Below are 144,179 nucleotides of genomic sequence, written 5' to 3'. Positions count from 1 at the left end.
GGCATCTCACCTAATGGTGGACAGAAATTATGTAGGGAAGGGTGAGAAGAAAGTGTGATCACTGCATAAGAGAAAGTAACTTCAGAGCCTAGGGGGCCTCCACTGTCTCACAGGTGCCCAGTGCCCTGTGACCTGGGTTACAGATGCTGAGCAGGGACTTCTAGGGAGAGCCATGTGCAGTCTTGCACAGAGTACAAAGAGGCTTGAATTCAGCGTCTGGGTGCTATCTTTGAGATTTATTTTGCTCAAGACTAGGGCTAGACCAGTTGAACTACAGCTCTACTCCCAGTACTTTTTGGCGTGTGTGTGTGTGTGTGTGTGTGTGTGTGTGTGTGTGTGTGTGTGGTTAATGAGAGAGAAAAGTCTCACAAACTTTCCTGCCTGGGATGGCTTCAAACAGTGATGCTCAGATATCAGCTTCCTGAAGAGCTAGAATGACAGGCATGAGCCCCCGGAACCCAGCTCACAAACATTTTTAATTGTTAGAACTTATGAGTTAGGTATACTTCTAAACATCGTACTGTGCATAGCACAGCTCCCTAAATGAATTAATTATGCCACCCAAAACATCAGTTGTCCAAGGTTAGAATTCCATGGCCTAGATGCTTCTCAGTGGTTTATTTGTTATTCCTTCAATTTACCAAATGAAATACTTGTAGAGAGATGCTCCCCTTTAATCAGCATTTGTTCTTAGAAATTCAGATTTTAGGGGGAAAGAATTTCTAGAGAAAAGAGTTGAATTGCTTACTACTCATAGATTTAAATATATTTTATGTATTTTTGTTCCTTGTAGTTATTAGTGACATGTTGTTTCATCTTGTTCTCTTAAGGCTGGCTCTGAAGTTTTTTGTGCTACAATTCTTTCCTGATTTGCCTTTTAGAATGGCTGGGTATTTTAGGCTTGTTTTGTGTATTTTTTATTTCAGACCTAGAATTAGTCATTTCTCCAGAGTCCTAGTTTTTTTTTGTGGGAAGTGGATTTCTAGGGCAGTGTGAAATCTAGGGGTAGTGCTATTGTTGAATTTATTATTTTAGACTGCTTTGGTAGAAGTGGTCACACACAGAACTTTCATGGCAAACAGGGCTTCTGGAGATAAAATCGCAATTTCCCTTCATCTGAAAATACCCTTTGCCCTTGTTTTTAAATTACAGTATGATTTCCTAACACTAGGTATCATTCAAGTGTGATGAAAGTTTTTTGGTTTTTTTTTTTTTGTTTGTTTGTTTTGGCCAGTCCTGGGCCTTGGACTCAGGGCCTGAGCACTCAGTGTCCCTGGCTTCCTTTTTGCTCAAGGATAGCACTCTGCCGCTTGAGCCACAGCACCCCTTCTGGCCGTTTTCTGTATATGGGGTGCTGGGGAATCGAACCCAGGGCTTCATGTATACGAGGCAAGCTCTCTCGCCACTACGCCATATCCACCGCCCTGTGTTGTTGTTGTTGTTGTTGTTTTTACTAAACTATATCTATTTTATACTCATTTTAATGTCCTTTTTGCTGAAAATATTTTTCATATCTAAATTTTACTCGTGCATTCAAACAAATAAAGATTATTAGTAGCAATACTGCCACTGAAAAAATGGTTACCAAAGGCAATTTCAACTTTTTCTTTCCCTGTTATTTTATGTGTAGTTCATAGCACTGTAGGGATATATAGACAAATGATTGTGTTTTAAAGATTTGTGGTATAGTTATTTGCCATATTGTTATTATAGACTTGATAAAAGGCTCGTTAAAGAAATAATTATAGGGGCTGGGAATATGGCCTACTGGCAAGAGTGCTTGCCTCATATACATAAAGCCCTAGGTTCGATTCCTCAGCACCACATATATAGAAAACGGCCAGAAGTGGTGCTGTGGCTCAAGTGGCAGAGTGCTAGCCTTGAGCAAAGAGAAGCCAGGGACAGTGCTCAGGCCCTGAGTCCAAGGCCCAGACTGGCAAAAAAAAAAAGAAATAATTATAGAAAATATATATCTAGTACCAAAGTCAAAGCTAGGAATGTAGCTTTTATTCTAATAATATGTTCCAAGTTGTGTGTTTTGACTTGAGTGCATACATGAAAAGCTAATAACCGCATTGGGCTTGGTAGCATGAGGCCTAGAGTTTAATAACCAGTAAAACAAACAAAGAAGGAAGGAGGGAAAGAAGGAAGGAAAAGAGCTAGTAACAAACTCCAATCTTCTCTGTTTGAAGCTTCATCAATTTTCAGGTCGGAATTTTTAGACGGCCTAATTTTTTTCTTTACAATGTGTATGATCATTACTTCTCTTCATGCTTTCCTTTTTATGGAATAGATTGAGTTTGTATAACAAATCTCTTGAATCTAGTCTCCCTCCAAGGTGCTGCTTGGTGCTTGATGATTTACATCTACAGTATTTGTGCTCTGCTTTGTTTCCCCATTAATATTCTAGCTTTTATTTATTATTGAAGTTTCCTCTGACTTCTTTAACATTTTTGTGAAACCTGCTTACTTTAGTTATGCTATGTGAGTCCCCTCTCTTTTCTCCTCTTGTTTTCTCTTTTCTCTTTGTCTCTCTTTTTATCTCTCTCAACTCCCTCTAACCTTAGGTAGGCTGTTGTTTCCACCTTTTCATTCACTGTAGCATGCTATGGTTATGATAATAAAAGGTTTGGCTTCTCTGTCAATGCATCTATATGAATTATCTGTGCCCCTCCAACTTTAGTTTTTTTTCTTATAAGTACACTTAAACATTCACTTACTTTGGAATTTCAAGTTCTTTTATGGAATCAATCTGTCTCTGGTTGCTTGCCCCGGCTGCAAAGAAACACTGCATCTGTTCTCTGTGTTAGGATCCCTGTAAAGTCCAATGCTGGAGTACTTAATAGATGTTAGTTTTTTTTGGCTATGAAGAGGCAATTAGCTTGAAACTGAGTGAAGGAGGATTTTTATGTTTCATAACTGTACAGAATAGCTAATGATGTTAGGAAATAGATGAATTCATAAAAGCATAGAGCATGGAAAAGCATTTGATGTTCAAAATATTAGAATTCTACATTCATCAAATCTCATTAATAAAATGTTGTTACATAGCTCTTTTCAAACTTCTGTTATAGTGTTTCTTTGCAGCCTGGGCAAGCAACCAGAGACAGGTTGATCACATAAAAAAAGAACTTGACATTCCAAAGTAAACTTGTTTATAGGTTATATATGTGATGTACAGGTGAACTAGTGTCTCTAAAAAGCATCTTCCTCAGTTTTTTAATTAAATACAGCTAGTAGAATCTTAAATTCATATGTATTGTTGGATTTTGTTTTTGCTGATTTATTGTGAGTTCTTCGGTCATTACTAAATTTATTTTCCAAGGTAAACTATAAATATTTTATAGCGGTCTTAAGGGCAAATTCTATCAATTTTGTTGTTACTTTTTGCCATTTTGATATTTTATATTTTATATTTTTGTCAGATGGGAATTATTTAGAAGCCTGTTGTTTCTTTCCTAGATAATATTTTTAGTTATCTTTCTTAAGTTTCTCATTAAGTACCCTATAAATTATGTGTGCATATTGAATGATTTTGATTCTTTAAAATTTACCTAACATTTGGACTTCTTTTATTAATACATATTCTAGTTTAATATTTTATATCATGGGCTAGGTTGGCCTATTAGTTTGAGAGGGTAGTGTAAATTTATAATTGCAGAATTATTTATTCCTCTCTTTAATTTGATTCATTCTTAGTTGAGCTATTTCAAGGACCTATTAGTAAGCTTTATATACACTTTAAAATAGTATTTCCTTGAAGAATAATTATCTTATTATGAAGTCGTATTGTTTTATCCTGTTAGTATAATACCCATTCCTGCTTTTAAGGCTTTCTATCTACATAATTTATCATTTTCCATCTATTTATGTTCAAATTTTCTGTGTCTTTACATTTAGAGTATGTTTCTTGTAGACAGCTTATTTTGTTAGTTTTGATGCATCTCTCTCGTCGTGATTCTTTCTGGAGACTCCCATTGGACTTTTGATCATACTCTAAGAGTTTCCCAAAATTCTGTTCTTTTTGTCCTTCTTCTGTTCTTCAGGTAGGATAATTATACATTCATGTGGTAGATTTTTTTTTTTTTTTTTTTTTTTTGGCCAGTCCTGGGCCTTGGACTCAGGGCCTGAGCACTGTCCCTGGCTTCTTCCAGCTCAAGGCTAGCACTCTGCCACTTGAGCCACAGCGCCGCTTCTGGCCGTTTTCTGTATATGTGGTGCTGGGGAATCGAACCTAGGGCCTCGTGTATCCGAGGCAGGCACTCTTGCCACTAGGCTATATCCCCAGCCCAATGTTGTAGATATTTTTAATCACTACAGTAATTGGTTATTTTTAATTTCTAAATTTTCTGTGGATTTTTAATACAGCTTTGTTTCTCTACTATCTCTTCATTCATTTACATTTTACTAAATCTCATGAACTCTAGTTATTATTCAAGTCCTTAATTATTTAAACAGAGCCAGAGAAGGAAGAAGTCTCATTGAACTTGGCAGGTGCAGGCAGGGGAGGACCAAAGAGGAAGGGGGTTTGTCAAAATGGAGGTACCTTCAGGGGTAGAGTCAGAGGGGTACAGAGGGTGAAAGCGGCAGCAAATAGTTGTCACCACTAGAGAGGAGCAGAGCCTTAGCTCATGCTGCTCAGTGCTACAGGAGGCGGAGCCCCAGAGAAAATGGCTGGAGCTAGGACAGGGCCTCTGCTGTCAGGGCTGGAGATGGGCAGAGTGTCTGAAAGCTGGGGAGCTCATGGGGCAGCACCAGGATAGGCTGCAGACCAGAGCTGCGGGTTTTGGCCTCCCCACCAAGCCCAGGAACAGGTCCAGGGCTGGGCTGCATTCAACATTTTCACTATTGTCTTTGGGTCCCTTTGGGTATGCTCAGAGGACTCATTTGCTTCTAATCAAGTGCACATTCAATAAAATTGAGGACAAGGTTTCAGGCTATTCACGTGACAACTCCATCTTGTGAGGCCCCTTTTAGTGCATGACAGGCCTTTTTCCAGATTGATAACTGTAGTCAAAAGCCCTGTGCAGGCAAGAGCCCTCTGAGACCCGGGGGGTTGGTGGGATCAGGAACAGCTCAACACTGGGATCAGAATGTGCTGCCCTCCTAAAGGAGTGGTCTGTGCCGAGGAAAGCTAGGAAGCAAAGCCCAAACGCCTCTAGAGCACATCCTGAGGCAGACTCCATTCTGCACTTAGCTCCCAGGAGGTACTGGACCTGGGGGCTAGGATGGGAGGATGATTGGCTGAGGCACTAGTTAATAGCTATACCCTTATGAACACATAAGATGATGCTGAGTGAAATGAACTCCATGTTATGGAAACGATTGTTATATCATTGTTGTAACTACTGTCAAAGTGCTATGTGTAACTGTAGCTTCTATTATTGATGATCCTCTTCGTATCCCCTTCCTGTGGTTGTACCTACACTATCTCTGTATCTTATCTGAGTATATTGGAAACCATGTATACTGGTAAACAGTGGTATATAGGGTACAAAATTACAAACAACTACAAAAGCAATACTTGCAAAACTGTTTGGTGTAAATGAACTGAACAAATCCTGGGGGGAAAGGGAACGGGGGAGGAGGGAAGAGGGAATGAGGGACAAGGTTACAAACAGTACAAGAAATGTATCCAAAGCCTAATGTATGAAACTGTAACCTCTCTGTATAATAAAAATTTGAAAAAATGCACATATATGTACAAATAGGAGTCTTTCACTTCTGTAGTTAAGGTTATTCCTAAGCAGCTTTTTTGAGGCTGCTGAAAAAGGAGCTGTTTTCCTGATGTCCCCAATTTCTAATTCTTATCCTCTTCCAGATGCCACAGGTATGGATAGTCTAAACCACCTCCTCCGACCCTGAGTGTAATTGCTGTTCCCCTGGAAATGTTATTTTTAAATTGGCCCAACGTCAGATTTTCTTCCATGGTCTATGGGATGACCGAGAACCTCCAGTCTCAGGATTTCTTGCACCATGTCATGGCATCACCCAATTTAGTAAACCCAGATGAACACTTGCTCTCTACAAGGTAGACATCCCCTGCTTCAGTAGAAAGGAGAAGGGTGCAGCATTTCCGAATTCTGCATAAAGTCCACTGAACTGAGCATAAGAAAAGGTTTCTTATTTCATATAAAGTGGAGAAGTGTCTCATTTACACAAGACCTGAAAGTAAATCATGATGATCAGAATACAATGGAAATAAAATTTTCTTATAAATAACAAGTCTACATTTTCTAATTTTGATATTTAAACATCTCCCCAATCAATAGCACTGCATTTTCTGCTATTTATACAAATAATAACTATAAACAAGAAATATACACAGTGTCAATTCTTCCCCCAAATTGAATCCACATGGTCTCAAATGCTCAGGATGCTTTTTCAGTGTGGTCTTGGTATGCCGTTGACTGTCTGCCCTTGAGGAGGAAAGACTGAGTTGTAAAAGGGGCCATTCCTCTCTGGAGCTCAGGAGACTCTTCAGTGTAGCCTAAAAACGACTAGAATGGCTGAAAGGCAGGGAGGCATACTCCTGGGACATCTGAATTCTCTCGGCAGGACAATAGAATTAAAAGTCATATTAACTTGGGAACAGGGTTTCCTGCAGAATAAATAAGCATAAGTGGTAGTGCCCTACATCAGAGAAAAGTAGCAGGTCGGGTTGGGAGGACAGTCCTCCACTCTAAAAAGGAGGGGGCTCCTGAGGCATTGAGGGAGGCCCTGGATGACAGGACACTCTGCCAAAGTTCAAGAATAATTTTGACAGCAGGAGAAGACTGTGGCTATATGATTCTGAGTGTGTCCTGGACATGAGGTAAATGGCAAGCACAGTGTGGCTTGGGCCACTGGAGTTTGAAAGTGCTTAGTCCCTGGCCAGCCAGGGCCGACACACTAACATTATCTTTCAATTTTTCAATCCTTTCTCTTCAGGTAGGGTGGATCTGGCTCCATGCTTGACTGTTCCTCCGGGGAGTAGGTCAACTTCTGCAGCATAAAATTGTATTTTGCCATGCTGTTCATCGCATAGAAAAGATTAGCATCCCCAGGGATTCTCAGCTCTAATGGAAGAGGAAGAGAAAACTAGTAAGCAGCACTGACAGAAATTGGGACAGAATCACTTGAGAGCCTCCTACAGATCAGGTCTGATCCATGACCTGAAATCCCTCCAATCCAGCCCCAGAAAGATCAATGTTTATGACTCTTGCCTGACAACAAACTCTGCTGACTGCTGAGATCTATCCTGTCTTGCTCAGAACATAATGTGGGCCTCCAGCTCAGGCCAGTTCATCCTGCAAGTGGCACAGGGTATTCCTATTCTGCTCTCACTGCTGTGTGAGTTGCCAAGACCTGCAGGCAGAGCAGGCTTTCCAGAATGGAGATTACCTTCTGTGAGCACTGTGCCACTGAGAACAATGACTCCAAGGACAATAAAACAGTAAGCATCCACCCAAACTTTCTGCAATGCTCACTGGGTCCTCCAACACAGTGAGCTCAAGCACTGAGCAGGTCTTGCTTTCAGGCTCTTATTTGCCAGCAAGTGTTCTCTGTCCTGGATTCTCCTGTCACCTAAATCTGGGCAGGACATTGCTGCTTCTCATTGTAGTTTGTTAGACTCCCTAAGCCTCTGACATACTTTCCTGAAAGAAGGGAACCCATGCTGCTTACATAGTGAGAATAGTGCAGGAAAGTAAGAATCATTTTATGGCAGATGCTGTCAGGAAATTGCCATCAATGCTGATCATCTACACAAAGAACCTGGGGAATTCCTCAGTTCACTATAAAAACAACAGAGGAATGACACCACGGAGTGGCCTTTGTGGTCCATGTACAGATATTTCCCTTCCTTTCTGCTTTGTATTTCTCTCTCTCTCTCTCTCTCTCTCTCTCTCTCTCTCTCTCTCTCTCTCTGTTTCCCCTCCCTCCCTCCTTCCTTCTCTCTCTCTCTTTCTCTCTCTGTCTCTCTGTCTGTCTGTGTGTGCACATGCGTGCCTTTTCCTTTCTGTCCTCTCTACCTAACTTCTTGGCTATTTTCATCCCATTTTAAAGAGGAACACACAGGAGAGATGACTTGGAACGTTCTTCTGACCTCAGAAATCTCACTAGCTTGCTCTGGGGCTGCACATGTGCATGAGTCTGCTTTTATCCCTCTGTGAACAACAGCACCGACTCAGCTGCCTATTGTATGCTTTCATGTCATTTGCATGGGATACTGACATGAACTTGGATATGCTGAAAATGGGCATGGGGGCGTTTGTGTGGCATCCCTTTGCAATGGCCTGGGACTATATAGAGGATCTCATGTATGCTAGGCAAGCACTTTGTCATTGAACTATACCCCCACTTTCAGATTGTTTTCTGATGCCACCATTAGATATTTTAGCAAGCAAGACAAAGCATCTTCTAATAAGCATCCAGGTCACCCTGCCACATGGAAGCTGCTTCCACTCCACTCCTTATTTATGGTCTCCTTGCACTGTCTCTTCCCTCACTGGGCAGGGAAGGAGATATACCTACCCACACCCGGGGCAGTGATGAGACCTTAAGCATCAGATGTCAGAGTGGAGGGTTATGCTAGGTACACAATGTCTACCTCCATGCTGCTGGACCCCAGATTTGGGTTTCTTAGGGCTGAGTACATGCTGACCCTAATGACATTACTCAGTGACTCACTTTTATCCTCTGATATGATCTGGACCAGTTCCAAGTGCTCTGGCTGGTAACCGTGCAAGAAATGTTTCTTTATGGCCTTAAGGATGATATCCTGGGTCTTCTCCTGGCTTGTTACCTGGGTCAGAGCAGGAAGTAAGACATGAGGTGAATGCCAGTGTGCCTTCCCAGAGTTGAGAGAACAAGGATCCTCTGGATCCACCTCAGCACCAAGCACAGAAGTCACACATGGTGTCAAGGAATATTCTAGCTATTTCTTATGAGAATGTTCTCCACATAAACAACAATGACATTTTCTCAACTATTCCCACTCCTATACTTCCTCCAGACTCTCCTTCTCCCACTTATTTGCCCTTTATAAATAACAGCATGAATATACAAGGCAAAAGGAAACAACGACATCTTCTTCAACCCCAAGAAAGGGAGGAGTTAACCCAGTAGCCAGTCCTGCTCTGGGCTTATGGCTGCAGTGGTGGTCATTTCTAACACTCCTCTGGGGTTCCAAGCATAGGAGAGAAAAAAGATACAGAGTCTCCCTGCCAGGTGGCAGATAATGCCCGCCATTCTAGCATCTGGCTTAGAGAGAACAGAACAGGATTGGGTGTCATGGGAAGCACCCAAGCATGAGAAAGAAGAAGGTATCAATGCCTCTTTCCCAGTTGAGGACTTGGAAGAAGACAGAGACCTCGTCACTATAACGCTCTTGTTTGAGTACAGCCTATTGGCTCAATGGTTAACACTGGTTTCTTCTCCACGTACCTCCTTTCTATCCCCAAACCTACAGTTCCATTCCAGGCTGCAGGCTGTGTGCACTGCTCCCCACCCCTTTCAGCTCAGTTCCTGAACACTGCTCTCTTTGTACACCATGATAAGTTCTTCACCACTCACTACAGGGTCAAATTCAGGAAGGAGCAAAGGGAAATGGGGAATTTTCCAGGTCTGTGTCCTCGCTGATAGAAAAACACTAAGAAGAATGCCATGTTGCGCAACTTACCAGGATACTTTTGTATACATTTCCTGTGTCCTCTTGTAGGCTCACCCTAATAACACAGGAGTCTCCAATCTGCTTGTTATATAGAGGCATGGTGGAGCTCTTGCTTCTGACCTCAGATGCAGGGCTCTTGATGTTGCCTCTGTTAGCCCCAGATTTGGTAGTGACTGAGGGTGTGAAGGTGGTGGTGGAAGACAAGGAGGTCTCTGAAGTTCCTGGAGATGAGGGGGAGGCTGATTCCTTGACCTGTGGTGGAGAGCAGCAATGTCAGGGAAGCCAGGATATTTAAAAGTGCTCCAGACTGGCAGGCAAACATAGGGCCTCCCAGAAATTGTATTTAAACTGAACTTTTGGGGAATGTGATATGGGTATAGAGAAAGATGGCACTAGGAAGGATGGGTATGGGACGGACAAAAGTCACCTTTTCCAGGACTTCAGAGGATTCATCTATGAGGCTCCTGTTGAGGTCCATGTTGGAACTTGATGAGACAGGCAGCTTCATGTTGTTGTCTGAGGGCACTTCTGTCATGTCCCCACTGCTGTTGCCAGGGCCACACTTGGCCTGGTCCAATGGCATCCACTGGGAGCTGCCACTGCTACTGAGGTCAGTTCTCTGGGTCTGGTGGCTTTATAGAGGGGCTGGTTTACTGGAGGGAACTCCTCAAGTACACAAGAACCAGCCCCTGGTCCCCAGTACCCTCTGTCCTTGGTACCCCCATTCTAGGATGTTAGTCAATCCCCAGTTCCCTTTCCCCACCTGAAGGATGAGAGAGACATGATAGTTTAAGAACTGAGAACCAGAGGACTGGGGCCTCTGTGCCCAGGAACAGGCTGGTGAGCATAAAGATAGCTCGTGGGTATCTGCCTCCTGCCTCCCAGTCCAGCATATTCCCTGGCCCGTGCCCAAGAAGGCCCAGGTACTTACCTCTTCCAGGCCTTGCCAATGCCTAAGCGCTTCTTGGCAGTAATGCTCTTGTTGTTGGTCTGGGTCCGGGGCTCCAGTGCACAGGAAAGTTCATAACTAGGGCAAAACATACCTATAAGGTGACAAGTGTCATGCTTGGGCCTTTCCCAGTGTTTAACTGTATTCTACAGCCTGGTAGTTGCTCCTCACTAGGCCCTAGATAGTGTCACAATGACACAGGTACAGAACTAAGGTCTCAGGACTCCATCTAAGGCAAACCCCACCCTTGCTGCCCCTGTGAGTTCCAGCTCACCTGGCCTTCTCACTAAGCCGCTCTAGGCCCTGGAACCAAGCAACAAAGTGTGCCTCTCGTACGATGTTATAATAACTGCAGGTGGACTGCAGCTGCCTCACCTGCTCCATCACATCGTATTCCTGGAGAGGATAGGACAGGATGATGACATGACTGGGCTGTTCTGGCTGAGGAATAGCCTACTGCTCTCTGTGATAGGGGGTCCCTCAACTTAGTTCCATCCAGGTCCTCCCTGTTTTACTATGTTTACTTACATAGACGTTCTCTGGGTATGTTGCTAAATCCTATCTCAGAACCCCAGCTTTCTGCTGGAGGGCCCTAGTCTCTCTAACAAATGTCCACATATTGAGAGGAAACATCTGAGAATTCTACCCTTCAATGCCCCATGTACCTTGTGGGGACAGTTGCAACTCACCTTCCTCAACTTGTGGAAGTTAATTATTCCCTCCTAAAAGACAGATAGCAATGTGGTTAGAAAAAGTCCTCCGCCCTGACTGTGCTGCTCTATGCCTGGGAACAGGATGCACAGGCATGGAACTGAGTGAGGCCAACTCTAAGCGTAGGACTTTCCCAGTCCCTAGACCTTCCCTGGGGACCGAGGTTCTGGGACCCTCTTAAACTTAATGTCTTGAAGTCACTGAGTGACTTGGGATTCAGGCCAGATGACTTTGCAAGACAACATGCTGAGTGGCCTTGAGTCGTGACTCCATTTCCTGTCCCCAAATAGCCAGTCTTGAGGAATTTGCTGTTCCAGCTGGGTACCTGCCTCTGTCGCTATAGTCATGCAGCCCTGAATGTCCCAGAGAAAAATGGGTGCATTGTTCTGCTCAGATAGTAGACATAAGGTTCTCAAGAATGCTAGAGCTAAGGCCTCAGCAGGGTAATTTCATCCACTAGCATTAGGCCAGCAAGTGGGCTCTGGCTACTCACATCCAGGAAGTCTTGAAAAGCAGTGTCAATCATGACCAGGTCCTTTAGGAATGTTCCCAGGTAGGGAATAGTGCCCTTGACCATAACCTGAAAGATTGGTTAGGGTGGTAAATTAGGCCCAGGGCCCCTCTCTCAAGATGTGTTCAGCTATCCCTAGCCCCATATGGGCTTCAATATCAGAGAAGCCTGGGGATCATAGGGCAGTTCTGTGTTGAGCTCCTTCTTGACAGCTGGAACTCCAAACAGCATCTGCATCAAGTTTTGTCCTTGTCTGGCATTCAAGATCCCCAACTTGCGTAATCTGTGCCCACCAGCCTCCCTATAGATTGATTCCTGGGTCTTCTGGGTCCAGTCTCCCCTTCCATAATGAAAGCAGGACCACAATTTCCAAAGAAATAGGGGCCATTTCCAATAGTGCCCATTTCCAATAGTGCATGCACAGTAGTGGGGAAAAGGTAAGAAGTGCTGCAAGAGCCCTGTCCTCCTTTAGGGAGCTGGGGGCTTGGACACAGTTACTCACCATCTCCTTTGACTGCCTCAGACCTCTCTTGGCCTTCTTCACCTTGGTGGAAAACTTGGAAGTCTCCTGCCAGGATTGGGAGTGGAGTAAGGGAGTTTTCTCTCCTCTCAGACATCACCCAGGACCCTGAGCATAGGGTTTCTTGGGTGTCTGAGACAATTGTTCTTCTGCCTGGCAAGCTGGTTCTAGCTCAGTCTCTGCCTGAGTTCCAGGAATGTGGGATCCCATGGGAGGAACCTGGCCTCACTGTGATGTTTCCTCATCTGCAATGTGTGCAGGGAATACACCAGCCTGGGGGAGGGGGCCGGCTGGGAGGACTCAGAATCTGCTCTCACCAGTGCTGCAGTCCTAATTAACATCTGGGCCAAGGCCTGTTCTGAACTCCTGAACATTCCTTTCTCTGTTGGACTTCATCATTCCTTGTGAAATAATCCCCCAAATTCCTCATGTCTCCCTATGCCAGATGAGAAAAATGAGGCATATAGAAGGCTGGGAACTTGTCCAGTACCCTGCAGCTATCCAGGGAGAAGTCCTCCAGGCTCATCTCGCAACGGAGAAGGGTCTGTTCCTTCAGCCTTTTAGACTGTTCCAGGGTCCCTAGAGTAATTGAGACTCAAAAATAGAGGATGACTGAAGCCCTCTGCCTGCCCCAGTTGTCTGCATTCTCTGTCCTAACATTGTTCCCAGGTCTAAAAGCAAAATCGGTTCTGTCTCTACAAATCCTCTCCTAGTCTCATATGGAAATCAGTGTTATTACGCTTGAGATGGGGACTTTGACTGGAGCCTCTGATGTGGACAATTATGCCATGTCATGAAGAAGTGAATCATGCTTCCTTTTGTTACATGGCAGTTGCTACAGAATTTAGGAAGATGATTGTTCCCTTCTATTGTTGAATCAGCTCCCTCTCCACAGACCCAGCTGTGTTGCACCTCCAACCATATTTTGTGATCATCAGAAGGCTCTGCTCTACAGCAGAGCACAGAGCCAACGCACTCCCTCCCAATTATATCCTGAGCCTGGATTCTGGTCCTACCCCAATGATTTCCATGTCCAGTTGGCTCCAGAACAGCCCTGAGATCTCCCAGCATCCCTCCAGAGCAGGACTCTCCCCAATATGGTCCAGTCAACATGAAAAGCTGCAGAAGCCAGGGTTCCTGGGGACTGGTGGGCCTGGTGTCTAGGACAATATACTCACTCCCTACTAAAGACATAAAAAACTGCCTGATGTAAAGTCCCAGCAGGAAGCAAGACATAGCACTCTTGGGTTCCTCTGCCCTCCAGAGATATCATGTCTTCCTTTAGTACAACTATGATGAGATGCCTCTTGGTCACTGTCTACGCCTCCTCTCTCCTTAGTCCAGATGACACACAAGGGAAATTTTATAAAACACTTTCAGGGAGCCAATAACATGCATTGTCTTCCCCTTACCCAGTTCCCCTTACCTTGAATAGCAGCTCTCGGCACCTGCAGTGGTTATTTTCAGGAGAAATTATCTCTGAAAGTTTCTGGAATCTTCTGAAGCTGTCTCTACGGGGGGAGCCAAGAGAAGGTTACAGATGGAAAGATGGGAGATAAGGGAGTGGAACTACATTTTCTTTTAGAACTAAGACTTCCAAATGCCTGGACAAGAGTGTTAGCAATGTGGCCTTGAGCCCTAAGGACACATAGGATTTGAGAAATTCTTGATCTTGAAAAACTGGAGTGCCATGTCATTTCCAATATGCAGTTCTGATTTGATTTCAACTAAGCAGCGATTGGTGGCATTCACAGACACCTAGAAGTCTCCTGTATCTCACTACCCAGGTTCTGACACATAGAGAGCTGATCCCTGCCAAAGATAAAGCAGCCTGCATCATTACAAATGAAGTTTCACAACCAAGAAGTCCATGCTGTGGATGTTGGACCTTCGTTCTTAGTGTGGGTGATGCCAGGATTTGTGCAGGCACAGCTCCTGCAGAGCGAGGACATACCTGGAAACCTTTTCCCATGTCTTCTTCAAGCGATGGATGGAAGAACTCTGCAGGGCAGAGATGATGGCAAACAGGGAGGAGAAGTTCCTGAGGACTCGGCATTCCTGGAGAGAAAGACCGGTGAGAGATTTAGATGGTTCTAACACCAGCTCGTACCATGGTTGTTGGGTCACTCTCTCATACTTCAAATTCTAGGGAGAACAGCGAGTACAGTAGGGAGTATAGAACAGCTGGACAGGATTTTACTCAGCCCAAGACCTATGTGACAAAAATGAGTGAGGACATAGACAGTAAGTGGCTTTTAGTGGAAAAACTCTCTGTGGGAAGGAGGGACTGGGATCCACACAGGTCGTTGAACACAGTCCAAATTCTGAGACTAAGAAGGTTGAAAAGAGAGTCCCTGTATGCCACCTGTATCTTACCCAGGCTACCCGGATCCAGTGCTGAACCAAAAGGGCTCTCTCTGATGCTTTTGTGCTGTCATCCCCAAGGCAGCTTGTTATTACACAGGAGGATACATTGTTGAAATGTGTGATGCTGGCCCAGATGGATGGGGCTACATGCTCCTTGGCCTTTGTATCACTCTTGGACCAGATAGAGCCCAGACACTGGTAGGGCACTACCTTTTTGAATAGTTCCTGGGGAAGAGAAGGGTGTTACTTGGCCATATCATAGAATGCAATGCCCAGGTGCAAGCTCGGATGACTATAGTAGGAGATGGAGCTAGGGAAGTGGAACAGGTGACTTGAGCCCATGGACATCTCTGGGTCTGGTGTGCTGACCACCTAGTACAACCAGCATGACATGGAAGGAAACATAGACAGGAAGGCAAATGTTGTGTATTTCTCTACCTAATCTCAGTCTATCCACCAGAAATCAACTGTCTACCTGGTCCCAAGCAGCACTGTCTGCCCCCATATAGGCACCTCATGCCTGTCTCCTGGTCCACATGCAGTTTCCTGCCTTTAAGGCCAGTCTTTTTTCCCTAACTTCTGATAGAATAGGAAACTAAACAGTACTAATGCTGGCAAAGCTTCTTGCATGAGAATGAGCTTTGGTCCTGGTTGTTACTGGCAGAGGAGTGGGACTCATCTCTACTTTAGTGTTTCAATGTCAGAAATTTGTCTTTGACATGGTTAGGATTGTGGAGCTGGGATCTAGACAATGACTTGGCCCCCTGGGAAAGCAACTACAGAACAGGGCATCAGAGGAAAGTGGGTGTGTCAACCTCCATTCAGCCCTGCCTAGGACCTCACCGCATCCATCATGGTGAGTTGTTCTGCCACCAGATCAGGAGGAAAAGCCAAGAAATCAAGCTTCTCCTTGTTCATCCAGTTCTGTGAGGTTGCACATGGAAGACTGGAAGCATCTCCTGAGGAATCTAATGCTTCATCAGGCTCAGAATCAGTGGAAGCTGGGACTGCTGTCTCAAGCTCTGGAGTTGGTTCCTCATGTGGCTTAGGCTCTTGATCTGCAACAGGGACTGCCTCAAGCTCAAGAGCAGGATCTAGAGCTGACTTTTGTACAAGATCTATACATGGTGTTGGTTCTCCTCCTGAGCTGGGCTCAAGAGCCTCAGATGGAGTAGGCTCTAGGTCTAAAGGATCTGATGATGGTTCTCCTGCTGCCATGGGCACCAAAGCCACAAGTGGCATAGGCTCTAGGTCTGACCTAGCTAATGATGGTTTTCCTGCTGAGCTGGTCTCTAGAGCCTCAGATGAAGTAGGCTCTAGGAATAAGCTAGCTGAAGATTCTTCTGCTGAGCTGGACACTAGAGCCACACGTGGAGATGGCTCCAGCCGTGAAGCTGATGCCAATTCTCCTGCTGGGCTTGGCACGCAAAATGGGATTTGCCCAAATTCCGATTTGGGCTCCAACTCAGAACTAGAGTCATTGGCCCCAATGGGGCCAGGTGCCAGAGCCACACATGGAGCTGGCTCACTCTCTGAACATGATGTTGTTTCTCCTGTTAGGCAGGGAACCACAGCTGAAGATTGGGTTGGCTTCATGTCTTCGTAAAGATTTTGGCCTGATGAAAGATCTGCAGCAGGATACAAGATTCTTTACATTACTGTGCTGCCCTAGGGTTTTTCAAAGGTAGATAAAACAAAACCTGCCAAAATGTCCAGTTCCTTACTTCCAATATGATACCTTCCTAAAATACCTCCTACCCACAGTGACTTTCAGATTCCTCCTTGCTTCTAGTCCTATTCCACACTGAAATATGCCTCCCAGTGTGCTCTCCCCTGATTCCCCTGCTATGTTCCCTGATCAAACCCCTCCCTTTAGACCCTGGCTTTGCACCTTGAGTCTCAGCCTTGTTGGACTCCAGGGCCTCCATCTGGGCCAGGAGAAAGGTGGCACGACATTCCACATCGGAACCAGGCATGTACGATTGTAGGTAAGCCATTAGGTTCTTGAAGCATGAACTTTGCAGGGGTTGGCAGAAATCCTCTGAGTACAGATCCAGCCACATGCCCAAGATGGAGGAGATGGCACTGGGAGGAGACAGGTGTGTAGCTGAGTCAGAAGCTGGCCTCTCCTTCTTCCCATTCCCTTCCCTAATCCCCCATTATTAGACAGACATTAGGGCTTGTGCCTAACCATCCAGTATCCAGTGGACCCTAACCCAAGCAACTTTGGCTGTGGAGCAATGGCCGGCCAGGCAAGCCAGGCAGGAGCTGCAGTGAATATACAGAGATGGATCCTAGGATCAATACTATGAGCAGATCTCTTGTCTTCATGAAGCTCCACACTCTCCAATCTCTCTAACTTCTTCCTACTGAGAATACATTGTCTAAATGGCCTGTCCTACGTGGAATCCAGGAGATTCTGAGGGCACCTCAGTTAATGAATCTGCTGCCTCTTTATATGTGAGCCACATACAATAGGTCTTTTTTCTCACACTGTTCTCCTGAGGACAGCCTGGCCCTAGGCTCTCATAAAGGGCCCATTATCCAGTAGCAAGACCTCTATACTTGTTTTGTCACCTGATAAGTACTGAACTGGGCCACTTGGAATCAATTATAGAGGGGATTGATTCTTCCAAGGGTTTCTTCTGAGCCTTTAGGCATCCCAGTGTTTCCTGGTGCTCCACTATCCCCCCCCCACAGTCTCATGTCTTTCTCCTAAAGGCAAATACTTTCACCTCAGCACTCTAGTAAAACACAGGTTAGAAGCAAAATCACTGGTGCTGGAAAAATTGGCTATCCACACGCAGAAAATGGAAACTAGATCCTGTAATTTCACCATGCACTAGTATCAGTGCAAAATGGATCAAAGACAATATCAATACAGAAACCACAGTAAGTTACAGGAAAGGAGAGTGGACACACTAGCACCTCTAGGCACAGGTCAGTACTTTCTAAGTAAAGATAGGGAATTGTAAGAAATCAAAGGAAGTCTTGTGGGAGAATAACTTCTCTGACCAGTAGAAAACTTAGCCTTGGCACAGAAGTTCTGATGCCTTATTAGCAAACTAATAGGCCTTTGGGGAAACATCTGCATTCAGGATCTCCTGTGTTTGCTGGTCAAAGGAAACCAGTCTTTGTTATGAGAATCTCCCCTTTCCAGGTACCAAGCCTCCCTTGGGAGACTTGCTTGACCAGTTGCCATTAGCAAAAGTCTCTTCATAGTAAATAGGAAAGTCTCTTCACAGTTAATAGGGTCTTGGTCAAAGTCTTGAGCAAATAGTAGCTAGGTGATAAAGTTCTGCCTTGACTGTCAACAATCTTTGAAGTAACTCAGCCCTTAATAGTCAACACTCTTTGAAGTAGCCATCTTTTGTAGTAGGTAAACTTTTGTATTATTTCCTACCTCCCAGTAGTAGCATCCTCAATATTTGTATTTGAGATGGATATCATGCTGTATTAACTTTTACCCTGGAAGTTGTAAGTTGATTTCTAACCATATATAAACCCTGGCCCTCCTGAAATAAAGTGTGCATTGGCCCACTCGCCTGCATCCCCCATGTCCTGACTACGGTTGCAGTTACCCATGTCCAACAAAGTCTGAATAAAGGGGATTTTTTCATAATTAATTTTCAGCATATCTAACAAGATAAATACAAAGTCAACATCATATCCAAGTGCTTCATATCCAAAATATACTTAAGAGGCCAAAATACAAAACCCTCAAAAAGAAGCAACTCAATTAATACATGGGCTAACGAGTTAGAGAGAATTCTCAGATACAGTAGTGAAAATGGCCAACAGACTCCTGAAGAAATGCTCAACACCTCAGGCCATAAAGGAAATACAAATAACAGCAATACTGAGATTCAATATCATGCCAATTTGAATGGCCAATATGAAGAAAAACTAACAATAGCAAATGCTGGTATGAATGTGGACACAAAGTAATTCCATGATGTTGCTGGGAAGGTAAGATTGTTTGTCCACTCTGGAAAGCAGTGTGGAAGTTCCTCAAAAAATTTAACATAGGGGCTGGGGATATAGCCTAGTGGCAAGAGTGCCTGCCTCGGATACATGAGGCCCTAGGTTCGATTCCCCAGCACCACATATACAGAAAACGGCCAGAAGCGGCGCTGTGGCTCAAGTGGCAGAGTGCTAGCCTTGAGCGGGAAGAAGCCAGGGACGGTGCTCGGGCCCTGAGTCCAAGGCCCAGGACTGGCCAAAAAAAAAAAAAAGAAAAAATTTAACATAGAGCTACCCTATGACTCAGTAATTCCACACTTGGGCATTCATCCAACAGAACACATAAAGGTAACACTAAACTACCAGTAAAACCGTGTTCATTCCAGCATTATTTGCCATAACCAATATATGGAACCACCCCAGATACTCTTCCATGAACAAACAGATCAAGAAAATGTAGTATATATACACAATGGGATTCTATGCATCCATCAGGAAGAGTAATATTGTACCATGGTAAGACTTGGAAAAATGTACTAAGTCTGATCCAGGGTAACATAGTTGGCATGGCCTTCCTCCTTTGTGGTAGCTAAAATGTGCCTATAAATCTACAAATAAACACAATGGGTAGAAATAAAGAGTAACCAATGGATTAACTGAAGTTAGTAGTCTCTATGGGGGACACAAATAGCATAATTCTTTAGAAAGTCTTAGTCGAAGTTCAACCAAATGAATACCGAAAAAATGGGTACTTGCAAGAGGATAGGGTGGGGAGAATGGAAGAGAAGTAGAAGAACAAATGGATAAAGTGGGGAGAATGCAGGCAAAATTTTGTTGTACCTATCACAGAATTGAGAAGTGTTAAGGGATGTGATGGGTAGAAGGATGAAGTTGAAGTGATAACAGATCAAGATGCATTGCACAAATAAATTGCTTTGTTAAATAGCAAAAAATACAATACCTAAATTAAAATTAAGATAAGTAGTGGGAAGGATGGGTTGGGAGTGGTAGGTGAGAATGTTGTAAGAGGTGACATTCATCTGGGTACACTGTATTCATAATTACTGTGTGGTGAATGACAACTCCTTTTTACTGCTACAAACACATAATTCAAGTATTCAGAAAAAGAATCACAAGAGTTTTGGTCTCAACTGTTTGTCCTTTCTATTAAGCACACAAATGCCCTTGTTCTGGAGACAGATATGTCCAGCCTTATGACCTGAGGCCCACTCACTGTCTGAGCTGGTCTTGTGGGATGACATTCTCACTGGAATAGGGAAGGATTTCAGCATCTCTACAGGAGTCCATAAGGGCTTCACACCCGCGAAACCTGTTTAGAATGTTTAGTGTTACTGGCCATCGTCCCATGTCTTGGATTTCAGGACAGAGGGGATTTTCCTGCTCTTTTCACTCAACTATGCTCAGTGTCTGCAAATCTGCCTTTATACTATATCTGGCTTTCATGTATGTGTAATATGGGAAGAGCCTAACCAGCTCCTTCTCAGATAGACCATTATGCCAGGATGTCTACATATGGTTAGAGGCACTCCTCCCAGATATAACATGAATTTCTATCTTTAGAATGGAAGCTGCTTTGCCTGAGGTGTTGGGATAGTGCTGCTGGAGGCCAAAGCTGATTTCTAAGGGAAATAGGTCTCAAGGGAAACACCCCAGTCCTAGGCAGCCGGTGCTACAAGGATAGGCTGGGCAAGCACTGTCAAGGTTCAAACCATAGGACTCTTGCAGCAGAGTAAGACTGATTTTTTTAGTATGCCACTTCCCAGCATCAAATTAAGGCTCAGAGTTTCAGGCCATTCCCCAGTTTCCACTTAGTGGGAAGGTGTCCCCTAATCTTAAACTAGGTGCTCACCTTTTGAAAAGCAGGTCCAGTACCTGCTGGGGGTTGCTAAACCTTCTGTAGCTGGACAGAAAGGTGGGGATGAAAATGGGTTCCCCCATCAGATGGGCAGGCACCAAGTGATCCACCAGCTCTTCCAAAGTGCCTGAATTGAGTGTCTTTGCCCTTTGGGGCTCATTCATTGTCTTTTGATTTTCATCCTAGAATGGGACCAAGGAAGGTCAACTCAAATACTAAATGTAGCAAACTGTAAGACTCATTGTCATTGAGGATAATGAAATCACCTGGAAAACGGGTTTTACACACACACACACACACACACACACACACACACAGAGACAGAGACAGAGATAGAGAGACAGCTATAGACAGAGACCGAGACTGAGAGCAGGAGGTGACCAGGCATTGGGTGGCTATCCTTTAACTGACACTCTATCAACTTTTTGTTCACCTGGGAAAATCTCTCAGGATGATGGGGTTGGGAGGTCACCCAGCGTCTCCAGACATGGGCGAGGCCCCCTCTTTTGTCTTCTTTTTGGCATGAGCCAAAATAATTCGGGAGACAGCAGCAGGACAACATCCTTCTCTCTTCCCAGTCTCAGTGCCAGTGAACTGGCTTGGCTGTTGTGCATTCTGGCTACCTAGGCAACAGGGTTCTGAGTTCTATCTCATCCATCATCAAGGAAGTGAGGTCATCTCCTCTCAGGTACCTTCACCTGAGTGGTTCCCTCACATATGACATTCCCAAATGTCCCCTGTGCACAAACACTTGCCAACCATGCCACAAATACATCTGCACACCATTCTACCCACTCACCCTAACCCGCTGTCCCAGGGTAGGCATGGGAAGAGATGGCTGGGTTCATAATATGTTCCATCTGCCATAGAGACGTGGCAGTGGATGTAAAACTTTTTCTTTCACCATCTCTCTTGTATCCCTACTTGCTAAAGGAGTTATTCCTTCTACTTCTTAGAATGTCATGATATGGATATGACTATAGGTGCCTGAGTATGCTTTGTTGAGATCACTTTGCTTGTGCACTTAAATAATAACAAGACATGGAAAGACAAGTAGGCCACAAGTAATTGGCTGTGATGGGCATGCCTGATATGCCAGCCCTATCCTACTTAGGAGGCAGAGGCAGCTACTTGATAGGGGCATTGGATTATTGTTCATTACCCCTTAAGCTTCTGATAGAATTTAATTTGGCAGTGAATCCAGTTAGTTCTGGCATTTTCCTTTTTTACAAGTCTTTGTTCCTGTGTCCATCTCATTTTTTTATTTTTGCCAGTCCTGGGGCTTGAACTCAGGGCCTGAGCACTGTCCCTGGCTTCTTTTTGCTCACAGCTAGCACTGTACCACTTGAGCCACAGTGCTACTTCCGGCTTTTTCTACATATGTGGTGCTGAAGAATGGAACCCAGGGCTTCATGTATAAGACGCGAGCACTTTACCACTAGGCCATATTCCCAGCCCCTCCATCTCATTGTTGATAAGACTAGTCCCTCTTGGTACAGTGTTGGTAATTCACAAAGGTAGTTCTAGGAAGGTATTCACTTCTGGGCATTTGATTTTTTTAAGCATAAGTATTGCCTTCTGATTCTTTGATTCCCATTGAAATTATTGAAATTATTTTGATATTCCCATTTTAATTCTAATATTAATTTGAGTTACTTGACTTATTTTTGTCAAATTAGTTACAGGATTGTAAATCTTACTTTTTCCAAATTTGTTTCATCATTTCTTTGTTCAGTTATTTCAGTATTAATTTAATTAATTGATTCTTCCTCTTCCCTAATGGCTTATATTTGTTCATTTTACATTTGGTTCTTTCCTCAGTTTGAGAGGCATCGTTAAACTTTTTTTTTTTTTTGGCCAGTCCTGGGCCTTGGACTCAGGGCCTGAGCACTGTCCCTGGCTTCTTCCCGCTCAAGGCTAGCACTCTGCCACTTGAGCCACAGCGCCGCTTCTGGCCGTTTTCTGTATATGTGGTGCTGGGGAATCGAACCTAGGGCCTCGTGTATCCGAGGCAGGCACTCTTGCCACTAGGCTATATCCCCAGCCCATCGTTAAACTTTTTGATGTCTCCCTGTGTCATCCACCACCATCTAACTTTGTTTTCTCTATAATGTACATACACACAGCTCTACTAATTTTCTTCCCTTAGTGTCACTCTTGCTGCATCCCAAAGTTCTGATGTCCAGTCTATTCATTTAGACTAGATTGTAGGAATATTTTGACTTTCCCTTTCCTCTTTTCTTCTTCAGTTACTGTCTGTCAGGACTGTACATGTGTTTGCTTAAAATATCTTTGGCTGTGGATTTCTAGTTTATTTACATTAGACATGATAAAGGATTTGTTTCCATTTTTCTTTATTTGCTAAGATTTGTTGTATTTCTTTTATGGAAAATGTTCCATGGGCTGGTGAGAAGGAGTTGATATTGTGTGGCTAGGGGATGAAATATTCTGTAGATGTGTCTGAATTGTGCAGTTGTTCTGTGGTGTCCTTTCATCCTCGGCTTTCTTGGATTATGTATGTATGACAGATACATTTTTGAGTGATGGTAATAAGGTCTCCCAGTATATTATGATGAGATGTATTAGTCCTTGTAAGTCTAGAATTCATTGTTTAATTAACCTGAATATATTTTGGCCAGTTTACTTATTTTGATTGGAGAGTTAAGAACATTAACACTCATTATAAATGTAAAAATATATTGCAAAAAGCATGTTGCATTTCCTTCCTTTTATTGTATTTAAAGTGCTTGCTACTTTCCTATTCCTGTTACTAGTTTACCAATTTTATTTTGCCTTATTTTTAAATAGTTTTTTCTGTAGGTAGAATTTGTTTTGTTAGTGTGAACATCCTGAATTCTTAGTGCTGAGTTCCTTGAAAGATTGCTTTGTTAAATATAGTAGGCCACATTGGCAATACTTATCTTTCTGGCTTGAATTATGTCTTTCCGCCTCATCTTCCCATTTCGTTTGTGCTAACAAGTCTGGTATTATTCTAAGAAATTTGTCCTTGTAAATTACCTGCATCCTCTCTTTTGTGGCTTTCTATATTTTTTCAGTCTGTATATTGTTTTTGAACAAAAATTTACCTTGAGGTGTTCTGCTCATCTTGCTTGTTTGGTGGTCTCCAAGCATCTGTTCCCGTGGCAAATTGGGATGTCTCTTGCCAGGATGGAGGATGTTATTAGCAAGGGCTCTGTCCTTTCACTGTTGTACAACCACTGCCTGGACCTTGGGTATAAAATCACCAGTTGAATATGGCAAACCTCCAACCACATGGGTGTCACTTCTAATTCATTATGCTCCCCTACCACTATGTGGAATCCCCAGTGAGTGACGTAGCCTCCCTGGGACTGTTTGTGTACCTGAAAGGTGTGCAGTGGAATGCACTTTCCTCATGGGATTGGGGGACTCATTGTCTCCTCACAACTTTGGTGCTATTCTGGCTGCAATTGGCACTTAGGCCTCCTAAGAACTCTGCCACATTCTGCTCTCCCTTGAACCTCATCAATCCTGCAAGGTCAGTCCCAGTGTTCCACATCCTTCAGTTGGTGAGATCAGGAATATGAGGCCTAGAGAAAGCTAGTGAACTCCAGGCCATCAAGAGAAGAGGATTTTTAGCCATCATCATGGTCCAGTCATATGGCCTTCCTGTGCATGCCAGGGCCCTTACAGGATGTGAACTACACAGAAAGAGGAGAGTGGAGACTCAGACTCCTTCTTGGTCACAAAGTCCTCATTTTCCTCTCCTGAGGAAGCAAAAGGAGATTGGAAATCTTCTCTGCTCTCCCAGACAGACCCCCATTCATGTGCCTTTTCTGAACTGACTGTGCATCTGCAGTGGGGAGTTTCCCAGGGCACACTCCGGCAGACACCTATGCCATGTGAATAATAGGCCTTGCAATCTGCTCCCACTTTGTAAGGAAGCTGCTAGAGATGTGTGGTAGATGCTCAGTAAGTTTGGCATTCCCTATTTTGGGGGGATACTAGAGATATAACTGAGGGTCTTGAACATGGCCCCTGGCATTTTTGCTCTAGACTGTCCCGCAATCACTTGATCCCTAGCTCCACTTCCCATTTTATTGTTAATTGGAGATGAGACTCAGTGATTTCTCTGCCCAAGCTACCGTGAAACAGCAATCTTCAGACCTCAGCCTTATGAGTAGCTAGAATGACAAGCACTAGTTCCCAGAAGCACTGTTAAAGTAACTTGTCTGTCCATAGGTCTAACCATGTGGGAGTCCTCTAAGGTATTTTTCTGACCAACAGCAGCACTTGTTCTAGGGAAGAACAGAGAGCCACACAATCTCTCAAGATCTGTATTCTGGTTCTGCATGTTTTGACCTAAGCCAAATAGTTACTATGTCCATTTGGCCCTGAAGGCAGCCCTAAAATACTCCATCCTAGAGCAGGGCCCTCCCCCGTGAAGCGTAGCTATCAAAATAGTGGTGAGTTCTTGGCTTTCTGGTGAGAACAATTTGGAGGTAGGTAGACACATTCCATTCAGCCTATGGAATATTCTAGCTGATGCTAAGTCCCAACAGGTAGCACAAGTCCCCAGAGCTTGACCTCATCAGCTCTCCTGGACCACCCTGTCTCCCACTACAACAAGCCCAATACCAAGGGCCTTCTAATACTCAACATGCCCTCATCTCTGTAGGTGGAAACAGACCCTTTTCTTCCATTCACCAGCAGAGAAAGTAATGAAAAATTTCAAAAGCACCTTCATGATAAGATGAACTCTCATTTATTTCATGCCTACCCTTCTGGCTTCTGCCACCACATCCCCATACCTTGAATAGGAGAGTCTCTGCTTCTGGAGTCGTTTTCAAAAATTAAATCAGAAATCTTCTGGAATTCTTGGAAGCTGATGCTACAAAAAGTAGAAGAGCAAGTGAGAGGAAGTGCCTGGACAAGAGAAGGAGTAACGATTTCATGGAGACCAAAGAGCTCATGGGGCTGACACCTGTTCTTCCTCCTGGCACAATGGGGTGCATAAGCAATTCTAGTAGTCAGCTCTGGTTTGATATCAAATGGACAAACATCTGAGGCTACCAGAGAAAACATGAAAACCTCTTGAGTGTTTCTGTCCAATTTCAGGTAGACAGGAAGCTGAGCCCTGTCAAAGATAGACTACACAGGGCAGCTACAATAAATCTCTACAAGGGAGTCTCTGCCTTGGACTTGAGGCCAATTTCTTAGTAAAAGTGGTATCAGCCCATCTGGGCCCACAGCTCCCATTGGAGACAGGGACCCACCTGCAAACATCTTCCCATGTTCTCTCCATGTTCTACATGGTGGTACTCTGCAATGAAGAGATACTGGCAAAGAGGGATGAGAATTCTTCAGAAATCAGCACTTCTGAGACTTGGCTGGCTAGTATTGCTGCTAACTCCTGCCTAGGTACTAGGATTAAACATCACTTCAGGACAGAGATGCTAGGGGGTAGACAGGCTTCATAAGAACCAGGCACGTGTTTAGCTCACTGCAAGGTCTGAGTGAGCACCTATCCAGTGAGTATCTTGTGAATGACCAGGAAACACAGCCCTAGAATGGAGTATCTGGGTCCACACAGAGATCTGACCACAGTCAAAAGCCACAGATCCACTTCTACTCTTTCGGTGGTTAATTGGAAATAAGAGTCTCGCCCAGTTTCTATCTGGGCTAGCTTTTAATTATCAGGTCATAAGTAGCTAGGTTTACAAGTGTGAGACACTGGTGGCAGGTGATGGTAATGTTCTTATAGCTTCCCTGAGGCTTAAAATTTCCTCACAGTGATTCATAATGATCTACCAACACACCGTTATGAAAGAACAATGTGGAGAGATTTGCCACCATTGTAACAAGTTGCCCAATTGGAAAAATGACCAGACACAAAGGAGATGAGAGATGATAATCAGATGACTCTATAGGTCATGTTTATTCTTTGAAAGAAACAAAAGTTGGAAAGAAAATTGCATGACAAAAGAAACCACTTACTCATTTAGAGAAGTCACTTTTCCTCTGTCCCTGCTGTTCTAGGCTAGTTCCTTGAATAGTGGTGATCCAAGGTGGACTCCTTCCTCATAATGGACTGAGATGCTACCATTTGGGCACAGGCCTCTTCTGCCCCAATGTAGCTTAAACCTTAAGAGTTGCATATACATTTATCTGAGTTAGAGAGGGGAAAGGGAACATCAAAATTGTGAGATGAAGGATAAAAGGTGAACCAATACAACAGCAATACTTATAGGACAATATGTTATAAACTAACTGTACAACTGGTGGGTAGCTGGAGAGTAGGAAGTTGGGAGAAAAATGAGAGAGGAAGTAATGTTTGACAAGAAATGTACTCACAACCTTGTGTATGTATCTGTAACCCCTCTGTACATCACCATGGCAATAAAATTAAATTTTAAAACAGAGCCCTTTCCTATATAGAGATGCTCATAACTGAAACTTCGATGGAAAAATTCATGGAGCAGAGCCCATTTCTAGTTGATTTTCAACTGGACACTTGCTGGAGTGACATTTTAAATTTAGTGCTAACTAATTTTATTCCCTCATTTGAAGACAAAAGCCTAATCTACTGTCTGGAGTGGAGACTACAGAAATGATATGCTCAGAGTGCTATGCAGCATCTTGGACCACAAAATGGACAGAAGGATGACAGGAAAATATGAATGAGGTCTGCAGAACAGCCACAAGATCTGAGCAAGCCAGATCCAGGGAGAGTGGGGTTTATATCACTAAGCGTTCCTTTCCCTTTTTCTTCCTTTTAAGTTTTATTTATCAAAGCTTCAAGCACAGGAGAGGTAGGATGTCAAATTAAGTAGATTATACACTATAATATAGTAAAGTTGCTGGTCAAATACTAGAAGGCATGGTACTGCTGTTCTAAAGGAGTGTATTAGTATGCTTAAGCATGTCTTATAATCGCAACTGTGATCTCTCTGGCCCTTCCAGTTTTCATTGCTGGTGGACTCAGCTGACTAGCTGGTTGTTAACTAGGAGATTACAATCTGATAACATCACTTGAGTGAAGCTCATGAGGATAACCGGCTTCTGTATTTAATATTAGTTAAAAATATGCAAATTAGAGGCCAGTGCTGGTGGCTCTAGTCATATACAGGGAACTATTCCTTTTTACATAGCTGCACAACAGAGTATGGAAAGCTGTCAGTTCCTCCTGAAGCAGGGAAAGGCAGGCCAATGTACTCACTTCCAGGTGAGGATAGGAGATGCTACTCAAAGTAAAGTATCTCACAAGAGAAGTAGAAAATAAGTTGGATATAGTGGTACTTGCCTATCATCCCAGCAACACTGGCAAGTACAGTAGGAGTGTCACATCCTGGGAAAGACTGGGAAGAAAGTGAGATGCTCCTTTGAAAATATCCAACACAAAAGGGATTCAAGTGGTAAAGTGTTTGCTTAGAAAGCTTGAGGTTCTGGGCTGGGGATATAGCCTAGTGGCAAGAGTGCCTGCCTCCGATACACGAGGCCCTAGGTTCGATTCCCCAGCACCACATATACAGAAAACGGCCAGAAGCGGCGCTGTGGCTCAAGTGGCAGAGTGCTAGCCTTGAGCAAAAAGAAGCCAGGGACAGTGCTCAGGCCCTGAGTCCAAGGCCCAGGACTGGCAAAAAAAAAAAAAAAAAAAAGAAAGCTTGAGGTTCTGAGTTCAATCCCTAGGAGTGAGTGAATGAGGGAGGGAGGGAGGAAGAAAGGAAGGAGAACAGGTGAGAGGAAGAAGGGAAAGAGGAAAAACTTATATCTGAATACCTATCTGAAAATACCAATAGAAGACCCATTTCCCTATGAGGAAGACAGGAGACCCATTTCTCAGAATGGCAACTTGAGATGTGTATGGTGGCATGTGATATAGAGGTGCCAGTTCATACTTTTCAAAAATAAAATCTATGGTTTGGATTTAGCCTGTCCCTCAACCTTTAAGAGGTAAGCCCTAAATGAAGGCACCTAAGGTTATTAGGGTACTTCCCAATGACCACAGGAGCCTTGGACATGATAACAGTAGTTCTCAGAACAGGACTGTTATAAAAGAAGGAGCCTGATCCTTGAATTTTTGGCTTCCTGTATTACCATGTGATCTGTCCCTCTCTCAGGTACTCTCAGTGATGCCATAAGCCAGGATGTGACATAACCAGCGGGTCTTTACCAGATAGGGTGACAGGCTGACTTCTTGCTTCCAAATCATTTGAGGTAAACAAGCCTCAGATTCACCTATGTCATTAGAGTCATTGAAATGACTGATCTAAAGAAAAATTGGCATTTTACCTCTTACCCTGTGTGTAGAGCTCACATTTGAGTGACAAGATACACAATACTTGAGATGAGATGCACTCTCGTCCATTAGATTCAATTCTGGTCCATTCTATCCTATTCTGTCTCTTTATAGAAAAAAGTTGTTCATGCTGATTGCTTTGAACCAACAGAAGTTCTCTGTGGGCAGAGGTGCTGGGAAGTAGGAAAAAAGCTTGCTACCATATACTCTGTCTGTGCTTGGGTATTAAATGTGTACTCACTTGCTTGGAAACCAAAAAAGAAAAAATGCAACAAAAAGATCAACCAGGGAAGAAAGGCCTTTCATGCCTCATGTGGGTCACATGACTTCTGCTATCACATGGCCTGTCCTGAGTTTTCACATGCCACTCAAGCCCCTAGGGCAGGAAGACTCCCCCAACCCCCTACACTGATAGCCAGTGGCTGCCTCTCACCTGTTCTAGATCTCTTTCAGCAGAGATGTGTTTTTCTTATCCAAACTCCCCTCAAGCTAGATGGAGTATGTTCACAATGTTAGCATGTATGGCCACCAGGTCAACTCGAAGTGGAGTCTTCAACTTGGTGCCAAAGGCTGAGGGCACGGAATAAACTCAGTCAGGACACAGTACCCTCCCCTCTTCCCCCACACCTGGCTAGCTCTCCTGTCTGGGTGAAGAAGTTATTGGCCTCATGCCTATGATGTGCAACTTGTCCACTGGCTGAGGAGCCTGAGCCCATTATGTGCTATGTCCCTCAAAAGTCCCAGGCTCACACAGCCATTCCTGAGCCTCCAGGGTGCTCCAGGAATGACTCAGCACAAAAGGCAGCTCAGAACCTCCTTCACATAGCTCCTGCTGAGTAATAAGGGAAGACTGGATCTCTGGTAAGGGGTTGCTTCCTACAGGACCAGAGGAAGTCTCTCAAGGCAGCCAGTTCCCAGAGTCTCAGAGAGAAACTGCATGCAACTCACACAGCAGGCTTCTTTTTTTTTTTTTGGCCAGTCCTGGGCCTTGGACTCAGGGCCTGAGCACTGTCCCTGGCTTCTTCCCGCTCAAGGCTAGCACTCTGCCACTTGAGCCACAGCGCCGCTTCTGGCCGTTTTCTGTATATGTGGTGCTGGGGAATCGAACCTTGGGCCTCGTGTATCCGAGGCAGGCACTCTTGCCTCTAGGCTATATCCCCAGCCCCACAGCAGGCTTCTTGACAGTGGGACTCTCTCAAAAGAAAACTTCGTAAAGGAGAAGGCTGCAAAAAATGGCAGCTGGATGGCAAATGAAGCTAAATTTCTTTTATTGTTGTCTTACTGGAACAAGAAATTGGCTGAAGAGCAGGGCATTTCCCAAGAGAAGGCCGCTTCTTCTGTTGTAGATAATAAAAGAAGTTCACTCCATGTCATCCTTCCTTTTAGGAAGAAAGGCCACAGTCACAGCCAGACTTCTTGGTGTCTTTTCTCCAGTGTGGATGGATCTGAATAGAGGCAGCTCATCCTGCTGAGGTCCTGAGTCCTTCTGGGACAGGAGTGAGAGAGCTATCCAAGGGGGATTCCACTCTGCACCCAGAAAGAATGAACAAGGCTCTTAGATGCAGAAGCAAGTGAGAAATGGCTCAAGGAATTAATAAGAATGAGGCCTTTCAAGAGGAGGGCATCAAAGGGATCCACATTGGCAAAGAAGAAATCAAACTATCCCTCTTTGCAGATGACACGATCTTATATCTGAAGGACCCAAAAAATCAGTCCCCAAACTCCTAGACCTAATAAACCATTTTGGCAAAGTAGCAGGATACAAAATTAACCCACAAAAATAAGCAGCTTTTCTTTATACCAGCAATGTACAAGCAGAAAAGGAAATTATGGAAAAATACCATTTACAATAGCTAAAAAAAGAAAAAATTACCTAGGAATTAGCCTAACTAAAGACGTGAATGACCTATTTAATGAGAACTATAAAAATCTAAAAAGGGAAATCAAGAGGACACAAGGAGATGGAAAGACTTCCCATGCTCATGGGTAGGCAGAATCAATATAGTGAAAATGGCCATATTGCCCAAAATGTTATACAAATTCAATGCAATCCCCATCAAGGTCCCAGTTGCATTCTTCACTGAAATAGAGAAAGCAACCCATAAATTCATATGGAAAAGCAAAAGACCTAGAATAGCCAAAGCAATTCTAGGCAAAAGAAGCAGTGCAGGAGGTATCACAATACCAGATCTCAAGCTCTATTATAGAGCCATCATAACAAAAACAGCCTGGCATTGGTATAAAAACAGACCTGAAGACCAATGGAATAGAATAGAAGACCCAGAAATAAAGCTGCATTCTTACAGTCTTACAGCTGATATTCGACAAAGGAGCTAAAGACATACAATGGAAAAAACATAGCCTCTTCAACTACTGGTGCTGGGAAAACTGGGCAGCCATATGTAGAAAACTCAAAGTAGACCCAAGCCTATCACCATGCACCAAGATCAACTCAAAATGGATCAAGGACCTCAACATCAGACCTGAATCCTTGAAACTACTGAAGGACAGAGTAGGAAAGACACTAGAACCTATAGGCACAGGAAGGAACTTCCTGAATATAGTCCCAGGGCACAACAGATAGGGGAGAGACTCGACAAATGGGACTACGACAAAATAAAAAGTTCTGCACAGCTAAAGACATAGCCACCAAACTAGAAAGACAGCCAACTATATGGGAAAGGATCTTCACCAGCACAACAACAGACAAAGGCCTAATATCTGTCATCTACAGGGAACTCAAAAAACTAACCCCCTCCAAACCCAGTAAACCAATTATTAAATGGGCAAAGGAGCTAAAGAAAGACTTCACAGGAGAAGAGATAAAAATGGCAAAGAAACATATGAGGAAATGTTCAACATCCCTGGCAGTAAAGGAAATGCAAATAAAAACAACCCTGAGAAACCACCTCACTCCAGTTAGAATGGCCTATACTCTGAACTCAGGCAACAACAAATGCTGGAGGGGATGCAGGGAAAGAGGAACCCTTCTCCACTGTTGGTGGGAGTGCAAATTAGTACAACCACTTTGGAGAACAGTATGGGGGTTCCTAAAAAAGCTCAGCATAGACATACCCTATGACCCAGCCATACCACTCCTAGGCATCTATCCTGAACAACAGGTCTCAGGATATCAAAAGACATCTGCACATCCATGTTTATCGCTGCACAATTCACAATAGCCAAAATATGGAAACAACCCAGATGCCCCTCTACAGATGAATGCATCAAAAAAATGTGGTACCTATACACAATGGAATACTACATAGCGATTAGAAATGATAAAACATTGGTATTCGCAGGGAAATGGTCAGAACTTGAACAAATAATGTTAAGCAAGACATGCGCAGAGTAGAAAGGGGCATAGTCTCCTTGATATATGACTGTTAGGGTGGGGGCGGGGGACAGTAGAAAACAGGTCTGCGAAACAAAAAACTTCTTGTCAAATGTTATTTCCACAGGTTTGGGTAAGTGACCTTACATTATGTATCTAAAACCAAACAACAACTAAACATAAAAAGGTCTAAAATAGACCTCTCAGTGGATCACAATAGCTCAACAGCTAGGTATATATGATCATATAAGACAAGGATAAGCAAACTCTATTGTTGACGTTACAGCTCTAGGTGAATTTCCTTTGGCATAAGCCACATGGCTACTGTATATGACTTTGGTACACTGGGTATTATATATATGCCTACCTGATCTAGGGAAGGGAAAGAACAATGAAAGTGTAAGATATCACAAGAAATGCACTCACTGCCCTATTATGTAACTGTACCCCTTTTGCACAACACGTTGTCAACAAAATTTAATTAATTAAAAAAAAAGAATGAGGCCTTTGAGAAAGAAACATAGGACCATGAAAGAAAATTTCCCAGTGTTAAAGAGAAAGAAGGAAGAAGTAACAGTTGTAAGTCCAAGCTGCAGGTTCATAGCAAGAAGACAGAAGGACTCACACTGGTCCTGGGCTCAGCTCACCTATGACTTCTACTGGGACCAGTGACTTCAGGAAACTGATCCAGTAAATCACTTGGTTCAGATGGATCTCGTGAGGTCATTTTCAGCAAAACTGTCAACAGCAACTGGTGTGCAAGGGATTTCCAGAGAACTCCACACATAGAAATTGCAAATTGCTATGGGCAAAGGTAAGTACAGATTAGTATCCTGAAACATCTCCAGTGACTTCAAACCCAATTGATGTTCGCACTTTAGGGATTCTGTATAGGACTGGTGTTCTTATGACATTCATTTACACATAGGAACATATATACAGTGATAAGGACACCACTTATGTATGTAGATATACACATACATTCAAGAGTGCACCCTTCTTGATGCACAGACCCAAAGCAGCACTTACCTACCTATACCAGCCATAGACATGTCTGTTTCTCTGCATCTCTCTAAACCTGCTTATATCTCTTCCTAAAAGCTTTCAACGCATTATCTTTGCTATAATAATATAAACAATACCTACTCAAAATATTCTGAAGAGGTATACATCCTGAAAACTAGTGTGTGCACATCTAGTTGCATAGGTGGAAATTATATACTATACATGTAACTCTTTTTTTGTTATCTAGAAAGAAGGCATCCTTCTGGGAAAAGGTCTATCTGATTCCACAGGAACATGAATAGTAGCACTTCTAACACAGTATAGTTTTTGACACATATTAGCTTTATATGCACATGCCAGCTTTATCTATAGAGCTTACTCATGACAAAGAAGAAGCTACAAATTCAGAGGAGGATTCAATTAGACAACATATGACAAAAGATTCCATGGTCTTAAATAGGCATAACTATTTAGAATAGAATGAAATACAAAATATTACACATATCATTATATCACTATGAGATGAAACATTAATTTTGGTTACAAAGTAACTAACTTTGCTTATCACAAGTTATTCAGGGATCTGTTCTGGCTGGTCATAAGTACATCAATCAAGTGAGTATCATTGTACATGCCTGGAAGCCCAGATCTTTGGGAAGGTTAAGGTAGAAGCACTACAGTTGCAGTCTAGGCTAGGAAAAGTTATTGAAAGACTCCATCGTTAAAACAAGATAAAAACAGACTGAGAATGTAGCTCAAGCATATGAGTGCTTGCAGCCCTGAGTGCAATTCCAGGAAGAATTAAAAAACAGTCAGAAGGCTTCTCTGCACAGGATAGGATGTGAAACTGAAGGGCAGTTTGAGATGTGGAAGAGGTAGAGAAATTAGGGAAGGGGATTTCATTAGTTAGGAAGGAGATAAATGGTAAACAATCATTGTGTGGAAGGAGAGGCATTGCTTTCCAACATGCTGCTGTGGGTATAGCTGATCTCCCCAGAGTCTGTGGCAAGATTCTGACAGGAATTTCCTATGGAAACTATGGCCTCCCAGTGACTGTCTAGACCTGTAACAACCCCATCTCTACATTGCCATGTTCCACTGGGACAGTGCCGTCTACCTCATGGTCTCTGAGGTTTCTTAACAGGACTCTTATTTTTTAGAATTAGAAATCTCTAGTTGGTGAGGTGAGGCTCAAACATCACACTGTAGCAGCTCACACTCATAGTCTTCAAAGCCAGGGTACAGGTTGTTGATGCTTACAGAGACTGTAGGCAAGAAAGGAAGTGTGTGAGACCTCAGTGGTCCAGGACTTGATTTGCCCTCCCAGCCCCACCCTGCATTTGCATTTTCTGGAACTAAAAGTCTATGTAATATGTATGTGGTATGTATGCATGGTATGTGGTATATATATTGTCTATGTGTAGTGTGTGATGTATTGTGTGTGGTGTGGTTGTAGTATGTGTAGTATAGTTTATGTGCCGTGGTGTGTGTGATATATATGATGTGTGGGGTATGGTGTGTGGTATATGTATAATACGTATCATATATATGTGACATGTATGTGTGGTATGTAGTGTGCATATGGTGCATATGTGGTATAATGTATGATGTGCATGGTGTGTGTGTGATATGTGCATGGACTGTTTGTGGAGTGGAGTGTATAATGAGGTATGTGTGGTATGGTGTGCATGTAGTATATACTATGTGTAGTATGTAGTGTGGTATGTGGTGTCATGCAATGTGGAGCGTGGGGGGGGCAGTTGAGACAGGTAGGAAGGTGGTGGCAGATATACTACCAACTAGATAAAGGTGAAAAGGGAAGGAAAGAAGCAAGGTTAGGGAAAGTCCTTCAGCTAGAAAGGAGTAAGAACAGGCCTGACATTTCTATAGCTTCAGTTTTTTCTGGGTTGTTAAATGAATAGAACAACTTAAACATGGTCAATCTATAGCACAAAGAAAGGTTGGCTGAAACAAAAAGGTTTTCTTACCAGAGTATCATCGCTGTGGGCCATGTTCATGTTACTTCTGGATAGGAATGACCTGGATAATCATGGCTTAAAAGAAAAAAAAGAAAAAAAAGACATTAAAAAGTCAGGATTGAAGAGCAAAGAGAGCTTATGTAAAAATGTTCAACTCAGTAGCAACAACACAGTCTATGAGAAGTGCCTTAAGGACAGCATGCTTTCCCAGGGCAGTGATCTTGCAGCAGGTTGGACTAAATTGAAAGGTCTTAAAAGTCAAGACAGTGGTAGAGGAAAGTTAAGACAAAGGTAGAAACAGGTTCTCTGCATTTCATTATTAAGCTATGAACTCTTCTGGCTCCATACATTGTTCTCTATCCTTTGAGGAACATGGTAAAACTGACAATCCCTGCACAGGTTCCCTGGGGGGAAGTACAGCACGTTGGGGGATAGAGTCAGAGTCCTCTGATCCAGGTAAGGCGTAAAGACAGAAAATGTTATTCTCAAATGCATATGCTTATGGGAGCACAAAGGCAGGGGACCCCCTCAGATATTTCAATATGTTTATTTTATTGTTCTGGCACTGGGGCTTCAACTCAGGGCCTCATGCTCTCAATGGTTCTATCTACTCAGTGCTGGCATTGTACTACATGAGCTACACAATCCACTCAGGCTTTTTGCTTCAGGTTTTTTTTTTTTTTAACATATTTGTGTGCTGTTCCTGGGGCTTGAACTCATGGACTGGTTTGCTGTCTCTGAGCTTCTTTTGCTCACATCTGGTGGTCCACCATCTGAGCCATGACTCTACATTTGGCTTTATTGGCAGTTTTAGTGAAGATAAGAGTCTCACAGACTTTCCTACCAAGGCTGGCTTCAAACAATGATCCTGAGTAGGTAGGATTACAGGTATGGGCACCAATGCCCACCTTCTGTATTTATTCTTAACAGAGTAACAGAGAAAGAAACAGACAGACATTATGATTTGTCTACTCACATCTTAACCATACTCTAGAGTTTCTTTGAGACTCTAATACAACACTCACAATTTGAAGTGAGTGAATGAGTGTGGGGGAAAACGTGGCAGGTACATACTTTAAGTTTGACAGCCCTGAATTTTGATGGCATTAAGAGATGGCCCATGTACAAGCACCCACAAGGGATATAGGACAGACCACATTGTAAATTCTTCCAACTACTCACAAAAGAGGGCTGGGGATATGGCCTAGTGGCAAGAGAGCTTGCCTCGTATACATGAGGCCCTGGGTTCGATTCCCCAGCACCACATATACAGAAAACGGCTAGAAGTGGCACTGTGGCTCAGGTGGTAGAGTGCTAGCCTTGAGCAAAAAGAAGCCAGGGACAGTGCTCAGACCCTGAGTCCAAGGCCGAGGACTGGCCAAAAAAACAAACAAACAAAAAAAAAAAACACCCAACTACTCACAAAGGCTAAATTTAGAGAACCATTTTACACATGTGTAGGCATAAATATATTACAATGTTGTTTGCCACAATGTTGTTGGCCTATAGTATATGGAAAATGATTTCACAATGATTTTATTGGCTTTGTTGAAATCCACAAAGAAAACTTGGCATAGCTGGACACTGGTGGCTCACGTCTGTAATCCTAGCTATTCATGAGAGTGAGATAGGAGAATCTCAGAACAAAGCTAGTCCAAGCAGAAAAGTCTACGAGAATCTTATCTCCAATCAACCAAAAAGCTGAAGTAGGACTATTGGCTCAATATGAAAGCTCAGAAACAGCACCTAAGCCTTGAGTTCAAGCACTAGGATGGGCAAACAAATTACACATATTTATGTATATATACATATATATACATGTGTGTACACATGCATATGTATACATATATACATATAATCTATGTATTATATTGATATCTATAGTAAAAATACGCTTAACAAAATTAAACTACAGATCATTATTCTGCAACCTAAATATTAGCACATATATTTGCTGATAGTTGGGTAAACTGATTTAACACAAAACCCATTTTATAAAATCAGTTATCTCATGTAATTTATTGAGTAATTGTATCCCAAGACACCATTCACCACACAGTAGACTGAAAATGGTTACAGTTTCCCTGGTGGCAGGTGACTGAGCTGTGACTTGTTGCTGTGCTTAGCATGAAGAAAATATCTTGGACCATGTAACACTGGCACAGGGACAGACTGACATTTGAAATGTTACTTCCACTGAATATGTATAACTTTTGTGTCACTGTAAAGTTGAAAAGAATCCTAAGTCAAGCAAACCTAAGTCCCAGACACTCTTTAGTATGAACACTAATGAGGATATAAATTTGAATGACAGTTGAAACAGATTTTTCTCAAGAGTCCCTACACTCAGGCCTGTATCTTCTAGTGTTTCAAATTGCTCATCCCCTGTTTCTCCCATTTTCCCGTCTTGGTTAAATTCTTTCAATAATCCTCAGCTCCAAAAAATGTCCACAATGCTGGATGGTCTAGGTAAATCACTCAATATGGTTACTTTATGCATCAATCTAAAACCAGAGATTTTAGACCCTAGGCCTAAATTCAGGTCCACTTCAATATGCCAAATAAACAGACATATGAAGTGCAGAGAAAAGAGATTTGTTAATGGGCAGCCACAGGAAGACAGCTCTTCAGTACTTTAGGTTCAGCCATTTGCCTTAAGTTAAACAGAAAGAACTGGCAACGGGGGTAAGAAAGGTAGGCATAGTTAAAACAGGCTCAAAGGTGGCCTACAGTCCATTGTCTCAGAATTGGTTGAACAGGATGGATGTTGTTAATTAGTCTGATACCAACCAGGTGGTTGCATTTGCAGATGGCTGCATCACTGCAAGAGAGAATAGCTTAGGGCAAAGGGCATGAAACAAAATGGAAGAGGCTGGAATGATTGCCTTTATCTGGCCCCCAGTTAACTGGTGGGACCAATTCAGAGTCAGTGTATCTCAAGGAGAGATTTAGGCTCATCTGAGAGACCTGAAGAGTATGGTTGGACCTCTGGTCCCCACTCAGCCTATGGTCAGAGTGGTGAGTGAATCTCCTTTCTCACAGTGTGCCCTCTGCAGAAATTTTCTCCTGGGAAGAGATGTGGGCATGGGACCCAGAGGCTTCTCTGAGACCTTAAGTTCCTGGGTTTGGTTGTGTGGCCTCTTCCTGGAGCTTGTTAGACTGACAGTCTGTAAGGACATGATCCAGCAGAAATTGAATTTTTGGTGAAAGACAGGAAAGGAAAAAGCAAGGGTATGGGTCAATAGGAAGATATAAGAATGTGTTGTTTCCTAAATTTACTCTTAGTTTTTATCACAATCACACCCTGATTCATATGTGTTTCTGAAGGGCCGAGGCTGCTGTCGAAATGGAAGTGCTTTTGTATTGCAACAGTTTTCCCCTTTATCCAGAACATGCTGACTTGGTCATTGGTCCATAAAGCATTAATGTCAGGAGACAGTACAGTCCCAGCTACACCCAACAATCCACCACACCCCAGTTTTTTGTTGTTGTTGTTGTTGTTGTTTTTTGCCAGTCCTGGGCCTTGGACTTAGGGCCTGAGCGCTGTCCCTGGCTTCCTTATTTTGCTCAAGTCTATCACTCTGCCACATGAGCCACAGCGCCAATTCTGGCCATTTTCTATATATGTGGTGCTGGGGAATCGAACCCAGGGCTTCATGTATACGAGTCAAGCACTCTTGCCACTAGGCCATATTCTGAGCCCATACCCCAGTTTCTGAAAGAACCCATAAGCTCCTCATTAAAAAGCAGCAAGATCCTTAGTCTGTCAAGATTATACCATTCTATGAAATAAAATATAGAGAAACAGGCAGAGTAGCAGTTTCTCAGATACTTACCAGGAACCCTTCTTCATACACATAATTCAAGGAAGCTTTGAGAGACTTCTGCCCCAAAACACTGAGTCCTGTGGCTATACTTGCTTGGGTCTCCCAGGTCCCGTGGGCAGGACCTTCATATCCTGTAATTATCAGAGAACCCTGTTGGTAACTTCACAAACAAATGTACTGTATTCTCCCATATAAACATATACTTCCACTCCTGAAATTAAGATTTGCAAAGCGTAATCTAAGTGGACTCTACCAAGACAGAATATTTAGGATACAGTGGATAGGAATACAGTCAAGTCAAAAGGCTGTGAACTGTGGGAGCAAATGTACAGATTTAGGTCAGAAGCACGGGGTTATAGCTGTGCAGTGGATGGACCTCTAGGGAGGTGCTTGGAGTCACTCAATGTTGTCACCAGGGGCAGACTTAACCTGCAGTTTTCTTAGGAAATCTGTCTGAGAAATATTCTGGGGCAGTACTGCACAGCCCCATTCCAGTTAAGGGCAGTGACCTCACAGTTTCAAAACCCGATGTCACATTATCCTAAACCGAAGTGTTTCACAGATCTATAGAAATTCTTGGATTCTACAGTAAAATTGCTTAAATGGTCACAAAATAATCCAATATTCATTTTTTAATTCAGAGGCTTATTTCCTTTCTACTGAATCTGTAGGCCATTTCACATATTGTTGCTTCATAATTCCATGGAGTTTCTGGTAAAACTTTCATAAACTATGTGAGTCCCAAAAATCACTATTACTGTTACTTAATCTTAAGGTGGACAAAGATTATTAGCAGTAAGTGCTTTGGATATATTTTGCAAATGTTTTCTCTTGGCTGGGCACTTAAGAAATATGAAAGAATGTGAGTACAAAAGATAGACATGTCCTATGTGTCTGAGTTACTGCAGACCACACAGCTGGCATGCAGCTGTAGAACCAGGAATCCTAACTCAGAGACTCTACTTGTAAGTGTGCCACTCCATTATCTATCAACAAGTATGGATCATCAATTATACCAGGGCATATTCAAAGAATGTTACTTCAATAATTTATTTCATAACCAGGTGTTCTCATATACCGGGTTGCCCTCTTTCCTGTAAATACTCTTTTAAATATTTTAGAGGGGAGAAGGACACAAGGGACTTTCTTAAAATTCCTCCAGGAAAGGAAGATCCCCTGATGGAGATACTAATTGAATGAAACTTTTGGAACTTTCCTGAATTGTAGCCTTAAATGTCTATTGATCTGCTGGCTCCACTTAGCTATAATTTCATGGTGCCAGTACAGAAGCAATGAACGTTGCTCACACAAAACTCCAGAATCTGCAGCACAACAAATCAGGAAACAGCACAGACACTTAGAAGAGAAGGGATCCAGGCAGGCTGTTTCTCCTTTAAACAAGCCTCAGAAGGTGACAGGAGTTGGTGCTTCCCTGTACCTGTCTGGATGCTCTGCCTGAGGATGCTGTGGTCACCTGGGCAGCCCTGCATTTCTCTGGTCTGCTTTTGGGTGGAGTGCCAACTCCATACATCTACAAAGCTAATTCAGGACCAAGCCACCTGAGCCAGGCCCAGTGACTTCTTTTTTTTTTTTTTTTAACATAGTTCATGTAAGATTTATCAACACCAAAACATGAGTTTTCTCAATGACTTCAAAACAGCAGCCTAGGCTTGGGCTCCCACAATCAAAACATGATTTCTATCTTATACATTGATGAAGCCAATCAATTACAAACCAACTCATGTTAGTTCCATTTTGTGAAGTAGGCCAGCAATTTTATTCATAAAAATTTATTCATGCAATGACCTTTCTTAGATTTCTTATGTAAGTTTTAAATGATTTGCTGTACTCACCAGTGTCCCTGGCCACTTCTGTGTTCCAGGTCTGCACAGAAAGAAGTGCAAGCATCCTTACGTAGGCTCCTGCCATAGGGTCCATGTCTATATTTTGGAGGCTCCTGCCACTGGGTTTCAGTCCTTCATTACTTCACTTGTACTAAAGCTTCCTTACTCCTCCTCTCTTTCTTTCTGTGTTTTAGGGGAGGCCAGGGGCTAAAGAACATGAGCCATAACCACATCCTAACATGCCAGCATATTGAGTCCACAAAATCCTCACAACTTGCCAAGCTGAGGAGACTGGCAAGTATTCCTTATAAATAACAGTGGGAATAGACTGATGCCCACACTAAACTCATTCTAAACAATTCAATATACTTCACTCTATGCAGGTCAATTATGAAATAAGAGATGCCTTTGCATTAGTCTTGCACAGCATAATATTAAGCACTGACTTTGGTAAATTGGAAATTAAATGAAAATGAGACATTAGGACAGAATTAACTACTATGGCTTTGAGAAATTAATCATATAGAAGAAACTCTTCTCCAGTGTTAGTATTTTATTATGTCTATTCCTGCTTTGAAACCTGAAAGTTATAGTCACTAAATGAACAAAAACCTATGAGCTGTGGAAACTGGTGGCTGATGCCTGTAATCCTAGCAACTCTGGAGGCTGATATCTGAGGATCACAGTTTGAAGTTAGCCTGGACAGGAAAGCACATGAGAGTTTTATCACCAATTAGTCACACACACACACACACACACACACACACGAAGTATGGCTATGGCTCAAGTGGTAGAGCACTAGCCTTTAGCAAAAGAGTGCAGACACTGGAATTTTTCCAGAGCAGATGTACAGCCTCATGAAACATCAACAGTCATTAGGACAAAGTCACAAGGTAGTACCCTTTTATGTCCACTAGGATAGTTGTTATAAACAAAGCAGAGGCAAATGGAGCTGTGGCTTGTGTCAAAATGCTAGCCTTGAGCAAAAATCTCAGAGATAGTGCCAAGGCTCTGGGTTCAACTCCCAGAACCAACACACACACATAAAACCAAACTAAGCATAAAATCGATGTTGGTGGAAAATATAAAAAAATGGAACCCCAATTGCATGCTACCTTTTTCTTTAAATTTTTCTTTTTGGCAGTAGTGTGGAATGGGCATCACACTTACTAGGAAGAGCTAGGGCTCCATTTTTTCTTATATTTTAGTTATTTTCCTGGTATTTTTTCCCAAAGCCAGCTTGGACTTCAATCCTCTATCATCCATGTCTCCTGCTTAGCTGGGATTGCAGATGTGAGACACCAAGTCATGGAGGATATTGCTCATTTCAGCAGGAGGCAGCTAGACAACTACAATGCCCTCTCCATAGAAATCTACCAGTAAAACTGACAGTGGGGAAAATGTAACAGAAACCAACATCTAAATAAATATGCTCAACTGTGAAGTTTTAGCACATGAATTAGCTATGATGCTTTCAGATACACAATGCTTTCAAAAGGAATCATTTTTTCTTTCCCACTCTCCTACCCCCAACCACACTTAATCCCTTGCAATTCCCCAGGAGAGGAAATTGAGGATGCTTTTTATAGCTCCAAGCACGGTCATCACACTCCTCTCCTTAGCTTGCCTACCATGGTATTGAAGAAACATTCTGGACAAGGACTACATGTCCAGAGACTAATGGTCAGCATATTTAGAGATGAGCAGGCCCAAGACCACCATTCCGCTGGACATCAGGCCTCAGCACTTGAATCCATCAGGAAGTCTATGCTGTCCTTCCCCCCCACCCACCAGGACTGTTCATCCTTCTCAGACAATAGCTCAAGTACTTCTCATCTCACCTGCAAATCAATAAACCTTTATTTCCTTTACTTTTTTTGAATAATTACTTATTTATTGTCAAAGTTCCTTTACTTTTAAGATACTAATCTTACTATTTGTGAATTGATATTGAATTCAGGGAACTGAATTTCCAGGAACATGAGAAAATGGGGAGTTGCAGACAGAGATGATCGTGAGACTACAAAACTATGTGAAAGAACACAATTTCCAGAGCTAAGTCCAAATTTTCAAAAAACTGAAAACTATGGACTTCAAACATTGATCTCCAAAGAAGCAGGTAATGTCTGGGCTCAAGGGGGAAGGCATAGGAAATGGGTTTGCTCCTCTCTTTTCAACCTGCCTCTGACAGGTTGAGCAGGTGAACTTGGAGGTGGAAATCTAGAGGGCCCAAGAGTGAAGGATGTGCTGAGCTAGAGGCGGGGGGGGGGGGGGGGTGGCGCTTTGTTACATATCACTCATCCCCCTTAGGGACTTACTAAAAAGCTAGGCATAGGCCTTCATTTACTATATATCGCCAAAGGAAACTCCCAGAGCTCAATTGCTCTAGAGCAATACTGTGATTCAGATGATGGAGAATCCTCTTCTTTCACTGAAAAGTGTCAGTATCCCATGGTTGAGCCCCGACCTCACCACCTTGGCAATGGATATATTCCTTGCCATTGTGTGTGGAGTGGGGCTCTTCCTCCTGCTACTGCCCTTCTTCAAGGGAAACCCATTGTCACCAACACCTGAGAGAAAGAACAAGCAGAGGAAGGTAAGAAGCCGAAGGACAGACCACCCCAAAATGGATATATATATATATATGCAATGGAATTTTACTCATCCATTAGAAGGAATGATATTGTATAATTTTCATAGACATGGGAAAACTTGGAAAAACTGTTAAGTGGATTAAGTTAGACCCAGAAAATAAAGGATACATGCTTTCCTTAATATGTGGAAACTAGATTTAGCTTCATAAATAAGTATAGAAATGTATTAAGTGAATACAGTATATTCAAGGGAGATCTCAAAGTGTAATTTCTTAAGAACCTCACATCAAACTTCAGCAAAATAAAACACCAGGAAGTATGTACTTGAAAGGGGTAAAGTGAGGGTCAAAGTGAAAGGAGTAGTCAATGAAGAGAACAGGGGAAAATGCAGACAAGATTCCAATATATATTCTACAAAATTAAGAAGAATGAGGAAAGGGGTGAGTGGGAGAGAGATAGGGAAGAATGTTGCAAGGGTTATCATTGATATATTGTTAAATGCTAACTCCTAAAGTTTTAAATGGTAACTCCTTTATACAACTACTTAAAGAAAAAAATGATCTTTTCTCTACTGCTGTTTCCACTTCTCCAAATCAAGACCATGGAAAAGGACCTTCTCCTAGTCACTGTCAGAACAGGGCAGGGTGAGAGTAGCATAAGGCACTCTAAAAACATGTGTAGGTGCAGCAAGTGCCAGGGTTAAAAAAAATCCTAAAACTCAGCCAGAACTGGGCTTCTGAGAGCTGGGGATTTGAACACTCAAACCCATGTCACAACAGGAGACTGAATACCATACTTTTCCCAGTGTTGTTGATAAGAGGGCTGTTCAAAGCTCATGTAAACCTCCCATCAGAGGCTAAGGTCACCTTTGGACTCAGGAAACAAAAACCAACCTGGGAGCTGAGAGGCACCAGGAAACCAGGGTCTGTGGTTCTTAAAACAGAAAAAGTACTAAGGATATCTGTATCATCTCATATAGAAACCTGATGAAATCATTTCCAACTTAACTATGAGGAAAAGAAATGCAGGGACACAGGTAAAGACAACAATATTTTGTCCAGGAGCAGCAAACATCTGAACTTGTCTAGGGAAAGAGAAGTAAAGAGGTCTAAGTCCCATTTTTCTCCTCTCCTAGCATCTTGTGAAGAAAGAAAAGAGGCCAGATTAAGAGCAGGAAGAAACGAGGTGCTCTGAAAGGTAGGCTCTAGACTTTCTCCAAAGGGGATCTGATCTCTGTCTCTGTCAACCAAAGCTAGGTCACCAAAATGTCAGTTTGTATAGCCCTTAGAAGGAGTCTGCTGAGAAAGAAATCAGAACTAGAGACACTTATCAGGGTCTCTGCTTGAAATGAGGCTGTGATACACTTCATCACAAGGCAGGAAGGTTTAAGAGGCTGCCTTGATATGGAGGTGTGACCTCCAAGCCCACTTGTGAACCAATCACTTCTCTAAAAACTCTGAATATTAGAGGTGACATGTCCTGGTCCACAAGGGAGGTTCTGTAGGTTATGGAGGCTTGCAGAGTGGGAGGTACCTTGTAAATAAAGAAGCACCACTTTTCTTTTTGCCTTCCTAGCACTGACACCAGTCTTGTGGCCATGAACTAAGAATTAGGACCCTACCCTACCCTACCCACTCTAATAAAGTGATGTTTCATTCAGCCTCCAGTAAGATTCAGGGACCCTCCCTCATCTGCCATAACCACAGTTTCTGTTTCTAGCTTGTGGAAACAGCTCAAGGAGATTCATTAACAAGTTACCATTCTGAGCAGGTAAAGATTTTTCACATGTCTTCTGTGCCTGTATTTCTACTGCAGGGAGTGGGTTTTTCTTGGGATTGAGGAAGACTTCAGGTTGGCCTGGGATGTGGCTAAAGCTACAGGATGTGGAGGAGTAAAGGATGTGCAAATACCAGGGTGTGGTTCAGTGGGTGCCATGCACAGCAGGTAATCACCCTTGCCCATCTTTGAATAAAATTCGTCTCCGGTCTCCTGCAGCTTTCACTACTTCTTAAAAGGGAAGATGAAGTTTTCAACTCAGAATCTGCTACAGCCAAACAGTTACTTTAGCACTCTAAGGATTTGTCCCCAAAGACTTACTCAACTCCTTCACCTGATTTCTCTCAGCCTCTGGCCTCTACTTTGTCACAAGTGAAGATGTGTTCCTCAGTTTCTGTTGGGTCACACTCATTCCAGACTGTGTCTCAACCTCTAGAACCTTTGATTGCTCCAGAACATTTTGTTTTTTATTTTTTTTTCCAGTCCTGGAGCTTGAACTCAGGGCCTGAACACTGGCTTCTTTTTTTTTTTTTTTTTTTCTGCTCAAGGCTAGCACTCTGCCACTTGAGCCCCAGTGCCACCTCTGGCCTTTTCTATTTATGTGGTGCTGAGGAATTGAACCGAGGGCTTCATGCATACAAGGCGACCACTAGGCCATATTCCCAGCCCATGCTCCAGAACATTTATTTTTACCTGCACAGTCTTCTCCCCTTTCTCAATCTCCTCAACCTATGGTTTACCCACCACCCAGGCTTGACTCAAAATTGAGTCTTATTCCATGTAACTTCAGGGAAGTCCCGCCAAAAACCACCCCCACAGAGCTCTCCAACCAACAGCTGTAGGTTGCCTCTACTTATCCCATCCCTGAGCTCTGAAATCCTGGAGCTGCTAGAGATAGTGATTAGAGAGAGAGCAAAGCTAAAAGCTTGTCAGGAGAAAGAAAACCCTCTGGCTTCTCTGGGAGATACGTTAAAATCAACAAGTTAACACAAAGGGAAAACCAGAGCAGCATCCTGATTCAGAGTCTTGGGGGACCACATATAGCAGAAATGCATCCAGCTGTTCTGGGGCCTTCCCTTTCTGCACACCAAGTCTCTGGTAGCTACTGTAAAAATGTCATTCACTACACTTATCCTCTATTTTATTCAATAGATTCTCTAAATACATGCCAGTAAAAATCCAGGCTAAAGTACCTCCATAATTCTTTCATCCCCAGTCCTCACTGCTTCACTTGGTCCAATCTCAACACTTCAATTCAACCTTAGCCTGATCCCAGCCTCCACCAATGGCTGAGTCACAGGTCCACACCAATGTGCCATCTTATGTACCATTCCTACCATGTCATCCACCTCCAATGAGGACCTGTACATTTTCTGGGCTTAAACTTAGAAAAGGCCAAATGTACTATTCCACCTACTGTTGAACAGGTAGAAAATCACCTTGTAGAGAAGCACCTGGAAAGTCATAAGATTTTACTCTCTGTAGATTTCACTCTCTGTGGTCAAAGGTTTCACAAAACCTTTACTCATGATCAGGGCCCCTGGCAAAAGAGAGGCTTTATTAACCATTCAGGTGATTTCATCATCTTTGAGATGAGGGAAAAGCTGGAACACCTCCAAGAGAGGCTCCTACAGTGCTTCTCTAAACCAAAATTCAAGATCCAGTTGTCTCTTGATGAGAAATTCCCAGGAATTGAACAGGCAGAGGTCAACCATGGGTTTTTACAGAACTCCATATCTGTAGATAGCTACCAGAATATACAGAATGTAACCTCTGAGTGTTCAGAAGTATGCCAGGGAGGAGAGAACTCCAAAGAAAGGCTTGGGACACTATCTGTGCAGGGTAGTTAAAGATCTGGACAGGGTTGCAGAGAGCTCCTCAGTGGATTTTCCAGATGCCAAAACTGAGAGAGAATTAGAAAATGACTTGCTAAGACCATCAAATAGTGATTCACAATAGTTTTCCCCAATTCATTCAAATAAGAACTAAGAGAAACCCTAAAAGTCCATCTCATCACATATCAGAGCATATTGAGAGCATATCAATGGGGACAAGGTCCCTCTGTATGCTCGTCATTCCAGGGACACAACTGACCATGCCTTGGCCCCCCATTGAAAACTCCAACTCTAGCATGGAAACTGGCAGAGAATCACCCTCAGAGACTAGGGAAACCTCCAAGAGGTTCTCCCAGATTTTACACTTTGATGCTGCCACTTGACAGCTGCTAGAAGAACATATTAAAAGGTTTGGGTGAAGCACAAGTGGGGCTTGTCCCTAAAGATTCTCAAGACCATAAATTACCTTACTTTGAAAAAGTCCCCCCTCCCCATGCCAATTTCACAGGGAGCTTCTTAGAATCTGGCCTGTAGTGAATTCAAGGCCAACCCTACAGTGAAGGGAGGCATGTTCCAGGGAGAAGCTCTTCAAAGTACCGAAAAAGGTAGAGACAGAAAAAAACTGAAGGTCACACCTTATAGCCTTCTCAATCACCATCACCACAGGAAATGCTGATAGAAACACTCTATAGCCCAAACTGTGGGCCCTCAGAGGCCTTTCCAACTGGAGAGGAAGGCAAACTGCTTTCTGAGACCAAATCTTTATATCCTTGTAGGAAGAACCTGGCAGTGTCCCAGGGTCAGAGGGAAGTAGTCTAGAACCAAGTACAAGAATGGGTATGTCTGAGACACAAGAGGAAGAAAGCTTCCACCACAATGTGTCCATACAAGAGGTCTTTTCTGAATTCATATCAGAAAGGACAGAAGATCTTGGGGACATGGCAAAGGATGAAGAGGAACAGCTCACTAATTTGACAGTCAACAAGCACTCCAATAATTTGAAACACTGAAGTTTAGAATTTCTGAGGACCATTCAAACCCCATTCCCCTCCAGGATTTCTATTTCCACGCATCCATGGGATTCTGAAGGAAAAAGCAGGGTCTAGCAGTACAAGAGAGTTTGGCTCACAACGTGAGCATATTCCGAATAAGTAGACAAGGGGACATACTTTGTGAGTGCAATGAATAGAGAAGCTAGGTCAGGGAGGGGCATCTGGCAAATGGAGTACATTTCACTCCATCTGAATAATGGGGCAAGATGCTAAGGACAAGCGTAGCAGGTAGGGCAGCTGGGGTGATGGGTCAGGAATGGCCAGGTATGTCTTGGGGCAGCTCGGTATAATCAAGGGTCAGTTGGAGTGTCAGAGCAGCCCAGAATAAGGGTCCTAGGGGGTAACCCGAGTCTCAGGGAAGCCTGAAGCAAGGGGATAAAGCCCCTATAGTAGGTAATGGGTAACCTGAAGTGAGGGACTGAGGATCTGACAGCTCTCAAGATGGCCTGTGGCAAGGATGTCTTAGGGCAGCTTAGGCTGAGGGCTGGATTAGATCTCATTGATGCCTGAGGCAAGGGGCTAAGAGCAAGCCAAGGTCTAAGGGAAGCCTGTGGTTAGGGACTGAGTGCTGAGGTAGTCTCAGGGAAGCCCCGGCCAAGGGTAAAATTGCCATTTGCAGGAATTGGAATCTCCAGGAAACCCTGTAGAAAAGGATGATGGTCAATAAGGATCTTAGGGAAAACCTGGGCAAAGGGCTGGGGATAGATCTTAGGATAGATGGGCTGAGCAGCTTAAGGTTGGCAAGTGTCTCCAGGCACAAGGGCATGAGGAGTTGAGGAACTACCTGTGTCTCAGGGCAGCATGGGGCCAAGAGCTGGCCAGGGTATCAGGGAAGCCTTGGGCAAGTGGCTGGGGACTGGCTGGGTAAGTGGGTCTATGGGGACTGCAGGACCAGAAGTTGAGGCTCAGCCTGGGTCAGGGCCTAGGTTGTGTCCTAGATCCAGAAGCTCCGAGAGCTCATAGTTCTGAGGATTCAGAGACCACACAAGGGGGTTGGCACCAGGACCTGGACCTGTTTGGGCAGCTCCAGCCATGGCAAGGCTCCTGCAGTAGTCTGTACTCTGGCTCCCATTCAAGCCCACAATCACTCACCTCAGCTGCAGGTAGCAGGCTGCTCTTTGTGCTGCCACCAGCTACTTGCAGCAGCCTACAGTGGCTTACTGCTTGCTATCCCCTGCTACAGCTTACTACCAACTGTAGTAGCTTGCTGCTAGCCACATTGTTTGGCATGGTCCATCACCTGACATGCTGTTTGCCTTCACTTGCTGCTTGCTGTTCAGCTTGCCACTGTGTGTCGAGCCATTTTGTACTTGCTACTTGCTGCCTGCTCTGCTTGCTGCTTGCCATTGCATACCTGGCTGCTATCTGCACCATTTGCGGCTTTCCACGCAGCTTGGCACCACCTGCCAGGCCTCTTGTCCCACTTCTTGATGTGCAGCTTGACGCAGCCTGCTAGTTTCCACCAGCTACCCCTGCAGCTGGCATACCACCTGCCCAGCCATCTGCTTGCTGTGGGCTACCTGCTGCTTGCTGTGCTAGTTGTCCTCCCGCCACCCCCCCCCCCCCACAGCTTGCTGATCTGCTGTCCAGTGTCGGTCCCTTTGCTGGCCTCCCGGGCTGCCACACCACTTGCTGCCGCGTGCTGAGCCGCTTGCCCCACTTGCCCCGCGGAATGATTTGTCACTTGCCGCCTCACTTGCCCATCTGACAACCATCCACTGCCGTCTGTGGCTGGCTCGCTGCTTGCCACCTATTACCACAACGCTGGACCACTACTTGCTTATCCCTCTGCTGGCTCTTTGGGTTGCCAACACCTGCTGAGCCCTGAGTCCTGCTTCTTAACCAGCAACTTGATGCAGCCTGCTACCCCTTACCGTTTGCTGCACTGCTGCCCCAGGCACGTGTTCCTCTGCTGGCGCTGCTGGTTGCCAAGCCAATAATGGCCATCTGCCAGACCCTTTGCCCTAATTATCCCACTTCTGACCTGCCACTTACTGCTTTGCTTTTCCCTTGCTCTGCTACTTGCGGCACCTGGCCACCTACTTGCAGCCACTTGAACCGTACTGCAGTGGCTTACCACTTGCCACCACCCGCCATAGCTTGCCACCAGCTGAGGTCGTTTGACCTGGCCCGCCACCCGATGCGCCACTTGCCATGCAGCTTGCCTGTAGGGCCATTTCGTACTGCCGCTTGCAGCTGCGTGCCACGTGCTGCACCACCTGCTGCCAGCCATGAAGCTTGACACTCCCTGCCGGGACCCTTGCCCTGCTTCTTTACCTGCCACTTAAGGAAGCCCAGGACTTTCCACCAGCGGCCCCCTGCGGCCCACCAGCTAATGCCGGCCGCACCCTGCTGCTTTCTGCCTCCTTACAGCAGCCCTGCTGCCTCACTCCATCCCTCCCCTGGACCCCGGGTTTACAGCCACTTGCCGCCGGCCCCTGGCCACTGCCCAACAGTGTCCACTTGCTGCTAACCACCGGCAGCTAACCGCCGCTCGACGGTTTCCGCGGCCCCGCCTCCTCCTCATGCCTCCCCCACCATCTACCTGCCTCCACCGGCTGCGCAGCCTCCCGGAGGCACCACCGCCGGCCTCAGCACCAGAGGCCGCCCACCCATGGCTGCCCACCACTCCAGCTGCTTGCTGCTGCCACCCGCTGCCTGCCGCCATTTGCCTTGGCCACACTCCCCGCCCCTGCGGGCCGCACCGCCTCAGCTGCCGTGACCTGACGCTGCAGCCCCCACGCGCCCTCTGCCGCCATGTCCGTGGCGGCCTGTCGCCTCATGCCTCGCCATGGCTGCCTGTCGCTGCCTTATGCTAGGCCGTTTGCTGCTTTCTGCTGCCTGCGCTGGTTTTCCCTGGGGCTCCCTGTGCGGCCTGCGCTTCCGATGCTGCCTGAGCTCCACTGCCGCCCTGGCCACTGGCTTCTGACGCAGGCCATGCCGCTTGCCCACCTGGAGCTGAGGGGCCTCACGCCTCTGCCCCTCCTCCACAACTATCGCGAGATTTACAGCTGTACTCTAGTGAGACTTGATAGATCTATGCCGAAAGTTCACTTTTTGCAGTTTTCTATACTGCCCTAAGGCTATTGCTACCCATTATCAGAGCCCTTGTAACCTGTATTCCCCGCAGTGCACTATCAAAACCCTGTCACTCACTGCTCCTGGACCAGAATTTCCTCTGTAAGCTCCCCTGCATCTCCTTTAGGATGTTCACCAGCACACAAAATTACTTGTAGGCAGTGAATCCCCGACACAAACACACACACACACACACACACACACACACACACACACACACACATTGAAACAGATGCAGACATTTCCATGAGTGAGACATATTCTGACAGCTGATCCACCTGACCAAACCAGCTACGATTTGCAGAATGCTTCAAACCTCTTCTGCCTTCATGAAGGGAGTGCATATTCCAAGACTTCCTTGTTAATATTCTTTTTATTTATTTAATTTTATTATCAAGGTGATGTACAGAGGGGTTACAGTTGTGTAAGTAAGGCAGTGAGTACATTTCTTGTCAAACTTGCTAGCTCCTTCGTTTTTCTCCCCCCTTATGAATATTCTATGATTATTAAAAAATGAAGGCAGATGCATTTGTAACTACTCAATTTACTCATTATATTTTGAAAAGGTATCTCTGATTTCAGTTTGTTTTCTCACATGATTGGAAGAAAAACTGTCAATGTACTGGTTGGGTCCTAAATCTTTTTTTTTTTTTCTTTTTTTTTTTTTGGCCAGTCCTGGGCCTTGGACTCAGGGCCTGAGCACTGTCCCTGGCTTCCTTTTTTTGCTCAAGGCTAGCACTCTGCCACTTGAGCCACAGCACCACTTCTGGCCATTTTCTGTATATGTGGTGCTGGGGAATCGAACCCAGGGCCTCATGTATACGAGGCAAGCTCTCTCGCCACTAGGCCATATCCCCAGCCCCTGGGTACTAAATCTTAATCATTAAAAACTCTTAGACTTTAGTTTTATTTTTCTAATGTGAGTGATTAGGACACTCGATTGAGCAGTAGTCCACTAGCCTATTGATTTTTTAGAGTTTTAATTAAAGAATAGATTATCTCTGAAATAAAAATATTAAAGATTACATATTGAAGATGTAAGGCTATCTGCGAGAAAAGCAAATAATTTTATACCGTGATGATAATTTTTATGTATTACAATTGTAATAGGGAGGTCAGATCTGGCCAATGCCATCATTAACTGTGGAGGGACTTCAGGTTGACTCCAGCTCAGGTAAGAGCAGAAGACAACTCCAGCTCAGGTAAGAGCAGAAGCCAACTCCATCTCCACTAAGCTCTCCCTCACCCTATCCAGGGAAGCTCCTCTTTATTATGATAAGTTATGTAAATTGACCACCTGAGGCCTGGGAGCTTCAAGGGAACCTGTACCCTCCTAAGAGTAGGCATATCCACCTGCATCACGTGAGCCCCGCCAAATCCATTCACCAATTCTAACTAGAATGATAGGTTGGTTCAAACAGATTCTGTGAGACAGACTGTAACTCTATTGGCCACCTGCGTGTGGCCTAGCATGCTCTGTAAGTGTTGCATCCTCATTGGTCACCTGCATGTGGCAAGTTTGCCTGTGATGTTTGCCTTATAACCAAGCTGGAAGGCCACATGTATGCACGGTCCCAGCTCCCGAGTCTGGGCTGCACATGTGCGGGTGGTTCCAGCTCCCGAGTCTGGGCCCTGATCCTGCACATGTGGTCGGTACACTTTTTGTTCACTTTTTACTTCCCCAATAAATCCGTCTTTTTGTCATCTTGTAGCTGGAGACTGTGTGGTGGACTCTTGGGGGAACCAGGAATCCCCTCCCTTGGGGGAGAACCCGTTTCATTGTAGCGAGCCCCCACTCTACTTCATAATCCTTCCCCCATTTTTTTCTTATACATAAAAATCAAATCATTGATTTCTCTTGGAGAGCTTAATCTTGCCTGGACTGTAGCATGACTCCACCCAAAGGTTTCTGGGGAGAGCAAGGTTGATACAAGAGCCAGTCTGATGTGACTGCTGCTCTTAAGCTTGTACCCAGAAAGAACCTGGTTATCTATGAGGTCCAGCCCCAGGACAGCTGCAGATGTTCTCACCTGTTTTAAATTGCCATCCAGTTACCTAGGTAACTGGCACACCTCCTCTGAGGTCACACCCTAGTTCATCTGGACACTCTAATACACTTGGATACACCTCCTACTCCAAGCATTTCCTGGGAGTGACACTGTAGCCTGCCACGCATGTTTTTCTTAATAGAGCTCCTCAACTCCAGTTAACTTAGAGGAGTGGGAAGGTTACCACAGGAAGAATGTCTCCGCAATATCTTAGCTTTACTACCCACTATCACAGATGACTGTCAAGTTCCTGCCCAGTAGATGGGCATGGGCATTTAGAAAGGCATGTTTACAAACTACTCTTTTAGGACCTCCCACCTCTAGTTAACTTTTGAAAGGCCAAACACAGGTGACTCTGAGATCTGACACTGTCTCTGCCATCCAAGCAGTGGCTTGCTGCCTCTGGATGCTCCATTTGTCCCAGGAGTGACTTTTCCACTCGGAGGTAAATGCACCTTTGGCATTTCTCTTGGTCCGTCGCTGGACTTGGACTAAGGGCTTGAGTGCTGTCCCTCAGCTCTCCAGCTCAAGACTAGCACCCTACCACATTGAGCCTCAAAGCAACTCACAACTCTGTTCCCAGCACTTCTGCTGGCCAACTAGAGATGAAGACTCTCACAGGGACCTCTCTCTGCCCGGGCTGGCTTCGAACCACAGATTTCAGATCAGTGAGTCTTACAAGAGGCCACTTTACTCCAATTAAGGCAGCAAGGTGGTCCACACAGAACTAGTTTTTAAGTATCTCTTACCTGGAACTTGTTAAGGGCCAATGTTAGGAATCACCCATCCTCTGTGGGTCTGTTGAAAACTGTTACAAAATGCCTATAGACAGACTGGAAATGCATTTTTTATTTCAAAGTCTTTTCCTCAGTTCCTCTTTTGACAATGCAATAAACCTCCAAAAATTTGGTAATGCTCTAACTCCGAGTTTAAACTTAAACTCGCCCATTCTTACTCTTTATCAAAGTCACAAGAACATTACTAGTTCAAATGTTTCACAAATGTCCGTTTTAGTGGGTCATCACCAGATTGCACCACCTTCCACTTGTCCTCCTTGGTCAGGTTAGCTACTTTGATGTGGGAAGCATGGATCCAGGTCCTTAGGCCATCTACCTTGGCAGCAGTAGGAGTGGTCAGGACTACAGTATAGGGGCCTTTCCAGCAGGGCTCCAAGGACTCAGTCTTATGTCGCCTTACCCACACCACCTGTCCTGGCACAAAAGAGTGTATGGCTGGGGCATCTTTAGGCAGCTTCTCATGAGCGGTCTTGATCTGGGAGTAAAGTTCATTTTGGATTCTCTGCAGGGCCTGTAAGGACTGTAACAAATGCTGTTTAGACAATTCAGCTGTTGTTTCAGAACCAAGCTTAGGGCATAAGGGTGGAGGACTCCCGAACATTATCTCATAAGGTGTGATGCCCTTAAAGTATGGTGTACAGCGTACCCGCAGAAGGGCAAATGGTTGGAGGGCCGTCCAGTTTTTGCCACTCTCAAGGGTCAATTTGGTTAAGGTCTCCTTTAGAGTCCTATTCATCCTCTCTACCCAACCTGAACTTTGGGGGTAATAGGCACAATGTAATTTCCAATTAATCCCCAATGACTTACCCAAAAGCTGGGTTACCTGAGAGATGAAAGCCGGGCCATTGTCTGAGCCTATGGCTACTGGGAGTCCAAACATGAGAATTATCTCCTCTAGCAGCTTCTTGGCTACTGTCTGTGCTGTTTCCCACTTGGTTGGGAAAGCTTCCATCCATCCTGAAAAAGTGTCTACAAAAACTAGCAGGTACTTATATCCATACTTGCCTGTTTTTACCTCAGTAAAGTCTACCTCCCAATAGGCTCCAGGCACAGTTCCTCTTTCCCTTCTTCCTTTGATGGCTACTCCACCAGCAGCATTTGTCCTCTGTAATGGCACGCACCGGCTGGCAATATCTTCTAGCATTTTGTCTATTTCAGGTATATAGTAGAATTGGCGGATTAATTCCGCTAGCTTGCTCTTTCCTAGATGGGTTCCCTGGTGTATTTGCTTAATGAGAGTCTGTCCTAATGCTCGTGGAAGAATAATTCTTCAGCTGTGAGTCTGTTTCCAGTTTCCCTTTTCACTTACATTGTGAAGAGACTGTGTGGGGATGCTGGCTGTATAGACAGAGGGGTGATCCCCGACTGACCCTCCCCTCTTCCCGCCCTGGGGCCGCATGGCCGGAAGCCACTCCTACGCCTTCAAGGTCCGGAACCGGAAGGAGTATTTCTGGCTCAGCCCCGCCCCCCGTCTCGATCTCGGGTCCTCGTGGATGCCTCCACGATGGCACCGCTGGAGCCCAGGGGTGGTTCTTTTGGGGCATGACGTCAGCCCGTGGGGGAAGTCCCAGGGTACCACTCTTGTCGAACAGTCCAGCTCAGCCAATTGCTAACTTCCAGCTAGTCACCCCAAGTCCCTCTTCTTCCTGTCTTCATCACCGTAATAAATTCTTCTGCCCTCCCTCTGAATAAATGAGACTTGTGGAACATCCAGACCGGCTCCCCGAAATCTCTGTCCTGCGTTGGCTCCAGACATGTGAGGGGGACGGGGAGGGGAATTTTGCCATCTCTCCTCAGCTTAGCACAGTCCATAAAGATATGCTTTACTCCTTCTGCAGGCGGGAGGGGTAGAGCCAAGTTTCTTTCATAGTTTGGGATTTGGACATCTCCCTGGGAGAAACAGGGAGACAGGGAATTTGAGCCTCACAAGACTGGAGAACCTTTTGATCTCAGAAGAATACTGGGGCTCCTCTGGGAGGGCTGGTGTCAGGAGAAGGGCTAATGTCATCAGGCACCTATCTCTCGCAGCCACTTCCCGTGCAGCCTCATCCGCTCTCTGGTTCCCCTTTGCCTCCTCTGAGTTTCCCTTCTGATGTCCCGGGCAGTACACTACAGTGACTGCCTTTGGCAACCATATGGCATGAAGTAGGCCTAATATCTGTTCTTTGTTTTTGATGCTTTTTCCTTCTGCTGTCAGCAGCCCGCGTTCCTTGTAAATGGCCCTGTGTACATATACAGTGGCAAAGGCATACCTGCTGTCCATATAGATGTTGACCTTCTTGTCCTTTCCCAGCGTCAAAGCTTGGGTTAGGGCAATGAGCTCAGCTTTTTGCGCTGAGGTAGTCTCTGGTAACAGCTCTGGGAAAGAGAGTCAGTACTCACGGAGGTCCGTGTGCAGTGCCTCATCAAAGATGGTGGGGGAGTTCTCAAACTCTTGAGGCAGCCTGGTCCAGGTCAGTTGTACTTGATATCTGTTCTCTGGATCTGCCCACTCAAAGGCAAATAGGGGCTGACTGGCCTTTGCCAGGGGGATGGTGAAGAAGGTGTCCTTCAGGTCTAGGATTGTATAAACCTGTTTCTTGGGGTCAAGCATGCTGATCAGAGTATATGGGTTAGGTACAGTTGGGTGAATGTCTTCAACCCTCTTGTTTACTTTTCTCAAGTCTTGCACCGGCCTATAGTCGCCTGTCTCTGCCTTCTTTACAGGAAGAAGTGGTATATTCCAAGGCGACTGGCATGGGACCATTATCCCCGCTTGTCGAAGGCGGTGATATGGACCCTGATCCCCTCTCTTGCTTCTGAGGCCATGGGGTACTGTCTCACTCTCACAGGTTCAGCAGAAGCCCTCAGCTGGACCAGCACTGGTCTCTGATGGACAGCCAGGCCTGGTGGGTTGGTTTCTGCCCACACTTAGGGAAACCTCTCTTAGAGTTCCTGGAGGAGTTTGAGAGGGCAACTGTTTTCATTGGCCTGGTGCAGAACATATTTTTGGGCTATTGGCAGTGATAGCTTTAGGATCTGATTCTCCTGTGGGGGTTTCAAGTCAACTTTAATCTGCATCGCCTCAAACTTGATTTGTGCTCCCAATTTGTGCAATAGGTCTCTCCCCAACAAGGGGTATGGACACTCGGGCATTACTAAAAAGGAATGGGTCACAGTTCCTTTGCCCAAGTCCACTTTTTGACTTGTAGTTCATTGATAACTTTTAGATCCCGTGGCCCCTTGTACTTTCATCTTTTGGTTGGTCATCGGCCCTAAGGCCTGCTTTAAAACTGACATGTCTGCTCCAGTGTCCACAAAGAATCTGACTGGTTTTCCCTCCACTTGTAGAGTTACCCTAGCCTCTGGGAGGGGAGAGCCCTGACTCTGTCAAGGCCAGTGCTTTGTTTTCCCTTCTCTTTGGGCATTCTTCTCTCCAATGCCCTTTCCTCTTGTAGTAGCTGCACTGATCCTTCTCTAACTCCCACGCTCTTTCCTTCTTCCCACTCCTGTCTATTATGATTTGAAGAATTTCCTCTTCCATAAGTCCCATTCCAATCTTGTTTACCTTTGTTTTGGGGAACAGATGACCATGGGCTGGACCATTTGGAATCATAACAAAAATCTAATCATTTCTCTCTTAAATTGTTTGTATTGTCTGTGTAAGACAATTTAACCTCAGTGACAAAATGTAATTAAAGAAAATGTTCATTGGATCTGGGAATGTAAATCAACTTCAAGATCAGGGAGACTGAATGAGTTTTCAAACTTTTGTGAAACACCACTGGTTATAATTTCTATAGCTCTATCTATCTATCTATCTATCTACCATCTATCTATCTGTGTTATGGAGAATATTTGCCTAACATAACTAAAACATTATGTCTGATCACCAGTAAAACAAATCCAAACTATTATCATGCAACTGTCCACTGTGGCCCAGTTTTAGAACAAAGTAGGAAAGATTAAACTTACACAATGGATTTATTATATTTAAAACTGCATGGTTACTAACTTCCATATTTCTTTACTTAAATCAAATGAAAATAAGTTATTTTGAAAACATTCTAATAAATATCAATCACAAATTACCTATAATTATATTTGTAATTGTGAACATTGAAAAATATAGAAATTGGAAATAGTGCAGCATTGGTGGTAGTTAATATCTATGTAAGAAACACATGTAAATGGAATATTATTTGTCCATTAGGAAGAATGGTATTGCTTCATTTTCAAAGAGATGGAGGAACCTGGACATAATTATATTATGTAAACTATGGTCCAGTGAGAAAGAATGTATGTGGAATTTTGCCACAATTTATAAATATAGATATAATCATATAGAGAGTCATAAGCATACATATAAGGGTCACAGATATATTAATTAAAGTAATTTATGCAGAGGAAAATTGCAACAGTGCAACTACATAAAACAACTAACCTACAGTCTAATGATAACTCCAGGAAGCATGAACAGTTTTCAGTAACTCAGTGACTTTAGAAATACTGTTTGCTCATCTTGCATTTTATTTTCAAGTGAAGTTTGATTTTAGGCATCTTTAGCCCTCTATCCATTAGAGTCCCGTGTGTTTTATTCTTTGCTGTATTCTCAGAGCTACAGAGCTTCCTGGTGCATGGAATATGGTAAGTCATATTCATAAATAAAGAACAAATGGACTATCTTCCTTGTACTTCTTCAAAAATGCCCTTATCTATCCTCTAAAGTTTTATGATGCCTACACGTTTAGAAAGTGTGAAAAGTCCATCAAAGTGAGGAGGCTTGCAGATTCACCTAAATGTCTGGTGATTTCAGAGTTACTCCTAGAATTTCACTGGTAAATGTTCTCGGTGAAGGGAAACTCAAAGGACAAGTGGTGAGAGAAAGTCAGTAGGACTTCAAAACAAAATTATCTTCAAAACAAAATTATCTTCAAAACAAAATTATCTTTACATGTGTGCTTACAGAATTCTAAGATTTTTCTAGCTTGTCAAGGCAAAGTTTCTAAACCTTCCCTGCATACTGATGGACAGCATTTCTCCACATCAGAAAAGAAAATATATACAATAAAAATTGAAAAGCTTCTTGACAGAAAAGAAATGATCACAGAGACAAGAGAGAATGAGAGGATGAGGGAAAGGTTTTTCAAATTACTGGCCTATTAATGAATGAATCAATGTTAGAATACAAAACAAACTTCAAAAATTCAGCAGAAATGCCACACAAATAATTTAACCCAAAAGGGAAATGGTGTGAGGAAATACCTTAGAAAAAGAAATTCAATTGCCACCATATTTATTAATATCAAATCTTTCCTTCCTTCTACAAGGAAAACAGGAGATTGGAGACAGAGTATAATGTTTTGAACATTTGTAATTTTCCAGAAGGTCTAAAACAAGTGGTGAAAATAGGAAAGCTTAGTCCATATGGACCAAGGTGTCAATAATTGTTTTTATCTGAAGATACAATTGAGCAGCCCTCAGCATTTACCGAGGTGGATTGGATGTATTACTCCGAGTCTTAATAAATAAGAAAAATGCCCTTCTGGAGCTTATTCCCACTTTCCTCATTGATGGCTAAGCCATGTGCATTTAACAACTTAAAATATAGAGTGTTTTGTGAATTAGATGATTAATGGGTAGAAAAAGGAAGTATTTACTTACTACAATGATTCTTTTTTTTTCAGAGAAACCTTTTATTATTGTTTTATTAATATATATTTTTTATTATCAAACTGAATTACAGAGCGGTTACCGTTTCATACATTAGGCATTGGATACATTTTTTTTTTTTTTTTTGGCCAGTCCTGGGCCTTGGACTCAGGGCCTGAGGACTGTCCCTGGCTTCTTCCCGCTCAAGGCTAGCACTCTGCCACTTGAGCCACAGCGCCGCTTCTGGCCGTTTTCTGTATATGTGGTGCTGGGGAATCGAACCTAGGGCCTCGTGTATCCGAGGCAGGCACTCTTGCCACTAGGCTATATCTCCAGCCCCACATTTCTTGTACTGTTTGTTATCTAGTCCCTCATTATCCCCTCCCCCCCGCCCCCTCTCCCTTTCTCCCCTCCCCCATGAGTTGTACAGTTCATTGACATCAAACAGTTTTGCAAGTATTGCTTTTGTAGTTGTTTGTCTTTTTTTACCTTGTGTCTATCGATTTTGGTATTTCCTTCCAACTTCCTAGTTCTAATACCAGTATACCCGGTTTCCAATATACTCAGGTAAGTTTCAGAGATAGTATAGGTACAACCACAGGAAAGTGATGCAAGAAGATCATCAATAGGGAGGCTACAGTTACATATGGCACGTTGAAAGTAATTACAACTGTGACATAACAATCATTTCCATATCAGGGAGTTCATTTCACTTAGCATTATCTTATGTGTTCATAAGGGTATAGCTATTGGGCTCCTGTGATCCTCTGCTGTAACTTGCCTAAACCTGTGCTAATTATTCCCTATAAAGGAGACCATAGAGTCCATGTTTCTTTGGGTCTGGCTCACTTCACTTAGTATAACTTTTTCCAAGTCCTTCCATTTCCTTACAAATGGGGCAATGTCATTCTTTCTGATAGAGGCATAAAATTCCTTTGTGTATATGTACCACATTTTCCTGATCCATTCGTCTACTGAGGGGCATCTGGGTTGGTTCCAGATTCTAGCTATGACAAATTGTGCTGCGATGAACATTGTTGTGCTGGTGGCTTTAGTGTGATTATGTTTGTGGTCTTTTGGATAGATGCCCAAAAGTGGAGCTGTTGGGTCATAGGGGAGTTCTATGTTTAGCCTTCTGAGGAATCTCCATACCGCTTTCCAGAGTGGCTGAACCAGTTTACATTTCCACCAACAATGAAGTAGTGTTTCCTTTTGGCCACATCCTCTCCAACAGTTGTTATTGTTAGTTTTCTTGATATAGGACATTCTTACTGGGGTGAGATGGAATCTCAATGTTGTTTTGATTTGCATTTCTTTTATGGCCAGTGATGTAGAGCACTTTTCATATGTTTCTTGGCCATTCTCATTTCCTCATTAGAGAAGTCTCTTTTTAAGTCTCTAGTCCACTTTTTGATGGGGCTATTGGTTCTTTGCGGTTTTGTTTTGGAGGAAGGTAATTTTTTTTAGTTTTGCATATATTTTAGATATGAGGCCTTTGTCCATTGAATGGCCAGTAAAGATCTTTTCCCAATCTGTGGGCTTTCTGTTTATCTTGCAAGCTATGTCCTTTGACCTGCAGAAGGTCTGCTGTTTGATGTAGTCCCATTTGTTTTTGCTATTTGTGGTCTTTTATTGTTGCATATGAATTTCTGGATTGTTTCCTCTATTTCCTTAAAAAATGGTGTTGGGATATTAATGGGTATTGCATTGAATTTGTAGATAGCCTTTGGCAATATTGCCATTTTGATTATATTAATCCTTCCAATCCAGGAGCATGGGAGGTTTTTCCATTTCCTTAGTTCTGCCTTAATTTCATTTCTCATGTTTTTAAAGTTCTCATCATAGAGGTCTTTCACTTCTTTGGTTAAGGTTATTCCTAGGTATTTTATGTTTTTTGAGGCTATTGCAAAAGGAGTTGCTTTTCTGATTTTAGCCTCGGTCTTTGGGTCATTAGCATAGAGAAAGGCCTTTGATGTTTGAGGGTTTATTTTATGTCCTGCAACTTTGCCAAAGTTTTGGATCAGCCCTAGTAGCTTGGGGGTAGAATCTATGGGGTTCTTTAGGTATAGGATCATGTCATCTGCAAAGAGAGAAAGTTTAACTTCATCTTTTCCTATTTGGATCCCCTTTATGTTTTCTTCTTGTCTAATTGCTCTGGCTAGGAATTCTAGTACAATGTTGAAGAGAAGGGGAGAGAGTGGACATCCCTGTCTTGTTCCTGATTTTAAAGGGAATGGCATTAGTTTTCCACCCTTTAGGGTTTGCTTGCTGTTGGTTTGTCATGAACTGCCTTTATTATATTCAGGAATGTTCCCTGGAATCCCAGTTTTTCCAGGGCTTTTAGCATAAATGGGTGCTGGATTTTATCGAATGCTTTCTCTGCATCGAGTGATATAACCATGTGGTTCTTTACCTTGCTCTGGTTGATGTGGTGGATTACATTAATTGAGTTGCATATATTGAACCAACTTTGCATCACTGGGATGAATCCACTTCTATTGTGATATATGATTTTTTTGATGATCTGTTGAATTCGATTGGCCAGAATTTTGTTGAGAATTTTTGAGTCTGGGTTCATCAGGGAAATCGGTCTTTAGTCCTATTTCCTTGATGAGTCCCTGCCTGGTTTTAGGATGAGGGTTATACTGGCTTCATAGAATGTGTCTGGTAGTGAACGTTCTCTTTCAATTTCATTGAAATCATAACCCTCCTGACTCACTTCTAGGTCCTCCAGGTTCCATTGACTCCTGGTTATTGGATGGAGTGTATCCCTGCTTAATCCAAGTGAAACAAAGGGGTTCATAGAGAAAGCCAGTCCAAAAAGAACTTAATATAAGAACAAGAATCGCTCATTGGGTTGTAACAGTAAATAAGTAACTACTGAATACAGGGCTCAGGATTGGTTGTTATATTGAAATTGTATTCTTTAGGAACACCAAATCTAATTTTATATACAGCTATTAAAGGTATTTGTATATAATTGTGAACTTCTAGGATTTACACAACAGTGTTTGTTAAGGTCTGCTTTGGGTCTTAAACGGTGCTCACAGGTGCTTGTAGATTGGCATTCCCAATCCAAATGGGCAGAAGAAACACAAGAAGATGGCAAACAATGGAGTCTTATCTCCCACTCAAAACGAGCAGGAAGCAGAGCAGTCAATCAAAGACATAGAAGAGAACCCTCAAAATGCTCTACAAAGTCTACTGATAAACATGATAAATGAAAAGTTTGAATCTCTTTAGTTAATTATTCTAGAGCGTGAGGAGGCAAAGCAAAAATTAATGGAGAATTTCATGGCCTCCACAAATAGAAAGATAAATGAACTTCAAGAGTCAAATGAAAAGATAGCTACCCAGCTAAAAGATTTGTGAGACAACACTCAAAACCAAATTAATGAAGTAAAGAAGTCCATGCAGGACCTAAGAGATAATTATAGCAAGGACATGGAAATCATCAGAAAAGTCCAGTCAGAAGGAAAAGAGATTTGAAATCAAGTAGCTAGCCTACAGTCCCAACTAACTGAAGCAGAGGATCAAATCTCAGGAGCTGAAGATTCCCTAGAATCTATGGAGAAAGATCAAAAAGCAATACAAGACCAATCCAATCAACAAAACAGATCGCTCCAGGAGATTCAAGATACAATCAGAAAACCCAATTTAAGGATAATAGGTACTGAGAAAAACCTGGAGAAGGAAGTTAATGGAATAAGCAACCTATTTAACGGAATATTAGCTGAGAACTTCCCAAATATCCAGAAGGAAAGGCGTATACAGATACAAGAAGCATTTAGAACCCCAAACAGACCAGACCAGAATAGGACATCCCACCAACATATTGTGATCAAAACAGGATCATTAGAGTCCAAGGAAAGAATCCTTAAAGCTGTTAGGGAGAAGAAAACAATCACATATAAAGGAAAAGCAATCAGAATTACCCCAGACTTCTCAGCAAAGACCATGAAAGCAAGGAGAGCCTGGAAGGAGGTATGCCAAACCCGAAATAAAAATAACTACCAACCAAGAATAGTGTCTTCCACAGTAAGGAAACACTGAAACAATATATCTCCACCAAACCAGCTTTACAGAAATCCTCAAAGATGTACTATACAGGGAAAATAATCAAGATCCCAATGCAGACAGAGAACTGAACCCTAAATAGTAAACCAGAATATCAGATCAACAAATGGGAAGACTCAGCCTTTAACAAGATAGGGATAATGAAAGGAACAAATGATCAGCTCTCAATCCTAACTCTCAACATTAATGGACTTAATTCGCCAATCAAACTACAATGTTTCTAACCATGTATATTTTATGTTTCACACAATATAAATGTCAATATAAATGTCATCTGTGTTAATCAATTTTCTGCCATTGTGACAGAGTACCTTTGACAGTGAATTTACAAGGCAGAAAGTTTAATTTTGTTCATGCCTTTAGGTTTCAGTCTGTGTTCACTTGGCTTGTTGCCTTTGTGCCTATGTTATTACCTAATTTTATACTCTAAGAGAATTCACTTCTTTAACAAGTTCTTACTTGTCCCAGGTGCATATGGGCTGGGGAGCCAGGATTTAACATATTGGCTTTGAATGTAATACAATACCCAAAGAATAATAGTATCAAATAATTTAGTACCAAATAATTACACATATATACACACACTTAATAAATATTATATAAACATGCTAATACATTCCATATATATAAATTATGATTCTTAATGATTCAAATCAGTAAAGCACTGTGGTTTGGGAGTATTAATTATAGTCTGAAGAGTTACCAACTCACATCTGTTTCCTTCAGACTGCTCAGACTGTCTACAGTAAGAATTGTTGTCCTGGATTCAGGAAGTCTCCATAGTGGGGGAAAGCTGCCTGTTGCTTTGATTGTACCCCTTGCCCAGAGAATGAGATTTTTAGTGGGACAGGTTAAGTATTGACTCCTGGAGAATCTAGCAAGACAATGGAAAAGATATGCATAGTGCTGTTGAATCAGAAGTGTTCTTACTTCAGTTAGGAGTTTAAATACTAACTGAGAATGTTTTTCTTGAAAAAAATCACAGCATATTAACATAAATTAAACATTTTTATTAAGTTTTTTTGCCGTCTGTAATGGGCATTAATGATCTCGGAACACCCATTTTCTTCAAGGAGCATGTTAAAATTCTTACCAGGAATTTAACATAAATATTTTGAAGGACAGGTCTTCAACTTCTTTACCTGAATTTGGTCCATATTGAAAATATGAAAGCTAAGAACTTTATTTTTCCAGTGCCTAAGATTGTTCTTGACATAGAACAACTGCTTGAATCAGTGGTATTTGATAAGGTATAGAGATATTTTTTTACGTAATATGATGTAGTTTATTCTTTTTTACCCACTATTCTTGGGTGTATACACAGAAAACATGTTATGTCAAGAAGTGAAGCATTTGACTCAGTTTTGATGAGTGAATACACAGATTATATGAGAAAAATAAGGTGTATTATCCACAGGCTTGTGTGGTTGTTATAGACTTCTTCACAGAAATCTCTGTATGGATAGGAAAACAGTTGAAGTGATAAAAGTAGTAGATTACAACTGCATATGATTTAAAATGCCACAATTTTACTCAAACTGATTAAATAATAAAAGTGGTGATACAATGTAGAAAAAGATGACAAACATTGAACATTCTACATGCCATAATTAGGAATTTGATAAAATTGGTCTTGGTGTTAAAAACTGTTGTCTTTCAGGAATCATCTCTGTGTGACTTTTTTATTTTCTTTTAGCAGTTATCAATGTCTTAAATTGAGGGCTTACTTAGTATGCTACCAAATTTCAAAATGTGCTAAGATTGCCAACATAAAACCGAATGCAGCTGATGTAGGTAAATATTTTATGCACCTGTGAGTTAATGGCAAATTCATATTCATGTTCCATCTGTACTTATAACAAACATTGTTAACAGGAAGACCTGGAAATTTCACTGTCGCTCAAATGGAAGAGTTCTAGCCATGAGCAAAAGAAACTCAGGGACAGTGCTCAGGCCCTGAGTTCAAGCCCCAGGACTGGCAAAAGACAAAAACAAAGACAACAACAATAATAAAAAAAAACACTGTATTCACCACTTGCAATATTTTAATGAATATAGCTTAATAAATACACCATTCCTCTAACCTTAATGCTAATGAAGAAAGTAGAATACACATTAACAGCATTCTAATTCAGACTATTATGAAGGAAATTTTGTGGTAGGGAATTAACACTCAGAGAATAATGTAAAATCATATATATTTACATATATGATTCTTATATATTATAATGCTGTTTGCTACATTAATAGTATTCTTTACTAAGCAAACAGCATTCATATACATATATTTATATATGTAATATGAGGTTCAATGCAGCCTTTCTGTAATCCTATATGTGGAAGAATAACCACTAGGTTGAAAAGTAAAGCAAGTTAGACAAAGAATAAAGAAAATTAATCCTGGAATGGTGGTGCACACCCATAAGTTCTGCCTTCAGGGAAAAGAGGAAAGAGAATAATGAGGTTAAGCTTTGCTCCATTTTGTGCAAATCCAAATCTATATAGCAATATCTTTTTTCAAAAAAGAATAAAAGTATATGAATGAAAATTTGAATTAGAAAGATAGAAAAGAACTAGACAAACAAAGTGTATGATAAAACAAAAACTTGATATACCTTTAAAACATTTATGGAAAAGAAAAATAACAATGATAAAGAATGTCATTTGTATATTCAATAAAACAAGTAACATCATGGAAACACAGTACCTAAACTTCACACTGAGGAATGTTTTTATAGTTTTTTTTTTCTGTTTTCTTTTTTTTTTTCTAGAGCTGAGGACCGAACTCCAGGCCTTGCACTCGCCAGGCAGGCGCTCTTCCGCTGAACTAAATCCCCAGCCTTACACTGAGAAATTTTTAACTATAAATAAAATTCAGGAATGTGGCTTAGTGGTAGAGTGCTTCCCTAGCTTGCATGAAAGGTTCGATTCCTCAGTCCCACATAAAGAGAAAAAGCTGGATGTGTGAGCTGTGGTAGAACACTAGCCAGGAGTAAAAGAAGCTTAAGGATAGTACCGAGGCCCTGAGTTCAAGCCCCAGGATTGGCAAAAACAAACAAGCAAACAAAAAACTCACAATTCTCAGTTTCTTGAAGCTGACATTGGTATCTAGAGAGAATAAGCTTTCAAAGTTAGAAAGACTACTGATGTGATCAATTATATATATATGCATATATACATATATATGCACACACATATACAACATCACAACTTAAATATTTTTTATTCTCCCATATAGTAAGAAGGTAGACATCACCACTGAATCATTTCTGATAAGTTTTGGTTATCATGTCTTCATTAAGAAATTTATTTGGAAGTGGTGCTGTGGCTGAAGTGACAGAGGGCTAGCTTTGAGCACAAAGAAGATCAGTGACAGCACCTAGGCCCTGAGTTAAAGACCCACAACCCTTCAAAAAAAGAAATTTATTCATATTTTCAAAATGTAATCAGTACTCATTTTTACCCACTTCTTCATATAACAGAATAATATGACAATCTAATTCATTTCATAAGAACATATAAACTTGCCTATGTATATAAGAATATCATACAAGATCCTTTCCTTCTTGAACTAAATGCTCATTTTGTTTTCTGAATTTAGGTATTTTAAGGAGACAAAACATCATAGGGCATTCAGTGCCATTTAACATTAATAACTTCTGCAAAGGAAGAGAGGCTATTAAAACATCCAGTAAAATAGATCAAGAATTAAATACTAATTAATTTCTTACAAAAGAATACTAAAACAGATCATAGTAAATTGTCAACAAATGTAATTTGGTTTATTGCATACACTGTACTCGGATGATTTTTTTTATTGCCAGCATCACAGGTTGTAAAACAATATTGCAGTTAGGATGAAAAATAATTCATTAGGACCACTACTGCTACATATTAAGTGGAGATTTTGGACAGGATAATATTGCCATCAAAGATAAAATTTAAAAAATAAGTTTATTAGAAGAAAGAAGGCTGAAGTGTTCACATAATATTCAAAAAATAGAAATTTCAGGACACTAAATGTGTCATGCACATCTATAGATTGAAGAGAATTACAATTTTCAAAAATGATTTTGAAGTCATTAGCCATTAGGAAAGGCCTCTGTTAAAAGGTGACATATTTTGGCTGGGAGTGTGGCTTAGCACACTTGCCTAGTTTGCATGAATCCCTGGGTTTGATTCCTCAGCACCACATAAACTGAAAAGGCCAAAAATGGTGCTATGGCTTAAGTGATAGAGTGCTAGCCTTGAGCATAAAGAAGCCAGGGACAATGCTCAGACCCTGAGTTCAGTCTCCAAGACTGGCAAAAAAAAAAAAGTTGACATATATTACATTTTTAAATGAGAAATACTTAAGAATATATGGTTGAAATGAAAGGCTCTAGAAAATCATTATATGAGAATGAAAAGGAGAGCTTCAAATAAAAATTTAATTAATAATCTGTTCATTACCAAATTTAATTTTAAAAGATGACTCAAAGTATGCAAATGCCTGGACAGACACAAATTTGAAAACTTAAATATGTTTGTGGTGAAAAGTAGAATGTGAGCGAGAACAGGAAGACTAGAAGAAATGACCAGTCCTTTTATTCTCAATTTCCCTTGATATTATCAAGTTTTCAGCCACATAACTTGTGTAATTTTCAGAAACATTGTGTTATCTGTGAATAAATCAGACTATCACATGTGGGTTTTAAATGATTAAGGTTGGCTTATCTTTCAGATTTTGATAATGGAAAGGCTATTATGAATAGATCAGATCAATGAGTTCATAAATGTCTAGGAAAACATGGGAGGATTCACCTGGATTTGTATGCTTCATAGATTTATTTAATGTATTTTTTAGAGCAGAATAACCTGGTAGATCTAGCTAAACAAGTTGCTGTCAGGGTAGGGCTGAAGAGAATGGAAAATTCTGAACAGAACTTATTAGTTGGAAAACTCCCCTCACTAACAGTTTTACAGTATCTGTCATCGTGTCATTGCAAGAATCTTGAGAAAGCCATTGGCATGAGTTCTGTACAAACAAGTTACATGAACATATATTTCCTTGTAATCATGGGGTAGATACTTTGTTAAATAAATATGATTTCTAATATCCATCAGTCAGAGTAATGATGTACATTGGTATCCAAACTTGTTCTTATTGGAAAAACGCAGATATTATTTCAGTACTTCATGTTAGTGGCCCTCCATGTATCAGAGAGTGTTCTGTCAACCTACAAGAAGGGAAACATTATTGGAGGTCTTTTGCACCACCTCTTTGATTCTGCTTTATTTGTACACATATACTTAGGTATTATCAGTACTTAGATATTATCTATGTTTATTGTACAGTAGGGGATTAAATTCATATGTCCGTAAGGCATAATTAAGGGTTATATAGCAGTCTCATTTCAGTCTATTGAAATGTAAAATACTGGGCTAGAGATGTGACTTAGTGGTAGAGTGCTTGCCTAGCATGCACAAAGCCCTAGGTTTGATTCCTTAGCATCACATAAACAGAAAAACCAGGAAGTGTGCTGAGTCTCAAGAGGTAGAGTGCTAGCCTTGAGCAAAATGAAGCCAGGGACAGTGCTCAGGCCCTGAGTCCAAGCACCATGACTGGCCAAAATAATGTGTAATATTATTTGGAATCTTGACTGCTTGCATCCCTTTCCAAGTGTGGTAAACAAAGCTTTTCCTGTGGTATCTGCTCACATTTGGGAACGGAGATGCCCTCTTCTCTGCTGTAGAGGATGTCTGAACTTTACTCATGTGTGCTGTGCCCAAGTCTTTGCTTATTGTTCTGTGGACTAGTTGTCTGTGTTTATCCACTTTTTCCATGTTTTAATAGTAAGTACTAATTTGCATGTTTCGTAGATATATTTATGTAAAGTTGTTGATGCTTGTGTTTCCTACTAATGGGTGTTGCTTAGTTACTTTCAAAACTGTGAGCTCTGTTTGTGTGTATCATAGACTGTGGTCTGACATTTAGACATCTTGCTCTCCCGCCGAAAAAAAGAAAAGGCGGGAGAAGTTCTGGCAGGATTGAAGCTGCTCCTTTGAATTTGCAATTCAATGTGAAATTTCACCTCAGGACCCTGTTAGAAAGGGGATTCACCCCTGTGATTAGTAAAAATTTTTACCTGATATTGGCTAAAAATCATCAATCCCATTTTCTCCATGAAGGGTTTCCCATAATTATTTGGACTAATGTGAAGGCACTTAGCAATGAATGAGAAATCTTGTGGGAAATCTTTAGCATAGTATGGACAAAAGGCACTTGTAAGAAAGAGTTCAGGATCTGAAATAGTGGATGGATAATTACTGGAAGAAAATTCTGCCTCTCAGATATTGGCTAGAATATTTAGTAGAAATCATATTCAAGCCACATACTATCTTCTAATGTCCCTGTGTATTAGCTCAGAATGAGGACTGTAGGATATTGAACATTATCATTTATCAAAGTTAGCATAGTAGATTTCACTGAAATGGCCTTGGCATAGACCAGCTGAGGGATACAGAACTGACGGTGATCTTTCAGGGGAATCAGGTTAGTTATGGCAGCATTTTTTCCCAGAAAAGGAAGTAGCTTCCACTCATAAGTCACAGAAGCCTAGGAGTTCATACATTCTGTGGGCCTAGGACAGGCATGGTGAGGCTTCTGGCATTGGCCTGGTGCTGTCTTTTCCAAATTACTCTGTTCAGGGAAAATATTGGCTCAGAAGTGGCTCTGTACAGACCCTGGCTCTGCAACTCCTATACCTACCTGACAGAATACAGTCTTTATTACTTGAGATTGTCTTCTCTTTTCTCATTTATCCATTAGTCAATCCATGTTTTAGTCTCATCTAAATATTTCAATTCAATAATAAAATCAGTATTTGAACCAAACTATTTTAGGTTTTGGGAATATGCTACTCACACACTTAGAATATTTATTTTTCTAGAAAGCCTTTTCAATTCTTTCCCATTTTAAAGTTTGTTGAGCATCTGTATTCATAGATACCTCAGGCCATAAATGTATGCCAGGGTTCCTTTTATATATGCTGGTTTTGTCTCTTAAAAGTAGAACTTCATTTTTGAGAGAATTTATTGGATCCTATCTTTTCTAAATATTTTTTGTTTGTGGACATTTGAAAAGTTTTTGTTTTAACTGGCACTGTATTTTATTTTATTAATTTAATTACTTATTTTTTCGAGTGTGGGCCTAAACTAAGGACCTCAGTGATATCCCTGACTTTTTGCTCATGACTAGTGCTCTACCACTTGGAGCCACAGTGCCACTTCTGGTGTTTGAGTGTTTAAATGGAGATAAGACGCCTAAAGGGACTTTTCTGCATGAGCTGGCTTTGAGCCATATTCCTCAGGCCTCAGCCTTCTGAGTAGCTCCTATTATAAGCATGACCCTTGGTGTCTGCCTGGATTTATATTTCAGTATATGAGCTCTCTTTCACAATCTCTTTGATTTATTTTCAGGCTTTCTGTAATGTCTGAAGTTGACCTGTTGATATGTACTTCATTTGTCTTCAGAAATTATTTAGATTTTATTTTGTCCCTAAAATAAATATAAGACTGTGTACTGAAAAACGTATCATATTCTTCCTGAAATTTGGAAATTGAATTATTCATTTTTCCTCTTGTATTTTTAATGGTAACCATGTGATGGATAGAACTTTCAGGTACAAATCAAGGTTATTTGTTCATTTTCTATTATGTCTTACCTTTGTATCTACCAGTTGTGCTATCATTTTGTCCAATCCAAGTATATACACAATAAATACATTTTTCCCTGAACATTCTGAACTTTTTCTAAAGTTGTCGTTTTTCCAGAAACCCATGGATAAATTTCGGATGAACATGCAAAACTCTTTTCCAGAAATGTATGTTGTTGGTGGTGTTGTTTGTGAGAAAAAAGCTTTCTTACACATGTTAACCCACACATTTATATATGAATAGGTAACTCTCCCAATGCCACATCTTTCACCAAAATGTCAGTTCTGGGTATTGTTCCCATCTTATTAGAATCCTATCCAGGAAGTCTTTATCTGTGCTTACTCCTTAAAGTATTTCTCCTATGTTTTTCTCTGCTGTTTTCAAAATCTCAAGTCTTCTATTAAGATCTGTAAACAATTTTGAAAAGCTCTTTTCTTTGGTGAAAGACTGCAATAGATTTGAATGTTTTACATGTGGGTATCTGTATTTTCAGTACAATCACAGGCTTAAGAGGCCATTATTATTTTCAGTAGTAGAAGCTGTGGTCAATATTCACATGGCTACTACTACACAGATTTTTTTTTAACTGGGCATTCTATTGGATTTTGTTGTTCTTCTTATAAAGTGACAATTTTTAATTTTAATATAATTTTAGATACAAAAGTCATGCAATATTTTTCGTCAAGGAGCCATGCTTCTCAGATTTCAGGAGTATAATTCTGAGAAAAACACACCTGTTTCTGTCTTCTACTAGTCTATTTTGAAATTGCACTATCACTCTGGTAGATTTGAAATTTTATATTGCCACACTTTTCATTATTAATTGTTTATTACACATAGCTTTGGTCATTTCAGCAAGTATTTAGTTATAATTTTTTCATTGTCTTTCTATTCCTGTGATAAATGATCCTGATAATTTAGCATTGACTCCATGAATACGTAGATAATTTTTACTACTACAGATATTTTAACATTTATTTTTCCAGTCTATTGTTTGTAGAGATATGTTCAGGTATTGTTTTGCTATTTGTTTTTCTTTTTGGTCTAAGTAATGGTTGCTCTTTCACTTGTTTTCTTGAATTTAGAATCTTATTGATTTGGCAAGTTGAACAAGTATAATTTTTGTCCTTCTAATGTTCATTTACTAAAATGTAGTCATTCCTGGGTCCTAGTTACTGGGATTTCTTTATCATCATTGATTAGGATTTCTACAAATCTCTTTCACAGTGAGGTATAAGGGGTCATCATTAGCAATTCTGCATGTTTTTGAAGGTCATTTTTCACTGAAATTATTTTAAAATAGTGTGGCTACATAAATTCTTCCTTTTTAGCAAATATCCACATGGAGAAAGAAACATAGCACGTATGGTTCCTTTATGATTTTTGTTTAAAGGATTACAATAAATCAAGTGTATTTGCTGCTATAAGCTTTTACATTAGAAAATTGAAATATGCCTTATTTTTATTTTCATTTTCTTAATTTTCATTAATGATTTTGGAAAAGATATACTTTCCAATACCGAATTGTTCCAGCTGTTTGTAACACCTTCAGTTTTACAGGGCATTTTTTATTCTCAATTTGGTGGTCCTAAAAAAGTTTATAAGAAAATCCCCAAATTCTTCTTCATGCCTTTTTCCACAGGAAACTGACTCCCAATTCTTGTTGTTCTATTCACCATTGCCAAGGGTTTAAGATGGCACTTTTTAACCCATTGGCCTATGAACAATTTACAAATTCAATCTAATGGTTTTTGTCTGACAGAAGAGTTAATGGGGCATTTTCCAGCAATGGCCAACTGCATGATAGACTTGTATACTGCATTTGGCCTGAATTTAATTCTTTTTCTCTTTTGTATAGGGGAACTTAATTTGGATGCAGAAAATAAGGAAAATAAGTTCCATATCTATTTGTTGTTGCATCTAGTTTTCGTTTGTTTCAGTAAATCAGAATTATTTTCTGCTGCTTGAAACTTTTGTTGTTGTTCTGGGAGTTTTCGCTTTAATTTGCCTTGTCTGAGAAGATCATTCTTATATGTCATCTTGCTCTGTCTCATTCTTTCTATCACAAAGTAAGACATTCTATGAGTAAGGTTATCTTGCAATTGAAGTAAAGAAAATCAATTTTAGCCTGATAATAGATTTACTTGGCTATGTGTAGGGTTTACTAGAGCAAACTTCAGACATGAAATAGTTTGATGTTCATGAGAAAAGTCTTCATGTGTCCAGATCGCCCACCTATTGTTTTCTCCGTATTTGACAGAGGGGGGATGAAAGATCCCTTGTTCCATTATAAGAATATGAATCTCAGGGCTGGGAATATGGCCTAGTTGTGGAGTACTAACCTTGCATACATGAAGCCCTGAGTTTGATTCCTCAGCACCACATAAACAGAAAAAGGCACAAGCAGTTTTGTGGCTCAAGTGGTAGAGTGCTAGCCTTGAGAAAAAAGAAGCCCGGGACAGTGCTCAGGCCTTGAGTCCAAGCCCCAGGACTGGAAAAGAAAAATAATATGAATCTCATTCATGAGAAATGCTTTCTTGGTCTCACTCAATGTAAATCACCTGCATGAAACTCGTATTCAAATTAGACATCATTAGGGGTATGATTTCAATATATGCATATTTTTTTCTTAACAAACATTTATTCCATTAAGTCAATGCATGTTTGAAGATATACCCTGTATCTTCTGTGCAGCTATAACTTCAATAGCTACCAGCTTGTTTTAGCCCTGGCTTTTGCTGTTGAGGAGATCAACAAAAACCCACATGTTTTGCCCAATATAACTCTGGGATTTTCTATCCATTCAACTGGACAACAAAATGCAATGTTTTTCAGAAATTTTGTGTTTAGCCTTTTTGGGAAGGAACTTTTTGTTAACTACATCTGCAAGAGAGATAGTCAGACAATAGTAGCACTGACTGAACCATCAGGCACAATCTCTTCCCAGTATGAAACAGTGTTGGACCTCTACAGATTTCCACAGGTGAGAACAGAAGGGATCTTCACATATGAAATAATGACTACTTGATATCATTCTCAGGTTTTTGATAAATTTGAAATGAAATAGTATTAAAGAATCTCAAAATGAATTATCACAAATAGGTAAAACTACATGAGGTGAGAGGTCTATAAGCATTTAGTTTAGTATAAAGAAGAAGGCCAAGCTATAGCAGACCAGAAGAATACCTATCTTTGACCTGGTTCATTCATTTTCTACATAGGCTAGAGGAATTGCATTAAAAGTGGGATAAACAAAATCGTCTTATAGAATTTCAGGTGTTATTTAGTGTACATCATGACTGAGGATGTGGTTACTGTCAGTCTGATTTCTCACTGTCTAATTTTCTTTTCCTTCTAGCTTAACTTTGGGCGTTTTGATCCTGTCCTGAGTGACCGTCGCCCATTTCCTTCTGTCTATCTGATGGCCTGCAAGGACACATCTCTAGCTTTTGCCATGGTTTCCTTAATGGTTCATTTCAGCTGGAATTGGGTGGGTCTATTGATCTCAGAAGATGAGAATGGTTTGCAGATGCTTCCCCAATTGAGAGAAAAGATGAACAAGCACAGAATTTGTGCAGCTTTTGAACTCATAGTATCACCTGACTTCTTTAAATATCCACAGAAACGAGTATCATTTCATCACCAAACTAGGAATTTATTCACAAATGTGATTCTCATTTATGGGGACAATGAATTCTTGATAGATTTATTAATCTCTTTAGTCAGCTATTTAGCTCTAGGAATAGTGTGGATCATGAACACCCTTAGTACATTAATGTTTTGGATCAGATATTTTTTGGTACATCCATTCCATGCCCCGTTCCTTTTCCCCCACTATCATGGAGAGATTTCTGGTTTCAACAATTTTATCAAAACAGTGAACCCATCAAAATACCCAGAAGACTATTACCTTTCTTTGGTATGGATTCGATCTTTTAATTGCACCTTTTCTGAGTCTAGCTGTGTAACTTGGAAGAACTGTCAAACCAATGCCTCCTAGGAATGGTTGCCTAGGTTCCTTTTAGACATGGTCATTTTGGAAGAGAGTTACAATATATATAATGCTGTGTATGGTGTGGCTCAAGCCCTTCATGAGATGGTTATTGATCAAACAGAGGCACAGGCAGTGAGAAATGGGAAAAAACTGGATTTTCCCCCTTCACAGGTAAAGCATTTCTACCTGCAAGATAGTATCATAAGGAAACTGGCATTTTAAATTCAACTCATCAAACCAAACTAGGCAGTGAAAAAAGATTTTTTGTAAAGACAAGCTTTCCTAAGCTTAGGTAACTGTGATGATTTTTGTTTTGGTTTTTTAAGAGTCAGTACTTGGGCTTGGAGTTCTTGGGGTTTGAGCTTCTCTTGCTCAGTGCTAGGAGTCTACCATTTGAGCATTAACTCCACTTTTGGAATTTTTGGTAGGTAATTGAACATAAATGACTCATGGACTTTCTTGTCCCTACTACCTTTAAATTGTGATCCTCAGATCTCTGCCTCCTAAGAAGCTTGGATTACAGTTGTGAGCCACCATTACCCAGCTTGTCTGTGACATAATTTTAATAACTAGCTGTAGAATTTTACTTGAAAAAAAATCCTGTGTTGAGAACAAATTCTTTATTACTTCTCCACAAATTTTTTTATTGGGTATGTCTGCAACACTCTCGGTGCTAAAGCTTTCAGTTTTATACTTCCTGATTTTCTATTTGAGTTTGTCATGAGCAAGGGGTAACTAAAATTTTATTTAGATAAAATATTTTTGTTCAATAATTTACTCTTTACACCAGTGAAGTAATTTAATTCCTATTTAGTTAGTTATGAAGTTCTATTTCATTGAATTCCACTCTGGAGTTACTTGCAAGAGAAATCTCTCTACCTGTTTGCCCAAGAATTGGAAAGTGTATGATTTGTTATTATGTGGTGAAATATACTAGATTCTTTTTACCTTGAAAACTTACCTCAGAGATTTAGGACTTATAAACATTATTTTATACCAGTTTGCCATAGACTTTCCATTGTCTACCCCATTACTCTTTTACACATGAATATTGAAACAGAAGTGAAAGTAAATGAGATATGTACTCTTCCTTCCAGTTTTCTGCATGAACTGTGAACAAACTTCACCATGAGTTGATTCATCTCTTTTAGTTCCACCCCTTTCTGAAGAACATCCATTTCAAGAATCCTGCTGGAGACCGAGTGATTTTGGATCAGCCGAAGAAATTGAAGGCAGAATATGACATTGTGAACTTTTGGAATTTTCCAGATGGCCTTAGGCAATTTGTGAAAGTGGGGAAATTTTCTCCATATGAACCATATGGTCATCAATTATCACTATCTGAAGATCTGATAGAATGGCCTATTCCATTTACAGAGGTTGGTCGAATCAAACAATAATTATCTGTTGAATAAATAAATAGTTTTGCTAGTCTATTCTTGTCTGCATTTAGAGAGTACAGTATTGTGAATTACTGACACCCAATTTTGAATATTTGTATTAACAATTAATTATTGGGTGGACAAAGAATGATTCCAAAATTTATTAGTAATTCCAAATATAAATGTCATCTAAGTTACATAATTCTGTATCACTGTAATACAATAACTTTGGAAGTTAATTTATATGGTAGGATATTTTAAATTATTTATAGCTTTACATTTTAATCGGTGGTCAGTAGGTTATTAGCTATTGGGTCTGTCCTGTTAGCTAGTTTCCTGTCTTGGGAGGCATGGCTGGGCTGTGTATGTAGCTTATTGGTAGAGTACTTGCCTAATATGCATCAATCCCTTGGTTCAATTCCACAGTACCACAGAAACAGAAAAAGTCAGAAGTGGTGCTCTGGCTCAAGTGGTAGAATGCTTGCCTTGAGCAAAAGAAGCTCTGGCTCTGAGTGCATGCTACAGGACTGGCAAGAAAAAATGAGGAATGTTTTCTTATCAGTTCCTACCTATCCCATTGAAAATTGATGTGGAAATACTTAAAATACTTTGAGTTTGATGTAATATCTTAAACAATATCATACAATTATATACATATACACATGCATAAATATAGAAATTATGATTCTGAATGATCAAAATGCCTACAAAACTGGAATCTGAGTGTGCTAATTATAATCTGTCTGTCATAAACACTAATCTGCTTTTCTAGACTCCTCACTCTACTTACAGTGAGAGTTGTGGTCCTGGATTCAGAAACTCCCCTCAGGAGGGAAAGGCTACCTGTTGCTTTGATTGTATCCCTTGCCCCGAGAATGAGGTTTCTAAGAGGACATGTAAGTGTATAAGTCTTGGAGACATTATGAATATTTCCTTACTGTTTCTCAATCTATGTTAAAGAGTAAGAATGAAAAACAATTGCAAAAAACAGAAAAGGTCTTCCTTTTATTTGGTAGAAGTCTGTATGTTATAAAAGATGTTAATCTTGCCAGAATAGTCACAACACATGGGGAAGGATAAAAGATGTGGTTAAATTTTGTGGCCCGTTTTGCAAGTATATGATGTTGATTCCACCAAGTAACATTAAAACTTTATCTGTAATACATCACAACATATTGTATAGGAAAGAAAACATAAAATGAGAGAAATTTAAGACTTTATTTTAAACTTTAATGAATATATGCACAGAGGAATATGGGGAATGTAAGGTACATAATTTACAAACTTGTGTGGATTCTATAGGGTTCTGTACAAAATTCTGAGTTCTCATTGGAATCAGTTTAGGATGAAAATTTATTAAAATGTCAGAGTGTATACATGACTAATGCACATGATAAGCATTTAAAGCATAAATATTTCAGACAAAAACATTGAGCAACAGAGAATAAATGTGTGAATAGGGTCAGGGTATGGCACAAAATTAAATTTCAACAATTCTCTAGTTCTTATTTTTCAGTTGGTACTACCCGTACTTTTAATATCATAACTGTTGACCTACAACAATCACCATTGAGTTGGGTTTTCTAGTTTCCTTTATCATTTATCAATATTTAACTTTAATCCATTACTTGGTATGCTATCATATTTCATTCTATAGTATGATTTGGAACAAAGTATGGAATACATCCAAATATGTATTTTTTGTATGAAAGGCTTATGTCAAGTATAATCCCTTGTTCTTTATGCTCTTAGAACATGATGTTTGTCCTTGTCATTATCATAAAAATTATAGCTGAAAAAATACACCTTTCCACAACCTGCTTGTTAAAGAATGGAAATAAAAACAAAAACAGATGTAGTCATCATTCTAACTGCAAGTACTTTTAATAGAAGAATTTTTCGTTTGAATTGCTATTTGAAGAAGTTTTTATGATGGATTTGGTTTTTTTTAGACAGTAATTGAAAATCTTATTTAATATGTTTCATGTTCTTGAGTATATATCATTTAGTAAGTTTATGTGAAATTTTACCTATGCAACATTAACCAGTAAGTATAAATTGAAAGAAATCCAAGGCAATAACTTCAAGAACTGAATTCTAAAATTATACTTGCTCAAAGCATGCATCACATTCTGTAGATCTGCACTGAAGCCTGAATGAGGCAAATAATATTTAAGAGGACTACTTTAACTAAGCTAGAATGTTGGAAAATTCATTGTGGACAAAGAAAATTGAAAGAGCACATTAATTTGAAAGAAAGACATATGCTAATAAAATAAAATAATCTTCATAGTCCTTAGAACAATCTAAAAATATTTGAATGTATGTTTCAATTTCTAGAGACTGAGGAGTGTAATGATCAGAAATAATTTATTTCAAAATAACAATCATAAAATATTAAAATATCTTCACTAGATGTCAAAATATAAAAAAAAACAAAATGTATTGCTATTTTGGCTTTAGTTACATAGTGTGGAAAATTGTGTAAAAAGTTAAAAGAAGATGAAAATAAGTGTTGATATAATGGCTATATTGGATGAGAAGACTAATGTAAAGTGGCACTATTTCCAAAATTGGGGGTTGTAAATCAATGAAATAAATATACATCAAAGTCCATAATGTTTGCTGAGAAAAATCCAATGTGTGCTTGAGGTGGAGACATGCCGAGAAGATAACAAAGATTATTGATTGATTCTTTTTGTCTACAATTTACATATTTATGTCCAACACACAATATGTTCAAAGCTCTTGAAGTGTGTAGTTTCTAAAGGAACCACACAGATTTTTACAAGTGGAATGTTAATTAGGTGAGGTAGATTTATCTTTCCACATTTTTATAATAGAAAATGCTTTCATGAAAATTATGAAGAACAAAAAAGTAATAATGAACATGACTGATTTAGAATTGTATGCTGCATAGAATTTGTAACTTTGGTTTAAAAACACAATATGGAAGAATTGATTATAGTAGAAAAATTAACCCCTTTATACGAAGAGCTAAGAATGAAGGAAGCTAGCCATAATTCCCACTCCTTGCCAGATTTGGAGCAGTGTGTGAAGTGTCCAGATCATCACTATGCCAACACAGAGAAAACTCTCTGCCTGCTAAAATCTGAGAGCTTTCTGGATCATAAAGATCCTTTGGGGATGGCCTTGGTCTGCTTAGCTCTGAGCCTCTCTACACTCACAGCTGTTATTACTGGGGTTTTGTGAAGCACAATCACACTCCCATTGTCAAGGCCAACAACCGAACCCTCAGCTACATCTTGCTCATGTCCCTCAAATGCTGTTTTCTTTGCTCCTTGCTTTTCATTGGACATCCAACCACAACCGCATGTATCTTCCAGCAGACCATGTTTGCAGTGGTGTTCACTGTGGCTGTTTCCACTGTTTTGGCCAAAACTATTACTGTGGTTTTGGCCTTCTCTGTCACTTCTTCAGGGAATAGGATTCAGAAGTATCTAGTGTCAGGAAGGCCTAACTTCATCATTCCCATCTGTGTGCTGATCCAACTCATTCTCTTGGGAATCTGGCTGGGCACTTCTACTCCATTTGTTGACACTGATCCACACTCTGAACATGGCCACATCATCATCTTATGCAACAAAGGCTCAGCCACTGCCTTCTACTGTGTTCTGGAATACCTGGGCTCTCTGGCCCTGACAAGCTTCACTGTGGCTTTCTTGGCCAGAAACCTGCCTGACACCTTCAATGAGGCCAAGTTCATTACCTTCAGTATGTTGTTGTTCTGTAGTGTCTGGGTTACCTTCCTGCCTGTCTACCATAGCACCAAGGGGAAGACCATTGTGGCTGTGGAGGTCTTCTCTATCTTGGCCTCTGGTGCTGAGCTGTTGGGTTGCATCTTTGCCCCTAAGTGCTACATCATCTTGTTAAGGCCAGAGAGAAATTCTCTGCATGGTATCAGGGGCAAAACACATTCAGGGGGAAGAATCCATCTTAATATTAAATGTAAGTCTTTCTAAAATCTCAGAGCCTCTGATGCACATTTCTACTACTTGTCTCAACAGAACTAATTTTTATTTGGGAATATATTTGAAAGAGTAATAGATTTTTACTCATTTACATAGATGTATGATTTTTCTGCAAGTTGTCTCTGTGGTGCTCAAGATTAAATGGTGTTTTTCCTATTTGCTGAATATTTTAAATGAATCTGTACTTACACTTTTCCTATCTACTTCTTTTAACTGGTTTATTATCTTCATGTAATTGTACAAAACAGTTGCCATTTAAAAAACAGTTCAGGAAAACAATGGATTTTGATCAATGTAGCCTCTTTCCACATTTCTTATCTACTTTTCAGAGTATTATTTAGTCTCCTAGTTCTCTTTCATTTTCTGAATTCATTACACAAAATTTTGTATCACAAATCCTTAATTGTATTACCATTATGTATTTTCTTTTGTTAGATGTATGTTTTTCTTTCTGAAGTACTTGTTTGCTTTTTCTTTTTTTGGCCAGTCCTGGGCCTTGAACTCAGGGCCTGAACACTGTCCCTGGATTCCTTTTGCTCAAGGCTAGCACTCTGCCACTTGAGCCACAGCGCCACTTCTGGCCGTTTTCTGTATATCTGGTGCTGGGGAAGTGAACCCAGGGCCTCATGTATACGAGGCAAGCTCTCTTGCCACTAGGCCACATCCCCAGCCCCTGTTTGCTTTTTCTTTTTTAATCATACTTTTCATGTTTGTTATCTAATTCTGGTTTTTGCTATTCCCAGATTATCTCTTTCAAATGTTCCTCAATCTATTTCACATCCATGATCAATTATATCTTTCTTTACACAATTGTTTAAGCACCACTTTTTTCAGATTTTTGGAACTATAATAAGATTTTTAAATCATGATCATGGCTTTGAACTGAAAAAGTACATATTTGCGTACAAATATTGTCATATGAATCAACTCCAACTCTATTTGAAAACATGTGAATCATATTAAAGTTTTAGAAGTTAGTAATCCACATTTAAGGACGTTAGAGTCTTGCTGAATCCAGCCTTTCTGAAAAAGAAACAGTGCATATTGTAATGGTGCAGTGTCTTTTTGTACCACATTGTTGTTTTTCTTTTCACTTTATTATTAAACAAAATTAAGTTATCGAAAGTCGGTAGATAATATTGGTAGATAATGATGTACTTCCTAAGAGTGAAATTTCCAATTGTAACAGTTACATTTTGTAATAGAACAATTCATGATTTCTTCTCCTATCGTAAAATTTCAAAAGCAATCATTGTAAAGATTGCATCAACATCAATTTAGCAGAAGATCAAACTTTATTTTTTTTTCTTATTTATTATCAAAGTGATGTACAGAGAGGTTACAGTTTCATACGTTTGGCATTGGATACATTTCTTGTACTGTTTGTTACCTCCTCCCTCCTTTCCCTCTCCCCACCTCTTCCTCTTCCCCCATGAGTTATTCAGTTGCTTTACACCAAATGGTTTTGCAAGTATTGCTTTTGTCTTTTTTACCCTGTGTCTCTTGATTTTGGTATTCTCTTTCACTTACCTAGTTCTAATACCAGTATATACAGTTTCCAATGTACTCAGATAAGATACAGTGATAGTGCAGGTACAACCACAGGAAGGGAATACAAGAGGATCATCAACAATAGAAGCTATGGTTTCACATGGCATGGTGAAAGTAATTACAACAATGATAAAACAGTCATTTCCATAACACGGAGTTCTTTTCACTTAGCATCATCTTTTGCATTCATAGGGGCATAGCTATTAGGCTCTTGTGATCCTCTGCTGTGACTAACCTAAACCTGTGCTAATTATTCCCTATGAGGGAGACTATAGAGTCCATGTTTCTTTGGGTCTGGCTCACTTCACTTAGTATAATTTTTTCCAAGTCCTTCCATTTCCTTACAAATGGGGCAATGTCATTCTTTCTGATAGTGGCATAAAATTCCATTGTGTATATGTACCACATTTTCCTGATCCATTCGTCTACTGAGGGGCATCTGTGTTGGTTCCATATTTTAGCTATGACATATTGTGCGGCAATGAACATTGTTGTGCTGGTGGCTTTAGTGTGTTCTTGTTTGTGGTCTTTTGGGTGGATGCCCAAAAGTGGGGCTGCTGGGTCATAGGGGAGCTCTATGTTTGAAAGACCTCTATGATGAGAACTTTAAAAACATGCAAAACGAAATTAAGGCAGAACTAAGGAAATGGGAAAACCTCCCATGCTCCTGGATTGGCAGGATTAATATAGTCAAAATGGCAATATTGCCAAAGGCTATCTACAAATACAATGCAATACCCATTAATATTCCAACACCATTTTTTAATGAAATAGAGAAAGCAATCCAGAAATTCATATGGAACAATAAAAGACCCCGAATAGCAAAAGCAATCCTAAGCAAAAAGAACAGTGCTAGAGGAATTACAATACCAAACTTCAAGCTGTATTATAAAGCTATAGTAATAAAAACAGCTTGGAGTATGGAGATTCCTCAGAAGGCTCAATATAGAACTCCCCTATGACCGAGCAGCCCCACTTTTGGGTATCTATCCAAAAGCCCACAAACAAAATCACAGTAATGCCACCAGCACAACAATGTTCATCGCAGCACAATTTGTTATAGCGAGAATCTGGAACCAACCCAGATGCCCCTCCATAGACGAATGGATCAGGAAAATGTGGTACATATACACAATGGAATTTTATGCCTCTATCAGAAAGAATGACATTGTTCCATTTGTAAGGAAATGGAAGGACTTGGAAAAAGTTATACTAAGTGAAGTGAGCCAGACCCAAAGAAACATGGACTCTATGGCCTCCCTTATTGGGAATAATTAGTACAGGTTTAGGCAAGCCATAGCAGAGCATCACAAGGCCCAATAGCTATACCCTTATGAACACATAAGATGATGCTAAGTGAAATGAACTCCATGTTATGGAAACAATTGTTATATCACAGTTGTAACTACTTTCAAAGTCCTATGTGTATGTGTAGTTTCTATTATTGATGATGTTCTTGTACCACCTTGTGTTTGTACCTACACTATCTCTGTAATCTTATCTGAGTATATTGGAAACCGTGTTTACTGGTATTGGAAGTAGGAAATTCAAAGGGAATACCAAATTTGAGAGACACAGGGTAAAAAAAGAGAAACAACTACAAAAGCAATACTTGCAAAACTGTTTGGTGTAAATGAACTGAACACCTCCGGGGGGGGGGAAGGGGGGGAGGGAGGGGGGCATGAGGGACAAGGTAACAAACAGTACAAGAAATGTATCCAATGCCTAACATATGAAACTGTAACCTCTCTGTTCATCAGTTTGATAATAAAAATTTGAAAAAAAAAAGAATTTGACGTCAAATTAAAATCTTAAGTATTATAATCTAAAAAAATAAAATAAAATAAAAACAGCTTGGTATTGACACCAAATAGGCCTGAAGGCCAGTGGAACAGAATTGAAGACCCAGAAATGAACCCACAGAACTTTGCCCACTTAATCTTTGATAAAGGAGCTAAAAAAATAGTCTGGAAGAAAGACAGCCTCTTTAACAAATGGTGCTGGCAAAACTGGTTCAACACCTGCACCAAACAAAAACTAGATCCTTATATATCACCCTGCACCAAAATCAATTCCCCAAATGCATCAAAGACCTTGAAATAAAAACAGATACCCTGAAAACACTAAAAGAAGGAGTAGGGGGCGAGGATTAAAGAAAAGGAAAAATACAAGACAAGAGAAAAAAAGACAAGAGGCAAAGATGGGGTATGGGAGGTCTGTATCTTAAGATTGTAACTCAAGACTGCAGCCATGTTTATTCTTATTCCAGCTTATATGCAGTATGAAAACCAGGATATAGGATAGGCTTAAAATTCCAGAACACAAAAAGTCTTGGAGTTAGCAATACCCGACATTGCTAAGACAGGATGAGGTTGGTTAACATAAGAATGGACTCCAGAGCAATATCTGATGGTAGCTAAGACAGGATGAGGTTGGTTAACATAAGAATGGACTCATGGCAGACATAGTAAAGCATTTCCGATTTTCCATTAAGCCATGTCCTTGCACGTCCTTGAAAACACAGCCAGAGATCAGGAAGAATTTAGCTGCAAGTTTGGCTCCAGACATCTCCCCCGTCTTTGCTTAAAGAAGTGAACCCGCCTGTCGGGTCACCCAGCCTGCCTTACCCGTCATCGGGATCTTCTTCAGAGCAAAGCTGAAGGCCCTGTCATAGGTTGGTTAAAATCGGAGACCCTCCTCTTACCCGTCTCTGGCTGCGGTTCCTCTCAAGGAAAATTCATTTACTTGGAGCTTGATCTTATGCAGCTGACTGGCTAAACTCATGAAAGAGTTTTGCAATATGCGTACAATGCAAGGAAGGCATAGGAAAACCATCAGCAAAAGTATGCCTGGGCTGAGCAATGTCATTAGCAGCCCCTTAACATTAATCAAGGAAGAATATACTGTTGAAGTTGTCAAACCTAGCATGACAGCGCACCGGTTGCAAAGTTTGTAAAGCAAGAATTTGTTCTCCCAGAGACAACGCAGATTCATACAATGCTTCTAATTTTTGTTCTACCTTATCATCAATCCTGCCTTGAAAGTGCAGGGCTTGCGTAGTATCATGAGCAAGCTGATTAACATAGTGAGCTGTCTGCACACTTTGTGTTAAGGCCACAGTAGCTGCTGCAGCAGAGGCAGCTAAGGAAATAAAGGCTACAATGCCTGCTATCAATAGCCCTATAAATCATCTAGGGCGCATGAGCTCTTTTAAATGTTTTAACACTTGAGTACCTGTTTCTTTATACCAAGCTTCAGATATGTTCACAGGAAGCATGACAAATGGAGGCTGCTTAATAGCAATTACAGAATCAGTAAGACCACTATACAAGCAATTTGTAAAAGAACAGTTAGTACAAGTAACATTGAAATACATGGCTCCTAGAGAAATATTAAAAGGTCCATACATAATGGCATAAGGAGGTGTTACACAACTGATAATATTTTTTAAAGAAGAAAAAGTGGGCCAGAAGATATTATTTAGGGCAGCCACTAACATCCAGACATGATCTTGAGGGTGTCTATTCATCCACCACAGACCCGGGTTGTACTTGTTGGTGAGATTGGCTCCAGACCAGTTCATCAATTGCAAATTAGTTCCTGAAATATTGGTTATAAAAGGATAATCATGTCTACACTTCATGGGGTGCAGTTCTCCCGTGGATTCTACAATTTGAGAAGAGTTGATGCAGCGAGGTATCATGAAGGACGATGTAGAATTAGCATGTACAGGGAACCCAGTAGGCAATGAAGTCATTTGTATATTATATACTTGACTGTTACCAGGGTTCTATGATTTATGGATCGCATTACAGTGCAGCCTAGAATATAACTGTTGGAGTCAGTTGTGAAGTCACAGGGTGCACCGTCAGTGGATCTGACATGTAAGCCCAGTGGGTCAGCACTTGTACCATTCTGATGAGTTTCCACAATCCGAACGCAATGCTCAGGTAGCCAGCGGGCATCATTTTCATCCTGTGGAAAAACACAGACATGTCCTCGACCCCATGTCAATATTGGATTGGGCCCATGCCAAGCACCTGTTAAAGGATCTTTCTACTTAACTTGGGCAAAAGCTCTTTGCTCTCTCTTTTCCCAGAACCGTTGTCCTGCAGAAAGGCCATTACAGTCCAAATTTAATAAATTTAGTATGAATAGAGCATGAGAAAGAATATTAACAGGAGAGAGGGCATATAATTCCCCCCCTTTTAATTAGAAATTTGGTGTTTTAACAAACTGTTGGCCCATTCAACAATTCCTTGACCTTGAGGATTATAGGGAATTCCTGTAGAGTGAACAATTTGGTAAGATTTGCAAAAAGTTTGAAAAGCTGGTCCAACATATCCTGGACCATTATCAGTTTTAATATGTTTAGGAAGTCCCATAGTAGCAAAGCAGCGTAAGGCATGGGAGATACTATGTTTGCTAGCTTCCCCGATAAGAGGAGTAGCCATAATAAAATTAGAGTAGGTGTCTATGGTAACATGGACAAAGTGGAGCCGTCCAAAAGAGGGAATGTGGGTAACATCCATTTGCCCAACATGGTTGGCCACTAAGCCTCAAGGGTTAATGCCATTGGAGGGCATAGGTAGGAAGGTAGTATAGTTGGGACAAGTTTTTACAATTTGACGAGCCACCTCACGTGTGATATGAAAATGCTGATGTAAGGCAAGACTTTTTTGATGGTGGGCAGCATGTGATTGCTTTGCTAAGTCAATTTGAGTGAGAAAAATTTGAGTAGCCTCATCTGTAATAGCATTGCCCTCACTTAATGGTAAGAGGAGGCAAAGTGAAGTAATTTGTTGGAGGGACAATGATGTGAAATTGTGCCCATGAAATTGGCCCAAGCAATGGCCCAGGAATCACAGTGAATATAAAGCCATTCTTGCTGTTGTAAAGTATAGGGTATATAAATAACCTGTGGATCTCGTCCAAGATACTTACAAGATTCCACTTGGCACATATGGACCAAGGTGGCCACCAATTCATAATGGGGAGTTAACACTGTTGAGGGAGTGGCAGGCAAGGAAAGCCATAGAAGAGGTCCTTTCTGCCAGAGGACTGCTGTTGGAGAATGAGGTGTAGTTAAAATATATGCTTCCCAAGGGGCTGAGTAATCAATATAATTTACATGTTGGAAAGAGATGACAGAATTTACTATGCTTAAGGTTTTAGCTGCTTCAGTTGTCATTTGTCTGAGAGATGTTGGGTTAGTGTCCCCCTTTAATAGATCAAATAAGGTTTTTAATTCAGCTGTGGACAATTTAAGATAAGGGTGAAGCCAATTAATATCTCCCAGAAATTTTTTGAAAATCATGCGAAGTACGCAAATGAGAAGTCTTAATCTGTAATTTTTGACTAGTAAGATAATAAGGACCTCAAATATGACCAAGAGGGATTTTTATTTTTCTTTGCCTGAGCTGGCTTTGAACTGAAATCCAAGGAGTCTTAGCCATAAAAGCCCTTTTTATTTCCAATTAAAGCAGCAGGAGAACAATAGGAGTAGAGTTCACCTGTAAGTTGTTAAGAATTGACCAACAAATAGTTGCCCCAGAGTTCTGCTGTAACACTTAGAGAACAGCAGACTGAATGAGATCCATGTGCCATTAAATCAAATCATATTATTTAACCTTACCTTACCAGCAGGTGGAAGAGAAAACAAATGAATAACAATAAAAGTCTCAGCTTCAGTGGATCTGAAGTGTCTGTGTCTTCCATCCCAAATTAGCACGCCAGCAGGAGAGATGGGTTGCATTTGGGTAAGGCTGTAGTAGCATCTCAGAGAGTCCTCTGGACAGGCTGTCACACCACCTGCTGTTTGCCTGTAAATTTCTACACAGACTGGTTAAAGGCATTTTTTTTTTTTGGCCAGTCCTGGGCCTTGGACTCAGGGCCTGAGCGCTGTCCCTGGCTTCTTCCCGCTCAAGGCTAGCACTCTGCCACTTGAGCCACAGCGCCGCTTCTGGCCGTTTTTTTCTGTATATGTGGTGCTGGGGAATCGAACCTAGGGCCTCGTGTATCCGAGGCAGGCACTCTTGCCACTAGGCTATATCCCCAGCCCTTAAAGGCATTTTTAAACAGATTTTAGAAGGCTTGGGCCTTTAACCATCTTCCTAGTCACAAAATCCACACAGATTGAAGGCCAACCAAGTCTGCTCTCTGTAGCAGCCAGGACAGTCTAGGAGCAGACTGTGGAGGCAGCTTCCTATAGCCACATACTGCCACGGTCCACTCAGCTAGCACACATGTCAACCTGCATCCTATAAAGCAAAATGTTAATTTGGGGTCAGGAAAATTTAGGTTAATGGTCACATTTGTGTAGTTGTTTTAAAATAACTCTGGTCCCTTGATCTTAAAGAGTTTATGAGCGCATAGGGAAAAAAAATTTTAAAAATGGAGAAGCAAAATCTTAGTCTATACCAAAGAATTGTCAAGATTAGATGTACACTTGACTCTTAGCATAGATAGACATAAAGAATAACACCCTGGTTTTACATCATTGTGCTTATATCACGTACTGTATATTTGAACCTTTTGGAGTTTTCTTAGACACATTTGCTTGCACCCAAACATATCAGTTTGGGTTTAAAACCTGTTTTTGTTTTTTTTTAAGTTTTACCAACAGATAGACATAGACAGACAGACAGACAATGTGCACAAGCTTTGGGATATGCTTAGAATTGTTCTTTAATTGGCCATGTAAGTTTTCTGGAATTCCAGTGGCAAATGATATTATTTTGCCCATATTCTAGAACCACGTGGTTAATTTAGTAAACAAAACAAAACAAAAAAACCTTTTTAGCAAATCAAAATTTTCACAGATTATCTGAGAAGCCACATTTTGAGAAACCAGTTCATCTATGACCAGAGAAGGTCCAGGAGGAGGAAGACAGGACATGAACAGAACACAGACAGCAAGCTCACAGCAAGACACCTTCACCTTCCAGCATTTGAATTGCAAGGCACCTTTGAAATGCAAGGCCACAGTTACAGAGTTCAGAGTGGGGGCAGGGTTACCGGGAGCTGGAGACTCCAAGTCCCTGCCCAGCCTCCAGGAATTTGGCATGCCTGTTACCTGGGGGATGGGCAGGCTTCTACTCCAACCAATCCTATTGTTGACTATGTGCTCAATGCTAGAGAAAACTTATGATTTAGCCAAACAAGCAGAATTTAACTGAGTCTCCAAACTTAGCATCAATAACAAGAATAGAAAACCTTTCTTTGATTCTTTCAAAGCAGATGTTAAACAAATATTGGTACCTTTGGAAGCTAGCACCAGCCCATCCTATCCATCACAGGCAGGCAGGCAGAGTTTAGAGAAAGAGAGACAGAAAAAGAGACAGAGAGAACTTCATCTGCCTGAGCGCTCATAGAAGTTAGGTAAGTCCTGTAAAATATTCCAAATATGTAAGATTGGGCTCAAACTTGAGCAGCGTTCCTGAAGCATTTTACACTGTATCCCACTTGATGAGTGACCAGAGGAGCTGAACTAGGGATCAGTTGACTCCAAACACCTACAATTGCTGATCCCCTTGACCTAGCCCAGTGGTTTTATGGAAAATTCAAGCTCCAGGCTAATGGTCACTCACTCTGGTTGGGGTTTCAAATCTGTCATTGTCGTGGTGGATGGAAGTGCTTGGTCAGAAGTTACCTCGGTGGTGTTAGCATTTCCCTAGCCTCAGGCCCCTCCCCTCTGCCAGCAGCCTGCACCTAGGAGAGCTGTAAGTCTGCCAGGACTGTTGGTGGGGGCTCACCAGTATCTACCTTTAAAGAAGTTTGTTGTTCTGGATGAAGCTGTGACAATAGGGCTATGACTGATTTCAACATACTCTCAACATGGGTCAATCTATCTTTAGTAGGCTCATTGTATATTTCTTTCTCAGTGTCTGAGCCATCTGAGTCTTTCTTAATATCTATCCCATTGGGTTCAGATCTTATTAATTTTCTCAGCTCTTCCCGAGCAGCTGCATAAGCTCCCTGGGCTGGGCAATACTCATCAGGTCCCTGTTCAGTTTCTCTGATCGACTGATTGAATCTAATCCATTCATGTCTAGATCTAAACAATCTCGGACCAGATTCCAGAGAGTAATAGTGTCCACTGGGGTTTTCTCAGGGCCATCCACATCATAATGTTCCTGAATCTTTTTTTCCAATTTTCTGCCAAGTTTCTAAGTTTATGGTTCCTTCCTCCGGGAACTGGGGGCATACTTCCTCAATAAAGTGAAAGAAACATTCTAAGTGACTTTGGCCAACTTTCACTGCCCAGGCATGAAGCATGCCTTTGGGGGCCTGCACGTATAGCATGCATCCTTTACTTAGTCCCATAATTTCTTACTCCTGACTATCTCTCTCCCGCTCTCCTTCCCAAGTGATTGGATGTCCTTACCTAAGTGGAGGTCCTCTGCCATTGTCCCAGGTGTTCAGGTCCCTGTTCAGGCACCACTCTGTCAGAGCCAGCCAGCAGGGAAGAGGAAATCCTGATTGAGGGGGCAAGGATTAAAGAAAAGGAAAAATACAAGACAAGAGAAAAAAGACAAGAGGCAAAGATGGGGTACGGGAGGTCCGCATCTTAAGATTGTAACTCAAGACTGCAGCCATGTTTATTCTTATTCCAGCTTATATGCAGTATGAAAACCAGGATATAGGATAGGCTTAAAATTCCAGAACACAAAAAGGCATGGAGTTAGCAATACCCAACAATAGCTAAGACAGGATGAGGTTGGTTAACATAAGAATGGACTCCAGAGCAATATCTGATGGTAGCTAAGACAGGATGAGGTTGGTTAACATAAGAATGGACTCATGGCAGACATAGTAAAGCATTTCTGATTTTCCATTAAGCCATGTCCTTGCACGTCCTTGAAAACACAGCCAGAGGTCAGGAAGAATTTAGCTGCAAGTTTGGCTCCCAACACTTGGGCTCCTTGGCACAGGACAGAACTTCCTTAACAAAGACCCAGAAATGCTACAAATCAGAGAAAGGATGGACAAATGGGACTGCATCAAACTGCAGAGCTTCTGTAGGGCAAAGGACATAGCTGGCAAGATCAAATTTTATTAAAACTGCTTGCATACAAAATATATTGCAGTATAGCCAAACAAATGTCAACATAAAATCATATCTGTTGTTGCTAGTATTTACAGAGAATATTGCCCAAGGGCAGCTACATTATAAAGTCATTCTACCTTGGTTAATTCTCTACAGCATTTTTAAATCAAACAGCTTACAGATGATGCTTTATGCAAGGTACTGATTTCTATTTTCAAATATCATACATTCCCATAATAAATAATGAGAAATCAACATTAATGCTTAGCAATACTTTTAAAATAATTTTTAATATTTGTGAAATTATGTGCAGTTTATTGCATTTATATGCTTATTTGTATGCAAGGAAAAGTAACTATAAATGAAAGAAACAAACTCACAAAATACAGAACTTCAGTTTATTTGGCCCTGTGCACATTCAGTGGTACCCCTTCTTGGAGTTATTATTTTTAGAAAAATATATCATCTTAAGAAGGAGGTTTTTCAAAATTTTTTCCTCAGTATTTTTTCCATTAAATAAAGCTCAATAACAAAATCACATCAAAACTAACAAATGGAAAAAAAAAAACACAGTATTACTGTTACTTGAGCCTAGTATGCTTTTCAATTCAGCATATACCTTAGACTTTATGTTTAAAAGTTAACAAAACATTTAATCTGCTTCCAATGTTTCTTAGATAAAGTACCTGTACATTATGCCATTTTTCTTTTGTTTTTCTTTCCCATGGTTTTACCCCTGATATCACTGGAACTGATTTTGGAACCCTGGATATTGTATATATGTGTATTAGAACTTGGGAAGGAAAAGGAAGTACCAAAATTGAGAGACAAAGGATAAAAAGACAAAGCAATGCAACAGCAATACTTACAAAATTATATGGTGTAAACCAACTGTACAACTTATGGGGGGAAGAGTGAAATGGGAGGGAGGAGGTAACAAGTTAGATAAGAAATGTACTCACTGCCTTACCTATGAAACTGTAACCCTTCTGTACTTTACATTGACAATAAATAAATTAATAAAAAAGAAAATAAAAATATTTATGTCCAAGAAAAATAAAATTGATATATGATAACATCTGTATATTCAACAAAACAAATGACACCATGGAAACACACTCTGTAACTTCATATTGAGAACTTTTTAGATATAAATGAAATTCAAAATTCACAGCTTATTGAAACTAATATTGGTGTCTAGAGAAAATAAACTTTCAGTGTTTGAAAGCCTCCTGTAGTGATCAAGTATTTATGTTTCTAATGTACAAGACTATACAGTTTCAACCCACAGCATAACAATTTAAATATTTTTTTCTCCCATATAGTAATAAAGGAAAAAACAATGCTGAGTCATTTCTGATCATTGTGGTTACTATGTCTTCATTAAGAAATTTATTAGAAAGCAGTGATTTGTTTCAAGTGATAGAGGGGTAGCCTTGAGCACAAAGAGGCTCAGTGACAATCCCTACACCTTGTGCTCAAGTCCAAAATTGAAAGAAAAAGGAATTTAATAATATTTCCAAGATATAATCAGTACCCATTTTCCCTACTCCTTCCAAGAACCGAGTAACATGACAATGTAATTCATTTAATAAGCACAAATAAACTTGGCTATGTATATAAGAATGACATAGGAGATCATTTCCTTCTTGAACTAGATTTTCATGATTTTTCTAAAGATAGACATTTTAATGAGGCTAAAACATCGTGGGCTATTTAGTGCTATACAATACAGTATGTTGTTCAAAGGAAGAGAGGCCATTTCTATATGTGGAAAATATATAAATTAAAATGGAAAAATAAAAATATGTAAAAATAAAAAAATTAAAATGTTAATTACTTACAAAAGAATACTAAAACACATCACTGTAAATTTTTAATAAATGTAATTTTGCTTATTCCATACACTGTACTTTGATGATTTGCTTAAAGAAACATCACAAGCTATAATTCAAGGTTGACAAGAGAATGAGACTAAAATGTTCATTTGGACCATAATTGCTACACATTATGTGGAAATTATGGACAGTACATTGTCAGCCAGGAAGAGAATATTAAATACATTGATTAGAAGAAAGAGGGATGATACTTTTACATTATGTGCAAAAGTAGAAATTTCAGGAAATGAGTATGTCCTAAACCTCTATGTATTGGAGAGAATTACAATTTTCAGAATTGCTTTCCACATGCAGGCCATAGCTATTAAGAACGGCATTTGTTTAAAGATGAGTTATATTACATTTTAAAATATAAAATTTTTAAGAATGATTGGCATCAAAGTCTCTAGGACACCATATAAGAGAATGAAAAGGAGATATTTAAATAAAGATTTAACAAAAATACGTTTAGTAACAAATATAATTTTTAAAGATATTTTAAAGAATGGTTCTAATTAGAAAGGCTCAAATGTGAAAACTTAAATATGTTGGTGGTGAAAGTAAAACATGAGAGAGAACAGGAGGTCTAGAGGGAATGAGAGGTCTTGTTGCTCTCAATTTTCCCTCATCTTATCAAGTCATCTCCCACATTACTTGTATAGTTCTCAGAAACTTTAACACAGACTCATGTGGAGTTCTAAATTAAGGATGGTTTATCTTTCAGATTTTGATTATGGAAATGCTATTATGATTAGATTAGATCAACGAGGGGGTACAGGACTAGGAGAACATGGGCAGGATTCACTTTGATTTGTATGCTGCATAGATTTATTTTGTTTGTTTGGTAAAGCAGAGTGATCTGGGAAATCTAGAAAAATGAGGTCTGTCAGGGTAGAGCTGAATAGGAAAATTCTGAACAGAACTAATGGTAATTCCCCTCTTCACCGGATATGGAATGCTGTGTGAGGTGTCCGTATCATCAGTATGCCAACTCAGAGATAAACCTCTGCCTGCAAAAAGCTGAGAACTGTCTATCTTATCAAATTTTCATTTCATTTGCATTGTAAAAAAAACCAGAGTTCGATCGGTAACAGGAGCGGAGAGCGGACCGCAGAGGGCCCTGAGCAGCCACTCCGCTGCCTCTGGCCTAGTTACCATCACACCACCCAGGAGGAGCCCCAGCTGCCGCAGCCTGCCCCAGTCACCATCACCGCAACTATGAGCAGCGAGGCCGAGACCCAAGAGCCGACCGCCGCAGCCCCCCTCCCCCCCCCCCCCCCACCACCCCAGCCCTCAGCGCTGCAGACACCAAGCCCGGCACCACAGGCAGAGGCGCTGGGAGCATGGGCGGCGCCTGCCGGCGGGGACAAAAAGATCTTCGCAAGGAAGGTTTTGGGAACAGTAAAATGGTTCAATGTAAGGAACAGGTATGGTTTCATCAACAGGAATGACACCAAGAAAGATGTATTTGTACACCAGACTGCCATAAAGAAAAATAACCCCGGGAAGTACCTTCACAGTGTAGGAGATGGAGAGACTGTGGAGTTTGATGTTGTTGAAGGAGAAAAGGGTGCGGAGGCAGCAAATGTTACAGGTCCTGGTGGCGTTCCAGTTCAAAGCAGTAACTATGCAGCAGACCGTAACCATTTTAGACGCTATCCACGTCTAGGGGTTCTCCAGGCAATTACCAGCAGAATTACCAAAACGGTGAGAGTGGGGAAAAGAATGAGGGATCAGAGAGTGCTCCCGAAGACCAGGCCCAACAACGCCGGCCCTACTTACAGACGAAGGTTCCCACCTTACTACATGCGGAGACCCTATGGGCGTTGACCACAGCATTCCAACCCTCCTGTGCAGGGAGAAGTGATCGAGGGGGCTGACAACCAGGGTGCAGGAGAACAAGGTAGACCAGTGAGACAGAATATGTATCGGGGTTATAGACCACGATTTCGCAGAGGCCCTCCTCGCCAAAGACAGCCTAGAGAGGATGGTAATGAAGAGGATAAGGAAAATCAAGGAGATGAGACCCAAGGTCAGCAGCTACCTCAACTTCGGAACCGCCCCAACTTCAATTACTGACGCAGATGCCCAGAGAACCCTAAACCAACAAGATGGCAAAGAGACAAAAGCAGCCGATCCACCAGCTGAGAATTCATCTGCTCCCGAGGTTTAGCAGGGCGGGGCTGAGTAAATGCCGGCTTACCATCTTTACCATCATCCGGTTTAGTCATCCAACAAGAAGAAAATGAATATGAAATTCCAGCAATAAGAAATGAACAAAAGATTGGAGCTGAAGACCTTAAGTGCTTGCTTTTTGCCCGTTGAGCAGATAACTAGAACTATCGGCATTATCTATGCAGCATGGGGTTTTTATTATTATCTAAAGAAGTCTCTTTATGGTAATAGCAAACTTTTTTGTTTTTTTTAAACAAAGCCTGGTTTTTCTCAATACACCTTTAAAGGTTTTTAAATTGTTTCATATCTCGTCAAGTTGAGATTTTTAAGAACTTCATTTTTAATTTGTAATATAAGTTTACAACTTGATTTTTTTTTAAAAAGTCATCAAACTGCAAGCACCTGTTAATAAAGGTCTTAAATTAAAAAAAAACAAGAAAACCATACAGCAGGCATTGGAAACACCGATGAAAAAGGATTAGCATCTTTATGTGTGTAATAGAAGCTACTCCTAGTTTTGACACTGTTACAATTGTGATATCTTCAGGATCATTTTGACAGTAATCTATTGCCTTTATGCCAAGTCTATGTTATTCTCTTGGTTGAGTATGAATTCTATATAGATGAAAATGAATTTTATGTCTCTTAATTGGCCTAGTGTGGTTGTTTCATATCTATAACCAAAACATTCAGAATGATGAAATCTGCTACAAATAAACTCCTCATATTTATGCGGGGAGATGTTGAAACATAAGATATTGAATTATCTCCATAAATAAGGAGACAATTGAGAGGTGATCTTCACAAGAGGCATATTCTTCATACTTTACTGAGATAAGTCATATACATAGGCCTATATAGGAAACAATATTGAATTAAGCTTAAAGTTAATCAGATAGAGGATGAGTACCTAGCAACACACCTGCATGTGAGTCAGCATGTCATTATGAAAAGTTTCAGAGCAGGCTAGTAGAACAAGGTGAATAAAGTCCCAAAGTGGAATTTATCAGTCTGAAGAGGACAACTCTAATTCCCAGTGCTTAGTATCAAGGAATCCATTTAAAAGCTCTGTGTCATCTTGTTGTCACACTTTCTCTCTGCCTCCTTTCCTCCCTTCCTCCCTCCCCCCTCCCCCCCCCTCTCTCTCTCTCTCACACACACACACACACACACACACACACACACACACACATTCTTTCTCCCCATACTTTAGAATACTCTATAATGTAGAAAGGGCAGAGGTTGCCAAACAGAAATACTGTTTGCATCAATACAAGAAAATTTTCTTTAGACCACAGTTACTTATAGAGAAAATTTGAAAAAAAATCAACAATTCACTTATAAAACTCACACTCAAAACTTAAATCAGTTTCTTGTATTGTTAACCTCTTGGGGGTAGATCTTTATGGCATGATAAAGAGCTGTTATTGCATCATTATGCAGAAAAGTACCTTATTTACATCACTATTCATCTTCTTTTGCATATGGTAAGATTATGGGCAATCATATAAGAGCAAGTTCCCCAAAGAGTATCATTACACAAAATGACTTCACTTCTTTGAAAAGGCTCTATGTTCCATGTATATAAAGGTTTTCTTGTGTATTGTATGTGCAAACGATTTAGTGTTAGGAGCTAGAATTCCTTTATGCTTTTGTGTTTGGTTTGGGGCAAAGAAAAGGAGTATCACTCAGTCTCATAAAGGTCATGGACACCCACATGGATCCTATGAGCAATGTTCTCTCCCTGTACTTATTCATAGGTGTGGTATGTTCTCCCTGTCATTGATTGTGGAGGTATGAAGTTCAATGACTTTGGTAGGGCCTTTCTTTTCTTTTTTTATGTACTTATTTTCTGTTTAATGCCCTCCCCCATCCCTCCAAAGCCTGCACATTTCTTAGACATGAATCCCCAGTAGGTAGCACAGTGCCTGTTACATAAAATCATAGGTATGTGTAGGTGACATAAATTACACAAGCGTGACTAACACCTGATCCCATTTGAAAACCCTCTAGAGGCCTAGAAAATTTACTGAAATTCAAAGAAATCTGTTTACTCTGCAAAGAAATTACAATATTACTTTAATCTTTCTCCCATTTTTTTTCTCCTTAAGAACAAGCTACACAACTTTTTTTTTATTGTAGAGGTAATGTACAGAGAGGTTACAGTTACCTGAGTCAGGTAATGAGCATGTTTCCTCTTGGACAGTGTCACTCCCTCCCTTGTTCTCTCCCAATTTTTCCCTCCCCTACCCCAGGTTGTATAGCTCATTTCCAACACAGTGTCTACTGGATTTCACTGATGAATTGGTTCACCCTTTGTCCCACAGTTTCTGTGATTCTCCTTTTCAAAACAAATTCTGGACCTTTTTCTTTGCACCTCATATAACCACTTTGATTTAGAACTTTTACATGATCTCATGAGGATTTATTCAGAAAGTTTCTCAACACTACCTCAGGGCCAAATCTAACAAAGTTGAGTTCATCTCTGGAGCCTTACATACTTTGGTCTTGTATGAAATCATGTCACCTGGGAGTGGAGAGAGAAATATCAAAATATTTTGCATCTCATGTTTTTGACTTGGAGATGGGACCTCAGATGCAGAGCCCAAGGGATGAGAGAACCCAGCTTTTGTCCAGAGAAATGGAGCAGGCTATACTGAAAGAAACAGGGGGTAGAGTAGACCACACTGGCAATAAAAAGCACACACATATTCACACATGCCTGATATATTTACTTCTTTTTTGGATACCATAAGCTCCCTATTTGTTCACAAATAGGGCTTAGAGACCATTCTGTGATGCTTCCTTTGATTTTTACATTGGTTGTCCTACAGCTTCCCTTTTTTGTCAGCTCCCTCAGTGAAAAGGAATGCTTGCTCCAGAAGAAGTACACTGCCCATATCAATGGAGATGTGTTAATTACTGGGATTTTCCCCCTCAAGTACATGGAAATACAACCTGCTTTACCCAAATCCAGGGATTATTCTTTTCAGGTGAAGTAAGTGAGTTCTGAATTAAATTTTTATTATCTGATTGATTTTCAGACTGAGAAGACCTTGTGTTAATTAATGGTCTTTAAATACTTGACCTTTTGCGAAAATGCTTCTTTTCTCAGGGAATAGCCCTATATTAGTTTGTGTCCCTATATTAGTTTGGAGAGATGCAGTAAGTATTTCAAATACATCTGGATAGAACTGCATGTCAGTGATTCCCTATGTATCAGAGAGCTTTTTGGCAACCAGGAAGAAGAGAGGCATTATGGTAGATTTCTCACCCACCTATTTGATTCTGCTTCATTTGTACACACACGCACACACACACACACACATATAAATGTGAGTTCTCCAGCAGGGAATTACATTTGCAAATTTATATGGAAGAATTTAAGGCTATGTAGCCATCTCATTTCTAGCCCATTAGGATGTAAAATATTATTTGGAACACTGATTTGCTTGCAACCCTTTCCAAGTGTGGTAAGTCAAGCTTTGCCTGTGATATCTGCTCGTATTTAGGAACAGAGATGGCATCTTGTCTCCTCTACAGAATGTCTAATCTTTTCTCATGTGCTATACCAGGTCTTTGCTTTTTGTTCCTTGGACCTATGTTATCTGTGTTTAACTATTTCCCCACATATTAATGATAATTAGTTATTTGCATATTTTCTAGATATATTTATGTAATGTTATTGAAGCTCATGTTTCCTGATGATGCATGCTTCTTAGCTACTTTCAGATCTGCAAGCTCTGTGTGTGGATGTCACTGGTGTCTGGTCTGACAGTCAGACATCTTCCAGTAAAGTTTTTATACTGGTTGTGGCAAAAAAGATAAATCACATTTTCTCCATGAAGTATTTCCCATAATTATTGGACCAATGAGATGGCATTTAGCAATGAATGAGAAACATCATGGTAAGTCTTTGTCACAGCATGGGCAACAGGAAGTTGTATTAAGAGCACAGGGTACGAATCAATGGATGATGAGAAATTACTGGAAGAAAATTATGCCTCTCAGGTATTGGCTGAAAGGATTGAACAGAGTTCATAATCAAGCCATATACTGTCTTTTAATGTCAGCACAGAGTGTGTATGGTAGAATATCAAATATAATCATTAATTAAATTTATCACAACAGCTTTCATTGATGTTGTTTTGTCAGAGATTGACTGAGAGATGCAGAATTGACAGATATCATTCAGGATAATCAGGCTAGCTAAGGCAGCATTCTTTGCTGCCACCCATATCTGATACTGGCATAGAATATCTTGTATATTGAGGGCTTAGGAGATACAAGGTGAAGCTACTGACATTGACTTTGTGCTGTTTTTTTTTTTTTTTTTTAAATAAATTGCTCTATTCAGGGAGAAGTTTGCTCAGAAGTGGCTTTGTACAGATACTGCCTCTGGAAATCCTATTTCTACCGAGCATATAGTCTTTATTGCCTGAGATTTTTCTCTTTATGTCTGATTCATCCATTAGATGAGAAGTTTTAGGTTCTCATCAAAAGGTTTCAGTTCCCTAATAAAATCAGCATTTGAAACAAAAGCTTCTGACTTGGAAATGTGCTGTTCTGCACATTTAGAGAATGTATTTTTCTAGAAAACTGTTTCAAGCCTATCCTATTTCAATGGACCCTTGAGCATGTGACTTCATACATAACTTTGGCCCCATATGTTTATCAATGTTGCTATCCTATATGTAATTTTGGTCACTTAAAATTTGAACCGTATTTTCAGAGCATTATCTATAACAATATAATCTATCCTTATCCAAATAGTATGATTTCCTCATCATCTTCATAGACCTCTTCTGCAGTGGGGTATAAGTGGTCATCAACAGTGATTTTTCATGGTTCTGGAAATCTATTTCTTGTGATTAATATTTAAAAATAGTCTTCTGGATAAATTCTTCCTGCTTAACAAATACCCACCCAAAGAAAGAATCATAGCACCCTATGATGCTTTTATGGTTTCTGCTTAACGGATTACCATAAAACAAATGAGTTTGCTACCATTATATGGATCTACATTAGAAACTTGAAATATTCCTTAAAATATTTTTCATTTTCTTAATTTTCCTTAATATGATTTTGGAAAAGATATATTTTCCAATGCTGAGTGGTTCCTATTGTTCATAACAGTTTCAGTTTTACAGAATCTTTTTCTTAATTAGCTAGTCCTGGAAAATTGTGAGAACAATCCCTGAGTTACTTTTCATGCCTTCCTTCCCAGGAAAGTGACCCTCAATACTTAATGTTCTTAACACTGTTGCCAAGGATTAAAGGAGTCATTTTCTAACCAACTGGCATATGAGCAATATAGAAATTCAAAGTACTTAGCTGATGGAAGAGATGATGTAACATTTTCCACCAATAGGCAGTTCCATGGTAGAGTTGTTTAGTGCTTTTAGGCTGAGTTTAATAAATTTTCTCTGTCATATCAGAATAATTAAATTTATTTAAAAATAAGAAAAATTATTTCCTTTTCTACTTTTTAATGCATCTAATTTTTTTTTGCTTTAGTAAATGAGAATTTTATACTGCTGCTTGTTAACTTGTAATCTTGTTCTTTTGTCTTTAATTTGTCTTGTATGAGGAGAGGATCATTTTTATATGTCATCTTGCTTTGTTTCATTCTATTACAAAATATGTTCTCTTAGGAAAGTTATCCTGCAATAAAACCAAAGAAAATCAACTTTAAGTTGATAAAAGGATTTACTTGGCTACTTCTAGGGTTTAGAAGAGCAAGCATCAGACATGAAATAGCTTGATGTTCATGAGATGTTTCATGTTTGAAAACAACAACCTATTTTTTGTGTATATGTGACAGAGATGAAATGCAAGATCTCTTTCTTCTCTAATAAGAATATGCCTCTCATTCCTGAGAAATATGATCTTGATATCACTCGGTGAATTATGTACATAAAACTCACATACCAATTCAACATCATTAGGGGTATGGTTCCAATATATGAATATTTTTGCTAAACACACATTTATTACCCTAAGGAAATGTACACATTTGAATATATTTCCTGTATCTCCTATGCAGCTATAACTTCAACAACTACCAGTTTGTTTTAGCCTTGGCTTTTGCTGTTGAAGAGATAAACAAAAATCCTCATCTTTTGCCCAACATGACTCTGGGATTTTCTGCCTATTCAGTTGGACAAAAAGACATGATGCATTTTAGGAATCTTGTGGTTAGCCTCTCTGGAAAGGACTTTATTGTGAATTATACCTGCAAGAGAGACTGTCAGACTATAGTAGCACTGACGGGACCATCAGGCATAATCTCTTCCCAATGTGCAACATTGTTGGACCTCTACAGATTTCCACAGGTGAGAAAAGGAGGGATGCTAAGATATGAAATCGTAACTATTTCATGCTATTCTCAGGTTTTTGATTAATTTTAAATAAAATGATGCTGGAAAATGAGTTACCACAAAGTCGAAAAACTACCGTTCATAACATGCCCATATAAGTTTACTAGTTTAGTATAAAGATGAGAAAGACTGTTTAATCTGGTTCATTCATTTTATACATAGTCCTGAGGAATTGGAAGATACCATTAAAAGTGAGACAAACCATCCTTTCCTAAAATTTTTGGTGTTAATTAGGGCAAATTGTGACTGGTGATTCTGATTTTCTTTTTCTTCTAGCTTAATTTTGGACGTTTTGATCCTGTCCTGAGTGACCATCGCCCATTTCCTTCTGTCTATCAGATGGCCCGCAAGGACACATCTCTAGCTTTTGCCATGGTTTCCTTGTTGGTTCACTTCAGGTGGACCTGGGTGGGTCTATTGATCTCAGGAGATGAGAGTGGTTTGTGCATGCTGCCCCAGTTGAGAGAAGAGATGAACAAGCACAGAGTCTGTACAGCTTTTGAACACATGGTAGAACTTGATTCCTTTCAAAATCCGCTGGAACATATTTCATTTAATCACATAATTAGAAATTCATTCACAAATGTGATTCTCATTTATGGTAACAATGACTTCTTGGTAAGTGTAGTAAACACTATTGGCAGATACTTAACTCTAGGAAAAATCTGGGTCCTAAACTCCCTTAGTACATTAATATTTGCAATGAGATATTTTTTGTTAAATACATTCCATGCACCTCTTATTTTCTCAAACAACCATGCAGAGATGTCTGGATTCAACAATTTTATCAAAACAGTAAACCCATCAAAATACCCAGAAGACTATTACCTTGCTTTGGTGTGGATTCGATCTTTTAATTGCACTTTTTCTGAGTCTAGCTGTGTAACTTGGAAGAACTGTCCAGCCAATGCCTCATTGGAATGGTTGCCAAGGTACCTTTTTGACATGGTCATCTTGGAAGAGAGTTACAATATATATAATGCTGTGTATGCTGTGGCTCAAGCTCTTCATGAGATGGTTATTGATCGAGTAGAGGCACAGGCAGTGGGAAATGGGAAAAAACTTGATTTTTCCCCTTCACAGGTAAAGTGTTTCCTTTGGCAAGCAAATACCATAAGACAACTAGCATTGTAAAGGGGATTTGTTCAAATCAAACTAGGGAGGGAAGAAAGGTTTAATAAAGGCAAAGACAGAAAGTGTAGTCAGTTCAGCTGTCCATGATGACTTTTTGTGTATGTGTGTGTGCCAGTACTTGGGCTTGAACTCAGGGCCAGGGCTTTATTTCCTCCAAGTCCAGCAATCTGTCACTTGAGAAACAACTTCACTTTGGGATTTTTTTGGAAGGTAACTAGAGATCAATGTCTCAAAGAATTTTTGCATGGCTGGTTTCAAACTATGATTATCCTAAGTAGTTTGGATTACAGTTGTGAACCACCATCATCCCACTTCTTTGTAATATAGTTTTGAAATACTGTACAATTTTGAAAAAAATTCAATATTAATAATAATTATTTTATTCCTTCCCCACTAATTCTTTTTATTATAAATGTCTGCAACATCCTCCGTGGTAAAGCTTTTTTTTTTTTTTTTTGCCAGTCCTGGGGCTTGGACTCAGGGCCTGAGCACTGTCCCTGGCTTCTTTTTGCTCAAGGCTAGCACTCTGCCACTTGAGCCACAGCGCCACGTCTGGCCATTTTCTATATATGTGGTGCTGGGGAATCGAACCCAGGGCCTCATGTTTATGAGGCAGGCACTCTTGCCACTAGGCCATATTCCTAGCCCCGTGGTAAAGCTTTTAATTTTTTCCTTACTTATTTTCTATTTGGACTTGTATTAAGCAATTTGTTTACCTAAATTTATAATTGATATAATATTCACATAAATTCAAGAATTCATAATGAACATAAGTGAAATAATTTAATTCCAATTCAGTTAGTTATTAATAATTATTTCATGTAATTCCTCTCAGGGGATAGTCATAAAAGAAACCTCTGCCTAGTTATCCAGGCAGTGGAATTGGTATGATTTGTAATTATTTGGGTGAATATACTAGATATTTAATCTTTTTTTCCTAGATATTTATTCTTGAAATATTACCTTAGATAGTTAATTGAGTGTTAGAATTTACAAGCATTATTACATATTAGCTCTCCATAGATATTCACTCAGTTGTGCTGTTGCATTACTTGGTTATAGATGAGTACTGGGAGCTGGGGATATGGCCTAGTGGCAAGAGCGCTTGCCTTGTATACATGAAGCCCTCGGTTCGATTCCCCAGCACCACATATACAGAAACTGGCCAGAAGTGGCGCTGCGGCTCAAGTGGCAGAGTGCTAACCTTGAGCAAAAAGAAGCCAGGGACAGTGCTCAGGCCCTGAGTCCAAGGCCCAGGACTGGCAAAAAAAAAAAAAAAAAAAAAAAAAAAAAGAAAGAAAGATGAGTACTGAAGCAGAAATGAAAGTCAGTGAGGTCTGTATTCTTGCCGTGTCAACTCTACAAACTTTATCATGAATTGATTCTTCTCTCTTAGCTTCATCCCTTTCTGAAGAACATCCATTTCAGCAATCCTCCTGGAGACGAAGTGATTTTGGATGAGCCAAAGAAATTGGTGGCAGAGTATGACATTGTGAACCTTTGGAATATTCCAGAAGGTCTTAAGCAGGTGGTAAAAGTGGGCAAATTTTCTTCATATGAACCACAGGGTCATCAATTATCACTATCTGAAGATCTGATAGAATGGCCCATAGCATTTACAGAGGTTGGTGGAATCAAACAAAAATGATCTGAAATATGAATTAATGAATAAAATGCCTTGCTAGAGTTTATTCTTCTTGTCTTCATTAATAGTCTATTAATGTGAGTGACCATCTTCCAATTGAGCAATTGATAAATAGTTGAACAAGGAGCATACTTATCTGCCAAATGCTTTCCAAAATTTATCTATTAAGTACTCAAGTATAAATATTGTCTTTAGTACACAGCTCTACATCACTGTAGCAAAATGTCTTTAAAAGTCAGTTTAGGCTGGGGATATAGCCTAGTGGTAAGAGTGCCTGCCTCGGATACACGAGGCCCTAGGTTCGATTCCCCAGCACCACATATACAGAAAACGGCCAGAAGCGGCGCTGTGGCTCAAGTGGCAGAGTGCTAGCCTTGAGCGGGAAGAAGCCAGGGACAGTGCTCAGGCCCTGAGTCCAAGGCCCAGGACTGGCCAAAAAAAAAAAAAAAAAAAAAAAAAAAGTCAGTTTAGAATATAGGATATTTGGGGCTGGGGATATGGCCTAGTGGCAAGAGTGCTTGCCTTGTATACATGAGGCCCTGGGTTCGATTCCCCAGCACCACATATACAGAAAACGGCCAGAAGTGGCGCTGTGGCTCAAGTGGCAGAGTGCTAGCCTTGAGCAAAAAGAAGCCAGGGACAGTGCTCAGGCCCTGAGTTCAAGGCCCAGGACTGGCCAAAAAAAAAAAAAAAGAATATAGGATGTTTAATTTTACCCATACATTTTTTGTTTGAATATGTGATCAATTTGTGAGATGCTTTTGTATCTGTCCTGTTTGGTAATTTATTATCTTAAGGGGAATATCTAGTTAACAGTTCCTAATTTGCCATTATGACAAAAAGTGGGGTGAAAGGATTTCAAACACTTTCTTATGAGTATGATATATCTGCAATAATGTTATTCTATTACATATATATGCGTATAAACAAATTTTATTCTGAATCATCAAAATTGATTAAAATTCAAAAACATGTGTAATATTGAAATTTGAGTGTATTAATTATAATGTGTCTTTCATAAACACTAATCTGCTTTTTAGACTCCTCAGTCTGTCTGCAGTGAGAGTTGTGGTCCTGGTTTCAGAAACTCCCCTCAGGAGGGAAAGGCTGCCTGTTGCTTTGATTGTATCCCTTGCCCCGAGAATGAGATTTCTAACAGAACAAGTAAGTGTGTAAGTCTTGGAGCCATTCTGGACAACTCCTTAGGGTTTCTAAATCCATACTAGCTAGACAGTAGGAAGGATTTGTATAATCATAGGCAGAGATAAAAGTCTTCCTTTTATTAGGCAGGAGTTTATATGTAATGAAATAATCCTGCCAGAAACATCACAACTCATGAATAGGGATAAAAGATTTGGTTAACTTTTGTGGTGTATTTTCCAAGTACACAATATCCATTCCACTGAGAAGCATGATAAAATTTTATCTTTAGGTTGGCTCAATATATTGTGCAGGACATGTTTTCTCTCATATAAACTACTGTAGTCTACTTTGACAAGTGTATCTTCCACAGTTTTCAATTACTACATGCTTGGATTGTTTTGACCAGACCTAGTACACAGAAAAATTGTGTTTTGGTAGAAATAGGATTATCGTGCTATATTATATGGTTTAAAACTTTTAATCATTGGTTCCGTTCTCAACCTTTTGTTATTCTTGTGTGTTTAATAAAGAAAACATAGAATGAGAGAAATTTGAGACTTTGATTTTGACTTTAATGGGTATATTCACAGTGGAACATGGGGAATGTGAGGTCTATCATTCATATATCTGTGAGGATGCCAAAAAGTTGTGCACAAAAGTTTTGAGTGTTGATTGAAATCAGTTTAGAATGGAAATTTGCTAAAATGTAAAAGTTGTTGTCTCTGCATTTGATATTCCCCTTCCTTTCCCTAGTTCCCATAAACATATGTATAATACCCAGGATGCCAAAATCAGTTCCAGTGGTATCAGGGGTAAAACCATGGGGATATTGTAATTATAAACCATATGAGGGGGTTGTTCCTACTAATATTAAGCAGAGAGAGGAAACGTTTGAAAGAAAAGGGTGACTAGAATTGCGTTTTACCAAAAATGGGAAATCAGTGGGGCCTTATTTTCTATTTTCCCATCTCTTGAATTAACCCCCGCCCCCCATGATATTTAAAAGCTAAGTGACATTTGCATGAATTCAGACTTTTTCAAGCAGAGCCTGACAGATGCAAACTGGGTTTGTGTGATTGTAGTGAGAGTAGAAGAGAGATGATGGGAACGAGATGTGGAGAGTAATCAGAGCAGAAGGAGGGTTAGCAGAGGGCTGAACAAGCTCAAGTCAAAGCCCCTGAGAGTTGAAGCCTTTACAGAAAGGAGTTTCACATATTGATTTTCTGATTCTGCTGCTTACTGCCCTGGATTGCTAATTATAGGTTGGTGTGTTAGTCCCAAGGGAAAAATAAATATGCCAAGGATTCAAATAACAAATTCTCCTAATTCCATATACACCCAGGGCATCAGATTTTTAAAAAATATATTTTAATATTTTTATCTCTACTGTAATAGACTATGTCTGTCCACACTATTCCTGAAGCATGAACTCAGAGCATAGGCGCTATTCTTGAGATTTTGTTTTTTTCCCCCCCTCAAGACAAGCACTCTACCACTTTGAGCCACAACTCCATTTCCCACTTTATTTTCTAGTGGTTAATTGGAAACATGAGTCTCCAGGACATACCTGCTGGGTCAAATTAGCACCCTCAGATCTCAGCCTCTTGGAGTAGCTAGGATTAGAGGCATGGGCCTCCAGTGGCACAGCTTGCTTGCTTGCTTATTTATTTATTATTTTAAAAGATTCTCTAACAGATTTCAACCCCCACAGCCCCTCTTTGAAGGATCTCCATTGTGCTCACTTTGTGTTAAGCATTCTTGTATGCATATATACCTCTGACGGATACTTTAACTTTTATATCCTGTGCAAAACACATTCTTCTTTTCTTTTTGTATGATAATCTATGGGATTTTTATCCATGCTGTTTCACTTAATTCATTTGAATGACCTAATGGTACTTATATTTTATAATTCTATGACAATTCAATTATAAATTGAATTGAATTTACTGGTGTGAGCAAATAAATTTCAGATATTTGGCACTGTGTATATATATATATGTGTGTGTGTATATATACATATATATACATATATGTATTTCTTCTGGGGATGTTGTTTTGTAGACGGAAGGATATAGGGAATGAAACAGATTGGAAGAGATAATAAAATCCATCTTCTACCCCTATACAACTGATAAAAGTTAATACTTTTTTAACATTTTTTTCTTTCTTGTTATGGGGCTTGAACTCAGTACATAGGAGTTGTTTCTGACCTTCTTTAGCTCAAGGCTAGTGCTCTACCTCTGGAGCCACAGCACCACTTCTGACTTTTTCTAAGTAGTTTAATGGATAAATGTCTCAAAACTTTTCCTGCCTGGGCTGGCTTCAAACTGCAATCCTCAATTTTAAAAAATTCAAATATAGAACTAAGTTATTATATTAGAGAAGGAGAGGATGCAGAGTAAGGCACAAAAGAAATTCTCAACAATTCTATACTCCATATTTTTCATTTGGCAACTATTACTTCTTCTTTAGCAGTAACAGTTTACTACAATCATCTCCAATTTTGGATCTTCTAGTTTTCTTTATCACTTATCAATATTTTCCTTTAATCTTTTTCTTGGTATGCTATCAAATCTTATACTACATTATGATTTTAACATAAATGGAATGAAACCAATCTACCTGAATATTGTAGGCACAAGTAGTTTACGTCAAGCTGTATATTTCCATGTTACCTTTGCTCTTAGAACAAACATGCTGTTTTACACTGTCATTAAGTTAAATATTATAACTTCAGAAATATACCTTTCCCTGACCTGTTCGTTAAAGAAAAGATTAAAACAGATATTGTCAGCATTATAATCAAGAGTATTTTAATTCAAGAATTTTAAATTTGTACTTCTATTTGAAGATGTTTTTTAGATGGCTTTGACTCTTTTTAGAGAGTAATGTAAAATCTTATTTTATATGTATTCATGTTATTTAGCATGCATCATTCAGTAAAGACTAAAATTTTCTATATGGAAAGAAAATTAAACATAAGAATTGAAAGAAATTAATTATGGAATTATACTTGTTCAAAATAGTATTATGTCTGTAGATTTGCATTGAAACATGAACAAAAACATTCAGTAGGATGACTGTAAATAAACTTTATGCTAGAATCCTGGACAAAGCAAACTGAAGGGCTCATTAATTAGAAAGGCATATACATGCTAATATTGCCACCTAATTTTTGCAGTTATTAGAATATTCATAAATCTTTGAAAATACATTTAAATTCTTAGAGACTGAAGAGTTTAATGTATAGAAATTATTTCTACTTCCAACTCACAAGCTATTAAGTATATTTAAAATGTCATTTATAACATGTTAAAATATGACATATTAAGAGGAAAAATTATTATTGCAACACACTTTATTTTAGAAACTAACATCAACAATTAATAGGAAAGAAACAATTGTAGCTACAATGCCTATATTGGATGAGAAAACTCACATTTAAAACATCACTATTTCCAAAATTGTATTAGTAAGTCAATGCAATATCCATCAAATTCCATAATGTTTGCTGAGAAAAATTCCATGTGTGATTGAGGTAGAGAAATCTAGACAAGATAACAAGGATTATTGATTGTTTCTGTTTCTCTGGAATGTACACATTTATGTCCAAAATAGAATGTATGCATTGCATATGAAGTGTGTACTTCCTGAAGAAATTTTACAGACTATTACCTGTGGAGTGTTAGTTATGTAAAGTAGATTTATGTTTCCACATTTTGATGATAGAAAATGTTTTCACGGAAACAAGAAAACTGAGTGGGAAAACATGATCAGGACTCCCTTTGAATTGTGTGCTGCATAGAATTTATACCTTTGCTTTAAAAAGCAGCAATAAGGAATAATAGGTAAGACTAGACAAATTAACTTACTTAGGCAAAAGGCAGAAATGCAAGAAAACTGCTTCATAACTGACTGTAATTTCCACTTCTTGCCAGATGTGGAGCAGTGTGTGAAGTGTCCAGATCATCAGTATGCCAACACAGAGAAAACTCTCTGCCTGCTAAAATCTGAGAGCTTTCTGGATTATAGAGACTTCTTGGGGATGGCCTTGGTCTGCTTAGCTCTGAGCCTCTCTACACTCACAGCTGCTATTACTGGGGTTTTTGTGAGGCACAATCACACTCCCATTGTCAAGGCCAACAACCGAACCCTCAGCTACATCTTGCTCCTGTCCCTCAACTGCTGTTTTCTTTGCTCCTTGCTCTTCATTGGACATCCAAGCACAACCGCATGTATCCTCCAGCAGACCATGTTTGCAGTGGTGTTCACTGTGGCTGTTTCCACTGTTTTGGCCAAAACTATTACTGTGGTTTTGGCCTTCTCTATCACTTCTTCAGGGAATAGGATTCGGCAGTGTCTGGTGTCAGGAATGCCTAACTTCATCATTCCCATCTGTACGCTGATCCAACTCACTCTCTGTGGAATCTGGCTGGGGACATCTCCCCCTTTCATTGACACAGATCCACACTCTGAACATGGCCACATCATCATCCTATGCAACAAAGGCTCAGCCACTGCCTTCTACTGTGTTCTGGGATACCTGGGCTCTCTGGCCCTGGCAAGCTTCACTGTGGCTTTCTTGGCAAGGAATCTGCCTGACACCTTCAATGAGGCCAAGTTCCTGACCTTCAGTATGTTGTTGTTCTGTAGTGTCTGGGTTACCTTCCTGCCTGTATACCATAGCGCCAAGGGGAAGACCATTGTGGCTGTAGAGGTCTTCTCTATCTTGGCCTCTGGTGCTGGGCTGCTAGGTTGCATCTTTGTCCCTAAGTGCTACATCATCTTGTTAAGGCCGGAGAGAAATTCTCTGCCTGGTATCAGGGGCGAAACATATTCTGGGAGAAAGAATCCATCTTAATATCAATGTATGTCTTTCTAAAATGATAGACACTCTGATGGATATCTCTACTACTCTCCTGATCAGAAATTAGTTGATATTTGGAAAAATATTTTACAGAATAAAAGATCAGCAGTGATATACTCACTAGGTGTTGTCGGGTATCAGCTTGGCATTGAGGAGGAGAGGGCGGTCCTGAGCTGCCTCCCCTCTTGCCCTGGGGCTGCGTGGCTGTTAGCCACTCCTACCCCCTTCTTGGGTCTGAAACCGGAGGTGGCAGCCAAACCAGCCCCGCCTATTGTCTGCGAGCACCTGTGTCATAATGGCGCGGTCAGACGCCCAGAAGGCGGTTCTGTGGGAAATGATGTTAGCCCATGGGGGAGGTCCTAGGGCGCTGCTCTTGGATGGACATGCTCACCAGCCTATCGCTAGCACCTGGTCAGTCCCTCTCCTTTCCCCGTCATTACTGCTATAAGTTTGATTGCCCCTCCCTTGAATAAACGGGAAGCTCCTGAAGCTTACTCCAAGATGCCCACGTATACCTGGCTTCCTTATTCTTGGCGAGTATAGGGAGGGGGAGGGCATTCTCCCAGCCACACACCACCGAGGTTTACCCATGGCCCCATTACAGCTTGGCTTGCCCACAGGTCAGGCGGCCACGGCTAGAGAGTGGCAGGGGAACACAAAAGGCTTGGCATCTCCATGAAGGAGAGGTATAAATTTAGCCTGGCAAGGTGCTATGTTAAAAATGAACTATACAACTTGCCTGGGGGGGGGGGGGAGTCAGAGGAAAAATACTGGGAGAAAACAAATGAAGTGGTGAGATGGCTCAAAAAGAAACGTACTCATCCCCTGAGGCATGGAAATGTAACTCTTTGTTACAGCAACTTTAGAATAAAAAATTTTAAAGAGGTAGCATGTCATTTTTGTTAATTCATGATATACACTATTATTATATACATATACAACATTCTATTTTGTTTGGTTTTCTTTCCATACATTAGTTCTTGCAGACTTTCCTCAGGCTGTTTCTGCACATAATCTCTTTCATAATTCATTGAAAATTAGGCACATTTCTGGTATAAGAGCACTCTTCAACTTAACGTGGAAAGCTGTTGACTACACAAGGTGATATTTTTTGAGCATTAGTAAGTAGACAATAGGTTTCATCTCCATGATCTACCTTTTTATTTATAATTGTTTAATCACCCTTTATTGACATAAGTGAGGAAAAGGAATGCATTTACAATATTGGTGGGAATATAATGTGGTACAACCACTGTAGTAGGAAGTTTGGGGATTCCTCAGAAAACTACACATAGAATTCTCCTACTATTATCAATAGAATTATTGCATATTTTTATAAAATATTACACACCAAAATTCTGTAAAGCTAATTTCACAGTCATGTTCATTGCTTCACTAGTCACCATGTCAAAATTATGCAAACAACACAGATGTACATACAGGAATTTAACTCGTCCGTTAAAATGCATGATAATATATCATTGCAGAAAAATGTACAGACCTGGAAAATCATGTTAATTGAAGTAAGTCGTGCACACCCATAAAGTCTGCTTTAAGAGGAAGAGGCAAGAGCATAATGAGGTTATGCTTTGCTTTGTTTTATGCCAATTCAGCTCTACATCACAATATAATTTTTCCAGTAAACACAGAAGTGTATGAATGAAAATTTGAATTACAAAGATATTCAGGACCTAGACAAAGGAAGTATATGCTAAAACAAAAATTGATATACATTTAAAACATTTATGTAATACAAAATAAAAATGGTAGATGTCATTTGTACATTAAACATGAGACAAAAATTTTCATTTAGACTACTACTGCTTATACATTATGCAGAGATTCTGGACAGTACAGCATTTTAAGTAAAGAAAAAAGTTTAAATCCATTAATTAGAAGAAAGAAAGTGGATGGTTTCACATAATAGACAAAAGTAGAAATTCCAGGAAGCAAAATGAATGGACTATGAACCTCTGTGCACTAAAGAGAATTACAATTTTGTTTTTTTAAATGATTTTTTAAAAAGTTTTTATTATCAAACTGATTACAGAGAGGTTACAGTTTCATACATTAGGCATTGGATACATTTCTTGTACTGTTTGTTATCTCGTCCCTCATTCCCCTTCCCCCTTTTCCTTCGCCCCCCCACCATGAGTTGTTCAGTTCATTTACACCAAACAGTTTGTTTGTTTTGCTTGTCAATAAGTTTATTATCTTTCTGAAAAAAATCTTCATAGAAAATTGTTTTAACTCTCAGCAGCCCGTTCTTGAGCTCTGAGGAAGTTTGCCTTCTTTTGAGCCACCCGATCTTTCTTCTGCGCAAGGGACATTTTGGGACGATTCCACCTCTTCTTCTTCACCTCTCTCTTGGGCTTCCTGACATAGACTGGATTCTCTCCGATAGCAGCGTGTGCCTTCTTGTACATCTCCTCCATGTCTGGAGTTACTTTGTTCTTTATGTACTGAGAGAACTTCTTCTTGTAAGAATCTTCATCTTCTTCCATTAGGTAACGCATATAATCTGCGACATTCTGACCCATGATGTGCTTCCGATGAACTTCTGCATTGAACTCCTTGCTCTCAGAATCATAACCAGGGAATCGTTTAGTACTGTGAGGAATAGACAAGCCTCCATCCACAGCTCCCTTCAGGGCCCCAAAGACTTTATTGCCAGTGGTAGTTCTGCAAAGGCCTGCATCCAAATAGCAAGTGAAGGCACCAGGTTTACCATCAATACTTTCCACATTGTATCCATCTCCAGTCACCTCCATTTGGCCTTCATAGATCTTGTCCATGCCAAACCTATTGAGAAGCCTGCGGGCCAGCAGCAGGCCAGTACAATAGGCAGCCGCGTAATTGGTGAGGCCGACTTTCACACCATACTTGGGTAGCTGTGTGCATATGCTGCACAGACAATCATGTCTCCTTCTATGAGCGCATAAGCAATCTGACAAATAATATCTCTGTTGGTTACACGAACTATCATCCTGTATTTGGGTGTGTTGTACTTATTTTTGTCTTGAATCACCAAGCGTTTCCTAGCATAGTAGTCAGTTTTACCCTCTCGTCGTCTTCTGAATTTCACTTGGTATCTCTTAAAGTAGGCCTTATTCTTGACAACTTTAACAAACCCCATCCTGCAGATTAGAGACCCAAGAGCGCAGCTCTACACGCAGGCCCAGCAGCACTGGAGGGGGAAAAGGCACCAAACAGTTTTGCAGTATTGCTTTTGTAGTTTGTCTTTTTTTTACCCTGTGTCTATCGATTTTGGTATTCCCTTTCAATTTCCTAGTTCTAATACCAGTATACACAGTTTCCAATATACTCAGATAAGATACAGAGATAGTGTAGGTACAACCACAGGAAGGTGATACAAGAACATCATCAATAATAGAAGCTACAGATACACATGGTACGTTGAAAGTTGTTACAACTGTGATATAACAATCGTTTCCATAACATGGAGTTCATTTCACTTAGCATCATCTTATGTGTTCATAAGGGTATAGCTATTGGGCTCTTGTGATCCTCTGCTGTGACTTGCCTAAACCTGTGCTAATTATTCCCTAAAAGACCATAAACAAAATCACATAAAGCCACCAGCACAACAATATTCATCGCAGCACAATTTGTCATAGCTAGAATCTGGAACCAACCCAGATGCCCCTCAGTAGACGAATGGATCAGGAAAATATGGTACATATACACAATAGAATTTTATGCCTCTATCAGAAAGAATGACATTGCCCCATTTGTAAGAAAATGGAAGGACTTTGAAAAAGTTATACTAAGTGAAGTGAGCCAGATCCAAAGAAACATGATAATTACAATTTTCAAAAATAATTTCCTCATCCAATTCCTTTAAAATTTTTATTTTATTGTACAGGTGATGTACAGAGGGGTTATAGTTAAGTAATGAGTATATTTCTTGTCAAACATTGTTACCCCTTCCTCATTTTTCTCCACTTTCCCTCCCCCACAACACCCCATGTTGTAAAGTTAATTTCCAGCATATTGTCTTTTGAGTATTGCTATTGGTTCACCCTTTGTCTTTTGTCTACCATTTTGTTATTCCCTTTCCCTTCCCCAAACCAGATAAACACAATGGTGCACAAAATGCAATATTTACTAAAACTTCCTAAAATGGAAGAAACAGTTTTCTTTTAATACATATAATTATATATAGAATTTTTGAAGTTTAATTTTATTGTTGTGGTCATGTACAGAGGAGTTACAATTAAATACATAAGGTAGTGATTACACAGGGTATCAAAATAAGAAACAGTGACAACAGGGGAAATCCAAAGGAAAAAAAAGATATAACTTCACACAGTACATTACAAACAATAGCAAAATATCCCCTTCGATATCTTGGAGTTTATTTCAGTTTGCGTCATTTTTTGTAGACATAACTATATAGTTATTGAGCAACTGTGCTTCTCTGCTAGGACTATCCTAGATGTATACTAATTACTACAAATGAGGGAACCATGGAGCCTATATTTCTTTGGGTCTGTCTTCTCTTAGTATGATTTTTTTCCCAAGTTTTCCATTTCCTTAAAAAGAAGGTGATGTCATTATTTCTGATGGAAGCATAGAATTCCAGTGTGTGTGTGTGTGTGTGTGTGTGTGTGTGTGTGTGTGTGTGTGTGTTTATCACATTTTTTTGATTCACTCATCTACTGAGGGGCATCTGGGTTGGGTCCACATCTTAGCTATGGTAAATAATGCTGCAATGAACATAGTTCATTTAGTGTGGCTTTGTGTTTGTTTAGGTAAATGCCCAGAAGTGGGATTGCTCATAAAGTAGTTCTATGTTTAGTCTTTTATGGACCCTCCATATGGCTTTTCAGAGTGGTTCAACCAGTTTACGTCGGCACCAATAGTGTAGTAGTGTTCCCATTTGACCCTATCCCTGCCAGTATCTACTATTATTTGTTTTATTGATAGTGGCCATTCTAACTGGTGTGAGGTGGAATCTTAATGTGGTTTTAAGTATCATTTTTTATGGCCAGAGATATTGAACATTTCTCTATGAGTCTATTGGCCAGTCCTATTTCCTCTCCAGAGAAGCTTCTTGGAAATTCTTTAGCTAACTTATTAGTGGGGTGGTTGTTTCTTGTGGATTTGTTATTGAAGAGTTTCATTTTTTGAGTTGTAGATATAATTTTGATATGAAGTCCTTGTCTGGTTAACAACTAGTGAAAATCTTCTCCCAATCTGTGGGTATCTGTTTATCTTGCTCTCTATGTCTTTTGCCATGCAGAAGGTCAGCAATTTAGGGCATCCCATTTATCCATCCTTTCTTTGATTTGTTGTGTTTTTGGATCTTTATTTAGGAATTTCAACCTGTGCCAAGGAGTCCTAACATATCCCTTATCCCTTCCTATTATATTTTCAGGGTATCTGATCTTACCTAGAGGTCTTTGATCTATTTGGAGTCCACATCCAAATCTTAAGCCATCAGGAAGGGCATTTGCTAAATGATGACATATATTACTTTTTTTTTGCCAGTCCTGGGACTTGGACTCAGGCCTGAGCACTGTCCCTGATTTCATTTGGCTCAAGGGTAGCACTCTACCACTTGAGCCACAGCGCTACTTCTGGCTTTTCTGTTTATGTGGTGCTGAGGATTTGAACCTAGAGCTTCATGCATGCTAGGCAAGTACTCTTATCGCTAAGCCATATTCACAGTCCATATACTACATTTTAAAATATAAAATATTAGGAATAAAACAATTGATAACGAACTAGAAAATTCATAAAAGAATGAAAGGAAGAGGTTTAAATAAATTAATAAAATGGGCATCTTACAAATTTAATTTTACAAAATGTTTTAAAGTATGACTCAAATTTGAAAATTTAAATAAGTTTGTGGTGAAAAGTTGTAGGGGATGGCTATTCCTTTAAGACCTGGGGTGGCTGGCCGCTGGCCCATCCCACTTCCTTCTGGGTTCTGCCGGAAGAGATGCCAAACTAGCCCCGCCTCTCGGCAGAGAGCATGTGTGTGTCGTGATGGTACTGGCTGACCCAAGAGGCTGAGCCTCTGCGGGAAGTTCCATGACATCTCCGTGATGGACAAGCTCATTAGCCTATCGCTAGCACCTGGCCAGTCCCTCTCCTTCATGCGTCATTACTGCTATAAGACTGTGAGCCCCTCCCCTGAATAAACAGAATGCTCTCTAAAGCTTCTCTGAGAGTACACGCATTCCTTGCTTCCTTGGTAGGTATAGGGAAGGGGAGGGCTTCTCGCAACCACACGCTGACAGAGGCTGTACATGGACCTCACCTCCACAGTTAATTCCTACTGGCCAGAGGATATGCGTTGAGGGTGATAGAGGACCACACAGAGGGGCAGATAGGCCCAGGATCTCTACATGGAAGGAGATAGAGTTTAGCCAGGCAAAAAGTAATATGTGCGAGAGAACAGGACTAGAGGGAATGAATGGTCTTCTTGTTATTCTCAATTTCTCTTGATCTTAAGAAATTATCTGCCAATTGACATGTATACAATTTTCAGAAACTTTAACACAAACTATCACAAGTGGCTTTTTAAATTATTAGGGTTAGTTTACCTTTCTGATTTGGATCATGTGAAATACTGTTATGAACAGGTCAGAAAAATAAGGTGATAAATTAGGAGAATATGGTGAGGATTCACCTGTATTTGTATACTGAGTAGATTTATTTTATGTTTCTTTAGAGCAGAATAATCTGGTAGATCTAGCTAAACAAGCTGCTGTCAGGGTAGGGCTGAAGAGAAAGGAAAATTCTGAACAGAAGTAATATTCCCCTCTTCACCAGATATGGAACACTGTGTGAGATGTCCAGATCATCAATATGACAATGCAGAGAGAAAATTCTGTCTGCAAAAGCTTAGAGCTTTCTGGTTTATGGAGACCCCTGGAGATTGCTCTTGTCAGCACGGAGATTTGCTTCTCAGCACTAGCAGCTGACATCTTTGTCAAGGTCATTGATATCCCAATGTCAAGGACAATAAGCAGCCCCTCAGCAACATCTTGCTCATCCCAGTTACTGTTGTTTTCTCTGAACCTTGCTCTTCACTGGACATACCAACATAGCCATGTGTATCCTTCAGCAGACCACATTAAGGGCTCTGTTCACTGAGGCTGCTTCCACTGCCTTAGCTTAAACTCTTACTGTGTTTCTGGTTTTCACTGTGAGTTATTCAGGAAACAGTATGTGACAATTACTGGTGTTAGGAGCACTTCATCATTCCCATCTGCATCCTCATTCAACTGACCCTCTGTGGAATCTGGCTAGGAATTTCACCCCATTTATCGACACTGATTCACACTCTAATCATGGCCAGATCATCATCCTGTGCAGCAAAGGCTCAGCCACTGCCTTCTACTGTGTCCTGGGCTCCCTGGGCTCCCTGGGCTCCTGGCCCTGGCAAGCTTTACTGTAGTTTTCTTGGCCAGGAAGCTGCCTGACATCTTCAATGAAGCCAGTTCCTGACCTTCAGTATGCTGGTATTTTCCAGTGTCTGGGTCACCTTCCTGCCTGTCTACCACAATACCAAAGGTTAGGTTATACTATCTGTGGAAGTGTTTTCCATCCTGGCCTCCAGGGCAGGACTCCTAGTGTACATTTTTGCTTCTAAGTGCTCCATCATCTTTTAAGGTAGGGTAGAAATTCTGTGCTTAGGATCACACACAAAGCATGTTGTAGGAGGAATAAACTCTCCTCATGTGAAACACGAAATTTTTGTACAATGAATAGGGTTTCTAAGCAAACCATGTACCATTTTCCTATTAGAACTTATTCAAACTTGGTCAATTTCCAATGAATGACTCTTACTGATTTTCCTCGTTGCATGATATTCACTAGGACTTGCATGTACATTCCATGGCATTTACACTTGAATTTTCTTTCGGGGGGGAGGGGACGTATTCTTTGTTACCGAAACTAGTCTCTACTTAAGCTGATCATTATTAATTGTTCCTGTATTTTCTAGTCCTCTTCACTGTTTCCCTCTGCTTTCTCATTTATATCTTCAGAACTTTATATATTTTGAAGTCTTACCAATTCATCATTGTATGGCTGTGACTTCTCATATATTTCATGAATATTTTTCCTCTTGATAATTTCTGTCTATTGGTATTGTTACATGTATTATATTTTCTCAACTACTTGAGCTTTTCTATTAACCCTTAACATTTTCCCAATATTCTTGAGTCTAGTTTGGCACACTTTCATTATCATACTGAATTTGAAATCAGGTGCTTATATGTTATGAATAAACTCATATTTATGTGGGAAGATGTTGAATTACAAGATACAGTGTTTGGAGTGTTCATATATGAACAATAGATATTTTTCTGCATGCAACTCACCCATTACTTTTCCTTAGTTTTTAATAAACTATAACCAAATGATTCATTTTTCATGTCATATACATGTCTGGATTTTATTATGTTTTATTCATAATTTGAAACATTTCATCAAGGTCAAGTAATTTATGTCTAATTAGAAAACATGATTTCTTTTTATCACACATTTATCTGAGTCATTGCTAATAGAGATTCTTTTTTGGTTTTTTATTTTCCAAATATGTTGATTATATTATCCCACATGTGTGTTTCAGTAAACAATTATTTTTTCATGTTTTGTATTGATGAGCTCTATTGCATTGTGCTTAAGGACAATTTATGAATGAGTTTGATATTTTATTTTTCTATTTGTTCTTTGACTTACTTATAAGTCATTACTTCTGCTGATATGAACAAAAATATTTTTTTGGTGAATAAAGGGATGATATTGATCAAGATTCACTGTATCCATAAAGTGTTTTGTTAAATGTCAACTCGTTTGTACAATGAATTAAGGATAATAAAAATATATTACATTTTTTCTGCTGGTGTTGAGTGAAATATTTTGTGATATTTGCTATGTTAATTTTTCTAGAATGCACTTCGTTTGCTTATTAAACAAGGATTTAAAAATTAAAAGCAATAAGAGAACCCAATCTGAGTAATAGGGGAAATATCTGAAATAAAACTTGACAAAGTATATAAAAATTTCATATGAAATCACTTAAAACAATAAGACATTGTATACACATAAGATTAATTAGTATCTGAACATTATTTGCTTGAATTTTTACAGCAATAGGAACTACATTTACTGATGATAAGAATGAAAAAGTATAGGCAGGTTAGAACACAAGTCTGCAATTTTACATAAAATTAAATCTCCTCTAGAAATTTCACTCATTTACATAAATTAATTGTAAATTTATGATGACAAAACTAAGAACAAGCAGAGGTGACACATATTACCTCACGTTTAAGCAATAGCATGGACCTGATCATGCAGCTTTTGACAGATACTGGATATTCACAGAGCAACATATCTGCAAAGGAATTTTATCCAGCAATAAAATAAATGAAAAAACATAGAAAAGGCCATGAAAAGACATAGAACAAAAGTTAAGCATGCTTTCCTAAGTGAAGGAAGACAAATCAGAAGCATATACAATACAATTACAACTATAACACTTTCTTGACAAATGAAGGATTATCAGTTAAAAAACAAACAAAGAATAGTGGTGAGTTTTACGTGAGGCACCAAGACATGTAAAATTGAAACATAAGATATCTATAGGGAAGAGAATGTACTGTATAGAAAACCACCATGGTGACCAGACTGCTTATTATATTTTAACTATAAATAGTATTTATCCCAAAGACAGGAGCAAAATATAAATTATATTTTAATACAATTATAATACTATGAACTATCATGGGTATGTACTATAAGAGCATAGCCCAATGATATCTTTAGACAAGAATGTGGTTAACTCTGAACCAATTAAAGCAATCTATATTCTTCTTTACCTCCTCCCTCTTTCCACTTTTTCAAACAATATTTATTGGGTACTTTATACTTGTATGTATACCTTACATAAACATATACATTATTTATGTGTGTACCTTATAGACATATATACATTCTAAATACATTTTACAAATATGTATACACAAAAGACCATGGACTCCTCATCCTCCACTTGTATGTGATAAAATAACAAATTGTTATCTGTAATCATGTGTTTATCATGATTATGATGGTAATGTTTCATTTGCATTCTAAAGTAAATGATACAGCAGGAATTGATTGGGTGCCAGTGGCTCATGCTTGTAATCCTAGTAACTTGTGAGGCTGAGATCTGAGAACTACAATTTGAAGCTAGACTGGGCAGAAAGTCTGTGAGATTCTTATCTCCAACTAACCACCAGAAAACCAGAAGTGGCATTGTACCTCAAGTGGTAGAGCACTAGCCTTGTGCTGAAGAGCTCAAGGATAGTGCCCAAGCCCAGAGTTCAATCCTCACAATTGATGAAAAGAAAAAAAAAAGATGGTGAATCTTCATGATCATTTTGGCAGTAATCGCAGTAATCTAGAAGTAACGTATTGTCTTAATTCCAGGTATGTCATCATGAAAAGTATCTAAGCAGGCTAGTAGAACAAGGTGAATAAAATCCCAAAGTGGGGTCTCTCAGTCTAATGTTTAGAGGCTGTCAAACAGTATTATTGTTTACCTCAATATAAGTAATTTCCCTTCTTAACTTGCAGTTATTTTAGAGAAAGCATGAGCAAAATATGAAGAATTCAGTTGTAAAACAAATATTAAAAGGCTAATCAGTTTCTAGAACTAATTTATAACATCTTGGAGTGTGTGGTATGTGGCATAATACAAGAACCAGCTTCAGACCTTATTATACGGGAGAATCCCCTATTTATATCATGATTCTCATTTTTTCCCTTGAACATGGTAAGATTATGGGTGGCCATACTTTAGCAATTTGCCAAAAGAACGGCATTACATACAATTTTTTCTTTATTTCTTCATGATCCATGTGCATGAAGGTCTTTTCATGAATTGTGTGTGCAAAGTATTTAGAGTGGTAGGATCTAGAGTTTCTTTCATACTATTGTCGTTGTTTTGGGGGCCAAGAAAAAGGAATATTACACAGCCTCATAAAAAAGCATGGCTCATACCATCAATGTTCTCTTACTGCATTTATCCATGGGTGTGCTAGGTTTTACCCTCATCGTTGGTTATGGAGCTGTGATGCTCAATGAAAATGGTAAGGCCTTTATTTTCATAACATTTTCTGGCCATTTTTCCTTGAAACTCACATGACAACTTTGATTCAGAACTTTTACACAATCTCAAGAGGGTTTATTCAGAAAGTTTCTCAACACTACCTTAGGGCCAAATCTAATAAACTCAAGCTCATCTCTGGAGCCTTACATAGTTTGGTCTTGGATTAAATCATGGCACCTGGGAGTACAGAAGGAAATATCAAAATATTTTGCATCTCATGTTTTTGACTTGGAGATGGGACCTCAGATGCAGAGCCCAAGGGATGAGAGAACGCAGCATTTGTCCAGGGAAATGGAGCAGGCTATGCTGAAAGAAACAGGGGGCAGAGTGGAAATCCCAGACAATACAATCACACTCATATATTCACATATCCCTGATATATTTACCTCTTTTTTGAATACTACAGCAGACATTTGTTCACAAATGGGGTTTACAGACCATTCTGTGATCTTTCCTTTGATTTTTACATTGGTTGTCCTACAACTTCCCTTTCTTGTCAGCTCCCTCAATGTAAATGAATGCTTGCTCCAGAAGAAGTACACTGCACATATCAATGGAGATGTGTTCATTGCTGGGTTTTTCCCTCTCCAGTTCATGGAAATAAAACATTCCTTCCACAGATCCTGGGATTACTCTTTTGAGGTGAAGTAAGTGACTTCTGAATGAAATGTTTATTCCCTGTTTGATTTTAGTCTGAGCAGAACTTTTGTTGTAATGCTCTCTGGATTTGCTACCATTTGCTACTTTGTACCTTTTCTCTAGAAATAGCTTTATGTTAGTTTGTGTCTCTCTGATGAGTACTTTTCTGTTTTCAAAGGGGATGATACAATTCTATTTTTCTGTTTTAAAAAATTTTGTTGTAAAAGTGATGTACAGAGAGTTGATGTTACATAAATCAGGTAATGAGTACACTCCCAATCAAACAGTGTCACCTCTATTTTTCTTTAACTTTCTTTTCCAGGCTGAAAACTCTCCTCGCTGTAAATGCTCTACATTGCCTGTCATGTGTCATTTCAAGAATCAAATAATGTTACTTGAAAAACCCATTGGCATGACTTTTGAACTAACAAATTACAGGAACATATATATTCCCACATTCAAGAGGTAGATACTTTCTTCAGTAAATTCGATTTCTAATCTCCATCAGTCAGGATTCTTATTGGACAGATTCAATTAATATTTAAAATATGTTCAGGGTCAGAACTTCATGTCATTGGTGCTCCATGTATCAAAGGTCAATCCAGCAGAAGGGAGACATTATGGGTGATTTTTCATCCATAACTTTCATTCTTTTTCACTTGTACATACCCATTCTCAGTATGTATATATTATACATCTGAGGCTACAATAGGGGATTACATGTATAAATCCATAAGGAAGAATTTAGGACTATCTAGCAGTGTCATTACAGTTCTATTTGAATGTAATGTATTCTCTGGAACCTTGATTGCTTGCATCCCTTTCCAACTGTGGTAAGTCAAACTTTGCCTGTGGTACCTGCTCACATTTGAGAACAAAGATGGCCTCTTCTCTGCTGTAGAGGATGTCTGAACCTTTCTCACGTGCTATACCCAAGTCTTTGCTTATTGTTCTCTGTACCAACATTATCTGTGCTTACCCAATTTTCCCATGTATTAATGGTAAACATTGAAGCTTGTATTTCCTGATGATGCATGCTTCTCAGCTACTTTCAGATCTTCAAGCTCTGTGTGTAAATGTCAGTGGAGTCTGGTCTGACATCTTTCAGTAATAATTTTTGTCTGCTGATGACTAAAAATGATCAATCACGTTTTCTCAATGAAGGCTTTCCAGTAATTATTTGGACCAATGTAATGATGTTTAGCAATGAATGAAAAAATGTGTGGTAACTCTTTGTTACAACATGGCCAAAAGAACTTTTATTAAGAGCTCAGAATATAAATTGATGTATGAGGAGATAGTACTGGAAGAAAATGATGCCTCTCAGATATTGGCTGAAATGATTTAACAGAGTTCATAATCAAGCCACATATTTTCTTTTTATATCCTCACAGAATTAAACCTGTAGGGTAACAAACACAATCATTCATTTATTAAATTTATCACAGTGGATTTCATTGATGTGGTTTTGGCATAGACTGACTGAGAGATGCAGAACTGACCATGTTCTTTCATGGGCATCAGGTTTGCTAAGGCAGCATTCTTTGCTTCCCCTTATATGTGATAGTAGTCTAGGAGATCCTGTATTTTAGGGCTTAGGAGATACAAAGTGAGGCTGTGGGGCCTGATTTGTGCTGTCTTTTCCAAATTGCTCTATTCAGGGAGAACATTGGCTCTGAAGTGGCTCTGTACAGATCCTGTGTCTCTCGGAAATCCTATTTGTACTGACAGAATACAGTCTTTATTACCTCAGATTTTTCTCTTCTTTGCTGATTCATCCATTAGACAAACATTGTTAGGGTCTCATCAAAGTATTTCAATTCACTAATAAAATCAGCATTTGGACAAACAATTTCAGGACTTGGAAATGTGCTACTGCATACACTTAGAGTATTTTTTTTCAAACCTTTCCCATTTCGATGGTCCGTTGAGCATGTGACTTCATAGATACCTTAGGCCACAAATGTGTATCAATATCTCTGTTTTGTATGTTATTTTTGTTATTTTAAAGTAGAATTGCATTTCAAGAGAAATTTTTCAATGTTATCTTTTCTAAATATATACTTGCAGACATTTTTAAAGTTTTATTTTAATTGGCCTTATGTTTTTGTATATGTCTTATTTTTAAAAACTGTTTTATTTCAAACTCTGCAATATCAGATATGTCTTCTGATCTTAACTTTAACCCAAGAAATGATTCAGATGTCATTTACTCCCCAAAATAAATAGAAAATGGGACCATATATTATTAAAATATTATATTCTTCACTGTAATTTACAAATTGAATATTTGATTATTTTTCTGCTACTTTTAGAAGTCATAATCTGATGGTTACACTTTTAGATACAAACCAAGATTATTTGCTCATTTTCTATTGTTTCTTAATTATTATGTATCTACCAACTCAATGGTCATTTTACCCAACCCAAGTATTTTTTTTAACAATAATTACATTTTCACTTATCATTGTGAGTTAGTTTCCGAAAATTGTCCCGTTTGCAGAAACCAATAAATAAGTTTGGCATGAACATACAAAACTGTTTTGAATAAATATATGTTTTTGTTGTCGTTGTACTATTATTGGGAAAGGTGTTTTGTTATGTGTGCTAATCCTGAGCTCTGAAAATGAATAGACCACACTACAGGAGCCATATCACTTTCTCCAGTCAGTTCTTGGTATTTATTGTTCTTATGTGTCTACTTCTTGAAATATTTCTGCTATGTTTTCTCAATTTCAAATATCCTGTTAAGATCTGTAAGCAACTTTGAATCTCTATCTTATTAGGCAAAGTTTGCAGTGAGATTTGAGTGTTTGCCATGTGGATATCTGTATTTTCAGAGCAAACGAATGTTAAACATGCCATTATTACTTTCAGTAGTAGAAGCTGTGTTCAATATTCACATGACTACAATTACATGGGTTTCTTTTTTTTTTTTTGGCCAGTCCTGGGCCTTGGACTCAGGGCCTGAGCACTGTCCCTGGCTTCTTCCCGCTCAAGGCTAGCACTCTGCCACTTGAGCCACAGCGCCGCTTCTGGCCGTTTTCTGTATATGTGGTGCTGGGGAATTGAACCTAGGGCCTCGTGTATCCGAGGCAGGCACTCTTGCCACTAGGCTATATCCCCAGCCCCTATGGGTTTCTTTTTGGACATTCCATTTTTCTGTTCTTTCTGCTGATGAAGTGACAGCTTTTACTTTTAATAATGTTTTTAGTTACAATAGTCATGCAATTCTTTTCTACAAAGGCTAGATCCATAGAGCCATATTTCTCACATTTCAACCTCTCTATTAGTTAAGAGCATAGGCCAGACAAAGACACACCTGTGTCTGTCTTTTACTGGTCTATTTTTAAATTGTACTATGACACTGGTAAATTTGAAATCTTGTATTGCCATACTCTCAGTTATTAATTGTTTATTACACATAGCTTTGGCCATTCAAAGAATGTTTCAGTTACAATTTTTTATTGTTTTTTATTCCTGTGAATTATCCTCATATTTTGATATGGACTTCATGAATATGTGGATAATTTTCATTGCTATGAAATTTTTAACAACATTTACTTTTCCAATTTATTGTATGAAGACATAGGTTCAATTACTTCAGTTTTGGTGTTTTTTCTCTCTTTTATTTAAGAAGTGTTTGTTCTTTCATTTCTGTTTCTTTAATTTCAAAACTTATTCATTTGATATATTGAACAAGCTTAATTTTTATCCCTCTTGTGTTCATCTATTACAATATAGTCCATTCTGGGTCCTAGTATTGTGATTTCTTCATCATCTTTGTAAAGCTCTTCTGCAGTGGGGTATAGTCATCAGTATAATTTTGGCATGTTTTTGGAGGTCTACTTTTCACCTTTAATATTTAAAAATAGTGTTGTTCAATAAATTCCTCCTGCTCAGTAAATATCCATCCAATGAGAGAAAGATAGCACCATATGGTGCGTTTATGGTATCTGCTTAAGGAATAAAACAAATGAATTTACTGCTATAAGAAGGGTTAGAAACTTGAACAACTAAAATTTTTCTCAATATTTTTCATTTTTAATTTTCCTTAATATGATTATGGAAAAGATGTGTTTTCCAGTACTGAATTTTTCCTGTTGTTTTTAACACCTTCAATTTCACTGAATACTATTTCTCAATTATGAAGTCCTAAGAAAATTTGTTTTGAGAATAATCTGAGTTTCTTTTCATACCTCCTTTCCAAGAAAGTGACTTCTAATACCTGATGTTTTATTCACCATTGCCAAGGGACTAAGGAGGCACTTTCTAAGCCACTGGTATGCCAGCAATTTAGAAATTCAGTCTAACAGTACTTGCATGACAGAAATGATGCTGTGACATTTCCCAGCTATGGGCAGCTCCACGGTAGACTTATATACTGCATTTAACCTGAAGTTAACAGTATTTTTCATCCATATAGGGGTACTTAAATTTGAATGCAGAAAATAAGGAAAATTAGTTCCTTTTCTATTTGTCAGTGCATCTAATTTCCCTTTGTTTTAGTAAAAGATGAAAGATTTATATAATCTGAAGGGAAACCAAAGTATTTTCTCTTGTTTCAGTAATTGAGACTTTTATAAGCTGCTTGAAACCTTTGCTCCTGTTCTTTTGTTGTTGTGGTTGTTTTCTTTAATCTGCCTTGTATGAGAAGATCATTCTTGCATGTTATCTTGCTCTGTTTTCTTTTCTCTATCACAAATAAGACATTCTCTGAGTAAGATTATCCTACAATAGAACCAAAGAGAATCAACTTCAACCTGATAATAAGATTTACTTCACTATTTGTAGGTTAGAAGAGCAAGCTTCAAATATGAAATATTTTGGTGTTATGAGACAATGTTTCATGTTTCAAAAACAACCATCCATTGTTTATTCCTTATTGGAGAGAGGGGAAATGGAATATCTCTTTGTTCTTTTACAAGAATATGAATCTCATTTGTGAAAAACAGCTTCTTGATCTCACTCAATGTGAATTATGTGCATAAAACTCAAATACTAATTTGACATCATTGGGGGTATGGTCCAATATATTAATGTTTTTGCTAAACAAACATTTATTCCCATAAATCAATGCATATATTTGAAGATATGTCTGTATTTTCTATGCAGCTATAACTTCAACAACTACCAGCTTATTTTAGTCCTGGCTTTTGCTGTTGAAGAAATCAATAAAAATCCTTATCTTTTGCCCAACATGACTCTGGGATTTACTACCTATTCATTTGGACAAAGAAACATGATGCTTTTTAGGAATCTTGTGGCTAGCCTCACTGGGAAGGATCTGTTTGTTAATTATATCTGCAAGAGAGAGAGTCAGACTGCAGTAGCACTGACTGGACCATCAGGCACTATCTCTTCCCAGTGTGCAACATTGTTAGACCTCTACAGATTTCCACAGGTAAGAACAGGAGGGATGCTCAGAAATCAAACCATGACTATTTCATGCTATTCTCAAGGTTTTGAGGAATTTGAAGCAAAGTTGAATAAGAAAAACTCAAAATGAGTCACAACAATGTTAAGAAACTACCTTGGTGAGATATCCATATGAGTTTAGTTTAGTGTAAAGAAGAAGGCCAGGCTATAGCAGGGCACAGGAGTATTTCTGTCTGTTCTACTTCATTCATATTCTTCATCATCTTTTGGAATTGGATGATGACATTGAAACTGGGATAAACAATCCTTTTCTAAAATTCTAGGTGTTACTTAGGGCAAATCATGACTGATGATTTGGCTTATGTCAATCCAATTCCTCACTTTCTGATTTTCTTTTCTTTCTAGCTTAACTTTGGGCGTTTTGATCCTGTCCTGAGTGACCATCACACATTTCCTTCTGTCTATCAGATGGCCCCCAAGGACACATCTCTAGCTTTTGCCATGGTTTCCTTGATGGTTCATTTCAGCTGGAACTGGGTGGGTCTTTTGATCTCAGAAGACGAGAATGGTTTGAGAATACTTCTCCAATTGAGAGAAGAGATGAACAAGCACAGAGTCTGTACAGCATTTGAACACATGGTAGAACTTGACTTCTTTCAAAATCCAGTAGAAGATTTATCATTTCATCGCAAAATTAAGAATTCACTGGCAAATGTGATTGTTGTTTATGGTGACAATGACTTCTTGATAAGTTTATTGAACGGTATAGGCAGATATTTAACTGAAGGAAAAGTCTGGATCATAAACTCACTCAGTACATTAATATTTGTAATGAGATACTTTTTGTTAAATACATTCCATGCACCTCTTATTTTCTCACACCACCATGCAGAGATGTCTGGATTCAACAATTTTATCAAAACAGTGAACCCATCAAAATATCCAGAAGACTATTACCTTGCTTTGGTGTGGATTCGATCTTTTAATTGCACCTTTTCTGAGTCTAGCTGTGTAACTTGGAAGAACTGTCCAACCAATGCCTCATTGGAATGGTTGCCAAGGTACCTTTTTGACATGGTCATGTTGGAAGAGAGTTACAATATATACAATGCTGTGTATGCTGTGGCTCAAGCTCTTCATGAGATGGTTATTGATCGAGTAGAGGCACAGGCATTGGGAAATGGGAAAAAACTTGATTTTTCCCCTTCACAGGTAAAGTGTTTCCTTTGGCAAGCAAATACCATGAGCCAACTAACACTATAAAAGGGAATTGTTCAATCAAACTGGGTGGTGAATAGAGCTATATTAAAGACAAAGAGAAGATTTTTCTTAAGCATACCTATCTGTGAAGATTTTTGTTCTTGTTTTTTGGTGACAGTCCTTGGGGTTGAACTTAGAGCCTAGGCTTTTCTTTTGCTCAAGTCCAGCAATCTGTCACTTGAGCAACAACCCCACTTCTGAATTTTTGGTAGGTAACTGGATCTTAGTGTCTCAAGAAATTTCTTGCATGGGCTGGCTTCAAGATGTGATCCTCAGATACCTGCCTCCTAAGAAGTTTGGATTATAGTTGTGTGCCAATACCATCCAGCTTCTTTGTAATATCACTTTAAAAATCTGTAAACTTTCACCTGAAAAGAAATTAGTGATAACAATAATTTTTATTCCTTTTCCACTAGTTCTGCAATATCCTTAGTGTGAATGCTTTCAATTTTGTCCTAACTCATTTTCTATTCTAATTTATTACAAGCAAAGAATAACCAAAATTTTGTTTACCTAAATATTTTGTTTCCAATTATTTATACTTTACATCAGTGAAATAATTTTATTCCAATTCAGTTAGTTATTAATAACTACGTCACAGAAGTAGACTCTGGAGATACTCATAAATGAAATTTCTGTACCTCTTTAACCACACAATTGACTCTGTATCATTTGTGTTTACTTGGGTGAATATGCTAGATATTTAATATTGAAATATTACCTTAGATAATAATTTGAGTTTTAGGAATGACAAGCATTATTTTATATTAGCTCTCCAGAGATATTCAGTTGTACTGCTACATTATTCTGTTTCAGATGAAGAGTGAAGCAGAAATGAAAGTCAATGAAACACTTATTCGTTCTTCCAGTTTGCTGTGGGAACTCTCCACTAACTTCACCATGAGTTGATTCATCTCTTTTAGCTCCACCCATTTCTGAAGAACATCCATTTCAAGAATCCTGCTGGAGACCAAGTGATTTTGAATGAGCCAAAGAAATTGGTGGCAGAGTATGACATTGTGAACTTTTTGAATTTTCCAGAAGGTCTTAGGCAAGTGGTGAAAGTGGGAAAGTTTTCTTCCTATGAACCACTTGATCATCAATTATCACTATCTGAAGATATGATAGAATGGCCCACACTATTTACAGAGGTTGGTTGAATCACACAATAATGATGTGAAGTATGAATAAATGAATAAAATATCTTGTTAGAGTTTATTCCTCTTGTCTTCATTGATAGTTACTTCATTGTGAGTTACTGACTTCCAATTCAGAACATTTATTATTAAATAATTAATCGGAGAACAAGGAGCATATTTATCTGCCGAATCCATTCCAAAATTTATCTATTAAGAATTCCAAATATATATATATATATATATATATATATATATATATATATATATATAATCTGTAGTACACAGTTCTAAATCACTGTAAAAAATGCCCTTGAAAGTCAATTTAGAATATAGGATGTTTAGTTTTATTCACAGTTTCTTGTTTCAACTGTGGTCAGTTGGCCAGATTCTTTTGCATCTGTCCTGGTAGATAGTTTCCTATCTTAAGAGGATCATCTGTTTATCTTCAACTCTAATCTGCCTTTTAGACTCCCATGTCTGGCTGCAGTATGAGTTGTCATCCTGGGTTAAGAAAATGCCCCCTCGAGGGAAAGCCTGTCTGTTGCTTTTATTGTATCCCTTGCCCTGAGAATGAGATTTCTAACAAGACAGGTAAGTGTGTAAGTCTTAGAGACAGTCTCTACATTTTCTTAGTGTTTCTCAATCCATGCTAATCAATAGGAATGATCTACAGCAGTATGTAGAGACAAAAGTCTTCCTTTTATTAGGTAGAAGTTTATATGCTGTAAAGGATAATAATTCTGCCAGAAAAGGCACAACACATTACGAGGGATTAAAGATTTGGTTAACATTTGTGGTCCAATTTCCAAGTATGCAATATTTTTTCCACCAAGTAACATGTTAACACTTTATCTGTAATTTGGCACAATAAATTGTGGAGGACAAGTCTTCTGCCATATTAACTGCTTTAGTCTTCTTTGACAAGTGCATCTTATACAATTCTGAATTCCTACAAGCCCATATTGCTGTTGATGTCAGAAAGGTGTTTAATGAGAAGTAGGATTTTTTGTGCTATATGATATGATTTTCTTATTTGAAATTTCTTTTTTTAAAATTTTTATTATCAAACTGATGTACAGAGAGGTTACAGTTTCATACATTAGGCATTGGATACATTTCTTGTACTGTTTGTTACCTTGTCCTTCATACCCCCTCCCTCTTATTTGAAATTTCTAATTATTGGTTCCATTGTCTTTTTTTCATTGTCAGGTATTTAAGAAGGAAAACATAGATTAAAAGAAATTTGAGACTTTGATTTAGACTTTAATGAATGTATGCATAGAGGAATATGTGGAATGTAAGCTATATTATTCACAAACTTGTGTGGATGTCAAAGAGTTGTGCACAAAAGTTTGAGTGTTGATTGGAATTAGTTTAGAATGAAAATTTACTGAAATGGCAAAGTTGCCCACAGACTAATACATATGTTCCACATTTAAAGTATAAAATTTTTAGATAGAAACCTAAGTGATCAGAGAATAAATATGTTCACAGAATTCAGGGTAAGGCACAAAATAAACTTTCAACACTTCTGCTCTGCATATTTTTCAGGCTAGTACTACCAGTTCTTATAGTAATCACTGTTGAACTACTACAGTCTTCACTAATTGAGCATCTTCTAGTTTCCTTTATCATTTATCAAAATTTTACTTTAATCCATTATAGGGTATCCTACCAAATTTTGTACTATATTATGAATTGAAACATAATATGGAATGCAGCCAATTTACCTGAATATTTTATGCACAAATAGCTTATGACAAGCATATTTCCAATTTCTTCTTCTCTTAGAACTAACATGTTGTTTTTTGTCATTAACATAAGCATTATATCTTAAGAAATACACCTTTCTGCAACCCTATGCTAAAAAAGAGAATAAAACATATATTGTCGCTATTCTGAGTATATTTTAAATTTTAATTTAATTTTATTGTCAGAGTAATGTACAGAGGGGTTATAGTTACATAGGTAGAGTAATGAATGCATTTCTTGTCAAACTTGTTACTCTATCCCTCATATTTCTCCCACTTTCCCTTTTTCCCAATCTCCCCCGCCTCCCCCCACCCTCCCCGACAAGTTGTACAGGTCACTTCCACCATATTTTCTTGTGAGTATCACTCTTGCTTTGGTTCACGCTTTGTTCTGTCTCCGTTCCCCTTCCCTTCCCTAATTCAGATAAATGTATACACAATACCCAGGGTGCCAAAATCAAATACAGTGGCAACAGTGGATAAATCATACTGAAAAAAAAATCACATTTTACATTAAAAATATCAGCAACAAAGGGAAGCCTCTTTTTTCCATATCTTGGAGATTATTTTGCTTAACATCATCTTATAGGATCATTTGTACACAATTATTAAGGTTATGTGATCCTCTGCTAGGACTATCCTAGACATATACTAATTGTTACAAATAAGGAAAAACATAGAATCTATGTTTCTTTGGGTCTGGCTTACTTCACTTAATATGATTTTTTCCAAGCCTTTCCATTTCCTTATGAATGGGGGTAATGTCATTCTTTCTGATGGAAGCATAGAATTACATTGTGTATATATATATATACTATAGTTCTTGATCCATTCATCTACTTACAGGCATCTGGGTTGGTTCCGTATTTTAGCTATGGTAAATAATGCTGCCATGGACAGGGTTTTCCTGGTAGCTTTAGTGGAGCCTTGTTTGTGGTAATTTGGGTAAATGTCCAGAAGTGAGATTCCTGGGTCATAGGGGAACTCTGTGTTTAGTCTTTTGAGGAATGTCCCTACTGCTTTCCTGAGTGGTTGAAAAGTTTACACTCCCACCAACAGTGTCATAGGGTTATCTTTTGGCCACATCCCTGAGAGTATCTGTTGTTACTAGATTTCTTGACAATAGCCATTCTAACTGTGGTGAGGTGGGATCTCAATGTTGTTTTGATTTGCATTTCTTTCATGTCCAGAGACATTGAACATTTCTTCATGTGTCTATTGGTCATTTTATTTCTTCTTCAGAGGAGTCTCTCTTTAAGTCTTTAGCCCACTTATTATTGGTGCAGTTGTTTCTTTGAGGATTTGTTTGGGGGATTTAATATTTTGAGTTCAAAGTATACTTTAGATATGAGGCCCTTGTCTCTGGTATGGCTAGTGAAGATCTTGTTCCAATCTGTGGGCTTTCTGTTTATCTTGCTAGCTATGTGCTTTGCCATGCAGAAGCTTTGCATTTTAATGCCTTTCTTTGATTTGTTGTGTTTTGGGGTCTTTATTAAGAAAGTTTTGACCTGTGCCAAGGAGCCCCAGTGTTTCTCCTATTCCTTCCTGTAACGTTTTTAGAGTATCTGCTTTTATCTCAAAGTCTTTGATCCATTTGGAATTGGTCTGGTGGAGGGTGATATATAAGGATCTTTAGTTTTCTACAGGCATTTAAACAGTTTTGCCAGCACCATTTGTTGAAGAGGCTGCATTTCTTCCATTCTATTTTTTTTTTTTTGGCTCCCATATTGAAGATTAAGGTGGCATAGGTCTGAGAGTCCATTTCTAGGTCTTCAGTTCTATTAAATTGCTCCTCGGGCCTATTCTTGTGCCAGTACAAAATGTTTTTTATTATTACAGCCTTTTAATAGAGTTTGAAGTTTGATGTTGATATTACTCTAGCATGGTTTTTGATGAAATAGAGGAAGCAATCCAAAAGTTCATATGGAATAATAGAAGACTCCAAATTGAAGAAATTTTAGTTTGAATTTTTATTTGAAGAATTTTGGAGGTGGGTTGGATTTAACTTTCCTTAGACAGTAATGTAAAATCTTGTTTATATGTAAACATGCTATTTACTGTGCATCATTCAGTAAAGCCTGTGTGAAATTTTATGAATGCACCATTAACCAATTAGTATAAATCAAAAGAAAACTAAAAACAAGAACTAAAGAAAATTAATTCTGGAATTATATTATAACAAAGCAAGCATCACATCTGTAGATCTGCACTGAAGCATGAATGAGAATAACAGTATTAAAGAGGACCGTTTTTAACAAAATAGTATGCTAGACTGCTGGACAATGCAGCATTGTGGACAAAGCAAATTAAAGGGCACATTAAGTAGAAATGAATGTACATGATAATTTTGTCATCTAGTCTTTGTGGTTATTAGAAAAATGCAGCATTGTGGACAAAGCAAATTAAAGGGCACATTAAGTAGAAATGAATGTACATGATAATTTTGTCATCTAGTCTTTGTGGTTACTAGAAAAATTTCAAATTCTAGAGACTGAAGAGTATAGTGTTCAGAAATGATTTATTTATTCTATCTCACAATCATAAGTTATTAAGTCTATTTTAAAAATATTATTTAGTACATGTTAAAATAAGAAATATTAAGAGGAAAAATATTGTTGTGATAGACTTTATTTATTTTAGAAATTGATTTAAAACTAAAAGAGGGTAGAAATAATTGTAGATATAAAGCTATATTGGATCAGAAGACTTACATTTAAAATTCCACTATTTCTAAAGTTGGGGTAGTGAGTCAATGCAGTGTCCATCAAATTCCATAATGTTTTATGAGAAAAGTTCAAATTGTGATTAGGTGGGGAAATCTAGAGAGGATAACAAGGATTATTGATTGTATGTCTTTCTCTGAAATTTACATATTTAAGTCCAACATACAATATATTCATTGCTTATAAATGTATAGTTTCTGAAGGAATTGCACAGATTAATACATATGGAGTGTTAATTAGGTGAAGTAGACTCATATTTCCACATTTTGATAATGAAAAATGCTTTCATGAAAATACTGAAAAACAAGAAAAGTGAGTGGAAAAAATTAGCAGGACTCCTTCTGAATTGCATGCTCTATAGAATGTATACCTTGCTTTAAAAAGCAGCAATAAGGAACATTAGGTAAAACTAGACAATTTAATCTGTTTAAGGGAAGGGCTAGAGTGAAAGGAAAGTACTGCACAATTGATGCCAATTCCCACTCCTTGCCAGATGTGGAGCAGTGTGTGAAGTGTCCAGATCATCAGTATGCCAACACAGAGAAAACTCTCTGCCTGCTAAAATCTGAGAGCTTTCTGGATTATAGAGACTTCTTGGGGATGGCCTTGGTCTGCTTAGCTCTGAGCCTCTCTACACTCACAGCTGCTATTACTGGGGTTTTTGTGAGGCACAATCACACTCCCATTGTCAAGGCCAACAACCGAACCCTCAGCTACATCTTGCTCCTGTCCCTCAACTGCTGTTTTCTTTGCTCCTTGCTTTTCATTGGACATCCAAGCACAACCGCATGTATCCTCCAGCAGACCATGTTTGCAGTGGTGTTCACTGTGGCTGTTTCCACTGTTTTGGCCAAAACTATTACTGTGGTTTTGGCCTTCTCTATCACTTCTTCAGGGAATAGGATTCGGCAGTGTCTGGTGTCAGGAATGCCTAACTTCATCATTCCCATCTGTACGCTGATCCAACTCACTCTCTGTGGAATCTGGCTGGGGACATCTCCCCCTTTCATTGACACAGATCCACACTCTGAACATGGCCACATCATCATCTTATGCAACAAAGGCTCAGCCACTGCCTTCTACTGTGTTCTGGGATACCTGGGCTCTCTGGCCCTGACAAGCTTCACTGTGGCTTTCTTGGCCAGGAACCTGCCTGACACCTTCAATGAGGCCAAGTTCCTGACCTTCAGTATGTTGTTGTTCTGTAGTGTCTGGGTTACCTTCCTGCCTGTCTACCATAGCACCAAGGGGAAGACCATTGTGGCTGTGGAGGTCTTCTCTATCTTGGCCTCTGGTGCTGGGCTGCTAGGTTGCATCTTTGCCCCTAAGTGCTACATCATCTTGTTAAGGCCAGAGAAAAATTCTCTGCCTGGTATCAGGGGCAAAACACATTCTGGGAGAAAGAAGCCAGCTTAATATTAAATGTAAGTCTCTCTAAAATCTCAGAGCCTCTGATGTACATCTCTACTTCTTTTCTCATCAGAATTAAGTTTTCATCTAGGAAAATATTTCAAAGAACAATAGATTTTTACTCACTTTCCTAGATTTATGAAGTTATTTTTTATGAGTTTACTGAGTGGTGGTCACAATTAAATATTATTATTCTAATATAGTTATTTTGAATAAATATTTGCTTGTTTTTTTCCTATCTACTTCTTTTAACTGGTTTATAAACTTCAAATACTTGTACAAAGTAGTTGCCATTTACAAAGCAGTTCATGAATACAATTTATTTTGACCAGTGTGGCCCCTTTCAACATTTCTTATCTACTTTTGAGTGTATGTTTAATCTGCTTTTGTATATCCTTCATTTTCTCAATTCGTTACTCAGAATTTTATATCTCAAATCGTTAATTGTATAATCCTTATATTCTTTATTTCTTCTGTGATCGATATATATTTTTATTTCTGAAAAACATATTTGCTGTTACTATTTTAAATGTAATTTTTATGTTCCTTATTTACTTATCTTCCCACTTAGCAGTGATAAAATTTCCTCAGTCTATTTTTTATCCTTTCTCTGTCATAACCATTTTAAATTTGGTGTATGTATGCTACAAGAAAACTCTTCAAACTTATGTAGAAAAATTTTGAATGTATGAGATCATATTTTTGGAAACTTATATGTGGACAATAGGCTTCACAGCCATGATTAATTATATCTTTCTTTACACAATTATTTATATTTAACAATATAGATATTTATAGATATTTTCTAACAGTACATTCAGTTTTAACTTGGTTTTTTTCTTCACAAACCGAAGACTTTCTAAAACAGTAGACTTTCTAAAATAAATACTATTAAAATAGAGCTTCAAAATAACAAAGGAAACCTTCTGTGGTAACTTTTGTGGTGGAGTAACATGGGAACTATAGTGAAAGGCGAAAATAAAATAGCAATGTTGTGGGGGAAAGGGAGCTGGAAACAACTTTACCTTTTGTAACACAAAACCAAACTGTGGGACAAGGAGAAACAATGCAATAGAAGACATCACATGCAGTTACCCACAGGGAAAAAAAATGGCAATGCAAGGTTTGACTTCCACTATCACAGTAAGCAGAGGATGGGGAAATGCTTACCAAAGGCTAGTGAAGTTTGTGGATGGAGTGCCCTAGTAACCGACAGTGCTAAGTTGTGCTGCCAGCACACCACCAGACACTCCCTGGAGCAGCACCGGAGAATGTGATGCTTCAAGGTGGCAGCCACCTGGGTTCAGGCCCAGACTAACAGTCCATAGGGTTAATGCCAATAGCAGGGCCTAGCTTTTCGGAGGAGCCTAGGTTGCATGCCCTGTCATTTATGTAGGGAGGTTTTCTTAGCCTGGACCCAGTGCTCCACCCCCAGGGGTGTGTCATTGAAAATAGCCAGTGAGCCAGAAGTAGCTACAGAAATGTGTCCGGTTTCTGAATATTTGTTCCCTCAGTGACTCACAGAAGGAACAGAGGGCCCATAGGGCCTCTTCTTCTTTTGTCAAAAAGCCAAAAATCACGGCACTGAGAAAACATGCTTCGCAAGAGCTGGAGAGCAAGGATGCTTCCTTCACTCCTCTTACCACTAAGCATGTGGTTACTAAGGTGATTCTTGAGGAGAGTTCTGTAGACATCAGGCAGGCTAAATGCAAGCCAAATAAGTGGTAGAGGAAAATAGAAAAGCAAACCAAAACCCACAAAAATTTGTGTTTACCACAATGTGCACAAAAAGTCAGGGTTCAGGAGGCCTCTACTAGGAAAGAGGGTCTGTGTCTGTGTAACATGTGAAATGTGTGCAACACAGCTTATATAAATCAATTCTCCATAGAATAGGTATGTAGGCCAAGATCACCAAAGTGTATCTTGCCACTGGATCAAATTTCCTGGAGATGGTTTGAGGGCAGGCCCTGGGCAATATTCCAAGGCCTTTTGGGAAACAGTGCACATGCTTGCTATCGTTTGGGGGGGGGGGATACATCTGCACACCTCATCTGAGGAAAACATCTCCAGTCCCCTTCAGTACATTTCCAATACATTCAATTAATGTAAGTGATTGGCTGAAATGTGTTTTTCTACCACTGCCTCCTATTTGTGCAAGAATTACCTATACATCCATCACCATCTGTGGCCAGGGTAGCTATATGAATTAGCTTCAGTGACTGAAGATGCATTATTTCATACTTGCCTTTTATAAGCCAACAAATGTTAAATAAATAAAGCCTAAAATAATAAGACCCTCCCTTCCTCCAATCAACAAATACCTATGGTTACAATTAACTTATTCTAAACCATAAGATGTTACTTCTAGTTTCCAAGAAAGGGGGGTGGAGGTCCTTGAGAAGCATTAGGTACATGCCACTTACAGGTACCTGCCTCTTGGCCTGGCCTCCTTCCTAGAGACAGCTGTTCCTACAGAACCAGCTCAAATCAGAATGCTACACTCTGCTTAACTGCTCCCCATTGCACTTGAGCCATGTCTCCTGACCCAGGCCATTTCCTATCATCAGAGGAGAGGGACACAAGCACACAAAGCAAAAACCCCACATAAAGGCTAGGGGAAAGGACCAGACACATTACAGCTTTTGCGTGCAACAAGTACCTACCCACTGGACATGCTGCACTTTCTGAGTCCCTTAGCACCTTCAGAGAAAGAGTTACATGTCTTTGGGGGCTGCTGGGAAGGGGTTGTGCTGTGCACAAAAGCAGGGCTCAATCTCAGTGGCCCCTGGAGAATCATTTCCCCACCCTCTCTTAGGTTTTCTGACTCCCCTTGCCACCAGGGCTTCCTAACACTAAAATAGACTCTGTTCATCATCTCTATTTACATAAAGATACATCACTATACACAAAAAGCTACCTCAGCAAGCAGCAGAATCAGAGATGAGAGGAAACCCTGCCCAGCTTGGCTCAGCTGTCATTCTGCCAATGGGAGGCATGGCCTCTTCTTTGCCGGTCAACTCTTCTTGGTGAGCAGGAAAATGGTGCTCCTTGAGGTTATTTGCCTCCAGATTTTGAAATCAGCAAGTTGTTATTATCATTGTTGATGTTGAAAACAACGTTTAACATCTGGCTTAATTCTTCTATAAAAACATCATGACTGGGTCCAGAGACCACAGCTTCAGACTCATTGGCAAAGTGATATTTGGTCTTGCATGGGCCACCCTGGCCTTCTCTACCCATCAAGTTTCTGGAAAGACTGAGGAGAGAGAACTCAGGACACACAGCAGGCAGGCGAGTCTGTAACTTGGTGGTAAGAACCAGAGGACGGTGTGATGATGAGCAGAATACCCCCGAGTTCATGAGAAGGCAGGGATGAAGGAATCACTACACAGTGGCTCCCAAACCCATCACGTGGCTGGCTCTGAGGAACGAGGCTTCCATTTACTAGCTATCCTCTGTTCTCAGCAACTCCCAAGTATTTACAGTAGGGATCCCTAGGGTACTCAACACCTTCCCCGGGGATGTAGCGGCCAACAGGCATGGATGGAGTAGGAGAAGGCAGAGAAGTCCAGGCTCCCAGGGTCATCTTCAAAGTGCCCTGGCATTCAGTTAGCAACAACATCTCCCAGAAGTCCAACTTCTTTTTTTCTTTTTTATTGTCAAACTGATATACAGAGCGGTTACAGTTTCATATGTTAGGCATTGGATACATTTCTTGTATTGTTTGTTACCTCCTCCCTCATTCCCCCCTCCTCTTTCCATTTCCCCCCATGAGTTGTTCAGTACATTTACACTAAACAGTTTTGCAAGTATTGCTTTTGTAATCGTTTGTCTTTTTTACCCTGTGTCTCTCGATTTTGGTATTCCCTTTCAGTTTCCTAGTTCTAATACCTGTATACATGGTTTCCAATGTACTCAGATGAGATACAGAGATGGTGAAGGTAAACCACAGGAAGGGTATACAAGGGGATCATCAATAATATAAGCTACGGTTTCACATTGCATGTTGAAAGTAATTACAACAGTGATATAACAGTCGTTTCCATAACATGGAGTTCATTTCACTTAATATCATCTTTTGTTTCATAAGGGTATAGCTATTGGGCTCTTGTGATCCTCTGCTGTGACTAACCTAAACCTGTGCTAATTATTCCCTGAGAGGGAGACCATAGAGTCCATGTTTCTTTGGGTATGGCTCACGTCACTTAGTATAATTTTTTCCAAGTCCTTCCATTTTCTTACAAATGGGGCAATGTCATTCTTTCTGATAGAGGCATAAAATTCCATTGTGTATATGTACCACATTTTCCTGACCCATTCGTCTACTGAGGGACATCTGGGTTGGTTCCAAATTCTAGCTATGACAAATTGTGCTGTGATGAACATTGTTGTGCTGATGGCTTTAGTGTGTTCTTGTTTGTGGTCTTTTGGATAGATGCCCAAAAGTGGAGCTGCTGGGTCATAGGGGAGCTTTATGTTTAGCCTTCTGAGGAATCTCCAAATCGCTTTTCAGAGTGGCTGAACCAGTTTATATTCCCACCAACAATGAAGTAGGGTTCCCTTTTGGCCACATCCCCTCCAACATTTGTCATTGTTAGTTTTCTTGATATAGGACATTCTTACTGGGGTGAGATGGAATCTCAATGTTGTTTTGATTTGCATTTCTTTTATGGCCAGTGATGTAGAGCACTTTTCGTAAGTCTCTTGGCCATTCTCATTTCCTCATCAGAGAAGTCTCTTTTTAAGTCTTTTTGATGGGGCTATTGGTTCTTTGCAGTTTTTTTTTGGAGGAAGGTAATTTTTTTAGTTCTGCATATATTTTAGATATGAGGCCTTTGTCCGTTGTATGGCTGGAAAAGATCTTTTACCAATCTGTGGGCTGTTTATCTTGCGAGCTATGTCCCTTGCCCTGCAGAAGCTCTTCAGTTTGATGCAGTCTCATTTGTCCACAGGAGTCCAACTTCTATAAGAGCCAAAGAGAACAGCAGAGTGGGAGAAAAAGAAGAAGGAAGGAGGGGCTGGGAAGGCCATCAAGCAGCTGCAACTTCCGGATTAGGTCCCTCTTCTGAAATAGAAATAAGCCCCCCCACCACCATCACCACCACCACCACACCCTGCACTGTCTACTTGACCCAAAGTTCCAGGACCCTGAACCCTCCCCCCCCCCCACGAATTTCTTCATCCTTGAGGGGGGGGGGACGACGACAAAGAGGGAGGGTGGTGTGATCTCTGCCTGCTTCTTCCCAGTCGAGAGAGGAGGACAGATGAGCAAGGTCAGCCTCAGGAGGCCGCATGAGGGACCCACATTTCCAGGGGCAGTGCTGGGGCTTCAACTTGAAGTGTCAGAAAGGCTTGTCCGGCCTCCCTGCTGACTGTCTTACAGATGATGCTATTCTTGTGCTTGCAGCGGCAGCCTGGGCAGCGCAGGCTGTCATAGCCACGCTGAGCCAGCTCCACACAGGACGTGGCAGGGAGATAGCAGAGCAGGCAGGGCAGCACCACGGAGAGGGCACCCACAAAGGACCAGCGGGCGCAGCAGTTGGACCGGGAGCAAGAGCACAGGTGTTCTGCACAATAGCCCTCATCGTCCTCATTGGTGCAATGGTAGAAGATGCCCTGCACCAGGCACATGCAGGTGCCGTAATTGACCAAGGTCTGGACAGAACACAGGCATTCCTGATTACAGACCTGGCAGAAGGGCAATGACCGAGGGGATACACATCCCTTAAATTTACACTTCCCACAGGTCTCGCACAGCAAGAAATGCTTGTCCAGCTCTGGTGGGAGGGCTGGACCCTTGAGGTCCAGAGGCTTACAGTCCACTGCCTTTGGCTGCAGACGCATGGCTCTGGGCGAGGCCTGTGAGGCCACAGGCGGTGGAGCCATGTGATCTAGGAGCCGCTGGTCAGAGGAGGTGCTGCTGCTGCTGCTCACTGAAATAGGGCTCCCACTGAGGGAGATCCAGTGATGTGTGACTTCCTGGTCACAGGGAACAGGGGGTGGGGCCAGTTGCAAGGCCACACCCCTGGTCCGCTTGGGACGGGCTGGGGGAGCCAACCGGGTTGTCTATGTAGTCATTCTCCACATGGCTGGTCTTCATCTGTTCGATGGGCAGGATGGTGAGCGGGTACTTCAGACGGTCGTGGGACATCATATTTGTGGTTGAATAAAAGTGGTATGGTAAGTAAATAAAGGTAACGGGGAAATATGCCATAAAATTTAATGTAATGTAGGTTGCAAATAAAGAAATAATTGTTCAGTTTTCTGTACTTGATGCATATGTGCTTGCATTATTGATGTTATTTATTTTAGTTCTATGAAGAGATAAATATTTATTTACCATAATTCATCCTTGATGTTATTTATGAAAGTGGGGTTAGTCTTAAGTAAAGACATGTCCTAACTCTTGATTGGAGCAACAAAAGTCATCAAATGTAGCTTATTTTAAGATACTTTTCAATCTAAGCTCATTGTGATTCAACTCATAAGCTAACTTACGGAAACAGGATCAATGTCCATCAATACTTGCATGGAAACCAGAAATATCTCATGCAGAAAAAATGGACTTTTATTAAATCATGAATATTATGGAAAACAAAGAGACAATGTGACAAGGAGAACATGGGCAGAATTCCCTTTGAAATGTATGCTGCATAGAATCTGTTTCTTTGATGTATATATCAATAAGATGGAACAACTGGCTAAACAAAAGAGTTCTTCCATGGGAAAGGATGAAAAGAAAGATAACTACTACATAACTGATGGTAATTCCCACTCTTGACCAGATATGGAACAATGTGGGAGGTACCTAGATCATCAGTACACCAACACAGAAAATGTTGACTTGCTCAAATCTGAGAACTTTCTAGATTTTAAAGACTCCTTGGGGATGGCTCTAGTCTGCTTTGCTCTTGACCTCTCTGCACTTATCACTACTGTCCCTGGGATTTTTGTGAAGCGAAATAACACTCCCCTTGTCAAGGACAATAACCACGCTCTCATCTACATCTTGCTCATCTCCTTTGACTGTTGTTTTCTTTGCTCTTTTGCAGGCACATGTATCCTCCAGCATACCACCTTTGGCATGGTGCTCACTGCAGCTGTTTCAACTGTGTTGGCTCAAACTGCTACTGTGGATTGGGCCTTTTCTATCATTTCTTCAGGACACAAGATGTGGTGATTGCTGGTGTCAGCAATGCCTAACTTCATCATTCCCATCTGTATGGTAATCGAACTCATTCTTGGTGGAATCTGGTTGTAACTTCTCCTACATTTCTAGACACAGATGCACACTTTGACAATGGCCACATTATCATGATGTGCAACAGAGGGTCAGTCAAGCTTCTACTCTGTCTTGGGATATTGGGCTTCCCGGTCCTAAAAACCTTTCCTATGACCAGGAAACAGTCTTACACATTCAGTGAGGCCAAGTTTCTGAATTTCAGCATGCTAGTGTTCTCCAGTGGTAGTCTACACCAAAAAAGTGGGAAGTTAATGGTAGTCATGGAAGTCATTTTTATTTTGGCCCCCAGTGCAAGGCTGCTAGGCTGTATCTTTGCCCCAGACTATTACATCATGGTACTAAGGCCAGTTTCTTGAAGTTAACATTAGTGTCAAGACAGAATAAGCTTTCAAAGTCTGAAAGTCTACTATACTATTCAATAATTTATATGTATTGTACAAGACCACAGTTTCAAACCACATCATTATAACTTAAACAGTTTGTACTTTCCAATATAGTAATAAAGTAGATACCATCACTGAATCATTTCTTTAAAAATTGTGATTAACATTTCTTCATTAAGAAATGTATTATTATTTCAAGAGTGCAATCAGTATTCATGTCTACCAATTACTTCAGAGAACAGAATAATATGATAAACTATTTCTGTCATAAGAATAGATAAATTTGGCTATCTATATAAGAATGACACAAGAGGTCTTTCCCTTCTTGAAGTAAATTATCATTTTTTTCTCTAAATTTAGATATTTTAAGGAGACTAAAACATCCTGTGTTGTTCCGTGCCATTCAACAAAATACTTCTGCTAAGGGAGAGAGGCTATTGCCACCTACAGTAAGATAGATAAGGTATTAAATATTACAAACTACTTATAAAAGAATATTAAAATATGTCTTAATAAATGTT

General features: G+C 40.0%; 5 protein-coding genes and 2 pseudogenes across 5 annotated transcripts; 4 read left to right on the top strand and 3 right to left on the bottom strand.

The window, feature by feature from the left end:
• Positions 1 to 6,904: 6,904 nt before the first annotated feature.
• LOC125352435 (ral guanine nucleotide dissociation stimulator-like) lies at positions 6,905 to 46,715 on the bottom strand. Its single transcript, XM_048347529.1, is given in 23 exon segments — positions 6,905 to 6,969; positions 6,972 to 7,058; positions 8,671 to 8,785; positions 9,662 to 9,904; positions 10,080 to 10,284; positions 10,584 to 10,679; positions 10,876 to 10,997; positions 11,291 to 11,323; positions 11,806 to 11,892; positions 12,326 to 12,391; positions 13,770 to 13,854; positions 14,298 to 14,401; positions 14,720 to 14,935; positions 15,554 to 16,338; positions 16,602 to 16,795; positions 19,908 to 20,003; positions 20,544 to 20,731; positions 24,234 to 24,295; positions 25,340 to 25,419; positions 32,809 to 32,963; positions 38,982 to 39,103; positions 45,169 to 45,284; positions 46,663 to 46,715. Coding segments are annotated over 23 exon segments (3,375 nt in total).
• A 24,810-nt stretch (positions 46,716 to 71,525) lies between these two features.
• Positions 71,526 to 84,625, top strand: LOC125352427 (annotated as a pseudogene).
• Positions 84,626 to 94,450: 9,825 nt separating this feature from the next.
• Positions 94,451 to 95,588, top strand: LOC125355518 (annotated as a pseudogene).
• A 1,539-nt stretch (positions 95,589 to 97,127) lies between these two features.
• Positions 97,128 to 110,588, top strand: LOC125352417 (vomeronasal type-2 receptor 116-like). The gene is made up of 7 exons (XM_048347509.1): positions 97,128 to 97,187; positions 98,257 to 98,420; positions 101,469 to 101,757; positions 102,079 to 102,885; positions 104,333 to 104,560; positions 105,622 to 105,745; positions 109,666 to 110,588. Exons 1-7 carry the CDS (start codon positions 97,128 to 97,130, stop codon positions 110,586 to 110,588), a joined length of 2,595 nt encoding a protein of 864 aa, XP_048203466.1.
• Positions 110,589 to 112,789: 2,201 nt separating this feature from the next.
• LOC125343076 (60S ribosomal protein L5-like) lies at positions 112,790 to 113,791 on the bottom strand. The gene is given in 2 exon segments (XM_048335706.1): positions 112,790 to 113,487; positions 113,490 to 113,791. Coding segments are annotated over 2 exon segments (888 nt in total). The 5' UTR covers positions 113,731 to 113,791; the 3' UTR covers positions 112,790 to 112,840.
• Positions 113,792 to 120,978: 7,187 nt separating this feature from the next.
• LOC125352409 (vomeronasal type-2 receptor 116-like) lies at positions 120,979 to 136,038 on the top strand. The gene is made up of 7 exons (XM_048347499.1): positions 120,979 to 121,049; positions 122,232 to 122,378; positions 127,486 to 127,774; positions 128,155 to 128,961; positions 129,933 to 130,160; positions 130,616 to 130,739; positions 135,116 to 136,038. The coding sequence occupies exons 1-7, from the start codon at positions 120,979 to 120,981 to the stop codon at positions 136,036 to 136,038; spliced, it is 2,589 nt and encodes an 862-aa protein (XP_048203456.1).
• A 5,274-nt stretch (positions 136,039 to 141,312) lies between these two features.
• LOC125352397 (protein sprouty homolog 4-like) lies at positions 141,313 to 142,183 on the bottom strand. Its single transcript, XM_048347489.1, is given in 2 exon segments — positions 141,313 to 142,090; positions 142,092 to 142,183. Coding segments are annotated over 2 exon segments (870 nt in total).
• Positions 142,184 to 144,179: the final 1,996 nt, after the last annotated feature.

The sequence above is a fragment of the Perognathus longimembris genome, chromosome 1 (genome assembly GCF_023159225.1).
Source record: "Perognathus longimembris pacificus isolate PPM17 chromosome 1, ASM2315922v1, whole genome shotgun sequence".
NCBI lineage: Eukaryota > Metazoa > Chordata > Mammalia > Rodentia > Heteromyidae > Perognathus > Perognathus longimembris.
Note: the sequence above shows the minus strand (reverse complement) of the source record. Positions and strands in the feature narration are given on the sequence as shown.

What these genes read in the sequence shown, in the direction of transcription:
- LOC125352417 (XM_048347509.1), top strand. Translation starts at nt 97,128, where the DNA reads ATGGACACCCACATGGATCCTATGAGCAATGTTCTCTCCCTGTACTTA. An exon ending in GGCCCATAGCATTTACAGAG is followed by an intron (nt 104,561 to 105,621) that starts GTTGGTGGAATC and finishes TCTGCTTTTTAG; the next exon opens with ACTCCTCAGTCTGTCTGCAG. An exon ending in TGAGATTTCTAACAGAACAA is followed by an intron (nt 105,746 to 109,665) that starts GTAAGTGTGTAA and finishes ACTTCTTGCCAG; the next exon opens with ATGTGGAGCAGTGTGTGAAG.
- LOC125352409 (XM_048347499.1), top strand. Translation starts at nt 120,979, where the DNA reads ATGGTGAATCTTCATGATCATTTTGGCAGTAATCGCAGTAATCTAGAA. An exon ending in ACGTATTGTCTTAATTCCAG is followed by an intron (nt 121,050 to 122,231) that starts GTATGTCATCAT and finishes CTTTCTTGTCAG; the next exon opens with CTCCCTCAATGTAAATGAAT. An exon ending in ACCTCTACAGATTTCCACAG is followed by an intron (nt 127,775 to 128,154) that starts GTAAGAACAGGA and finishes TTTTCTTTCTAG; the next exon opens with CTTAACTTTGGGCGTTTTGA.